Source organism: Muntiacus reevesi, chromosome 7 (genome assembly GCF_963930625.1).
Source record: "Muntiacus reevesi chromosome 7, mMunRee1.1, whole genome shotgun sequence".
NCBI lineage: Eukaryota > Metazoa > Chordata > Mammalia > Artiodactyla > Cervidae > Muntiacus > Muntiacus reevesi.
In genome coordinates this window covers 11956036-12060994 of record NC_089255.1, presented here as the reverse complement: position 1 = coordinate 12060994, position 104959 = coordinate 11956036, and the positions used below count along the sequence as shown (strand labels likewise).

The window sequence follows — 104959 nt, the reverse complement described above, 5'->3', positions numbered from 1 at the left end:
AATAAAAATAGATCCATGAGCCCCACTCCAGAGTATTTTATAAAAACCATTAGGAAAAGGGCCTAGGTGTATTTTAACAAACACTCCAGGTCATTCTTAAGAGAAGGAAGGATGGGGGTAGGGGTGGCCACTACCTCAATAAAATGACAGCATTTTAGTCCCTGATATGAGATGTTTCTAGATAAAGAGTGACGATTCTGTGAATCTCTAAAATCTTACCATCTTTTGGGAGAAGATATAGGGAAGCAATGGAACAGTAGTGGAGATTAGGGTGCAAATCCTGGTTCTGCTTTGGCAAGTCACTTAAGCTCTCCATGTCTTGATTTTCTCAGCTGAAAAACCAGAAGGCAGATAACAATACCTTACTGGGTTGCTATGAGAATCTGATGAGAAGGTGGATGTAAAAGCACTTTGTAAAGTTCTATATAATGTTCTTAGTATTACTTTGAGTCTCATGCTACTTACAGACATGAGCCCCCCCCCCTTTTTTTTGTCTTTATCTTTTAAAATATACATTTTGAGTTCCTGTTATTGCCTGGCAGGATCAATGTCTGCTAGTCTGAAGGATCGGTGTTTAGCTATGAAAAAGAAATGTCATTATTCAGAAGATACAGTGATTCTCAACTGAATGATGACTCTCTGAGAGGCTGTATGAGAATCTCTGGTAGAAGAGAAGATTTTTTTCTGTTTATAAAAAGGAGCCTTGGGTTAAAAAGGAAAACACTGAAAAACACAGTTTTAAAATCAGCAGACTTGGGCTCTAGTTCTCTCTTTGCTTCTGACTCAGTATGTGCCCTTTGTCAAATCCCTGAGTTTTCATAGGCTTCTCCTCATCTGAAAATCCAGTGCTAGATTGGATGACTCTGACTCTAACCTGCAAAATATTTTTTACTTAGCAAGTCACAGTATTTACAATCCTGTGAGGTAGAATCAAGTATAAAAGGAAAAAGCTAATGTAAAGTGGAGACATAAAATATTATGTGCCTTTAGTCATGTAGTTCACAAAAGGTAAATAACTCAAGAAGTCAACTCAAGTGAAACTATTTGATCTGAAAATAATATTTGACTTTCTTCTTTTTTTTTTCAGCTTTGGCAAAATTTTAATATTTCATTACATATTTTTAGACTATTATTTGCAATCATTATAGTCCAAGACAAATAAATTTTCCTTTCCCAAATCTTCTACAGCTTTCCTATTCAAGTTTGTCCTTCACTATCCTCTTTCACATTTTGGAACAACCTAGATACTTTAAGTACAAAATGAATCTTTCCCCATTATAAAACAAGAACATAGCCATTCATTACTTTGCATTTGACTGTCTTTTTAAAGCAACATAAGCCTATCAGAAAAGTGCTGAAAGTTGATATGATATGAAAATACTTTGTTCCAAAGAGCTGATAAGACCACAAGTACTTGCCATCACTTTCCTGACAGAAGATCCGAATTACCACAGGGAAAATCTCAAATGACTCTGTGCCTCCAAATCCAGATTTGGGAGGGTGGCCTGATAGAAACTTGACCAGAGGATACCTGGAAAGTACCAAGTGAGAGAGAAGGGTTCTACTATGGATCTAGAGCCCCTATGCTCTTTCTCATAGCTCTGCTCCATCTCCTGGTTACCTAGTCACACCCTGGGGCAAAAACATTGTCCCAAGCTGAAACTCACACAGGTTAGGACAATGTCTTTGCTCCAGGGTGTGACTAGGAACAGACTCTTGGAACACTTGCAATAGACTCCTTTATCATATAGTCAAGTGGTTCCTTTTAGGTTTGAACCCTTTCTAGCACAGATGATACTTTGTTTAAACTCAACACTCTTCTGTGCTTAAGTACCAAACAGAAGTCTTATTATATCCTCATGTATAAGTTTCTCAATTTGAATAATGGCTCAGATGGTAAAGCGTTCACCTGCAATGCAGGAAACCTGAGTTCAATCCCTGGGTTGGGAAGATCCCCTGGCGAAGGGAATGGCTACCCACTCCAGTATTCTGGCCTGGAGAATTCCATGGATGGAGGAGCCTGACAGGCAGGCCATAGTCCATGGGGTCACAAAAAAGTCAGACAGGACTGAGTGACTTTCACTTCATTTCGTAAGATTTATACCATCAAAGAACCTAACACAAAGTTCGTGTCCCAATCCAAGGAGTGGATTTGTTGAGGGCTGATCCTAAAAATTCTGGTACATTTTGACCCACAGAGCATAGTTTGGGGTTGATGTATCGAAACTACCAAATAAACGTGGCGTGTGTGATGAAACCATTACCAGTCTGATGCCAAAGCCACAAGACCTTTGCTCACATTTGAGAAAAAGTTAAACTAAGTTGTATACAGCTCTGCTTGTTTTGTACTTTCTGGGACAAAGTCTACTCTCTATTAATTTCTAAGAATTCCTTCTGGGATATTCAATCAGTTGGATCAACCATTGTATAAATTGTAGAATTTGTATCTGCTAACATCTTTATTGTCAATTATAATTTGCTTTGATTTAACGTCTTATTTCCTGAAGACACCATCCCAGCTTTCTGCCAAGCTAAAGAAGTTGGAAGATAACTACTTAGTCAAGTATTTACTGAATTTATACTGTATATTCAGCCCATGTATACAGTGAAATATCTGCCTTTGAAGACTCATAGTACAGTTGGGAATACCGGCTAAGTCCACAAAACATCAGCCCATAAATAAAATTAAATACTCAGTTGTTTTGAGAATGATAGAAGAATACATTACAAAACAGGATTTTATTTCTATGATGAAGAATGTCACCACTTTCAGCTGAAGAAGCTGAAGCTGAATGGTTCTATGAAGATTCACAAGATCTATGAAGATCTTCTAGAACTAACACCCAAAAAAGATGTCCTTTTCATTATAGGGGACTGGAATGCAAAAGTAGGAAGTCAAGAGATATTTGGAGGAACAGGCAAATTTGGCCTTGGAGTACAAAACAAAGCAGGGCAAAGGCTAACAGAGTTTTGCCAAGAGAACGCACTGGTCAGAGCAAACACCCTCTTCCAACAACACAAGAGAAGACTCTACACACGGACATCCCCAGATGGTCAACACCGAAATCAGACTGATTATATCCTTTGCAGCCAAAGATGGAGAAGCTCTATACAGTCAGCAAAAGAAGACCGGGAGCTGACTGTGGCTCAGATCATGAACTCCTTATTGCAAAATTCAGACTTAAATTGAAGAAAGTAGGGAACACCACTAGACCAATCAGAAATGACCTAAATCAAATCCCTTATGGTTATACAGAAGAAGTGACAAATAGATTCCAGGGATTAGATCTCATAGACGGAGTCTCTGCCTGGAGAACTATGGACAGAGGTTTGTGACATTGTACAGGAGACAGTGATCAAGACCATCCCCAAGAAAAAGAAAGGCAAAAAGGCAAAATAGTTGTCTGAGGAGGCCTTACAAATAGCTGAGAAAAAAAGAGAAGCTAAAGGCAAAGGAGAAAAGGAAAGAGATACCCATTTGAATGGAGAGTTCTAAAGAATAGCAAGAAGAGATAAGAAAGCCTTTTTCAGTGATCAATGCAAAGAAACAGAGGACAACAATAGGATGGGAAAGACTAGAGATGTCTTCAAGAAAATTAGAGATACCAAGGGAACATTTCATGCGAAGATGGACACAATAAAGGACAGAAATGGTATGGACCTAACAGAAGGAGAAGATATTAAGAAGAGGTGGCAAGAATACTCAGGAGAACTGTACAAAAAAGATCTTCATGACCCAGATAATCACGATGGTGTGATCACTCACCTAGAGCCAGACATCCTGGAATGTGAAGTCTAGTGGGCCTCAGGAAGCATCACTATGAACAAAGCTAGTGGAGGCGATGGAGTTCCAGTTGAGCTATTTCAAATCCTAAAAGATGATGCTGTGAAAGTGCTGCACTCAGTATGTGAGCAAATTTGGAAAACTCAGCAGTGGCCACAGGACTGGAAAAGGCCAGTTTTCATTCCAATCCCAAAGAAAGGCAATGCCAAAGAATGTTCAAACTACTGCTCAATTGCACTCATCTCACATACTAGCAAAGTAATGCTCAAAATTCTCCAAGCCAGGTTTCAACACTACATGAACTGTGAACTTCCATATTCTCAAGCTGGATTTAGAAAAGGCAGAGGAAGGGATCAAATTGTCAACATCTGCTGGATCATCGAAAAAGCGAGAGAGTTCCAGAAAAACATCGACTTCTCCTTTATTGACTATGCCAAAGCCTTTGACTGTGTGGATCACAACAAAATGTGGAAAATTCTTAAAGAGATGGGAATACCAGACCACCTTACCTGCCTCCTTAGAAATCTGTATGCAGGTCAAGAAGCAACAGTTAGAACTGGACATGGAACAACAGACTGGAACTCCTTTCCAAATAAGGAAAGGAGTACGTCAAGGCTGTATATTGTCACCCTGCTTATTTAACTTATATGCAGGGTACATCATGTGAAATGCCAGGCTGGATGAAGCACAAGCTGGAATCTAGATTGCTGGGAGAAATATCAATAACCTCAGATATGCAGATGACACCACCCTTATGGCAGAAAGCAAAGAAGAACTAAAGAGCCTCTTGATGAAAGTGAAAGAGGAGAGTGAGAAAGTTGGCTTAAAACTAAACATTCAGAAAACTAAGATCATGGCATCCGGTCCCATCACTTCACGGCAAATAGATGGGGAAACAATGGAAACAGTGAGACCTTATTTTTTGGGGCTCCAAAATCACTGCAGATGGTGACTACACACATGAAATTCAAAGACGCTTGCTCCTTGAAAGAAAGGCTATGACCAACCTAGACAGCATATTAAAAAACAGAGAATTACTTTGCTGACAAAAGTTCGTCTAGTCAAAGGTATGGTTTTTCCAGTAGTCATGTATGGATATGAGAGTTGGACTGTAAAGAAAGCTGAGCACCAAAGAATTGATGCTTTTGAACTGTGATGTTGGAAAAGACTCTTGAGAGTCCCCTGGACTGCAAGGAGACCCAACCAGTCAATCCTAAGGGAAATCAGACCTGAATATTCATTGGAAGGACTGATGCTGAAGCTGAAACTGCAATACTTTGGCCACCTGATATGAAGAACTGACTCACTGGGAAAGACCCCTGATGCTGCGAAAGACTGAAGGCGGGAGAAGGGGATGATAGAGGAGGAGATGGTTGGATGGCATCACCGAATTGATGGACGTGAGTTTGAGTAAGCTCCGGCAGTTGGTGATGGATAGGGAAGCCTGGGGTGCTGCAGTCAATGGGGTCGCAAAGAGTTGGACATGACTGAGTGACTGAACTGAACTATGTCATCATAGCAATGTCACATATTTTTGTTTACTTACCATCTTATTTTTCCCCACTCCATGAAAAGCTCCATGAAACTTTTTTGTTTTCTTCAATGCAATTTCCCCAGTGTCTGGCATGTAACTGGTGCTCAATAGATATTTGCTGACTGAGTAAGTCAAGTTCTTAGAACAGACAGAAAGCGAAGTTTTCATAGGGTGCCCCCAGATAAGACCTGGCCTAACCAATGCTTTTATTCATCTTGCTTTATAGCAATATATAAATTTTAGCAAACAACTTCTTTATATAATAATGAGAAAATGTGTATATAATTGAAATAGAAGGTAGAGTGGAATGAAAGGATTAAATTGTGTGTTAAAGATTCCAGGAGACCTACTTAGCTTACTGCTAAAAGAAGTTTGTCCTAGAATCAGTGGTTTTCAAATATTGTTTTAAAGCAGAACAACTGTATTTTCAAGCAAAACCTCAATAAAGTAAACAGTTTATTAAAGCAGATCTGCTCTGATTGACTTCGGCAGTGGCTTGAAGGAGGGTTTGGAGAGTTCCACTCTCTTAGTCCCCTCACACATACAATGAGCTTTGGCTTCTGAGGGAATTCTAGAAACACAGTTTGAAAACAGTGGGATGAAGGAACTTTAGAGTCTATACTCTCTGAAAATTCTATTCATGAAGGCAGCTGAGTTAAGACCTGGGCTTTTGGTCTCTGTCACTTTACGCTGAAGGAGTACTAGGAGTTAGCACCCCGAGAGACAAAAATCACATGTGGCCTGGGCCAGTGTCCCTTCTCATGGCCAGACTGGGGAACTGTAAGTCACATTTCTCTGATCCAAGACTGATGATTGTTAAATAACTTTGCCTCTGAGTCGCGTGTCGTCCTCCTGCTACTCTCCTTCCCCACCCTCCTCCCCCAGCTCAGAACTGAAGATGTCCAAGCTCACTTGGCAATTTCTCCAGGCTTCGGAGTTGATCAGAATCTTATATACAAAGTAGTCTGGTGCCCACACGGATGGAAAAGGGTCTGATTCATTTGTCACCATCCTGCACCTTGTCAGTTAGCTGGTTGATTTGCTTTAGATATATAGAGAGAAAGCAGCCATACACACGCAGGGGTGGAAGGGTAACAGAAGAGAGTTGAATGAAGTGTTTACCAAAGTGTGCTCAGCTTTAAGGGGACAGACAGAGGATTGTAAAGAACCCCGGGACTAGCAACGGATTGAAGTTATCACCACTAGGCTTGAAAAAACAACGAAAGAGAGCTGTCATCAAACAGTGGCTTGAGAACTTAGTAAAAAATGCCATCACTTCCGTGTCCCTAAGGATAAGGATGTGGAACCCTCGGAAGAAGGAACTTATCGACTCTTACTGAATTGGCGGCTTTCAAAACTCCTCGAGGCCGGTCAAGCCACCGGCCTCACTGTGACCTTCTCAGCCAAGAGTCGAAAATGGACCAGTTCACTGCGACGAGTTGGGACTACAACTCCCAGAATGCATCTCTCCGCTTCTATCGCAAACTTTTCGACTCTGGAGACTTCCGGAAGAATCGTTTGTCGGAACTTGTAGTTCCCCAGTTCGGGTCGGCCGCCTGCCGTAGGAGCCTGCTCATTGGGACCCAGGTCACCGCCCCCTTCCCCTCGCCGTACATCGGTGTCCCACGCACGCGCGGCGCGTGCCCACGCCCCCTCCCGAGACCTAGGACGCAGGCGCGCGCACGCTCCCAGGGCCCGGTGGGCGGGGAGGGGGGGGCAGCGGGGGAAAGTGGAGGGGAGGGTGGGGGGGTTAGGTGTCTATTGAGTAGACGGCAGTGGGGCACGAAGAGAGCGGAGGTCCTGGTGCCAAGCGGGTCAACGCTGCATTGGGCCTAGAGCGGGCAAGCGATTCCGAAGCTAAGGTAGCGAACTTTGCGAGTAACAGCCGGCCGCTGAGATCCAGAGGGCCGCTGGGGGCGAAGCCCCGGCCTAGGCCCCGCGGAGATGTCGGGCTGCGGAGCTTGTACTTGCGGCGCGGCGGCCGCGCGAATCTTTAGCTCATCGCTCGTCTCCGCTCAAAGAGGTAACGAAGTAGTCCCTCACCTGAGCCCTTGATTCAGGAGTGTCCTGGCGGGCGGTGGAGACTCCGGGGAGGGCTAGAGACCGCCCCCACCACCCAGTGCTTCTCCTCGCAGCCCCCCTCCCCACCCCCGCCCCGTTTCCGTGGCATGGGACTCTGCCAACCTCTGGAGCAGCTGTTTCTCACATTTGAGGTGAACCCCCCCCCTCCGTGCTCCCCAACCTGCTGGCCTTTGGGGCTAGAATGTGGCCGCTTCGCAGAAACCCTGAAAGCGGGGGACACATTGCTCCGTTTGTTAAAAAGTGTCCCCAGACCCCACTCAGAGCTCCTCCGGGGACTGCCGGCTGCTCTGCGGCTCCTCTTCCGGAGCCCGGCCGGGTTCCCCTCGGGCCCCGCGGGAAGGGCTCGGATGGAAAGCTGCCACTGTTGGGGTCCCCTGGGGCCTCGGGGCGCCGACCCGGCCGTCCCGGGCGCAGGCCGCGCGAGGCCGGGATGTCACAGTCATTGTGCGGCCGCTCACGCCGGGACGTGAGCCGGACTCGTGCTGTTTCTGGGCGGCCGCGGGAAAGCGTCTGAGGAGGTGCCGGTTTGCTCAGCTTGTTTTTGAAGTACTTGGGTGTCTCAACAGTCGTTTGCCGGGTTTCCTAACTTGACAGTCGCAAATAGTGTTTGAAGGGTGGCGCTTGTTTACCTCTCCTTTCTGTTTATCAGGAGCTGCGAAAGGATGGTACCCCAGCCAAGAGATTCCGGAAAAGAAACCATTTTTCTCTTCCCTAAATCTATGAATAGCTGACAACAGGCTAGATTCTGTTTCAATCACTAAGTTCTAGGCAAATTCGTTTTGTTTTGAATTATCAGCTCGTGATCTCGGGGTGGAGGGGGGAAGCCCCCTATTCTTAATACTTAGAATCATTGTAAAATCCTTACTGTTTACTAAATGTTTATTTTCTGACAGTTTATTTCACACAAGGATGAGATGAGGTTGTGTGGGCAGAAGCATTTTCTTAAAAGGAGTGACTGAACAAGTAGACATCCATATTCTAGCAATTTTGAGTTGCAAACACTTTAAAGTGACAGATGGTTGAATTCGTTTATCTGGCAGTTGTTGACAGCCTCCTGTGTGCCAGGCCCTGTTTTGGTGCTGGAGATGGAGAGGGGAATAAGTCCTCACCTTCAAGTTTAGAGAACTAGACAAAGAATAATATTGTTTCGGGGCCTGTATGAAATATGTGGGTGTTCTTGTGTAGGAAGGCTCCTTTTGACAAAAGTCTTCATTTCTATCAATTGTCCCTGAAAACTGAATTATAGGAAGTGTGCAGTTGTTTATTATTCTTTTCAAAGCTCCTTTAAAGATTAAATTTAGTAAAGCAATTATACTCCAGTAAAAATTAATTAAAAAAATTAAATCTATCCTTAGGTAAGTAAAGAATTAATGGCTTATTTAGGAATTATCTGTTTGTTTCTCAGTTAATACAAGTTTACTAGAGCTTTTCAGAAATACCAAATTATAGCTTTTACTGTAAAGAAGTAAATTAAACTTAAAATGTTAGATATTACCCAATATCATTATAGAATTTAATATTTTTATGTGACAATGAAACATCAAATGGTTTTCACGTGGATTTGAGACTTTCCCAAGGCTTAATTACATAAAATGTTTGTTTTCCGTGGTAGAAACTCTATACATAAGTTTACAAAAATATAAAAATAAATTTTTTTAAAGCCTGAAAAACCTCCAAGAAGGTTATTTTTATTTAGAATTCCTGGAAAGAGGAAGAGAGTGAAAGATAGAAAAATTAGAATTGAACTTTAACTAGTGTATTATTCTTATAATTAGAGTTAAGAATTTCAGCAACATAAATAATTTCATCAATATAGTCTTCTAACAGGAAATTGTACAGTGATTTAAGAATAAAAGGGGAGATGTCATAACTCCTCTGAAGTACAGTGCTGTTCTCTGTTCCTGCTGCTTTATCTGTCATGTTATACTTTAAAAATTTTAAATGGTAGTTTGAAAAATGACTTGATAAATTGTCAAACTAGACACTGGATCTGTTTTCCTGTTGGACTATATTTATCCAATTTAATATTTTCTTCACTGTTTTCTTGAATATTAAATATATATTAAAGTAAAAAATTTTAATATATTTTTGCTCAAATTGCTGGTGTTTTCAGTATTGGTGTATGTCTTTTTTTTTTGGTGTATGTCTTTTTAAAATGTACTTATATATAACAGTCAGTTTGCATTTTAAGTATGTGCATTCAAAAATGTTTGATTCCATTTAAAAAATCCTCAGCGACAATACTTGATCTGAATTTGGCTGTGAGAGTTGTGCGATTCTGTATAACTCTCTTGATTTCTGGATGCTTTCTGTTTTTGTCCATTGAAAGGGTGTTACCTCATAAGGTTGTAAATGAAGGTTTGAAGATGCTCAAACTTGTTGATTGGCATCCAGAATTCTCATGATAGTTACATAATGTGCCTAACTTAATAGTTTTTAGCTGGATTTTAGTTTTCTGTCTCTCTTGTGATTAAATCCAGTACAAATTAAATAAGACAAAATGAATAAATGAGAGAACATCTTTATTTCCTATACACACTATTTCCTAATCACTTCTCTTTTCTTGGGCATGTTCACCTCCAGACCAGTGGATTAGTAGCGTTAGTGAAAACCTGTCAAATATTTTTAAACTTGAGGAAAGCTATTATAGGAGTCATGTTATTTTTCTTTATTAATAAGTATTCAGAATTCCTGAAGTAATAACTTGGACATAAAAAGTTGAGATTATTAAAAGCAGTAAGTATCTACTAAACTGCGAGCACTGTGAGTTTTTGTTGAATTTTGTTTCCAATTTGTGTTAGGGGTCAAGTGTTTAAGAGAGCATCCAACTTGATTTGCCATTTCATAAGTTGTTAAACACCTAAATATGTCACCACAGATAGCTAGGTTTAAATTTTCATTAGTTCTTTCACTCTGTTTCTAAAATGCAAATTAAAGATCAGTTTATCTTTTAAGTGGAATCATTGGTGTGTTTTTGGAGAATGCTTAAGAGTGAATATAGGAAGTTAAGTATTTAGAAATTGAATAAAATATTCTCCTGTCCTTAAAAGCCCTAAAATCATTACACCTTATTCTAGTAGATATGTTTTAAAAAAAACAACTGCTCTGAAACTCAGAACTTTATCTTTATGACAGAAGTTTGTAAGTGGTTTAACTTTTAACTGTCTTTTGTCATTACTGCCAAGTAGTCTTTTGAAATATACTTTACATAAATACTTTCCCTTGTTTGGCTTTTAGGTACTCTTCATCTGGGTTCACAGGCTTCCAAAAGGCCCAGGGGTAAAATTCAGAGGTTCTTTGAACTTTATTTTCACTAGTCTCTGGGTGAAATGTAGCATTTCCTTCAGTTATAAATATAGGCAAGAAACTGTAGTATTATTAGCAATACCTGTGGAATTGTCACCAGTCAAGATCACAGATGTTTTCGTTTCATGTTACATTGCTGATAGCCCAAAGTGTTCTTTACACTTTCCACTACTTTGAAATCATTGTTATTTTAAAAGCTGTTAGATCTTGTTTAATTTTGTTAAGAAGCATATTTGTAAAATATATTGATAAAAAAATATATTGATAACTACTTCAGGATGATTGGGTTCCTATATATTTTATTCTGTACATTTAAAAATGTTCTGAATAGGTTTCACCAGCGTGCCAGAGGACAAAAGACAAGGGTTAAAAATTTCTGATTGGCTTGCGGCAGTGCTTTCTGTGAAGATTTTTTTTTTTTTTCACTTTAAAAGATTTATTCTTTATTTATTTATTTTTAATATTTATTATTTTTTTTCATTTATCTTTATATGATTGGTGAATGACTGGTCATTTACCTTGTTTTGTACAGTGGTTTTGAAAAGTGTGGTCCTCAAACCAGCAGTATCAGCATCATCTGGGAACTTGTTAGAAATGCATTCTTGGGTCCCACCTCATACCCTGTCAATCAGAACTAGGGAAGATCCTCTGCAGTCTGTGGTTTAACAAGCCCTCCAGGTGACTCTAATGCATGCCCAAGTTTGGGAACCAGTGGTTTAGTATTTATAGCATCATGTTGGTGTAGCCCTTAGATTATAGAATGTTAAAACACCACTTCAGTACCGTACTATCAGGGCCAGCAAAGAAATTCTTAAATGTAGACGTCTAAATGATATGAACATGTTTTTTAAATTTTTTTTTTATTTTTTATTTTTCAGTGGTGCTTTTTTTAAATTTTTTAATTTTTTTTAATTTTTCAGTGGTTTAAATTTTATTTTCTGTGGTGACTGTGTAGTTTGGTTTCATATGTTACCTCATAAGTTATTTCAAGTGAAGGGCTTTTCTTTCTATTCAAGTAGATTTTAAAAGAATCATGTTCATAATTTTTATTTTTCTTAAATTCCCAAAGATAATTTCCTTTCAGCTTATTTTCTAATAGTATTAGATATTGTACATTGTTAAATACTCTTTTAAAAGATATAAGTGGAAAATAATACACTTTATGTGAAACTTCAGGTATAAATTTTGTTCTAAACATCTGAGTACAAATATAACATCCAAGTACAAATATAAAGGTTGTTATAATTGTAGTTTTTTTTTGTGAATACATCATAAAAGTTCAGTTAAAAAATTATACTTGTTACATAGATTACAGTAAATTATTGTATTATGCTGTCTTTCATTTAATGGATGTTCTCAAGCACACACAAAATAGAACACTGAACCTCCAAATACCCATCACCCAGCCCCAAGGTACATTCAGCTTTCTGCATTCTTGATTTCATCTATTCCTCTCCCCCATAACTGTCTAAACTTGCTTTTTAGAGGGATATAGTCTTTAAATCATACTATGTCCTTAAAAACATTAATGTTTAGCTTAAATTTCATAAACTGTATATCTTTCTAACAAGAGTCAGTCCAGTTCAGTCACTCAGTCGTGTCCGACTCTTTGCGACCCCATGACTGCAGCACATCAGGCCTCCCTGTCCATCACCACCATCACCACCACCACCACCACCATCGGCCTCGCCCCCAGTGTTGTTTAATCACCTCCTTATAGCAGTCTGGTAAACTGCTGGGAAACTTGCTTCATGGCCAATGTACATTATTAGCTTTTGCAAGATTCTAAGTAGCTCTAGGGTATTGAGGTCTGTGGAATTTTGTTTAACTTATGACATTCAATTTTCTTGTGTAGGGAGCAGTCTTTATTTTATTTTATTTTATTTTTTTGGGGAGAGCAGTCTTTTAAAGACCAACTTGGGAAATACTGCCTCACAGTCTGGAGTATGGCTCTTATGCCATTGACTATAATTTATATGGGGTTCTATTTTGTATTTGTATGCAGAGAAGCAAGAGTCAGCAAACTGTGATCCCATAGAACAGATCCAGACACCTAATGTTTACATTTTGTTTGTTCTTGTTGGTAGATATAAGACATATAATAATATAGAACATAAGTACCCTTGTTCCCCTACAAGCGAGGCAAGTGTTGAACTGCTTCTCTCTCACACTTTGAAAGGCTCATTAATTGTTGTCTCTGTTCTTTCCTCACTTCTAAAGCACAGGTCTGGCCAGTTTTTGAGGATGGTGTCTTTGTACTATTGCTGTGAAAACCGTTAACTTTTTCAACTTCCTTGCTTAAGGGATTTTTGTTTCCAGGGGATTTATTGAAGGCGTGTTAATGTTTGATGCGTAGGCTAAATAAATTTCATTGTATTTTCAGGTATTTCTTGTAGTCGTATTCATATACCGGTTTTAGGAAGGCTTGGGACCTTTGAAACTCAGGTTCTACGAAGAGCTCCTTTTAGAGCTTTTACAGAAACACCAGCATACTTTGCCTCAAGAGATGGAATAAGTAAAGATGGCTCTGGAGATGGAAATAAGGTATTTTATCTTTATTGGCATCTATATTCATATCTGAGTTCATTTAAACAAATAGAATAGTGCTCATTTAAATAAATGTAATAGTACTCTGTATTTCATTGGTTATATGTTTTCGTTGTTGTTTGGTTTTTAAGTTGTATCCTACTGTTTGTGACCCCATGGACTGTAGCCCACCAGATGACTCTGTCCTGCATTTCCCAGGCAAGAATATTGGCGTGAGTTGCCATTTCCTTCTCCAGGAGATCTGCCTGACCCAGGGATCAAACCTGTGTCTCCTGCATTGCAGGCAGATTCTTTGCTGCTGAGTCAGCAGGGAAGCTCATGTTTTCTGTAGGAAATATAAAATGATATGAAGAATTTTATGTATTTTTATTTTGTGTATCAACCTGAACCATAAAATTATTTGATAAGCATTTCATTGGTCAGCAGTGATTAAAATTTCTAACACCTCAACACAGTAAAGAAGCTTCATTAAATAATGTATGTAGTCAGTCTGATGGTTGGTTGGGTTAAGAATAGCCATCCTTTTCTGCTTCTACACAGTTCTTAAAACTCATGATAATATAACCTTACTTCATCCTCTTAGCTAAAAATCTTGGATATCTGTATGACTTAATGGTGGGCTACTCTGTAGCTCATTTGAAAAGACCCTGATGCTGGGAAAGATTGAAGGCTGGAGGAGAAGGGGACAGAAGAGGATGAGATGGTTGGATGGCATCACTGACCCAATGGACATGGGTTTGGATGGACTCCGGGAGTTGATGATGGACAGGGAGGCCTGGCATGCTACGGTTCATGGGGTCGCAAAGAGTCTGACACGACTGAGTGACTGAACTGAACTGAACTCTGTGGCTAGGAAGTAGATGATTGGTAACTTTATTAGGTCAGTGAATAATCATGTTTTTTATTATGCAAATTTGACTAACACTTGAGTTATTAATATGTGTGAGACAAAATGCTAGGTGTTTTCATATACACACTTAATCCTAACAGTGCCCCTCTAAAGTAGGTGAAATGATCACTCCCCCTTTTTTTTAAGAGATGACAAAAGTTAGATTTAAGAAAGTTGAGTCACTACTTGTCATGGTAATAACTCTCAATTCAATTTCATAGTAAGTTTTTTAGTTACTAGTGCTTATTGATTTTTTTTTTCCTCTAGTATTTACTGTCATTGAAAAAAAGCTAATTATTATACATGCTGGATCATACCATGTAAAGAAGGGAAACAGTAAATATATGTTTTTACTAGAACTGGTTTTTTTATAATATTAATTACAAACAATATAAACATATATTTAAATACAAACTTAAAGTTACATGGTGGTTGCCTGAAAGTAATAATTGACACTTTTTCTTTTCTTGCACAAACATTAGAAATCAGCAAGTGAGGGAAGCAGTAAGAAATCAGGCTCTGGGAATTCTGGGAAAGGTGGAAACCAGCTTCGCTGTCCTAAATGTGGCGACTTATGCACACACGTAGAGACCTTCGTGTGTAAGTATTACTTCTGTTCTTCTTTTTCCCTGCCTTTTCTGTAAATCATTAATTGCACAGAAATATATACATTATACCTTATATACATCAGAATTATTTTTTCCCTGAACTTACAATAGTCTTTCTTATAGTTACCAGATATTAAAAATCCCCTGGACTAGTAATGCTTTGAACTATTATGGTATAAGATAATTAAAAAAAAAAAAAATTTTTTTTTTTTAAGATAATTTAAGAAAACTCTTCCCTTCTTTGTTTTGCTTGTGTGTGTTAGTTGCTCAGTCGTGTCCAACTCTTTGTGACCCGTGGACTGTAGCCCACCAGGCTTCTCTGTCCATGGAATTCTCCAGGTAAGAATACTGGAGTGGGTTGCCATTCCCTTCTCCAGGGTATCTTCCCGACCCAGGGATGGAACCTGGGTCTTCTGCATTGCAGGTGAATTCTTTACCATTTGAGCCACCTGGCTCAATTTTAATTGATAAATAATTATTAATGGTTAAACTGTGTTGAGATGAGAGGCAGGCTATATGCTTAGGAATGGAATGGCTGGGTGAGATGGTAACTGTTTAGCTTTTAAGGGACTGCTGTAGGTGTTCATAACAAGGTATAAGGGCTTCCCAGGTAGCTCAGCTGGTAAAGAATCTGCTTGCAATGTGGGAGACCCCAGTTCTATTCCTGGGTCAGGAAGGTCCCCTGGAGAGGGGATAGGCTACCCACTCCTGTATTCTTGGGCTTCCCTGGTCGTTCAGATGGAAAAGAATTGACTTGCAATATGGGACCCAGATTTTATCCCTGTGTTGCGAAGATCCCCTGAAGAAGGGAATGGCAAACCACTCCAGTATTCTTACCTGGAGAACCTCCGTGGACAGAGGAGCCTGGTGGGCTACAGTCTGTGTGGTCGCAAAGAGTGGGACACGACTGAGCGACTTTACAGCACATAGATGTTGTCCCATTTTACAACCCCACTAACAAGGTAGGTATAAGGGTTCTAATTTCTTTACATCCTCAACATTTATGTCTTTTTTTTTTTTCACTATAGCCATCATAGGAATAGGAAGTGGTATTAATACCTCATCATGGTTGTGATCTATTTCCCTAATGACTAGATGTTAAATATCTTTTCATGTGCTTATTGACTGTTTGTATGTCTTCTTTGGAGAAGACTACACTTTCTGTCCATTTTTAGGTTGGGTTATCTTTTTCTTTTTTGTGTGTGTGTGGGTTATCTGTTTATTGTTGAGGTGGAAGAGTTCTATATTCTGAATACTGGGCCCTTATCTAGATTCGTGGTTTGCAAATATTTTTCTTTTCCTATGGGTAGTTCTTTATTTTTAAATGCTATATAGGAGTCAGTTAACTTTTACTATAAAGACCAAATAGTAAGTATTTTAGACTTTATGGGCCATATGGTCTCTGTTGTGACTTTTCTCCTTTGTTGTTACCATGCAAAAGCAACCATAGACAGTGTAAAGGAGTGAAATTGGCTGTATTCCAATAAAGTTTTGTGTATGACCCTGAAATTTGAGTTTCATTAACTTTCATTGTCATTTTTTTAAATGTAAAGCTGTTCTTAGCTCATTGATCTTCCTGTACATATTTCATCTCACAAATATGTTTATAGTGATCTTTATGTTTTCTTATAGTGGTACCACTGTTGCTTGACTGACTTTGTTGAAATAAAATACCATTTCTGTTGGTCCCATTATGAGTATTTAGAAAATCATCAGAAATTTAAATAATATCTAAGATTGTTGATTATAAGGATATATATTAATTTTTCTTTGCCCTTTTAAAAAATAACTCTCTGAATAGTGTCCCTAGTTTTATTTAAGGTAGAGCCTTTAGCTGTGGGATTTTTTATTTTGGGCTTTTCTTGGAATTTTTAAAAAATTTCTTTCTTATTTAACTTAAGGGGGAAATTGAGGTATAATTTATATACAGACAAGGAAAGAAAATGCATGGATTCTAAGTGTACAGTGTGATGGATATACATACCAATATTCACAGCACTCCAGAAGTCTCGCTCATGTTCTTTCCTAGTCACTAACCTCTTTTCCCCCAATGTAACCACTACCTTGACCTTCATCACTGGAGATTGGTTTTGCTTGTTTTTGTACTTGATTTAAACAGTTATACTGCACCTTCTCTTGCTTTTGGCTGGAGCTTTTAGTTTTTATTTTTATGTATATAATACTTTTTGAAGGTTTACTGTAATTATCTGTCTCATAGAGTGAGGATAAACTTTTATGTAGTGGTTTGGAGATTTTATCTTTGACCCTGAAACTTTTTCAGAATTATGAAGAACTTTCATTTAAACAAATATCCTGAAAAAGTTTTTACTAAGGTAATCTTTCATCTGTTGTTGATATACTATACAAGCATGTTTATTGGCATCAGTATTGTTTGTAAAGGAATATAGAATACCTGTAATAATCATTTCAAGTGAGGTTTATTTATCCCCTGAAAATTTAACAAAATCAGATTTTGCCCCTTGTTTTTAGGAGTAAAAAGTATGCATCGCAATGTTTGTTTACTTGTTTTTCTGAAATAGCATTTTGATAACTTGAACTTGGTTATATGTTGAATATGTTTCAGTGTAAAACAGTATTGCAAATATCAGGTAGAATTTAAGCAACCCTTCAAAGAGGAATGAGGAATAAGCAAAGAGGAATGTTTTCTGTCGGTGTTTCTCTTTCCCTTTGACCTAATTTCTTCAGAGAAATATTTTGTTCTTGTGTTCTCAGGCCAGATTTTCCTGTGACACAGCCTGAACTAGATTAGAGGCTTCCCTGCCCTTTAATCCTTGCCCTGTTTACTACCATCAGTAACAATTATAAACTGGTGCCTGGTCAAAATATAAAGCCACTATCTTTTCCATTGATGGGAATTGGTGATAATGAATTTTGACTTGTGTTAATCAAAAGTACTTGAAATAGCTTGATCTTTTTCCTTAGGGAAGCCTTACTAGGTGATTGATGAATGGAATACAGAAGTGATCCCTTATCTAGTTTAAAATTTGTGTCTAGAATTTGTCCAGAATGTATATTTTTGATTGGCTTTTTGTTTAAGAGCAGACATTAATAATTAAATTGATTGAATTAATAATTAAATTTATTTTTTAAATGTGGTATTGTCTATTTTTTTAAACTTCGATTATTTTGTGAAGATTGAGGTGTGCTTGCCAGTGCAGTTTTTTTTTGTAATCTGTGGATAGGTAGTTGTAATATTCCCAAAGGACAGCGATTCCCATAGTTTAAAAAATCCTTTTTCTTTGCTTTTGTTTAGTTAGGTTATACAAAGGTAACACCAAAATGTGTTACTAGACCTACCAGCATGTAACGAATTCCTGTGTGTATTTTGCTCTGAATCTGTTAATAGTCCATATGGGATTCTCTACCATGCTGCTTTCTGAGGTCCTTGGTTACCATTAGTGGAATTAGGCCTGGAGAAGATTAAGAATATGTGCCTGTATCCAAAAAGAGAAAAAAGAGGAAATCACTTTTGTTTTAAACACAAGATATCTATAGTGATGCCTTGGAACTGAGAAACCCATTTCATCTTCACTTTTAACTGCCCTGCACAGTTTCCAAAAGCTGTATGATTATATTTTGTTAGTTTCTTAGTGGTGTTTTTTTAAAAAATGTATTTATTTATTTGACAGTGTTGGGTCTTGGTTGCAGCATATGGGATCCATGTTGCAGCATAGGGGATCTTGCGTTGTTCACGGACTCTCCAGCTGTGGTGCATGGGCTTAGTTCCCCATGACATGTGGGATCTTACTTTCCTGATCAGGGATTTAGCCTATGTCCCCTGCATTGCAAGGCAGATTCTTAACCACTGGACCATCAGGGAACTCCCAGTTTCTTAGTGGTTTTTAGGTCAAAGAAATAGGAATTAGTGGAATAAAGATAATAAGAAAGGTATAAAATAATTTTATATATTTACCAAGTCAAGGTCTTAAAAACGCTCACAAGTTTGAAAAGAACCTGAAGAATGTATATATATTTTACATTTTTTAGGGATTAAAATGGATTTTTCTCTTTCAATTTTTGTGTTTGTAATTTCTTGTAGTAAAATGTTAATTTTATTACAGATTAATTTATTTGTACTTTACTTTTCCCCCACAGTTTATTCATTCTAGTATTTGAATAAAATAATTAATACAGTGGTAGTTTTAAAAATTAACTTTAGTGAATTCCCTGGTAATGGTTAGATGACACCCCACTTTCACTGCCAGGGGCCCGGGTTCAGTCCTTTGCTGGGGAACCAAGATCTTGCAAACTGTGCATTCCCCCCCCCCCCCCAAAGAAAAACCCAAAACTTTAGTGAATGGAGAAGTCGAAAGAATTTCAACCAGTCTTTTCTCTAGATAAAATCTGTCACACCTAGCTGAAATGAATAGAATGTAGTTTACTGAACTCACATTTATCATCTATTTTAGGTACAAATTAGGCTGGCTGTTGTGACTAGTGGAGTGAACTACAAGTTTTTCGTCAAGTACATAGGTTTCAATTTTCAACAAGTCTTTAAAGTTAAATAGTATTTGAGTTATTTTTCTCTGTCCTTTTACAGCATCCACCCGCTTTGTGAAGTGTGAAAAATGTCATCATTTTTTTGTTGTGTTATCAGAAGCAGACTCAAAGAAAAGCATAATTAAAGAACCTGAATCAGCAGCAGAAGCTGTAAAATTGGCATTCCAGCAGAAACCACCTCCTCCCCCCAAGAAGGTATAAGTCCTCGCTCAGTGTTATAAACATTTCATCTTGAAAACATTTCATTGGTCCTCTCTCTCCAGTTTATATTGAATCTTAATACTAGTATGTAAACAAGTTTTGTAAGTTCTTTATAATATACACTGTGTCTGGCTGAATTTTTACTAATATTTGATACTTGAAATTTAGGTATATGATGCATTGCTGTTTTCCCATATCATGATTATTGTATTCACAGCAATGAAATACAGCTGATGGTTATTAGTGTTAATACTAAGTTAATCTAAAATGATATCCTTAAAATAGAACAGCTGGGGATTTGTTTTTGTTAGTTTGGGTCCCTAAATAACAGCAGCCTGCAGTTTTTCCCTCTTAAATTAATCTACTTTATTAGAGGTAAAACAGCCTCAGACTAACAATAGAAGCAAGTATTTTTTTCATGGCCAATGTGCCAGGGCACTCTTATATAACATTGTGACTTTTGTGGCGTTGGCTCTTTCTTGAAGTCTCAGGTGGATTGTGATTTAGCCATGTGAGACACCGCAGAGTATACCACCAGCTTCATTGGGTACTTGGTGTGTGCTTTCTGGGGAGGAGGAGCCTTGCTTCTGGGCTGTGTTATTATCTCTGGCCACGTTTCAGGTGGTGTTTGCACACTTACTTCTCACCCTCTGCTTTCTTTGACTTTTTAGATACCAGTGCATTTGTTTCTGCAAATGTGCTAAATCGTGGGTGTAATTCATGAGGAATGATGATTTTTAAAAACCATAACAACATAACATAAAACATAATATAACATAAAAACCATAACAACAACCATTATAGAATTTGTTATGTAAAAATAATGGGGGAAAATATAGCTATTAAGCTTTATGTTCCTCACTAATTTGTATAGACTTCAGAATCTGAGTCGGAGTTCTAGAGAATAAAGTTCTAGAAAATAACTCTCTTCAGGAGTTGGTGAATATTAGCAGTTAACTTCTGTTAACTAAAAGCTGAAAGAATTTACCCTAGGTACTAAGCCATTGTCAATAACCAAATTTCATATAGAGCTTTAGTTTCTACCAAGAATAAGAGTTTTAGATTGTCATTTAGATAAATGCATAGCTTTAAAGTTAATATCTGAGAAAAAGCTAAATGTTTGTGAGTATTAAAGCACATTGATACAGGTGGTATAATGATTTTTGAGTATATAATGCCTATTTTATTCTTAAAAATTTTATTCTTAAAAATTCTTAAAGAGATAGGAATACCAGACCACCTTACCTGCCTCCTTAGAAATCTATATGCAGGTCAAGAAGCAACAGTTAGAACTGGACATGGAACAACAGACTGGTTCCAAATCGGGAAAGGAGTATGTCAAAGCTCTATATTGTCACCCTGCTTATTTAACTTATATGCAGAGTACATCATGTGAAATGATGAGCTAGATGAAGCAAAAGCTGGAATCAAGATTGCCAGGAGAAATATCAATAACCTCAGATATGCAGATGATACCACCCTTATGGCAGAAAGCGAAGAAGAACTAAAGAGCCTCTTGATGAAAGAGGAGAGTGAAAAAACTGACTTAAAACTCAATCAGAAAACTAAGATCATGGCATCCGGTCCAATCACTTCATGGCAAATAGATGGGGAAACAATGGAAACAGTGATTTTCTTGGGCTGCAAAATCACTGTGAATGGTGACTGCAGCCAGGAAATTAAAAGACACTTGCTCCTTGGAAGAAAAGCTATGAGCAACCTAGACAGCATACTAAAAAGCAGAGACATTACTTTGCCGACAGAAGTCCGTTTAGTCAGAGCTATGGTTTTCCCAGTAGTCATATATGGATATGAGAGTTAGACTATAAAGAAAGCTGAGCACTGAAGAATTGATGCTTTTGAACTGTGGTGTTGGAGAAAACTCTTGAGAGTCCCTTGGACTACGAGGAGATCCAACCAGTCAGTCTTAAGGGAAATCAGTCCTGAATATTCATTGGAAGGACTGATGCTAAAGCTGAAACTGCAATACTTTGGCCACCTGATGTGAAGAACTGACTCACTGGAAAAGACACTGATGCTAAGAAAGATTGAGGGCAGGAGGAGAAGGGGACAGACTTTCAAAAATTAGGATCATTGGCATTGTTTATAGAATAGAAACTGGCATAGCTCTGGAGAAGTACAGGAATACTTTGTTAAGCTAGAGAACAAATGAATGATGTGTTGTATTTTTAAGGTTTGGGGCTTCTGAAATCATTGCTGCATAAGGTATCATGCCCTTGGCATTTTGTTTTGAATGAGAGTCTTTGTTCAAATTTAAAACTGTAAGCAAGTGAGTTCAGTACATAAGACTTCCTGTGGTCCCGTGGTTAACCCTGTGCTTCCACTTCAGGGGACACAGGCTCCGTCCCTGGTAGGGAAGGTTCGTGCTGTGTGGTACTGCCCCCCACCAAAAGTAAAAAGTGCTCGGTATTTAACTCTAATGTGTATACATTGTGATGACTTACAGTAACTTGTTCATTTCTAATAATTTTTCAGATTTATAACTACCTCGACAAGTACGTTGTTGGCCAGTCATTTGCCAAGAAGGTGCTTTCAGTAGCTGTATACAATCATTACAAGAGAATATATAATAATATCCCAGCTAATCTGAGACAGCAGGCAGAAGTTGAGAAGCAGACATCATTAACACCTAGAGGTTAGTGTTTTGATAATTGACCAAAATAGAGATTACTGTGCTTAGAGGTAATCCTTATTTGCAGCTCTTTGCTTTGGTTTTAAAATACTTGTAGTACAGTACAGCATTTTTCAAAATACAGGTTGCTTCCCGTTAGTGGTTCATGAAATCATTACAGTTCATTTCCAACAGCATTTAAAAAAGAGAGTTAATAAGTGTGAGTAGAAAATACCAGAGTCTGTTAACTTGTTAAGTATTATTTCTTAAAACTTTTTTTTCGGATACATGTGCTTGGGTTCTCGTGTACAAATTGAGACATCATTTTTGAGTTGTAGACTTGATCATAGGTAGTTCTTGTTGACTAGATCATTGCAGTGTTCTGTATACAACTCTTGAGTTCTTCTCTTTGGGGTTCAGGACACAGAACTTAATTTTCCTAAGTCAGAGATGTATGGAAATGGTACCTCTTATAGAACATATTCAGTACTCTTTCCGTTTTGGCCTCAGCTACACAGTGCAAGGTTCAGGGCAAATTTGTAAGTGATTCAAAGTATAGTTTCTATTAATGATAGATTCTAATGCACCAATGTACTGTGTAATGTCAACTTACTATGGACATGTATATGTTATATTAGCAGAATGGTTTTATTTAAAAAACTATGAATACAGTAAAATGTAAATACTTTAAGGGCTTTTTTTTTTTTGGCTGCTGCTAGGGAGCTGTAATTTTGGAGTTGTCCTACAGATATCTATTGTTTACATTCTTTTAGCTATGTTATAATTTTATGGAGTTTTGCTAAGTACTTTTAGTATTAAATTACTTTTAGTAGGTACTAATATTATAATTTATTGCCTTAATGAAGACACTTGTTCACTGCTTGAACTTACTGCAAAGTATTTACATAGTAGGATCAATTACTTTTTTAGGAAGTATAAATTATAGTAACTGATGAAGGACCTGGAACATTTATGAATTATAAGGTCCAAATGTTATTTGGTCATGGAACAAAATAATTTTTCCTATTCCTTCAGTCAGCAAATGAATAGTTAAGCTCTTCTAGGTGCTGGAAAAGCAAATGGTTATATGGTCTTTATAATATGAGGGATTTAAATTCTTATTGAAGACCTAAATTACTACATTTCTTTTCTTAAAATAAATAGCAACTTTGTATTTGACAGATGTGAATATTGGCAACTATACAGCCATCATTAAGCTTGTTTGGTTTTTTTTTTTAATACAGAAAAGAGGTAGCATATAAATTCTTTCATAATTTATAGAAAGCTGAAAAACATTAATGAATATATTCTTTATATTTGGAAGAGGGCAAGAAGTGGAATACTCCTTGTTTGTTCCCCTAAATTAAGCAAATATATAATATTTTCATGTTGCCATTTTCATCCTCTTTCTTAGAGTTAGAAATAAGAAGACGGGAGGATGAGTACAGATTTACAAGTAAGTGACCTCTCTTCAGGTCCTCCTCTGTAATCATTCTTCCTTTTTAGATTTACCTCAGTGAAGTTTGTCAGCACTAGTTGTGGTAGATATGTACTTGTTTGTGTATTACTAAGAAAGGCATTGTATATTATCTAAACCTGTTTGTTATATATGGCATATATAACTTTGGAACAGTTTCATAGGTAATTTGTGTAGTTAATAGATGTTGGGTTGTTGTAGATATTTGATTTTATCTTTTCTGTTGTGATATTTCTTATAACATAAAGAAATAAGTATTGTATGTAGTTTTCCTCTATAAATCTAGATCTGTATATTACCAAAAGTTGTGTTTTTAAAAATTTGTACCTTGAATGTTATATCCTTTTTTTCCTTAAAAAACAAAAAACAATTTAAGTTAATCTGCCTGTAAGTGACAGATTTTAAAGGAGGTATATTATCTTTCAGCTACTCTTTGCCAGAAACTACATTGTTTATTTTTTGGTGTTTATGAAACTTAATGTAGGCTTACAGATTATGCATAACCTCCAGCTCACTATCGAGAGCTCTAGACTGCCCCTGAAAGCATCAGGTGGTCTGATGGAGGGTGTGGAATGACCTGATGCACCAGTGACAGTGGCCGTTCTGATGTCTTACACTCACTTCTCTGGAGGTGGAGATAGCTGCTACACAGAGGAAGGGTAGAGGTTCCAGAGTTACCATAAAAAGATTCATGTTGTCACAAAAGACAAAATAGATAAACCAGTGTGAACATTTTTCACTTAAAAGTTTGATAAGTTTACATTTGCCTTTGAACCAAACAGTATTATACATCTAATATTTGGACATCAGAATATTGTACTATATATTCAGGATGAGCCATGAGAACATAATGAGTTCAGCAACTCTGGCATGAGATTTATTGCATGTAATAAAATATGCTGTCATTATATATTCATAATTTTGGGCAGGTGGCTGGTGAAACTAGTATGAATTAGTAAAGTCTATCATAGTGATTTAATACAAATGTTAGCAAGTAATAGTATTTAAGGACGTAAGCAAAATAATTTGTAATTACATATATTGATTGACTTAGAAATTTATATTTTTAGAGCTTATGTAGAATTTACTTTCATATATAATTTAGTCTTCTCCTATGTGGGGTATTAGGTTCTAATGTTAAGACATTGGGCCAAAGTCATATATAGTTCAAATATTCTTGGAAATTCCTTTGGAAATCACATGTTAGAGATGAATATGTGTCTCTTTAACATGTTAAGACTGATGGTTTCTTCCCCTCATCATTGGAACATAAATTTTTCTGATGTTAAATACCAGATGAACTAGTTGGCTTGCATATAAGGGCTGTGTTATACAGATACTTACACACTAGGAAAATAGTAATACTAAAAGTAAATTCTTCCAAAGCACATGTAAAACTATCTGCCAGGCACTGTTTGAAGCATTTTACACATGTATGCTCATTTCATCTTCCCCAAGCCTATTAGACAGAAACGATTATTTTCACCAGCATTTTACATATAAGAAAGTTGAAGCACAGAAATTTTAAGTTTTGCCCAGGGCCCTATTGTTCCATACAACTAACTGTTCTAGCCTGCTTACTTCATAGTCCTCATTGTAAAGAGCTACTTAGGCAGTAGGAGATGTGCATGGACAGAGACTTAACTGAAAGGACAGGAGTGTTTTCTCACGTTTAACCTGGGGCATATTTTCATAAATGGAATGACAAACATCATTTGTTCTGTACTATTTAAACTATTCCTCTTTTTTAAAAAAACTTAAATCATCAAGGTGAATATATGTGTCATGTGATTCCACTGTAGGTAATATGCTTCTTACAATTTTGTTCAAGTTACCTAAATCATCTTTTCCCCATTGGGCAGACCTATTCTTCAGCCAAGCACCTCCTTCAGTTGAGTTGAGTTCAGTTCAGTTCAGTTGCTCAGTTGTGTCCGACTCTTTGCAACCCCATGAATCGGAGCACGCCAGGCCTCCCTGTCCATCACCAGCTCCTGGAGTCCACCCAAACCCATGTCCATCGAGTCGGTGATGCCATCCAGCCATCTCATCCTCTGTTGTCCCCTTCTCCTCCTGCCCCCAGTCCCTCCCAGCATCAGGGTCTATTCCAATGAGTCAACTCTTCGCTTGAGGTGGCCAAAGTATTGGAGTTTCAGCTTCATCATCAGTCCTTCCAGTGAACACCCAGGACTGACCTCCTTCAGGATGGACTGGTTGGATCTCCTTGCACCTCCTTATGCTGTCACAATTCCTAACTAGATTTTGCTGAAATTTAAAAAGAAAAGTTTTTTTTTTAATTTTTTTTTTTGCTTGGTAGGGGACAGCTACCTAACTGAAGACTGTATTTTTTTTAACCTGATCTGAATTGTAATGAGGCATAGCATTGTGCATTATTCACTGACCATTAACCCTCAAATGTAGTACAGTTTAATTAAATTCAAATGTTTATTTAATGCCTATTATTTCTGGTGAAGAGAATAACCCCTTACCAAAGGATGTGACCCAAAGATAGTTTGAAAATGACAGCCAGATGGAGCAGGATTTCAGTAGTATGTTTGCTGAACATCTGTCTGTTGGTTTGCTTAAAATAATAAGGCATTGGAAAATACAGATATTCTTAGAAACAAGTTACAACTAAATCTAGAAAATACAGACATATGATACGAGCCCAGGTACCGTAAATGCTGAGAGTTAGGAGCAATGTGAATATTTACAAATCTAGCTAGTTGAAAAGAGTATTGGGATTCTTTCCTTCAGCTGAGAGGGTTAGAATAAGATTTTTTTAAAAAGGGATCCAGCTGATAAACTCTTGGTTCACCAGCACTATAATTCTCGTATAATTAACATTGTATGTCTGGTAAAGGAAAGGCAGTGATCCAGCTGAGATCCTATAAAATCAGAAGTTCAGGCAGGACCAGGGAGAATGAGTTATATATGTTATATATGTTATGTCAGACATAGGCAGGTGTCTATGTGTTTAAACACATGACTGGAGGTGTCATGTGTTTAAAATTGATAAGCATGAGTTATATATGTTATATATGTTATGTCAGACATAACATAAACATATAGTTCCATTTTATAGATTAGGGCACAGAAACACAAAGTGTTTATGATGATATAGCTTAGGATCATATAGCTATTCAGAGGCAAAGAAAGGACCAAATTTCTGAAGCTTTCTGACTCCTGACACTGTTCTCCTTCTGTTATACTGCCTTTTCAGTAAAAGGATATTCTTCATACAGTTTATATAAATAAGGAAGGTAAAAAGAATACATTTCCTTTGCTTGAGGTTCTGTGAATAATCATCATGTATTACACATTTGTCATTAGATAATTTGAGGTTTCCTTCTCTTTTAGGTAAGACAAAAAAGTCAGAATATTTACTCGTTTTTTTCCTAAATAAGTAATTGGTTTTAGATGTAAGGTTTTATTGGGCATTTTTTCACGTGAAAGCAAATGAAGCTCTGATACCTTTGGCATTTTTTCAGAGTTGCTTCAAATTGCTGGAATTAGTCCACATGGTAATGCTTTAGGAGCATCAGTGCAGCAACAGGTAAATCAACAAATACCTCAGGAAAAACGAGGAGGTGAAGTATTGGATTCTTCCCATGATGACATCAAGCTTGAAAAGAGTAATATTTTGCTGCTTGGACCAACTGGGTCAGGTAAATAACTTACTTAAAAATTTACCACTCATTTAAGAAAATAGAATATAAATGTAACCAGTGTCTTATGACTGGGGGATTCTTACTCTTAAGAAGAAAACCTAAGGCCCGTTGTTACTGTTTCTATTCATAGGTAAAACTCTTCTGGCACAAACTCTAGCTAAATGCCTTGATGTCCCTTTTGCTATCTGTGACTGTACCACTTTGACTCAGGCTGGATATGTAGGTGAAGATATTGAATCTGTGATTGCCAAGCTGCTCCAGGATGCCAATTATAATGTAGAAAAAGCACAACAAGGTATGTTTCAGCAAGTTTGTCTGTCCTCAGATATAGTCTGTTGAGGAAGCAGTCTAGAGATAATATATTTTTTGTTTCGAGTCAAGGAGTAAAATTCAATAACTATATAAAAGTAGCTATGTTTAAGTTTTCTAGCATACTGAGGGCCACAGAGTTTGCTTTGTATTATTGTCATAAGGTGGCAATACTACTACAGTGAAAACAGGCCAGATTATTTGTAGGCCAAATTATTTATTCCATTCTGTTCTAACTTTCCTCCAGACTCCTAATGCTGAAATGGGTTGGGGGAGGGGGAAAAGATAAGTGCAAGAGAGTGCAAGATGTATATAGAAACATGTTAAGTTGTCTGCCTAGGGAGTGTCATAGATGCTACATTTCTCCTTTTCCTCTCTATCATCTCTCCTTGTTTACATGGAGAGCTTGACAGCTTCCTGTCTAAATTCCTTTAAGACAAGAATATAGATGGAAAAAATAAGCTGAAGTTTAGCTAGTACCAGCCTTGTATCCACCTTTTGCTTTCACGCTGTACCTCTATCTCTGCTTCTTAGAATAAAGAACCTGAAAACATCAGTGGGTAGCTAACTATAATAGTCATAGAGAATTGGTAATCTTACCCAAGTGTTATTTTTACCCAAATGATGTAAGAATAAATTATAAAACGTTTACACAAAATGATGTGTGGAAAAGTTAGCAGTATATTTTTATTGTATTAAACTATTGCATATGTTGTGTTAAAGATTAAATACCTTGCTCTCTAGCTACCTAGCCTTTTAAAGCTTAGGTTGTCTTATGTATGTCTTTTTCATATTATAAATAGAATCCTCCTTAAATTATAGGAATTGTCTTTCTGGATGAAGTAGATAAGATTGGCAGTGTGCCAGGCATTCATCAGTTACGGGATGTAGGTGGAGAAGGCGTTCAGCAAGTAAGCAGTTGAATATTTTGTTCAAGCCCACTAAAAGGAAGGGAATACAACAGCCTCCCAAATATTGTACGTTTGGTTTCACATTCAATTAGATTTTGTTTTATTTCTCCCACTCTAAACTTCCCAGACTATTTAGTTCAGATCCTAAGAGAAAGCTGTTGGCGATTTTAAACACCTAATTACCTTTGTTAGGAAATTAAAGATATTTTAAAGAAGTAAATGAAATTTAATTTTTGTTGGCTTATTCCACCAAGACCCAGTTAAACATTTCTAAAGGACGCTTGAAGAAAGTTCTGATTCTAACTAGGCATAAATGAACTATGTACGTGTATTTTATTCTTTTCACTTAGTTAGAAGATAAAATAGTGCTCTAGTCCTTGTAGAGTCATAATTAAAGTCATAATGATCTGTTGATTAACTTGACTTTTTACTGGTAACTAATTATGACATAAACTACAGGGTAAGGAAAATTGCTTTTGTTTTTTGACCAGGACATAGAGAGGTCCAATCACACATATAAAATGTGCTAGGTAATGTTTTTTTATAAAGGTATTTCCAAATACAGCTATTCTCAAAGTAGAGTAGAATTTTAGTAGAAAGACAGATCTTCAAATATTTTCAGATTTTGAATGTTCCCATGTGGTTGGATAGCATTTTAGAGAGTCCTAATTCTGTCTTTATGTTAGAATTATGTCTTTACCATCAAAAACAACCTCTCAGGTTGATTGTTTTCTGAATACATCAGGAGTCCTACACTATTCCAAATAAATTTATGAATAATTAAATATGATAGTATATTTTCATGTTAGTTATAGAAATGTGGAGGTGTTCTTCAGTTGTGCTCATTGACCATACCGACATATTATTTTCCCCATTGAATCCCATTATCTAAAGTATAATAAATAATACACTTATATAATGATGCCATAAATCATTTTTTCTTTATTTAGGGCTTATTAAAACTATTGGAAGGCACGATAGTCAATGTTCCAGAAAAGAATTCCCGTAAGCTACGTGGAGAAACGGTACAAGTTGATACAACAAACATTCTGTTTGTTGCGTCTGGTGCTTTCAATGGTTTGGACAGAATCATCAGCAGGAGAAAAAATGAAAAGGTAAGTTTTTCTGAATAGTTACTAGGAGAGCATTTAAAGTTAGAGGATAGACCCTCAGTTTCTAATCTTGTGTCTGCTTTCTGCCAGTTAGGTTTTCTTAGAGTACACCAGAAATATATTCCTAGTTATTTTTTAAATTTCAGAGTAGTGATTTGTAAGATTTCTAAATATCATCTTTATATTGGCATTTTTAAAGTGTGACTTGATGATTTTGATTGTATATTCATCTGAATTTTTTTATTATTTGAGGTAACTGCTGAATCAATAAAATTTCTACTCATTTCTCTTTCCCAGTTCTCTAGAGCACAATAAAGAGCTTGTCTTCATTGCCCCTGCCCATATAGTCTTCATAGATCACAAATGGAGGAAAGTAGTTTGGAGGTTGAGGGAGGGTTGTGATCTCACCTAATTTATAGATATTTCTTAAACATTCTTATAAGCCTTGATTTTAGCTGGAATTTATTTTTTCATATCCTCAAGGTTCATGCCCAGTACCTACTTACGATAAAACATAATATCAGCATAGTGACACGAAGCCCCAAAACATGCCTATTTTCCATGCTTTTGAGTTTTACATAATAGCTACAAATGATGCCTTTTATATAATATGTTCTGCCTAAATGAATGTCTCATAGATCGCCTCTGTACTGCCTGCTCTGTCTCCTTGGCCTTACGTTTAGCGGCAGTTTCCTTGAGTTTTTTCGTTTGGTAGTAGTAGCTACCAAGTAGCCGTGCTGGTGGAGCAGTTGCCTGCGGTCATCCTTCCACAGCCTAGATGAGAAACCTCTTGTAAGCCTACCGGCTGAGCCGTGTAGCGCTATCGCTTCTCAGCATCAGACCGTATTCAGTGTGGATCAGGGTCAGCTCAGTCGCTCAGTCGTGTCTGACTCTTTGCTACCCCATGAACTGCAGCATGCCAGGCCTCCATGTTAGATTTTTATTTTTTATGTTAATCAATTTGTGTTTTTCTTGCTTTTGAAATTCTGCACAAGTTAGCCTAAAAAAATTAGAAGAAATTATTTCTTCTTGTGTGCATGCACATGTTTGGGTATGAGAGAGATGGGGGAGGGTGGGAGATAGAACTTTATATTCGAAATTCTGTAACCAAAAGCAAGGACCATATTCTTATATTTATTTATAATTCATACTTGCAAATAAAATTGAAACTAGAAACATGTGGAAAAGAACAGTTAAAAGTAACGTTAGTAAAGAGATCAGAAACGGATAGAAGGTTTTGTCATTTCAACTTAGTGGAAATTAAGTCACTGTTATGGACTTCCCTGGTGGCTCAGAGAGTATAAAGTGTCTGCCTACAATGTGGGGGATTGACCCGGGTTCAAGCCCTGGGTCGGGAAGATCTCCTGGAGAAGGAAATGGCAACCCACTCCAGTACTCTTGCCTGGAAAATCCCATGGACGGAGGAACCTGGTAGGCTACAGTTCATGGGGTCGCAAAGAGTTGGACACGACTGAGCAACTTCACTTTCACTTTCACTTTGTCTATCTTTGAACTTCTTAATGAAATTGGGGAGAAATCATGAGCTAGTTTTCATTCCCTGAAAGAGGAAGGGTATAATCTCTTCATGAGAGACAAAGATTTTAAAGGATAGATTTTTATGAAAAGAAGACAGTGATATGAGAGTCTTTAACAGTGATTTTATGAAGGATTGAACACTTCCATTTGGCTATTGTTTTTATCAAACCTCATTGAAAGCCAGGCTTACAGTATTAAATAATAAACCTATATCCTAACCATATGAAAATGCTTGCAGTCCTAAGTTTTACTCCTATTGCCTTTGCTCATGTTTTCCCCTACCTCAGTTCAGTTGGCAGATACATGTTCATTCTTTAAGATTCTGTTAAATGATGAGTCACTTCCTTTGTGAGGACCTTCTTGGTCACTTCCTACCCTCCCTTCCCAGATTGTGCCTCTTTTCTTCCTTTCCACTGCTAAGGTTTCCTACAGTTGTCCTTCATTGCAGTTATGATGCTTTAATGTCTTCTTGTGTTCTCACACTTAGAGAACGAACCGGCGGGGAGGATGGGGGTAAGGAATAGTTAGGGAGTTTGGGATGGACATGTTCAGTTCAGTTGCTCAGTTGTGTCTAACTCTTTGCGATCCCATGGACTGAAGCATGCCAGGCTTCCCTGTCTATCATCAACTCCCGGAGCTTGCTCAAACTCATGGCCATCGAGCCAGTGATACCATCCAACCATCCCATCCTCTATTGTCCCCTTCTCCTCCTGCCTTCAAACTTTCCCAGCATCAGGGTCTTTTCCAGTGAGTGAGTTCTTTGCATCAGGTGGTCAAAGTATTGGAGTTTCAGCTTCAGCATCAGTCCTTCCAATGAATATTCAGGACTGATTTCCTTTAGGATTGACTGGTTTGATCTCCTTACAGTTCAAGGGACTGTCAAGAGTCTTATCCAGTACCACAGTTCAAAAGAATCAATTCTTCACCGCTTAGCTTTCTTTATAGTCCAACTCTCACATCCATACATGACTACTGGAAAAACCATAGCTTTAACTAGACGGACCTTTGTTGGCAAAGTAGTCTCTGCTTTTTAATGTGCTGTCTAGGTTGGTCATAGCTTTTCTTCCAAGGAGCAAGTATCTTTTAATATCATGGCTGCAGTCACCATCTGCAGTGATCTTAGAGACCAAGAAAAATAAAGTCTCTCACTGTTTCCATTGTTTCTCCATGTATTTGCCATGAAGTGATGGGACTTATTGCCATGATCTTTGTTTTTTGCTTGTTGAGTTTTAAGCCAACTTTTTCACTCTCCTCTTTCACTTTCATCAAGAGGCTCTTTAGTTCTTCACTTTCTGCCATAAGGGTGGTGTCATCTGCGTGTCATCTGGGTGGACATGTACACACTGCTATATTTAGAATGGATAACCAACAAGACCCTACTGTATAGCACACAGAACTCTGTTCAGTGTTATGTGCCAGCCTGGATGTGAGGGGAGCTTGGGGAAGAATGGATACATATATATGTATGGCCGACTCCCTTTGCTGTTCCCCTTAAACTATCACAACACAGATAACCGGCTACCCCAATACAAAATAAAAAATTAAAAAATATATATATTTTTATGTGTTCTCACTATAAATAAACACCTTTAAGTTAGGATAAGAAATGTCTTCAGGTTTATATCCCCAGTGTTTTATAATAATGCTTATTAATAAATGTCAATATATATATATTTATAATATATATAAACCTTACCCATGGACATCACCAAATGGTCAATACCAAGATCAGATTGATTACATTCTTTGTAACCGAAGATGGTGAAGCTGTATACAGTCAGCAAAAACAAGACTTGGAGCTGACTATGGCTCAGATTGTTAGCTTCTCTGCAAAATTCAAGCTTAACCTAAAGAAAGAGGGTAAAACCAACAGGCCAGTCAGGTACAACTTAAATCTCCTATGAATAACAGTGGAGGTGATGCATAGATTCAAGGGATTAGATCTAGTAAACTAGAGTGGCTGAGGAACTATGGACAGAGCTTGGTAATATTGTTCAGGAGATTGAACAAAACCATCCCAAAGAAAAAGAAAAGCAAGAAAGCTAAGTGGTTGTCTGAGGAGGCTTTACAAATAGCTGAAGAAAGAAGAGATGCAAAAAGCAAGGGAGAAAGGGAAAGGTACATCCAACTAAATGCAGAGTTCTAGAAAATAACAAAGAGAGACAAGAAGGCCTTCTTCAATGAACAGTGCAAAGAAATAGAGGAAAAACAGCAGAAGGGGAAAGACTAGAGATCTCCTTAAGAAAATTGGAAGTATCAGAGGAACATTTCATCCAAAGATAGGCACAATAAAGGACAGAAACAGGTAAAGATCTAATAGAAGCAGAAGAATTCAAGAAGAGATGGAAAGAATACATATAAGAACTGTACAGAAAAGATCTTAATGACCTGGATAACCATGATGGTGTTGGTGTGGTCACTCACTCAGAGCCAGACATCCTGGAGTGTGAAGTCAAGTGGGCCTTATGAAGCACTGCTGCCAATAAAGCTAGTGGAGGTGATGAAATTCCAGCAGAGCTATTTAAAATCCTAAAAGATGGTGCTCTTGAAGTGCTTTACTCAATATGTCAGCACATTTGGAAAACTCATCCTTGGTCACAGGACTGGAAAAGGTCCATCCTCATCCCAGTTCCCAAGAAGGGCAGTACTAAAGAATGTTAAACCACCAGACAGTTGCACACATCTCCCATGCTAGTAAGGTCATGCTCAAAATCCTGCATGCTGGGCTTCAGCATTACATGAACTGAGAACTTCTAGATCTTCAAGCTGGATTTAGAAAAGGCAGAGAAACCAGAGGTCAAATTGCCAGCATTCACTGGATCATAAAAGCAAGGGAATTCCAGAAAAACATTTGCCTCTGTTTCATTGACTACGCTAAAGCCTTTGACTGTGTGGATCATAACAAACTGTGGAAAACTCTTAAAGAGATGGAAATACTGAACCATCTTACCTGTCTCCTGAGAAACCTGTATGCAACAGTTAGAACCTTGTCTGGAAGAACTGACTGGTTGAAAAAGAAGTATGACAATGCTGTTTGTTGTCACCCTGTTTATTTAACTTACACGCAGAGTATATCATGTGAAATGCCGGGCTGGATGAGTTAACAAGCTGGAATCAAGATATTAATAACTTCAGATATGTTGGATGATACCACTCTAATGGCCGAAAGTGAAGAGGAACTAAAGAACCTCTTGATGTGAGTGAAGGAGGGGAGTGAAAAAACTGGCTTAAAACTCAGTATTAAAAAAACTCCGGTCTCATCACTTCATGGCAAATAGATGGGGAAACAATGAAAACAGAGAGTTTATTTTCTTGGGCTCCAAAATCACTGCAAATGGTGACTGTAGCCACAAAATTAAAGGATAATTGCTCCTTGGAAGAAAAGCTATGACCAACCTAGACAGCATATTAAAAAGCAGAAACATCACTTTGCCAACAAGTTCTGTGTAGTCAAAGCTATGATTTTTTCAGTAGTCATGTACAGATGTGGGAGTTGGGCCATAAAGAAGGCTGAGTGTGGATGAATTGATGCCTTCGAATTGTGGTGTTGGAGAAGACTCTTGAGAGTCCCTTGGACAACAAGATCAAACCAGTCAATCCTAAAGGAAATTAACCCTGAATATTTGTTGGAAAAAGGACTGATGCTGAAGCTGAAGCTCCAGTGTTTTGGCCACCTGATGCGAACAGCAGACTCATTGAAAAAGACCCTGACATTGGGAAAGATTGAAGGCAGAAGGAGAAGAGAGCGACAGAGGATGAGATGGTTGGTTGCCATCACTGATTCAATGGACATGAACTTGGGCAAGCTCCAGGAGATGGTGAGGGACAGGGAAGCCTGGCATGCTGCAGTCCACGGGGTTGTAAAGAGTTGGACGTGACTTGGCGACTGAACAACAGCAAGCCTGCAGAGCAGAAGTGGAGACACCTAACTGAGGACAGACTTATGGACACGGCTGGAGCGGGAGGAAGGAGAGGGTGGGATGTATGGAGAGCATACATGGAAACTTACATTACCATGTATGTAGCCAGTGGGAATTTGCTTTGTGATTCAGGGAGCTCATACTGGGGCTTGGTAAACCTGGTGGGGTGGGGAGGGAGGTGGGAGGGATGTTCAAGTGGGAGGGGACATGGGTAAACCTATGACTGATTCATGTTGATGTTTGGTAGAAGCCAACAGAATACTGTAAAGCAGTTATCCTTCAATTAAAAATAATTTTTTTAAAAAAGAAAAGGTACATCCTAAAAATTCTTTTTTAATGTTTACATTATTGAATGCAAAGTATTTTGCTTTCTGATAGAGTCACTGTCTATATACATAGCTTAGAGTATTTAGAATGAATTTTTAACTTAGACTGTTTTCTCATATATCATGTACTTCTGTACTTTTTTTTTTCTCTTGTACTTTTGACGAAACTTGTATGACATATCAAAATCAAACTTTATGATTTACCTGAAGTATAGTTCTTTATACTGAGTAAAGCAAGGTCCACACATCTTAGATACAGAGCCTTTTGCAACAAAGTTACCATTTTGTGTGATGTCATCCTTAACATGCTCTTTTTTTAAAATCTAACTCATACAGTGTTCTAACTCATCGTATAATCTGATAGTATGCAACCCCAAATCATGATTTTAATAGAATGCTTATCAATGACTTAAGACAGTTGTGGATAATTTACTTGTAAGGCTGCTTGTTCCATAGGCCTTACTCCTGTTTAGAGTATTACAGAATTGACTTTGGTTACAAAATAATTACTACTGTCTCTACTTTCTTGCACATTTTGGAAGTTACACTAGTCTAGAGGTCTGGGAAATGTCCTTCAATATCATAATCTGAGTTCTAAGGAACTTCCCTTCACAGCTCTTACCTATTTTTACTAGAATTCATTCTTCTGAGAGTTGGTTGGGTTCTCAGTTCTGAAGGCAGATAGACCTCTAAGTTTGAACCCTGGCTGTTAACCACTAGCGGAAATGAGAGCTTGGTCGAAGTACTTAACCTCTCTAAGCCTTTTTTATTCATTGTAAAATATAAATGATAATACTTTCTTCTGTTGCAAAGATCATGTGAGATATGCATGCAACATGCTGAACACCATGCAGCTTCATTCTGTTATTTGTAATACCTGTGTTTTCTTTGGCAGTATCTTGGATTTGGAACACCATCTAATCTGGGAAAAGGTAGAAGGGCTGCAGCTGCTGCCGACCTTGCCAATCGAAGTGGAGAATCAAATACTCACCAAGACATTGAAGAAAAAGATCGCTTATTACGTCATGTGGAAGCCAGAGATCTCATTGAGTTTGGCATGATTCCTGAGTTTGTGGGACGGTTGCCCGTGGTAGTTCCTCTGCATAGCCTAGATGAGAAAACACTTGTACAAATACTAACTGAGCCACGTAATGCTGTCATCCCTCAGTACCAAGCCTTATTCAGCATGGATAAGGTTAGATCTTTATTTTTTATACTTACTTATATATATATTTTTGCTATATGTTAGCCTAAACTCTTCATATGTTAGCCTAACAAGTTAAAAATCAGTACTTCTCATCTGGAATACCAGCCTGTGTGTGAGCACTCAGTTGCTCAGTCGTATCTGACTCTTAGCCACACCATGGACTGTAGCCTGCCAGGCTCCTTTGTCCATGGAATTTTCCAGGCAAGAATGCTGAAGTGGGTTGCCATTTCCTTCTCCAGGGAATCTTCCCAGCCTAAGAATTGAGCCTGTGTCTCCTGCATTGGCAGGCAGATTCTGTTGAGAGAAACAGGCCAGCCTATTACTCACTAAATATGGATCTAGGAATCAGGGAAGGCCCGTTGTATTGTGTTACACACTTATGAGTTGGCTTAAGTTTTTTCTTAAAGTCAGCACTGTAGCTTGAAGCGTAAGGATAGATATTGAGAGAAGTTATGCTAGCAGCCTACCACTAACCCCTCAAGCTAGGCACACAGAATTGTCTTTTCAGCCTTGATATTCTAAATCCTTTCATTATGACATGCTAGGTATATTTTTTCCTAAAGTTAGCTGTCACATCTACTTCTCTGCAGTTAGACACTTGGAGCCGTATATCCAATCAGATAGCAAATGTTTGGGTTTTATGAACTTAGTGTCACAAAACATTAGTCTCCTTATCTCCACTGCTGCTCTTTCTACCTCAAGTCAGTCTCCCTTATCATTCTTCACCTTGACCCCTGCATTTGCTCCCTACCTAAAGTCTGTCTCTGACCACCACCACCAAAACACTATCTCCCACTTTACTTCCAGAATGGATCTTTTTAAAATTATTGAACATAGTGTTCAACAAATAGATATTAAGTGCTTAATAAATATTTATTGAATGAATAAACCCAAAGCTAAATTATTTTACTTTCCTCCTTAAAAATGCTTCGGTGGTTCCCTAGCCTTATGTAGATGTCCCCACTTTTATTGTTCTCTTAGCACCATGTGCAAACACTATGCTGTAAATGCTGTTTTGCTAATTTGCCTCCGTCTGATACACTGAAGTTTCTTGAGGGTAAAGGTGGTGTCTGATTCATCATTCAGTTTCTAATATTTAGACACACCTGGGTTCAATAAATGTTGAATAAAATCCTAGAAAATCCATGTTAATCTAGAAAACCTCTTCAGGAACTAAGGACAAACTTTGATTCATGCTGTTAACTGTCTCATAAGCTAATTCATAGAAACAAGTGCTTTTTGAAAGCAAGATTATAAAGCATCATGAGAGATAATTACATTGTGTGAATTTTACATTTTCTGGTGGTAGAAATTAATAACCAAAAGTTTTTTAGTACTAAGATCTTATTTTTTATGGGGAGGTATATTAAATTCTCAGTAATTTTTTATATTTGTGGTAATTCAGAGAGACTTGTCTTAAAATTGTACCTTTGTTCCATGACATGAGAGGGTTAGTAACACTTTTTAAAATGAGTATTTTTTCAGAAGTTTAAGTTACAATCTAAAAATACTTTAGTCTGAAAGGAGATAGGATCAGTCAAGACACAAGATTCTGTGTTTAAAAAGTATTAGTGAATCAGTGTACTTAACTCTCTGGAACATTTCTTTACCTGTAAAGTCAGGACATTTGTCTCTTATTATAAAAAAGACCAATAATGGTGATAGGTAGTAATAGTTAATAGATCAAATACTGCATGGTTTTATTAGGAAAATATCATCATCAAATATTATGTGAGTTCTTTCTTTTGAATGTATTTGTAGTGTGAACTGAATGTTACTGAAGATGCTTTAAAAGCTATAGCCAGATTGGCACTAGAACGAAAAACAGGTGCACGAGGCCTCCGGTCCATTATGGTAAGTTGGCCTAAATTTACAAAAACTAGATTGTTTCTTGGTCTGAATTTTGAGAATATTAAACCTCCATGTTTTTCCTTTGGAAATATATCCAGAAATTTGGTCTAATATTTTTTGTGATTTTTTTTTTTTTTTTTTTTTTTGTGATTTTTTTTTTTCTTGTATATTTTGACCACACTGTGCAGCATGCAGAATCTTTGTTTCCCAGTCAGGGTTTGAACCCTTCCAGTGGAAGCACTGGGCTGCCAGGGAAGTCCCTCTTCTTTCTAAAATGGGACTTCAAGGTGTTTGCAGCAAAGGACGTACACTGAATGTGATTAACGAAATAGAGGAAATCAGGATCATGGGAAGGAGGTTTTTAGAAAACCCTACACAAGCGTTTTGACTAAGCTCCAGAGTGGCCCCTCAGAACCATTGAAATTCTCATTGTTGTTTTATGTTTGAAATTAAGTTGTAGATATTATAACATTTTATTTCTAAATTCTTCAGTATAGTATGAACTCACTATTTTAATTTTGTTACAAGTCCTGGAGGCCTATCCTACTTTTCAGCCACCCTCTTTCTTAAGGGTCTTTCCCGTCCCTGATGTGGCTGTACAGTGGGTTACTGTTTCCCTGCATGCCGCAAAAGCAAGCGCATGGTCTGTTCTCTGAGGATTTCACTGCTGAGTATTACTTCTCTCATCTAAGTAGGACTTTTTGAGCAGAACTACACATCTGTCACAATTTGAGATAATACTTTTAATGAAGGCGTCAACTTCAGGTGCTGTGACAGATTATAAACATGTAAACTAGAAGAAAAGGTAATATAGTTGACATTTTTAGAAAATTTGGTGTATTCAACCAGTATTTTCCTTAAGATGGGACATAATCCAGCTGTTACCCATAGGTAAAACTAGTTTTCTTTAGTAAATTACTTTAGATCTACTGCAGCAGTTGAGACAAATGCATATTTGAAGTCATAACTTGGTATAGATGATTTAAGATTAAGTCATTTTCGAATTAAGGGCTACCAGTTGACCTCCTTTGGTGATAAAATATGTCAGAAATGCTTCTTGAGTAGCATCTGATCACATGCAAAATGAAAGTACAATCTTTGTAGGTGCAAGGTGACCTAAGTACGCAGAACTGCAGACAAGAAGCTTTCCCTTATAGAATGACTTCTGTCCGAATTTAGTTAGAAGCTGTTTTAAAATGAAGAATATGAAAGCTTTTACATTGACTTTTCAAAATTCAGTTCCTGATGCATCATAGGGACTCCATATTTGTTGAGTTGATGAATTTGATTGATAACCTATAGAATACAAGTATTTTGTGTGTAACCTCAGTTTTCCATGTAATTCATTACTTTTTTACTCTTTAGGAAAAGCTGTTACTAGAACCAATGTTCGAAGTCCCTAATTCTGATATTGTATGTGTGGAGGTTGACAAAGAAGTAGTAGAAGGAAAGAAGGAACCAGGATACATCCGGTAAAGTGTATTGTCAAACTAGACAGGTCTAAAACTTAAGATCATTCTTTATTGCTATGGTTTATCAGTCTATCATACAGTTGTGTGAAAATCTTTATATTCATAAAGGAATCAGTTATCTCAAATATTCTGTAGAAAAATTTTCTAATTTTGGTTTATAAAATGATACTTTGAGTCTTCTTGGAAATTGATCTTCAAAACTAACCTCCACTTTTTTCTCCTAAAAGAAGTATCAAAAAAGACGTAATCTAAATGAAAAGGTTTAAATGAACTTTGCTTCTAATTCTGTAATTTATTTATTACTTGTTTCATGTCTTTCATAAGACCAAAACTTTGTTGACATAATTTTCCTCTTAGTTGTGTCTTATCAGTTGACAAATTTGACATATATTCACTGCTTTTATTTAACTATTCTAGGGGTCAGTAAACTGTACAGTACAGGGCCATTTTAACACTTCAGGGCCGTACAGTTTGTATTGTAGCTACTCTGCCCTTACAGCATGATAGTTCCAGTCCATAAATGAATGATCCATGTCTGTGTTCAGATAAATATTTATAAATATTTACAAATGACAGACTTTATTTGGCCTGCAGGCTATAGTTTACTGACCCCAGTCTATTCAATAAATATTTATTAAACAGTGCTTGACATGAGTGTTACCTACACAAAAAATAGGCTTCTGTCACAAGATATGTTACATTTTATGCTTATCTTCTAAGGTAACTTATGAGGCAGTTGATTGGTTTTGAACAACCTTTACCTTAAAGAGGTATAGTCTCTCATTTTATTGTTTACTATTAATATACAAAAGAACTGTGGTCTAATCATAATTTTGGCTAATTTGAGTCATATTGGTTTGATCAGAAGCTTTCAACTTCTTTCCATTGACATATACTAAATGTCAAGTTATTTTAGTTAATAGATTCTACTTCTTTTGCTGGAGAAAAGGCCTTCACTGTTGAAGCCTGGTTGTTGATTTGTTTCAGTTAAAAAAAATTGTTTGGGAAATTACTTATAGTTTTTGGCTGTGTGCTTGAAATGTTTCTCATATTTTACCACTAAGCAATCTTAATATTAGAAGTGCTCTTATATTTTCCTTTGTGCAGCTTTTCTAGCTGGGTGGATTAATATTTATTTTTTGAGAAGTTGTATTTACCCCTAATTCTTATTAAAAACAGAAAAACACTGATGACTTTTCATTATAGGGCTCCAACCAAAGAATCCTCTGAAGAGGAGTATGACTCTGGAGTTGAAGAAGAAGGATGGCCTCGTCAAGCAGATGCTGCAAACAGCTAAACTGTCAGACTTCTGTTGTGTATATAAAGTTGTCCTTCTTTTGTTTAGGATCATAACTGTCTCTACAGTCTGACATTAAAAGCATTGGATCTATCTTGGATATCATATACATGGTCAGAAGCTTTTAGGATAAAAATCAGATCATGTATATTATGTAACATCACATTGATTTATACAGACTGATATTACCTGGACTTTAATGACACAATGTTCCGAGAGAATATGTACATTATTTTGTTTCGGTTTTTAAAAAATATACTTAAAAAAAAATCTTAGGAGTTCTTTTAAGCAATGCAGGTGTTGCAATAACTGTGGATTTTACAATAATGTTACTCTACAAATGGGAAAATAAATTCTTTAAAATTGAAGTTGGGATTCCATTCTTTAGCTTAACTTTGTCTACTCATGTTTGTTTCCTGAAAAACGTTAGAATTTTATTCATCTTAAAAATTGGAACAGGAGTTTCCAAGTTGTTAAAGATTTCATGGAGAAAGTGCCCTGAAGAGCCATGCTTTGATGATTTGTTTAGCTGTGTTCTTAGTCTTGACCACTGACGCATGACAGTGACTTCCCGTTGGTTCTATAAGGAAAGACCATTCTCCTGCTAACTTGTCTGATTTACTTGCTGTCTTTGATCCATTTTAGTACCATGAGTGAGCAGATGAAATTAAAAGTCTGCCTTAAATCTTTAGAAAAAGACTACATCTAATTCTAAAAGTAGCATGCAGCATCAGTCATAACAGCCATGTGCTGAACTAAATAAAATATCCTAATATTGTACACTTACCTAAAATACTAGTTTTTTGTTTTCTGGTGCTGAATATTTGTCTAATTCTTTGGTTTCACGAAACATTAAAGAAAATCTATGCTTTACTATCAGCAGAAGTGAATGTGTTCATACTAAAATATAAGTTATTAACTTTCATTATATAGAAACAGTGGGGGAGGTTTGGGGGGCTTAATGAAAATTATTTCATTTGATGCCATAAATATTAAAATACTTGAATACCTTTTAAATTTTTTTCTTTCCCGCTGTATTGATACAAGTTTCTATACTGTTCCTTCAGTTCAGCCTTATTGGAAATTGTTTAAATCAGAGTAACTTTAAACATTTGTTTTCAATTTTTGGTTTGTAAACTCTTGAGTTTTCCTTTTAACTGCACGCTACCCCCTTTTCTTAGGGAAAGAACCTTACACTACTAGCAAGTTCTAAATCTTGTTGATGGAGTTGGGTTTTCTATTATATAATAAGAGATATCTATTTATGACTGGGGTAGGACCAGAAATGCACTTCTGCAAAGTGTTTAAGCCTGGTTGCAATAGTATGGAACAGAAACTAGTATCCTTGGTCTCCCTAGTAATGGTTAACGTTCTTCTCAGGAAGGGTTTCATATCATAACTGTTCATTATCCTTTTCTTACAGGCTCATCGTTTTCCTCTTTGTAGAGTGGAAATTGGAGTAGCTACTAAATGTATTAAAGTTAGTCCTCCAGAAATGACTGGGAGACGTTTCAGTCATAGCAACTTATATTTGGTTTTGAAAGTTGTTAACAAAGCATAATTGATGTTTTTAAATTAAACACAACTGCGATTTGTATCTTGAAACTTGTTTTGGCATTTGAATAAAACAAAAGGATTAAATGAAAGCCCTTGTGGTGGTGTGTCCATACTGCAGTGCCATTTTAAGAAGGACACAGGTCTCACAAGCTGGTTTATTCTAGAGCCTGGTTAACCCTTGACACTTTCACATTCCTCTAATTCTCCTAGTTGTGGATTCTACCAACAAAAAGTCTGTTTATATTAAACATTGATTAATGTTTACCATTAAATGTGATCCTGCATGGGCCCCACACTAGGAGTACAGGCCAAGCTTTCAAAGAAGCTTAGTCTATTAGGGAAAGCAAATGCGAACGTCAGTGTGTTATAATAATGGAAGTGAGGTAGGTACCAGCTGTGAATATACTGCACGGTAATCTCAGAGGAGTAACATGAAGTCATACTTGTTGCCTATTTCTCAACTCCTAAAGCTCCCTAGTTTCACATTTCAGAGATTTTAATTTTGATATTCCTTTCTGGAAAATCTGGAAAAACAAGTAGGAATTTTCCAGAGAGGAATCATAAAAATTAAAATCTCGGAAATGTGAACCAACCAGGGAGCTTGAGGAGTTGAGAAGTAGCCAACATGTGTGACTGCATGTCACTCCTCTGAGATGACTGTTTAACACATTCTCTCCCCTCTCCATCTCACTTGGCCTTTCATTGAGGAACCGTCACAAGATGGAGCTCTTCCCACCATCAAATCTACAAATCTATCTGCTTTTACACCTAACCTTTCTCTCCAGTTATAGCTGAAGAATCCCTTTTATCAAAACTCAGTTGCTCCACGTTATTATGAAGGGAGCCCATCACCTGCTCCAAACGTTTTTTAAAAATACAGAATATGCCAGGTCAAGTTGTAATTTTATGCGGAAGGTAGTGGAGAGCTATTAAAAGGATTTTAAACATGAGAATTGAACATCACTAGATATGTGTTTTAGATTGTTGGGAAGGTTCTGCAGTAAATTGGAGGAGACATAGCTAGAGATCTGCTTGCAAACATTTCTCCAGCACTTGCTCTATCTCCTACCTCATTGCTCTCCTCCCATCTGATGATTCTTTTTTTAGAAGAAGTTGGAGTATAGTTGATTTACAGTGTAGTTTCAGGCGTACAGCAAGGTGAATCAGTTATACGGTAAGTCCTCAACATGTGAACCTTCAAGCTGCAAATTCAAAAATGTAAACGTGCGTTCACGTGTGCAGTTACATAACTTAGTTCATGTGTCTGGTGTACACTGTCGTGTGTGCATCTTGTACAGGTGGTGCTTTTGTGTATGTTCAGCACTGTGTAGAGTACAGTAGTATATTAATTCAAGCCCAGGATGTGCGGAAGCAAGCATAAAAGCGGTAAAAGTAGCTGGTTCTTCTGTGAAGTGCCAAACGATAATGATGGAAAGAAAGAAAAGTGAAAATCAGAGGGAGAGCAGAGGGAGGCGAAAAGATGGCAGACGTCACTCATTGTTATGACGTAAACTGTTCAACCACTGGCACAATTCTAAAGAACAAGAATGAGATCATGAAACATGAAGTCTGTGCCAATAGTGTTTACAATATCAAACAAATGTGGGAAAGTGATGGAGGAGATGGAGAAACAGCATCAGCGTCAAGTCCTGCTCAGCTTAATGCTGATTCAAGAGAAAGTTAAAAGCCCTTATGAAGACTTGAAGAAGAAACAGATCATTGGTTCAAGACTGGAGCCAACCTTCACAATGTAAAAGCGAGTGGTGAGGCAGCAGCTACAGATATGGTAGCTGCCTGGAAATTTCCTGAAACACTGGGAAATTATTGCTGAAGGTGCACATTTAACCAAGCAGATTTTTAATGTGGATGAGACAGGACTGTACTGGAAGAGGGTGGCAGGCCAAAGTTTATATCAGTAAGGAGGGAAAGTTGCTGTCCAGCAATAAAGTAGAAAAGGATAGGCTGACTCTGGTGACTGCTTCCGGGCATATGAAGCCGAAGCCTGTCTTAGTTCATTATTCAGAGAACGCTGGAAACCATAGCCAAGGGCCCTCTTCCTGTTATGTGGAAGAGTAATGCCAAAGCTTGGGTTACACAGGCTGTTTTCCAGGTGGCTTTAATACCATTTAATCCCAAAGGTAGAGAAATGTTGCTTGGAGAAGGACGTCCCACTCATTCTTTTGCTACACAACAGTGCTCCAGGCCACCTCCCATTTGTGGGTGATTTTCACCCCAATGTCAAAGTAGTGCATCTGCCACTGAACACTACATTGCTCATCCAGTCTATGGGCCAGGGGTTTACAGCAACTTTGAAGAAATATTTATGTCACACTTTTCATCAGGCAGTGAATCAGAAACAACTTTGGGACAGTTTTGGAAGGACTGTCACATCTACAAGACATAAAAAACTGCTTGGTGTGAGGTTACAGCTATCACCATGAATGGTTTGGAAGTACCTTTGCTGGCTGTGTGTTCATGATTTCCATGGGTTTGAGAAGGTGGATGAGGAGTCCAAATAGATCTTCAGCAACTTAGTGGTCCCTCAGCAAGAAATTGGATCTAGATCTGCAAGGGGGCAACTTCATTGAACTCGTTGTGAAACACATGCTTGCTAATGAAGACCCATTAGTCATGGATTGGGGTCCAGAGAAAAGGAAGTAACTGAAGAACCCAAGAGATTGATGACACGGGAAATGGCAAGGGGATTTTCTTTATATGAGGAGGTACTGTTTTTGAGGCATGGAACCTGAACGTAGAATGGTACAGAAAGTTCTCAGCAGCTGTTCAGAAATCAATCCATGCTACCATGTCATCTATGGCAAGAGAAAAAGAGCTACTACCCAGACATCACTGGGTTGTTTTTTCCAGAGGGTGGATAGAATTGAATCCAGCAAGGAACCAGGACCTGTGCCATCAGCATCAGGCGTGCGTGCAATTGCAGCTCGCCCTCTGGCTCCAGTTGCTGACGATCCTTCAACTCTTTCATCTCCCACTTCTTCTCCCTCTACCAGTCAGTAACTCTTCTTGCCTGTTCACTTGATGCCAGCCCCAGTATGCCAGCTGCTGTATTTTCAAAGTACTGCACTGTAACATTAAAAATGTTTTCTTTATTTTTTGTGTTTGTTTTTAGTGTATTATTTGTGTGAAAAGTAACATAAACCTATTACAGTACTATATTATATAGCTGATTTTGTTAGTTGGGTACCTAGGCTAACTTGTTGGACTTATGAATGCATTCTCAAAGTAGAACTCGTTCATTTGTAGGGGCCATATTATCCATATATCCATTCTGTTTTAGATCCTTTTCTTATATAGGCTATTATAACTCATTGAATAGAGTTCCCTGTGCTATGCGGTAGGTTCTTATTATCTATCTTATATACAGTAGGGTGTATATGTCAATTGGATCAATTTTTTTTTAATAAACATGCCTCAAATGTTTTAATAGAATTCAGCTTTTCCTTAAATTGTCTTTCCATAGTCAAAACAAAACAACAAAAAAGACCCAATGTTAAAATGACTTAATAAGCTTAGAAACTTGAAAAATTAAACACTTCAGATAGGCAATAAACTTCATATTATGAAAGCAATATATTCCAAGTTTCAAAGATTTGACAAATTCTGTACAATGTCTTTCATCAGTAGATGGAAACTTTCAAACTCCATAGTCTTCTGTCAGGCAGGACTGGGTGTCATTCACTGGTCTGAGGTCAAATCCATTTCAAGGCGTGTCGTGGTGGTACAGTAATGGTGGGATGATAAAATGTACAGTCAGGTCGTGTACACTGAGTGTTAAATCTACAGTGTTTCGGATGATAGAAGGGACATTCCATTTTCTTACAAGCTGGGAAGTAACGGCAGAGCTGACTACTGGAAGGTGGTACTGGTGTTCTGACGGGTTTTGGAGGCAGTCCTGGGGTTATTTGGCTCATGTGAGTGAAGGGACAGTCTGGTTTAGTACATTTTGCATCATGTTTACAATTTGGAACGACAGACACTTCTCAGCAAATTTACAATTGGGAAAGGCGCTGCAATATGACACGGTCCTTGTTTTTGCAGGCAGGCCAGTACTTGCAGTGCTCCAAGAGTTTTTCTGATTTCTGTGCCAGGCTCAGTTCACTCATCTCAGCGTTTGAAAAGCTACCATCTGGGTCCTCAAGCTGCCTGCTTAGCAAGTGTAACTGCTGTGGGTGGAGGAGACCCACAAGTCCCTCACACGAAGCTGCAGGGTGGTGTGCGGGTCTCATTCCTTAAAAGCACATGTCCTTCTCTTGATCTGACATGTATCCTGGGGGGAGGGGTGCTGGGGACACCATCCAGCGTCCCTATAAACTCGGGACTCGCTGGTTTATCTGGTTGTACAAGATCTCATGTCTGCATAAGGCGTCCTGAAGATACCCGAAGGGTATCTGCAGTCTTCATCCCCAAATCCTGGTTTGGTGCCACTACTAGTTCCTCAGGTAGCTTTGGCTTCTTCAGAATAAATGACCTTGTGTCTGCATGGACCATGGGTTCCATGTCATAGTAATCTTGACTGATCTGCAGAATCTCTGCCATTATGGGGTCAATTTGCAATTGGGATAACAACTGCCTCTGTTGAGTTCTTTGACTTTTGTCTATATTATCTCCTTTTGCTTCCTCTTCTTTAATGGGAGAACATATTCTGGGGCTCTGCCTTGTCCCTGGACCATTTATGCTAGCAATTCTTGAGTTCAAGTTCTGGGAGCAACTGGAAGTGTCTGTTTCTGTGAGACTGTAGAATAGTTAGTTGTTTTTGTTAGATTCTTGAGCTTCAGATATAGCCTTCAAAACTAGATTCTTTTTAGCTTGTTTAGAAGGTGGAAGTGAAGGTCTCCGTTCAGGTTTTGCTGGCACTGACATACTGCTGGAGATGCTTCCAGTATGGGACCCACAATCATCATCTTCCTTCTCCTTTTCTCCATTGTGACTGAATTTTTTTACTTTAACAACTGAACTTACCACAGGCAACTTTCTCTTCTGAAAGTTTTCTTCCTCAATACTCATCTTTTCTGAGTTGTTCCTGAGGAAGAGACTGTAAGTCTCTTCTAAGTTAAGCACTTCTGGTTCACACAAATGCCCTGTTTCATACACCTGGCTACTCTGAATATCAAGTTGCTTGGCAGCATGAATACTGCTTTGCTGCTGCTGCAATTGCAACCTGTTTAAATGAGCACCACTGTCTGCATTTCAACTTACAGGTGGTTGATAAATTTCAATAGAAGAGCAAGAAGAACCATATGTAAGTGTCACTGTAGTTTTTTTTTTTTCTGGGATAAGGGTTTCTCCTGCACAAAATTGAGGTCTTCATCAATGAGATCATCTGGTTCTGTCTTAATATCAACCACATCTTCAGAGGGTGCTAGCTCGCTCAAAGGTTTCACTGTTGACATTAGTAGGGTTGCAGTCCCGTCATCATAAATCTGTCTGACAAAAGTGGCTTTCTGCTCCTGTGAACTTGTAGGAACTCTAGATTTTTTTTTTCAGGTCTAGTGCTGGAAACTGCAAGAGGTGGCACTGCAGTTTTGCGCTTTCTCTCATCTCCTCAACTGAAACTGCTCTTGTTTGAAGGTATGTTACCATCAAAGAGGTTGGTATCAGAAGACTTCAGACTAGAGGGGTCGGTTGTTACAGAACTAAGTTTATCTGATACACCATGAAGCCATACGGTGAATCAAATTGTATTGTTCCCTTGAAACAGGGAGAGGTCCTCTGTCACTTGGTTCTGACTTTTCTTGTTGGCCACCGTCACCATAATATAATCAGGAAGTTCTTCATCTTAAATATTCATAACATTTCTATGTAGGCAGGAAGGTTCATTTCAGAAGTACTATCAGACATTTGTTTCAAATATCAAAAAATATGAAAAAATCCAGTTCAAGAAAAGCACAAATATAATGTGAAAATCAATCAACATAAGCTCCTAATTCTTGCAGTTTCCCCTTAATGGCACTTGGGATCTCTGTGCCGATCTCCATGACTCCAGGGAGAGTGGTGGGTACTGTGTGGTGTGCCGCTTTCCAGGAGCCAGATGCCAGCTCGCAGCCCGCAGTCAGACTGCCACCGCTGCTCCCGACCTCGATCAATTCTTATCAGCATATAAAACACAACTCCCTCGAACCCACATCTCCTCTACAGTAAACTACAAGCTGATCCTACTGTTTCCAGTTCCCTTCCAGGTTTTGATTCTGAGTGAGATGAGAAGCTGTTGGAAGGTTTTGCAGAGAAATGACATTACAAGACTTTTTAAGTTTTAAAAGACCACTCTGGCTGTGGTTTAAGAGACCAAACTATAGAGCAGTGGTCTCCAACCTTTTTTTGCACCAGGGACCAGTTTCCTCAATATTTTCATGGACCAGGGAAAGGGGGATGGTTTTGGGATGATTCAAGTGCATTACATTTATTTATTATGCCACTGCTGATCTGACAGGAGGCAGCGCTCAGGCGGTAATGTGAACAATGGGCAGTGGCTGTAAATACAGATGAAGCTTTGCTGTTCTAGCCTGCCACTCACCTGCTGTGTGGCTGGTTCCTAACAGGCCACAGACCAGAACTGGTCCATGGCCTAGGGGTCCCAAACCCTTGATCCCCAAAAGATCAATGGTTAAATCAGGGTCACTCAGGGCTATTACTAGTTAATGATGGATTGGACTCAGATGATAGCAATGTAAGTGGAGAGTGGGTGGGTAGGTATTTTTGCAAATCTAATAAAAAGTGGAGAAGGAAATGGCAACCCACTCCAGTCCTGGAAAATCCCATGGAAAGAGGAGCCTGGTGGGCTATAGTCCATGGGGTCCCAAGAGTCGGACACTATTGGTGACTAAACCACCACCAATGAAAAGTGGGATCCCATGTTCTTCAATGGGAAAACTCAACATTAAAAGGGTGTCTGTCACCCCATGCTAATTTATAAATTTAATATTCCAATAAAATGGCAATAAGTTTTTAAAAGAAATTAGGCAAATGGATTCTAAAGTTCATATGGAAAAATAAGCAAGAATGGTAAACAAGTAAAATGATAATGCTCATAGTGCTTACTCGGTGTCACTCTGTGCATTTAATGCAACAACCCTGTGAAGTATGACTATCAGCCCTTCTAGATGAAGAAACTTGAGCCCAGAGTAGTTAGATTGCTTTACCAAGGACACACAACTACTAAGTAACAGCCAGGATTAACCCCAGGCAGACTGATTCTGAAGTGTCTCAACCTAATCAACAAATGAAAGAAGAATGAAGAGGGATTTCACCTTCTATTTTAACATATTATAAACCTTTAAATATCTAAGTCTACCAGTGCACGAATGGACAGACCAATGGAAAAGAAGGTATAAGTACAGAAAGAGGTCCTAAATATATATGGGGATTTAGAGTTGAAAAAGGTGATGCTTCAAATTAGAAAAAGAAGATTCAATAAATGGTATTGACAACTGAGTTACCATTGGTGGCAAAGGATGAGTTAGTTAGCATCACAGACTCGAGGGCATGAATTTGAGCAAACTCTGGCAGTAGAGGAAGGAGGAGCCTGGCCTGCTACACTCTGTGGGATCACAGGGTTAGACACGACTTCGTGACTGAACAACAGCATCCATCTAGAAAATATAAAGGTATATTCATACCTTACTTAATAAATTTTAAGATGAAAACTGAAGACTTCAAATATTATGTACAATATTACATATTACTGAATACACGAGATACAAGTAAATATGTAAAATGTTACATTACAAAGTTTCTGAGAAATATTAGAGGTCCCTTGGGAAATGATGTCAGGTTCATATTGGCTCTTCTCATGGTACAGAGCTGGAGTCTTACCCAAGGAGTCATCCATCACTTTACAACTGTGAAATTCTAATCACGTGATACTGGAGCAATTGGATACCCAAAGGGGTGGGGTGAGCGGCCTCAAACTAAGTTTTGATACCTCACACAAAAATCAACCCAAAATGGATCACAGACTTAAATGTAAACCTAGAGAACTTTTAGAAAAAGCACAAGAGAGAAGTTTTCAGGATCTAGGGCTAAGAGTTCTTAGACTTGACTCCAAAAGTCTAAGAGGATAAACGGGTAAGTTGGACTTCATCAAAGTTAAGAATGTTTGCTCTGAAAAAACAAAACAAACATGTTAGGATGAAAGGACAAGCTATAAACTGGGGAAAAAATATTTGCAAGCCACATATAAAGGAATAGTATCTAGAAAATATTAAAAAAATTCTCAACTTTCAACAGTAAAAAATCCAATTAGTAAATGGGCAAAAGACATGATCAGAAATTTCAATGAAGAGGGTATACAGATGGCAAATGAGCATATGAAAAGATACTTGACATAAATTAGTCATTAATGGAGTGGAAATTAAAACCACAATGAAATATCACTACATACCTATCAGGTTGTCTAAAATAAAAAAATAGCAACTACACAAAATGCTGATGAGAGTGCAGAGAAACTAGATGATTCATATATTGCTAGTGGGAATGTAAAATGGTATGGCCACTCTGGAAAACAATGTGGCAGTTTCTTTAAAAACAAAACATGTAACTGGCTTATGACCCTGCATTACACTCTTAGGCATTTATTCCAGAGACATGATAGTTCGTGTTCACACAAAAACGTATAGATATGTTTATAGTAGCTTTATTCGTGGTAGTCCCCAAATGGAAACAACTCAAATATCCTTCAGTAGGTAAATGACTACACAAAGTATGGCTTCATTTTATCCACAACTTTTTTTTTCATTTATTTTTATTAGTTGGAGGCTAATTACAATATATCCACAGCTTTTTATTTTGCACAACTTTATTGCAATAAAAAACGAACATGGATACAAGAACTTGGATGTATCTCTATAGGATTATGCTAAGTGGAAACGTTAGGGGAAGCACACTGATTGAAACCGCCCACCCTGGCCAGGCACCATAGTAACCATTTGCATGAGTTGTTTTATGGCAGGAGATCCTGATAAGGAATACGGGACTAATAAGCCACCACCAGCCGGAAGAGTTCGGGAAAGGTTGAGAGGAGACACCGCGTGTCCGTCCACTTCCCAGAATCCCTCTTGCTAGCATCCATCTTGGCTGAGCGATGCGTGCGCCACCAGGAAAGAGTCTGAATTAGAATGATTGGCCAAAGACCACCCCGAAACTAATCCCATCACCATAAAACCCAAGACTGCGAGCCACGCGGCAGAGCAGTTCTCCTGGGTTCCCTTACTGCTCTCCACCCGGGTGCCCTTCCCAATAAAATCTCTTGCTTTATCAGCACGTGCCTCCTCAGACAATTCTTTTCCAAGTGTTAGACAAGAGCCCAACTTCGGGCCCTGGAAGGGGGTCCCCCTTTCTACAACAGAAACAATAAAAAGGTTATGTACTGTATGATTGCATTTATACAACATTCTCAAAAGGAAAAATAGTTACAGAAATGGAGGATTAGTAGTTGCCAAGGGAAGTGGGTGTAGCTATAAACGGGTAAATGAGGGCTCCTGGAAGTATGGAAATGTTCTGTATCTTGACCATCAATATCAACATTCTGGTTGTGATACTGTAATACAGTTCTACAAGATATTACCACCGGAAGAAACTGGGTAAAGAGTACACAGGATTTTGCTGTACTATGTATTAAAACATATGAATCTACAATTCATATGGGATTCCCTGCCCCTCCGGCTTAACACCCTCCAGTGGTTTTCCACTGTGCTTAAAATACCAGATCCTGGATCCAATGATCTAGTCCGCCTCCCAGGATCACTGGGTTCCCTTCAGGCTTTCTGTGGTCCATCAACACTGGCATTCTTTCAGTTCCCACACCAGACCTACTCCTGTAATCCACTAGAGGGCTTTTGTAAACTCTGTTCCCATCTGTACTGTGTCCCTCTCTTTCTCTCGGTTTTCTACTACGTAACCCATAATTACCCTTCAGACCTCAGATGAAGTCTCACGTCCTTAGGACGACCTTCCCCAACCTCTTTAAATCAAAATTTCCTGTAAGTTCTTGCCTTGTTTTCCTCGACATCCACGGCCGCACTTTTGCATTTGATTGAATGATTACTTGATTAAATAGGTAGTTCTACAAGGAGAGGAACTGTATCTGTTAATCTCACTGCAAAGCTGCTAGCTCCGCCTAAAATGCTCAGTAAGGACAGTGTTTTTGGATTAAATGAAAACGCCCAGCCCGGCGCGGGGGTTCCTGGGCCGCAGCGTCACACTAGTGCCGCGCGTAGTGTGCGTCACTTCCTCCCGGAAGACACTTTCTTCGGGAACCACTCAGATTCCTGTCACTTCTCAGAATTCTTCTGTGGTGGCCATGGCTCTGCCACCCTTCTTTGCCCCGGGTCGCCCCGGCCCGCCGCCCCCGCAGCCGCTGCCTCCCGCTCCCTTCGGCTGTCCGCCGCCGCCACTACCCTCCCCGGCCTTCCCGCCGCCTCTTCCCCAGCGGCCTGGCTCCTTTCCGGGGGCCTCCGCCCCTTTCCTCCAGCCTCCGCTGGCTCTGCAGCCCCGGGCCCCCGGGGAAGTCTCCCGCGGGGGCGGGGGCGGCGGCGGCTCTTTCTACCCGGTGCCGCCACCTCCGCTGCCTCCGCCGCCGCCCCAGTGCCGGCCCTTCCTAGGGAGCGACGGCGGTGAGCGCCCGCGGCCGCCGCCTCCAGGCCCGGGGCCGCCCTGGAGCCCGCGCTGGCCTGAGGCACCGCCGCCGTCCGACGCGCTCGGGGACGCGGCCCTGCAGCGCCTGCGCGACCGGCAGTGGCTAGAGGCGGTGTTCGGAACCCCGCGGCGGGCCAGCGGCTCGGTGCCCCCGCGCGCGCCCGCCGGGCCCAGCCTGGGCGAGGTGCGCGCCCGGTTGCGGGGTGCCCTGCGCCTGGTGCGGCGGCTGCGCGACTTGGGCCAGGCCCTGCGCGAGGCCGAGGCCGACGGCGCGGCCTGGGCGCAGCTGCATGCGCAGGCACAGCCGCTGCGCGCCGAGCTGGCCGAGCGGCTAGAGCTGCTGACCCAGGCCGCTTACGTGGGCGAGGCGCGGCGCCGGCTGGAGAGGGTCCGGCGTCGCCGCCTGCGGCTTCGCGAGAGGGTCCGGGAACGCGAGGCAGAGCGGGAGGCGGAGGCCGCGCGGGCAGCAGAGCGCGAGCAGGAGATTGACCGCTGGAGGGTCCAGTGCGTGCAGGAGGTGGAGGAGAAGAAGCGGGTAAGAGCAGCTGACGCTCGCGGGCGCCGGGATAGTGGTGGTTGACACCTGAAGGGCCGTGAGGCTTTGCACTGTCGGTTCTCAGCTTTAAGCCTCTTTTTCCTCTTCCGTAAAATCAAAAGATAGTTGGTCTTTCGTACCACGTATCTCCATTTTGGTTGCGAGTTAATGGTGTATAGTGTACACAGTACAGATGCTCTGGGCGCGCTGCAAAGTCTCATGAATACCAAGTATAGGATTACACAATGATCTTACGGGGATGATAGATCTGTTTCTTGCTCCATCGTTCTGTCCACTTAGTAACATTCAAGACGAACAAGCGTCTGGGCCTTGCGTCCTGTATTGCTCTAGGTGGTTTTAAGAATACAAAATAAAATCAACTTTGGGCCGTTTCTCCAGGAACGTATATCCTGATTGGCTGATGGGCCAATAGTAATGATTTCCCCAGATTCCTTTGTTTACAAGTTCAGCTGTATTCTCAAGTTCAACAATGGTATTTTTGAGCACTTACTATATACTAGACACTATGCTGCCTACAGTCCTCACTTGCAAATGCCAGATTTTGTAACAACCCTGAGAGGTAGGCAGTATTATCCTAAATTTGCAGATTAGGTAGTTGAGGCATAGAGAAATTAACTTGCCAACAGTCACACATCTGGTTTGGGGGCAGTTTCACTCCAAAGCCTACTGACCTCAAGTTCTTAAGTAGAGGGCAAGGGTGAAACTGGAAATTGGTTAGATATTCTAATTAAGGCATCCTCATTACTTTTGAGTTCCTCAAGAGACTTCCCCTGTCCCTTCTCTCTCCACAACCAGCTAGTATTTCCTCCCTCCTCCTATCTGTCACAGCCCTGAGTCTGATCCACCTCCCCTGTGAAGTGTATCGATGGCAAGCTTTGTCTTCACACCTCCAGGAACATATCAGTGCCTTAAAGGAGAGACAGTACCTTAATCTAAGGGAATTTGAGCCAGTTCAATAGACATTTAATGAGGACCTACTGGGGCTGGCTCACTACTCGATGCTGGAGACAGAGATGAATAGGACATAGACCGAATCCTTGAGGGGCTTAGAGGACTATGGGGGATCGTGTCTGTATAGCATGGTGTGTGTTGGGATTTCAACTGGAGGTTGGGGGAAAGTATCAAGGAAGGCGTCCCAGATGATCCAGTGACATCTCAGCTGAGTCTTATATGAAATGTCCAAGCTAAGTGAAAGCAACATGTACAGTTCCAGGAACAAAAGAGTGAAACAGCATGGTGTATCTGTAATGGTGAAATCATAGTGCTCATTTGACAGATGGGAAAGAGAGCTTTAGTCAAAAGGATCCTCCCTACCACCCACTGCAAGGGTACTAGAGAGGGAGTCCCGTGAGTAGTGACTTGAGGAACCAGGGTTATTTAGTCTCCATGTGAACCAGTTTAAGAAGAGTAAGAGTGGGTTTTCAGACATTGGTAAGGCTGTCCCATCAGAGACGTTAGAGCAGTGGGGCATAGGCTGTGCTTAGGTGTCACTGAGAACGCTGGAGTCGGGGCCTTTCCGACCCCGTTCCTCATCCTCCCTGCTAGTCCGAATCTTTGCATCTAGGAGTCTGTATTTTTAACGACAGAGCCCCAGCTTGGCAAGGTAAGTTGGATACAGATGTTCCTTGAACCACGCTTGAGAAACTCTGAGGAAGAAACAGAGGCAAGGGCCCAGGTGGAAGCTGCAGAGAAGATAATCCCTGGGCTGGAGCAGTGTAGAGGCGAGTGGTGCTCGGCCCGGAAACTGGGATGTTGATCCAGTGGAGTCTTTCTTAACCCTGGGACCACCCGATCCTCTGAAATCTCAAGCCCGGGCAGCTTTTCTCTGTTGTAAGCTTGTTCCTCTTTAGGTTCCATACTAGGTCTCATGGCTTCTCTTTCTCTTTCAGGAGCAGGAACTTAAAGCTGCTGCTGATGGTGTCTTATCTGAAGTGAGGAAGAAACAAGCCGACACCAAAAGAATGGTGGATATTCTTCGGGCCTTGGAGAAATTGAGGAAACTTAGGAAAGAGGCTGCGGCAAGGAAAGGTAAGCACGACTTTGCATTTCTTCTTTTACTTTACCCTGGCACCTCCCCGTCCCCAAAGTATTTGATAGAAAAATACTTGATACTTCATGATTTTCACCCACTAGGGTAACCTAAGCTTATCAACAGTACCTCAGAACTTTTGAAGCAGGAAGCCTCAGATATTTAGCCCTGGGTAGCCAAAACTGAAAAGGATGTGGAAACCCACTGCCGTGTGTTCCTCTTGACTCACCATTCCCATCCCAGGCTTTCCTGGCTAAACTTTTCTGAGTGAGTTTGGCATGGCTGGTCAACTTTGCCCATATACCAAGGTGAAAGCTACCCTGTCTTTACTTGGTGCTTCAAAAGGTGTCAAAAACTTACCATGCTCTTTCAGATACATTTCAAACCTGAAACATTGCTATTTGAAAATGTATGAATGGTTAGACGGGGCGGGGAGTGCCCTGCAAATTGTATGGGTGCCCATACAAATTGCATGGATGAGGAACGGAGTTGGAAAGGCCCCGACTCCAGGGTTCTCAGTGACACCTAAGCACAGCCTATGCCCCACTTCTTTAACGTCTCTGATGGGACAGCCTTACCAATGTCTGAAAACCCACTCTTACTCTTCTTAAACTTAAACTCGCTTGCAAGTCACTTTTGGACCTAGAAGGGCTCAGTAGCCTCCTCTGGACTCTAGAGGGAGCACTGGTTTTCTAGAAGTTCCCCAGTTTGCTTTCCATTAGCTGCCTGGATCTTTGCTCTTGCCAGTCTTTTTGTCTGGAGGGCCCTCAGTCCCATCTTTCCCATTTAAGCTCTCACTCTCCTTCAGAAGTAAACACAGACGCAGCATCATCCACCCTTCCCTGCTCTGGGCTGAGGTGACCTGCTGCTCCTTTTCATTTGCACCTGGCTGGGACAAAGCGCTGCCTTATTTAGTAGGCCATTGTCATTCACCAGAGATAGTTGAGAGTGTGCAAATTAGCAAGTACCACAGCAGCAGAAGATTTCTCCTGTGTGGTTTAAAATATGATTGAAAACTGCAATTCAGACCCTTTGTAAATTTTCTTTGGGATATGTGCATTCTGTCTGCTCATTCACTAGTTAAGTGATTAGCTTCTGCATGCCCAGCCTCCAGACTGGCTGATTCAGATTCAGGTCTCAGAATCAGATGACCCCATTCAAGAGTCAGAGTGGTGTTTGCATCTACTGTGTCTGCCTCTTTCTTTTCCTGACAAAAATTGCAAAACCTGAGGGCTACTATTTAATAGTCCCCTACTTCATGTCTTCCATGAGGTATGCTCAGTAAATTTTCATCAAGTGAAATCACCAGCATAATTTCTCACTATTAGCCTTCCTCACTTTCCAAAAGAAGGGAGAAATTTTAGGAGAAATTATGATCTAAAATAAGCAGACTCTTTGGAATTGCCTTGAGTATAAAACAAGTCAGTGTCTAGTAACTGAGTTTGTTGGATACTTTGAAAGAAGTGCAACTTTCTAATTTCTCTTTAAGGCATGTGTTTCTCCAATTACCTACTGAGAAAATGAAGCTGGTTATGTAAGTAGAGACAAGTTGTAAAGAGTCTTATGGACTAGGACTAGATGTCTCACCTATGCTGAAAGCTGAGTAGAACTATTGAAAGACTTTTAGCAGAGAGTGAAATGATGACAAAGAATAGTGCTGGCAAGTAGAGGAAGATTTGGGGCTTCTAGGAGGGAGGAGAAAGGAGAGACTGATAGGCTACTGTTGTCTGGGCATGGATAGTATGGGAGTGTGAAATAAGGGTCAGATGGTAAGTTGGAGAAAAGTTTATGGATTTAAGAGATGTGAGTAGTGTGTGTGAAGTATGTGTATACACATAAGTAAATAACTTGGGGAGCTCATGTGGGAGCTGAAGGAAAAAATGACTTTCAGGTTCTAGCTTGATCTCTTAAATGAATGATAGTACTGTTCTAATTGACCAGGAAAAACAGAAGCAGGAACAGGCTCAGGGCTGATGAGTTGGTTTAGGACCTGTTGAGTTTGAGGTGGCCTTGGGGCATTCTGGATAAGAGTTTATTAGCATGTAGCCATAAATTGGAATCACCTTAAGGAGATTGTGTGGTATGAGATGAGGGTCAAAAACAAAATCCTAGAAAATGTCAAAATCAAACTGGATAAGGAGGAGACTACAAAAGCGATCAAGAGAGATAGGAGGAAAGTGTAGACCTCCTGGGGCTTCCCAGGTGGTACTAGTGGTAAAGAATCTGCCTGCCAGTGCAGGAGATGTAAGAGACACAGGTTCGATCCCTGGGTTGGGAAGACTCTCTGGAGGAGGGGATGGCAATTCACTCCAGTATCCTTGCCTGGAGAATCCCTTGGACAGAGGAGCCTGGTGGGCTGCAGTCCATAGGGTCACAAAGAGTCAGAAACAACTGAAGCGACTTGGCCTGCGCCCATGTAGACTCCCTGCTTTCTTCTGGAAAGTTGCAAAATGCTGAAAGAGATTGTGTAATAATGGGTAGGTTACTTCTCTGTACCTTGATTTTTCCTCACCTGTACGAAGGAAATAGTGATAGTACCTATCCTTGGGGTGTTGCAATGATTAAATTAGTAAACATATATAAAGTGTTTAAAACCATCCTGGCAAATGTTTAAGTGTTTCTTCCTATTATTATTACCATCACCATCAAGTAATATGAAGATTAAGGGCCATCCCTAACAGATCATTAGTGACCTATGTGGGGTGCATTTCAGTTGGGTGGTATGAGTAGAAGACAGACTAGACAAGATCAAAGAGGGAATAGGAAATCAAAAAAGCAAACAGTGAGTCCAACTCACTAAAAGTTTGCCTGTGAAGGGAAGCAGGAGGGATAGTTGATGGCTTGAGGTCCTATAGGAAGTAGGGAGATTCAGATCCTGGATGGAGATGTTCATGTCAGTGGAGAAGGAGCCATTTTCACTGGAATGAAAACGAAGAGGGCAAGGATGGGTAGTAAGGCAAATGAGCAAAGTCGGGGGAAAAAAATGTTAAGGAATTTCCTGCCTGATGGACTCTTTTTCTCTAGGGAAAATGCTAGATGGGTTGCTTAGAATAGAGAAGGAAGGCTTTAGGGGAGCAGTTGCAGGTTTGAAATACTTGCTGTGAGGAACGAATGCGAGCCACCTGGAGAGGCCTGGGGATGTGGCTGCAGAGAGGTGCTGAATGGGCAGAGCTGACTGAAGCGTACACTGGCCCCAGTCCCTCAGTGGCGGGTGCATCTGACAGGCGAGCACAGAGCACAGGGCTGTTGGGGATCACGTTCTGGAGAAATCTGATAGTCTGGAGGGGTGTTTTTGTTTGTTTGTATTTTGTTTTGTCTGTTTTTAATTTTTTTTTACTGCACTGCATGGCATGCAGGATCTTAGTTCCCCAACCAGGGATTAAACCCATGCCCCCTGCAGTGGAAGTGTAGAGTCTTAACTACTGGACCACCAAGGAATTCCCATAAAACCTCCCAAGGGGGTTTTAGTGAAACTGATGGAGTCTCAGGTAGAAAGCCAGAGAAGAGAATAATTGGATTTAAGACTTCAGGGGTGGAATATTTTTTCTAATTATGCCAAGGTCCAAGCATGGGCGAGGCCCTAAGGTGTGGGTGGCCTCAAGGGAAGTAAAGGGGAATAAAGGAGAAGGCATTGGTATCTGGGAGCTGCCTGAACTAGAGAAGTAATGGTAGACAGTGGAAGGATCTCACCTAACCCAGATCATGTCAGTGGAGAGGGTCTGGAAGAGGGTTGGTGGGGAGTGCCATTTCAGGGGGAATGTGGTGAGAAGTGATCCGTGAAGGGCTGAGGAATGTGAGCGTGGGTGGTGCGGCCCAGCAAACTGAGATGGGAGCAGGCCGCACCTCCTCATGGGTCTGGAGGTGCTTTGGGGCTGATGGATTAGCTATATATTTTTGCTGTACTGGCAGATTTTAGTTTTTGTAGCAGAGATTGTATGATCCACAAGCCTAAAATATTCAATGTCTGGCCCTTTATAGAAAAAGTTTGTCAATCCTTGGTTTAGGTAAAAAATGAAACAATACCATGAACTCATTACAAAGCAACAAAATGACAGTTTAAATTTCTCAGTACATAAGAATTTTGTGTGTATTTGGTAAATAATTATCAACTTAGTAGAAGATGGATTTGAGTTGTAGAGTTTCCATAGGTGGGAATGAGTGGATGAAAACTTGTTTAAGCAAAGAAATCCTAACAAAATGATCTGAAGGACCATTAGCCTTGGAGATGAAGATAGGAGAGCGGATTCCACAGCCATTTAGTTGCAGTAGTTGAGGAAGAAAAGAATTAGACCTCCAAATCAGGGTGACCAGCCTTCCCCAGGACACTGGGTTTCCAGTGCTAAAACTGGACAGATGAAATAGTTGGCTGTGCTACTCTCATTAGCAGCCCGTGAGGTTATTGTGGTTGGTTAAGTATATTTCTTTCTCACTGCTCAAGTGTGCACTCTCAGAAGTTTAGACTCAGTCAGAGGGAGAATTATTTATTAATTGGGTCTAGGTGTCTGTGCTGTTTTTACAATGAAGAAATAAAAGACAGTTCCTCCCTTTAGTAAAGGAACTGTCCAGCTGAAGGGTCAAAAACATTAGAAATAAACAAAATCAAAGGTTAAGTGGTATGATACAGAAAGAGGAGTTAGTGAAACTCAGGGTAGGGTCAAATTAATTGAAGACTCAGAAAGGTCAAATTGAGCCTCGAATGTAAACTCTAACCAAACTCATACTGGAAGTAGGACTTTGAGTCTGCTCCTTAGAATATGGATTTGAGGGTAAGAAGAGGTTGTATCTAAACACCATTTGGATCTCGTTGCCCAGGGGTCTGTCCTCCAGCCTCAGCAGATGAGACTTTTGAGCATCACCTTCAGCGACTGAGAAAACTCATTAAAAAGCGCTCTGAACTCTATGAAGCTGAAGAGAGAGCCCTCCAAGTTATGTTAGAAGGAGAACAAGAGGAAGAGAGGAAAAAAGAGCTAGAAAAGAAACAGAGGAAAGAAAAAGAGAAATTTTTACTTCAGAAGCATGAAATCGAGTCCAAGTTATTTGGGGATCCAGGTAAGTTCATCTGTAGCCAGTAGAGAAAAGAAAAATACTAGATTGACAGCTCTTTTGCTCGTGGATGATCTCCACCTAAGCTAAGAGGTGGTAGACGACAAGTGACACGTTTAGGATTTGAATTCTAAACTATATCCTGGAAATCAGGGATGATGGTGAGACACATTTGATCATATTATATAATCATAGACTAAGTCACTTTGCCTTGAGAAATACGCTCTACACGCTAAGCATGATGACATGGCATGGTGCGTTTTCTTTTTCAGATGAGTTCCCGCTCGCTCATCTCTTGCAGCCTTTCCGGCAGTATTACCTCCAAGCCGAGCACTCCCTGCCAGCACTCATCCAGATAAGGTCAGAGGGGCATTGTCCACGTCTTCTTTCCCTTAGGTAGCAACAGGCAGAATTTATGTTGTTGGGGTCTGTTACTGTATCTTTTTTTTTTAGTTCTTATGCATTTATGTAATGTTTCTAAGTTTGAAGGATGCCACTTACATCTTGTTTAGTCCTCATTAACTCTTGAGAAAGTACATGTCCCTATTTTAACAGGTGAAGACACTGAAACTCAGGTTGTGACTTGCCATCTGTGTTATCCCATGCTATAGCTGTTATGTTGACTTAACACATTGACTTCCTTTTCCTAATTCTTTTCTGCGGCTAAACAGGCCATGGAAAAGAAACCCTCCCTGTGTACTTACTTACCTGTGGAGACTGTTTAAAACCTACACTGACTTGTGAGTTCAAAGCCAAGAGAGCTAGGAACAAGGAGTCTCACCTTAATCTGCAGTTACTAATGAGCCGGGTAAAGTTTTTAGCTCTGAGCCTCACTTCCCTTACCTGCAAGATGCAAATGGAGGATTAGACTGTGGCCTTCAAATGTGAACAGTAGTACCCTCCCAGATGCAGCCTTTTGAGAAGTCAGTTTGTATAACAGAATGAATGAATGGGTTCCATGGGCAGCTTAAATCTATTACTGGAAGCACCTTGTTGTTTCTAGGCTCCCCAGAGCATCTCCTTGGATCTAAGGGTCTTCAAAGCCCAGTTTGAAAAACTGCTGAACCAAGCGGTCTTTGAGGATCTGTCCAAAGGTCCAGCAGTGCTGATGAGCAGTGTTCTGGGAAAAGTGTATTTCTGGCTAATGTACAAGTTTTAGCCTTTAAATATATTACAGTTGATTCTCGTTATTCATAGGAGCTGTATTCTATAAAGCTGCAAATGCTGAATTAGAGGATGTTGAACTGCTGCTCCTAAAGGAAAAGTAGAATTAGATTCCTGTGAGCCTCTGGCCATAACATTTCATCAACCAATCAATATATAAATTTTTTCTTTTTTTAAAGACACCTTGTTTAATATATATTTTTGATCCTTTAACATTGAACTCATTACCATATAACTCATGCCTGAAGGTAGCTTATCTAACATACATGTATTCTCCATAAGGCATATTGCAGCCTTCTCATGCTAGCTTTAGCACTCTAGCACTATACTTGAGACATTTTAAACAACAAAATGCCAATAAAAGGCACAAAAATGTGAAGAATGTTGTCCTAAATAGACTACAAAAAGGACACTTGTTTACAACAGGAGAGCTGAGAACAAGGAGGCAGAGTGTCACCATGTTCCACTGCACTGGGGAACACGCCCTTTGGTGGCTCAGGTTTTTCACTGCTCTGTGCGTGTCAGCAGGTAACCATGGAAGCACCATGAGTAATGATTTGGGAGGTTACACGTAAATTTTAGTGAGTAAGCAAATTTGCAAATACAGAATCTGTAAGTAATGAGGATCGACGCTATATTCATTATTTGGTTATCCATAAAATACAAGTTCTTTGGAGTTTTTTTCCCCATTTGTATGTACATTAAGAAGCAGTCTTTTGCATAATTTCTAGAAATTAAGTTCTTTAGTGGATTCATATCAGTCATTTGAAAGCAGAGTCCTGAAATAGAATACTTAGTTGCTAACATCTTGCTTGGAATAAAACAGAAATAAACAGTTGTTCTACCATGTTCTTATTAAGGCATGATTGGGATCAGTACCTGGTGCCATCTGATCATCCCAAAGGCAGTGCCATTCCTCAAGGATGGGTCCTTCCCCCGCTCCCCAGCAACGACATCTGGGCAACCGCTGTCAAGCTACATTAGTAAAGATGCTCCAGGAGTGTCATCCAGCCAAGGCTCTTCCCAGCTCTAAGCATCAGTGATGCTGCCGTCTTGCACAGTAGACCAGACTCCATGTGGCATTGCCCTACCCAGAAGTTACGTTTTTCTTCTGTCCTCTGTCTCAGCCAGAGGTGCCTCTTGAATCAGGAGATTAATACGATTCTTCAAGAAAGGACCTAGGTTGACTGAGGTTCTCGTGATAGGCAGTGGCCTTGATTCACCGAATTTGCCTCTGTTTTGAGGGGCTTCATCCAGAGTGACTTGCAAGTTTACCCATATCTTTCTTGCGTGGTAGTGGGTAAGTACACTAAACACACATATCCTCGACACGTGTGCTCTGGGTAGATTAGCAGTCCTTGCCTCAGGACTGCTTGTTAAGGCAAGCTTGATGCAAAAATCTCCTTACCTTTCTTACCCAAAGACCCCCCTAACTTCCAGGAAGAAAAGTCAGGAAGGCTTTATCTTCAGTTTTGTGAATTCTACTTTTGGTGCAGCTGGAGAGGCTAGGCTGCCAGAAAAGCTGGTGGTCTCACTGCTAGTCATGTGGAGAACTTGGGAGGCCTGCAGAGTACTTGTATCCAAATTGGATTGTGTTTTAATGGATGCCAGCTGCATTTCCCCCATGTTAGAAGAATCCTAATGAAAGCACCTGCTTTTTAAGCTCCTAAAGGTCTGGTTGTTCAGAATCCCTAACGATAAAAATTAATTTCCTTATAGGATTGGGACCCTGATTAACTTCACTCAGTCACCCTGTGGGAGCCAGTATAGTGGAAATTGTGGAATTTTCTTAGGAACTCAAGCTTCCAAGAATACACATGTAGTTGAAGTGAGGGGCAGGGGGAAAGTGGATTGAAATAATAAAGTTTATTTTTTATATTCGTTAATAAATGCTGTTGTGCCTGGAGATGATCAATCATATAACATTGTCAGGTTTTTTTGTTTGGTTTGGTTTTCCTTTTTTGTCATTTATTGTGTTATTTCCAAAAAGCTAAATAAATATTATTTTTATTTTTTAGTTTCAGCCTTTGCCCTTAATTTGTTGCCTCCCAGATCACTGCTCACTCTTTCTCACTGCTGAAACACACACACGTTATAAAGTTCACATTTAGTAACTAGGCATTTGCTCCAGAAAGGCAAACCTCAAACACCAGACTTTGTATGTGGAATCCAGCTCTGGATAAGCAGGAAAGGACACCTCAGCTTTGGAGGTGATTTCATGTAATTGGAAGCACTTGGGTACAAGATACTAACTAACACATTTGTCCCTTTTTTCTTTCATTTGCACTGTTAAGTTTCTATATTATGCATTACAGAGTTAACAGGGTGTGAGAGCCATCACTCCTCCAAAGTGTGTCTAAACTCATAAACCACAGAATCTGACACAATCAGGCTCATATCACCCCACAGGCCTGTGTGCCCTTTTGTTATAAATCTCCATTTTCTGGTGAGTTGCAGGACAAGTAGAAATAAAAGATGAATTGTACAATATATATTTGGTTCCAGAGAGCCTTGCTTCAAAGATACCTGCATTGATGGGCTTAGGGAGTGTGGAGCCGGGACTCAGGAAAACTCAGGCAGCAGGACCCAAGGAAAAGAAGACAGTCTCAGGTGGAAAAAACAATTCCCTCGTTCCTCTCATTCAGCTTCTGCAAAGTTTTAATAAAGTGAGCATTGTTTTTGTTACTTGTTTGGTTTTTTGTTTTGTTAAGTTTTTCCTAGTTTATTGCCCTGTGTCGTGGTGGTGGCAGCAGCCACTGGTACGTCATGAATTCAGAAACAAGACTTATAGTAGTGTCTTTCACGAGCTGTACTTCTGACAGTATGGACAATATCTCTGTAATCTTATCCCAGGTCTTTTCTTTCTTTTTTTTTTTTTTAATTGTGGAAAATTTCAAACATTGACAGGTAGAGAGAATGGTATAATTTTTTTCATCATCTGGCTTCAAATAATGGTCAACTCCTGGCCAATCTTGTTTTATCTGTACCCCTACCAATCACACTGGATTATTTTGAAGCAAATCTCAGATGCCATATTACTTCATAAGTGTTTGAGTTCATAGCTCTAAGACATTAAAAAATTTTAACCACAGTGCTGCTATTGCACCTAAAGAAATGAATAACTCGTTGCTGCTGCTAAGTCACTTCAGTTGTGTCCGACTCTGTGTGATCCCATAGACGGCAGCCCACCAGGCTCCCTCGTCCCTGGGATTCTCCAGGCAAGAACACTGGAATGGGTTGCCATTTCCTTCTCCAATGCATGAAAGTGAAAAGTGAAAGTGAAGTTGCTCAGTCGTGTCTGATTCTTAGCGACCCCATGGACCGCAGCCTACCAGGCTCCTCCATCCATGGAATTTTCCAGGCAAGAGTACTGGAGTAGGGTGCCATTGCCTTCTCTGGAATAACTCGTTAGTATCATCAAATATCCAGTCAGTGTTCAAATGATCTCATAAATGTGTGTTTTGCATTTTGTTCCAAATCAAGATCTGAATGCAGTCTATGCACCGTTGTTAGTTAATGTGTCTCTTAAATTTCTCATAACCCATAGGTCTTCCCGTGTACTGTTGCACTTTTACTCTTTCGCTCCCTTGCAACTTATTACTTGAGGAAATCAGATCATCTTTTTTCTCTAGAGTTCCCAGTCTGGATTTCGCTAACTGCATCATTGTGATTACATTTTCCTCTGTTCCTGTATTTCTTATAACTTAATGATTAGACAGAATTGTACCGTAGCCATCTATGGCTGTTGGGCACTTGAAATTGAGTTTGAACTGAAGCTGAGTTTGACTTGAGATGTACAATTACACGTGTGGCTCATACATTTCTATTGGACCATGCTAGAGGTTTGATCACATTAAGATCAGGATTTTCTGGCACAAGTATATCATAGACCTGGTACTACATTCAGGAGGACTAATCAGCTGTCTCCTTTTGTGATTTTAGCAGCCATTGTTATTCAAGACCTAGACTCACTTATTTGGATTTGCAAAAGACTGAAAGTTTAATTGTGCCCTTCTTTCTTTTACTTCAGTTGGAATATTAAAAGGAGAAGCATCACCTCATCAACTATTTGATTACACAGGACCACAATTTGTATAGGAAAGGCAAAAAATAGACACATGGTTTTATTTACTAGTATTCAAAATAATGAGTTGCATCCTCTAAAAGTTACTAGTAAATTTTGTTTTTAAGTGTCATTATGAATTCGGATCTAAATGGATTTTTCTTTCAATCCATTGCTATTATTTTTCATTGATTGCCTCATGTTTGGCCAGTGGGAGCCTCTTTAACTCCGATCCTGAGTTCCCACTCAATGCCAGTATTCTGTTCCAAGTTTACCTTATAGGTGTAGCCTATACTGGGCTTCTCAGGTGGTGATAGTGGTAAAGAAGCCACCTGCCAATGAAAGAGACGTAAGAGATGTGGGTTTGATCCCTGGGTCGGGAAGATGCCCTGGAGGAGGAGTGGTAGCCCACTCCAGTATTCTGGCCTGGAGACCCCCATGGACGGAGGAGCCTGGTGGGCTAGAGTCCAGTCCGTAGGGCTGCAGAGAGCTGGACACGACTGGAGCAACTTGCCACAGGACTACTTAGCACGCAGCGTATAGCCTACATTCTCTATGTATTGAGCGTAAATAAAGGAAAATAGAGAATTAAATCCTTCAAAGACTAACCAGAAATGTGTTGGTTCATCATGTCCTATATAGAAGAAATTTATTTATCTTGACAAATTAACAGGAGATACTATATTTGTGAGAAACTCTAATAAGAGCATTTAAGAAATTAGACAAGTACAGGGAAGATTGGAAAATGAAAGAGATTAGTTGTATGTTAAATACTGAGAGTGTTCAGTGGGAGTGCCGGAGTTTATGACGTCAAAGAATTTGCTATAGCCAATCAATTTAATCACTCTAAAGCCATTCATGCTCCTATGTCCACGTGATTTTTGTGCAAGGATAATCGAGAAGCTTAGGTGGGATTATACCATCTGTTGTAGCAATTTACTTCTACAAATTTTGTCCTCAGAGAAGCTATCTTGGGAATTACAAGGTAAGTGCAAAGTATGTCTTATTCCATTCAAATAAGAATAATATATAGGAGTATGAATGCTGTGAAGTATTAGCTGTGACATAATTTAGGGAGTAGAGATTACATGAAGCATTTCCCACTAAATTTTTTAAAAAAATTACTTATAACCAGCTATTCCCACACAATTAACTGTTTACTTTTGGGTGTACCCATGAGTAGTTTCTGACTTGCTAACCTGACAATCCGTGAAGAATTTGTTTCCAATGAAGGTTCCATTTTCCTTTTGGAATAAGCTGGGTTTTTCATAGTCTCTGAAGCAAAGATTGAAGTCTTGGAGGCAGTTGGACTTAGAATGGATAACTACGAAGAGCAGCAGACACTTTTCAACTTCATTAACTTATTCTTGCCAGAATCTGGTTACCAGGGTTTGAATGGTGTTCTTGGGAAATTATTACTTACCATTTTCCAGTACAGTGTTAAATGCTGGCGACATAAAAAGGGGACACACATAGGATTCCTACCCTCCTGCAGTTAGTCTAGAGGAGAGAAGTCTAATGATTATACACGATAATTGTAGTCAGTTGTAATTGTGATAGGCACTACAAAAAAACAGTATTAAGACACAAATTTATATTTTTCATGGTTCAAATTTTTTTAAGTGCCTGTTGATGCTCAAATAATTTGCTGAGTACAGGGGCTATAATGGTGAGCAAAATACCAAATACTCCTGAATGAGTACAGGCTTTAAAGGAGATAGATACTCACCCAACAATAAAAAAAATGGGCCAAGTGCTTTGAAGGAGAATATGGTTCCCCCTCTTTCCCCCCCCAAACTGAGTGTTCTGTAATGCTTTCAGGTGAAATAATACAAAACATCTATGTGTCACATAGTAAGTGTAACAACTATCATTTAATTTATGTCTGTATTTACTAGGTTACAAAGTCAAATGTATTTCATTCCATGGGTCACAGTAAAAAAAATCTTGAAAGCCACTCTACTAGTGGTACCAATTCAAGTTTGGGGATTAGGGAAAGCTTTTTTGGGGACATGATGAGCTCTGAAGATTTAGCTAGTGGGAAGAGACGAAGAGGAACATTGCAAGTATCTGGAATAGTGTATGTAAAGACCCTCTGTGGGGCTGAGAGGGCAGTGCAGTTGAAGGCCCGCATGGTGAGAATAAGACGGCAAGCGAGGGAGAAGGGGCCAGACGCTGCAAGGCCTTGAAATTCCTTGTCAGGAGCTTGATTTTATTCTGAGAGTAGGGGAAGCCATTGGAGGCTTTTAAACATTGGAATGGCTTGAAATGATCAATTTCATCCCAGTGTGTGTAATAGAATGATAAGGTATGAGAAGATACAGGGACACTAGTTGTCCAAGTGAGAGAGGAAGGGGCTCAGATTCCCATGGCAGCAGTGGGGGTAGCATGAAATAGCTAGATTCCAGAGATTTAGGAGAGAAAATCCAGTGGGAATTTGAGATGGGTGGTGGTGAAGGGGAAGAAAGTGTTGGGGATGAGTCCCAAGCTTTTGTGTGTATCTTAGACATTCCTTGAGACAAGGAATCCTGGAGGAAGAGGAGCATTTTGGGGGAGGGGGACATCTGAGTTTATCTTGGGTATGTCAAGTTTGAGGCACCCTTGAGACATCATGGAGGAGATACCTTGTAGGCAGTTACATTTATAAGTTTGATCTTAGAAGGGCCTAACTGGAGAATTTCATGTGTGAGTACTGGCACATAGATTATTGAAGCTGTGGGCAAGGATGAAGTCATTTTGAGAGTATAGTGGAGACCTATAATACTAATATCATTGCTGGGGCTCCATGTAGATCAATTACTATGATCCCTATCATCCAGCCCCTAGCCCCAGGCTCAGAAACAGCCACATGGGCACAGACCCATGAACTGATGTTGGAAAGGTTCTGGGTTATGCAGTTTGTCGGAGCATGCATAGACCGGCTTGCTTAATATCCTCCTTTCCCACCCTGACCCCACCTCTTCACATCCCTTCAGGGCTTTCCCCACTGCTTCCTGAATGGTGTTAGCACTCAGCCCAAGTTCAGCACCCTGCCCAGCTCCCCCTCAGCGCACTCCTTCAGTCTTCCTGCAGACTGTGTCTCAACACAAACCATACACTGGACTCAAGCAGCTTGCTTCCCTCTCTCTCTGCCCTGCCCCTGCTCCCTGGCTTAAGCTCTACTCTCCCTGGAGTTGTGTGCTCTCTCTACCTCACCTTCCCGCTCTCCGTAGGCTTTCCTCCCACCCTCCAGGGTTCAGATCAAGTCCTGTTGTTTCTGAAGTTTCCCCAACCCCCATAAGGACTGGAGTACTCCCCTTCCTCTAGAAGAATATCATCACTTAATGATCTGTGCCTCTTATTTTGTATTTAGCAGAGTGACTGTCATTTTAGAATATGATCTAACTAGATCATGTCTTACATTGTAGTACTGGCTGCTATTAAAATGTGCTTCCAGAATCCTCAAACTCTTAAAGAACTCCAGAAGCAGGTATAGTGCTGAGAACATCATTAGGATACAGATGTTGGAGTGAAGGGAAGGAAGCAGGGGGCTCTATGCTTGCACATTGGACGCGCAGTTCACACTTGCGTCTCAACAAACTGTGGTCTTTCCCCATAGCTAAAAATTCTAACGATGGCCAAAAATGTAAACAATAAATCTGAGACTGCCAAAACTTCCTCACTTTCTTGTGTCCCCTGCTAAGGCTGCTAAGTCACTTCAGTCATGTCTGACTCTGTTCCACCCCATAGACGGCAGCCCACCAGGCTCCCCCGTCCCTGGGATTCTCCAGGCAAGAACACTGGAGTGGGTTGCCATTTCCTTCTCCAATGCATGAAAGTGAATAGTGAAAGTAAAGTCGCTCAGTCGTGTCCGACTCTTAGCGACCCCATGGACTGCAGCCTACCAGGCTCCTCCATCCATGGGATTTTCCAGGCAAGAGTACTGGAGTGGGGTGCCATTGCCTTCTCTGACATGTGTCCCCTACAACTCCTTATATCTCAAAGGTCCCCTGTAGGAAGGGTTGATGGGGTAGACTACTTAGTGATCACACTGGGAGCTGTCTGATCCTATAGTATGAAGACTCACTCCCAATATGCTGGGAGACTGTCCCCCAACATGGGGTGCAGAAGCCTTTGAGCCTTCCATAGAGTAAGACAATGACAAGAGAGGGCAGACAGCAGGAATGAGGGAATTAAAGGATTTGCCCATCTGGCCTCCTTTGACCTCTATGCCCTCAGATTATCCACTCTTCCTCTTCACGGGATGTTCTCCTGTGTGTATGGGGATGACCCCAGTGACCCGGAACAGCAGAACTTTGAAACCATCCTGATAGGGATGATGTTGTATTGATCCAGAGGTACTCCCTGGTAAACCCTGATTACAAAATGCCTGTGGTCAGGAGTCTAGATTTAAGTATATATTATAGGCAGTCATGAAATTGAATTCTGTATGAATGAATTTTGCTTTTTTTTTTTAATGCAACTGTATTTAATGTGGTCCAAAATATGTAAAAAAACAAATCCCTGGCTGTTGTATTGTTAAACTGATACTGCCCTTGATCTTAATCAAATGGTTCAGTGGCTATGTGTGAATTTTAAATTTTTAGATTTCAACTTAGCAGATATTGTTGACTAATATTAATTGACTTTCTCATCAACAGTGCATGAGAGTTCCAGATGTTCTACATCATCAACACTTGATATTGTCAGGTTTTTAAAAATTTTAACTCTTCCTCTGTGTGTGTGTGTAGTGATATCTCATTATTTCATTTTGGAATTCCCTGATGGCTAATGAGGTTAAATAACTTACATGTTTTTTGGCTATTTTGATGTCCTCTTTTGTGAAGTACCTGTTAATATCTTGCCTACTTTGGTATCTTTTTCTTATTGATTTGTAGAAATTTTTTTATTTTGGATATGAGTCCTTTGCCAGATATGTGTAGTACAAATATCTTCTTCCTCTATGTGATTTGCTTTTTCACTCTCTTAATGTGATGAGTGGAAGTTCTTAACTTTAATGTAACCCAATTTATCAGAATTTCCTTTATGATTAGTCTATTTTTGTAACATTTTACAAAATGTTTGCCTTTTCTAAGATCATAAATATATTCTATTTTATCTTTAAATTTTATTCTTAACTGTTGACATTTAGGTTTACAGCCTACCTGAAATTGATTTTTGTTTGTTATGAGGTAGAGGTCAAGATTTTTTGGAAAATATCCAATTGATCCAGAACCATTTCTTAAAAAGACCTTCATTTTTCTACTGCTCTGAAGGGCCAATTTTGTCATAAATCAAGGATCTGTATATGTGTGGATCTGCGTCTAGACTATCTTTTCTATTCTGTTGGTCTCTTTGCAAACTCTCAATGTCACACTGTATTAATTGCTTTACAACATAACATACTCTTCCTTTGGATTTTCTACATATAAATATGTCATCTAGAAATAATGGTAGTTTTCTTTCTTTCCAATCCTTATACTTTTTTTCCCCCCTCTCTTTTTGCACAGGCTAGTACCTCCAGGGCAGTGTTGACTAGAAGAGGTGAAGGGACATCTTTATTTCATTTCCAATATTGGGGAAATCTTGTAATATTTCACCATTAAGTGGGATGTTTGTTTTAGATGTTTTAAAGACATTCTTTGTTAGGTTAAGGAAATTCCCTTTGATTCTTAAGTTGCCAAATAGAGTTTGTTTACTGTTTCTTAAAATCATGAATGGATATTGATTTTATCAAGTGCTTTTTCTACATCATAACTATACAATTTTTATCCTATTGATATTTATCTTTATTCCCACTGATTAATTTTAGTATGTTAGACCTGTCTCTCATTCCTGAAATTAAACTCAACCTGGAAGTGTTGTATTTTTTCTATCCATAATTATTTTTGGTAAGATTTTTGCATTTATGTTCCTGAAATGTCTGCCTCTGATTTTCTTGTCAGGTTTGGTTTTAAAGTGATGCTGAAATCAAAACAAGTTAGGACATATTCCTTTTTTTTCCCTTCTTTTTCGGAAGAGTTGTAATTTGATAGCTCTTTTTCACCATTGGGGTGAATACTCTTGATGAAATCCTTTAGAACTAGTGTTGTAGACCATGTTTTGGGAAACAGTGGTCTAGAGAGCAAGACTTAAACATGAAAAAATCAATTGCTGTCAGTGTGAAGGCTCTTTGTTTTATTCACTTTTCCTCCCTTACGCAGCACAAGTCACTTCACCTTTCCCTTCCTGGCTGTGTGGGGCTCCGCCAAGTCACCACACAGGAGAGCGTGAGCCATCTGAGGCCTGAGCCTGGTCCTCAGGGACTTGCTCTTTCCAGCCTTGCTCAGCCATCTCCACACTCCTCTGACAGAATGAACGCCCTGGATGATATCCCCTTCAAGGTGCCCAAGGGCTTTGTGATGGACACAGAGCCCCTGCCTGGGCCAGATCTCAGTGTTCCAGACTGCAGGGAACTTCTGCTGGGTTCTATGGTAAGTGCCTCTCTCTGTCTTCTCATCGCTGGGTCTATGGGTCTGATGCTGAGCCTCACGAGACCCCTTGTTCCTTGATTTTAAATGGCAGCCACTCCTGTTCTGATACGTTCTAGGAAGTGTGAAAATAACCCAAGAGGAAAAGATGTTCCATGAAGAAGTCTGGAGACTTGGTCATGGGGCTATTTAGTGCATCTTAAGTTTAGAATAACCAGAAGTTTGCTTATATGGAGTCACTGAGAGTCCTAGCAAGGATAATCCAATTCCAATTCCTCTCTTTTCTATCAGCCTACTGCCAAGTCTAAAATTCCACTGTTAGAATCACTCCACTGGGCTAAGATGCTATCTTGAGATTAAAACACAGACAGTTACACAGGACACACTAGAATGGATTACTATTCCACAGACCCAAAGTACACCTATCCATGGGGCACCTTTGAGGCGCCCCTTGCCCCTTGGTTCACACACTGGGGTATGCCCTCAATGTGTATGGTGGTATCACATACCCTCAGGATAAACACGATTATTTAACTTCCAAGTGAGTCAAATTTATTTGAAGACTTAGGAGGAAACCTATTGCATTTGTATTATAACACAGATATATAATGAGGTAGAAAGCAAAATTAACATGAATTCTAAAAAATGGAAGAGAAGGATTGCAAACAGCTGTGGAGCTGGTGGTGGATCTTTTAGGACTGAGTCCTCGGGATCTTGTGTGCTCATTCAGCACGGTCTGCGGGCTACTTGATAGGAAAATTTGAGGATCTAGTTCAGCTCACACTCACTTTGCACATGAGGAACCTGAGGCTCAGAGAAGGGAAATGATCTGTCCAAAGATACTGGCAATGGTGGGACTAATTCCCAGGTCCTGGGCTTCCCTGTGGTCCGGTGGTTAAGAATCTGCCTTGCGATGCAAGGGACACTGGTTGGACCCCTGGTCCAGGAAGAGCCCATATACCATGGGGCAACAGCCTGTGATCCACAATTACTGAGCCCATGTCCAGCAACTACTGAAGTGTGTGCCCTTGAGAGCCTGTGCTCTGCAACAAGAGAAGCCATCTGCACACCACAAGTAGAGAGTAGCCCCACTTGCTGCAACTAGAGAAACCCTGCTCATAGCAATGAAGACCCAGCACAGCCAAAAATAAATAAATATGTCAGTTTTAAAAAGTAAAAAATAAAACCCAGATCTTGATTCTAGATCACTTCATGACAGCTCAGAGAAGGATTGAAAAGTGAGAGACATCAGACACGTAATGTTCGAGGGTAAAAAAATACAGGGTTATGGGAAGTTAGGTGCAGAGAAACCAGTCCAGGAAGGACAGGCCTGGAGAGGGTCAGGTAGAGAGGCTTGAGTAGCTTGGAGGCACAGGAGCAGGAGACTTTATCTGCAGCCCCTGGAGTTGCACTTAAGTTCCTCAGGACCCAGAAGTGAAAGAAGCTTTGTAAAGCCCCGAGTACAGCGCTCAGGGGCCCCACTCTGTGCGGCAGGAGCGTGTGCTTTCCCCAGAGAACCTGTGCTGTGGGCCCTCACTCTGGCAGTAGGACCTGTATTGCTGGGAAAAGCAAATTGCTTTACTAAGCTCCAGTGGAGGTAGACAGACTAGCATAACTATTCCCTCTCTGCTAAGTCGGGAGGAGGCTATTCTGAAAGTTACTTCTCCTAGAAGCAGAAATAGGTACCCTTCTGCCAAGTCTATGTCTTGTGTCCCAGCCCACGTCTTGGCCCTGGCCCTGCCTCCTGTTCTCAGGGTGGGCACTCCACACCCACTCATCTCCCTTGAGCCTATTTCCCTTCCTGAGTCTCCATTTCTTTTACTGCTGTGGCCAGCTATCAAATAGAGAAGCATGGGACTCCATGTATGATTTATAGCCTCTCCTGGTTAGTCTTCCAAGTTTACTGGGCTATATTCCCAGTGTTTGGAACTTGAAACACATTTTCCCATAGCGACAATATTATAGATAGTGGTTAGATTACCAGATGAATCTATATTGGCCTAAAAAAGAAAAAAATAATACCTTCCATTCGTCGAGCACCTGCTATGTACCAGGGCCAGGCTACGTGCTCTTCATATGTTCACTCTTCTCTCTCATTCTCATGACCCTTGTAGCAGGCGGGTGTTCCTTCCCCACGGCACAGGAAACCACAGTTCCCACCCTTGTGACCAACAGGGCCGTGTGGCTGTGAGTGGCACAGCCAGGATTCCAACATGCGCGTGTCAGTCCCCAAAGCCCACGTCCACCTCCTGCACCTCCTGCTTTCCTGAGAAGCCTCGGCAAGTCTGTGTTTCGTTGTTTCATCATAGTCTTCTTTTAATTAGAGTTGATTTCCCTTTTGTCAGTTAAATTTTTTAGAAAGAATATATATATATACACATAAATGCATATATATATGTGTGTGTGTGTGTGTGTGTGTGTATATATATATATATATATATATATATATATATATATATATATGTATGTATGTATAGAGCAAGGGTCAACAAACATTTTCTGTAAAGGGCCAGATAGTAAAAGCTAGCAATCACTCAACAGTACTATTGTAGGGAGAAAGCGCCATGGACATTACAGAAAGGAGTGAGTGAGCACGGCTGTGTTCCAATAACACTTTATTTAAAAAACAAGGTGGGAGGTCAGTTTGACTCCCAGGCAGTTTGCCTGTCCTAAGAGAGTGAAAAGCCTCCCATTGACACTTCCTTATCTGTCCTGTCCCCACCTGCCCTGGTAACTTCTGTTACTTGTATTTTAAACTGTATTCTTCTGGAGAGTCTTACGTGTGTACATACAAGCAAACACAGCTATTTCCTCCTTTTTCACACCAAAGGTAGCATTTTCTATACATTATTCTTCTTGATTTTTTTTCACTTAACATATTTGAAGACTTTCCATATCAATACAAAGAATGCTTCTTTGGTACTGCATGGTATTGTGTTATATGGATATATTGTACTTTACTGAATGAATCCCCTCTTGATGGACCCCTAGGTTCTTCCCAGTCTTTTGTCATTACAAGCAATGACGCAGGGAAAGACTACATGCAGACGTCCTTTTGAATTAAATCATATTGCCAAATTCCCCTCCATAAGGGTTATACTGTTTTACATCCAACTAGCACCCTACAAGGGCTTCCCAGATGGCGCTGCTAGTGGTTAAGAATCCACCTGCCAATGCAGGAGACATAAGAGACGCAGGTTCGATCCCTGGGTTGGGAAGACCCTGGAGATCTTGCATGGCAACCTACTCCAGTATTCTTGCCTGGAGAATCCCATTGACAGAGGAGCCTGGTGGGCTGTGGCCCAGAGGGTCACAAAGAGTTAGACACAAGTGAAGTGACTTTAGCATGCACAGCCTTCTACAGTGGGCTTACTGCAGTCCTCAACAAAGGAGTCATCAGATGTCGTATTTTTGCTGAGGGATAGGCAAATGGTATCTCAGTATAGTTTTATTTTCCTTTCTCTTGTTGTGAGTGAGATTGAGCAGCTTTTCATGTGTTTAAGAGCCATCTGTAGTTCCTTTTCTGTGGACTGTTCATATCTTTTGTTCATTTCCCTGTTGGGCTGTTGGTCTTTTCTTATCTATTTCTAGCACTCCTATGTCTGAGTTATCAGTGCTGTTTTCCCGCTAGTTTGTTATTTGCCTTTGACCTTGCTTATGGGGTGTATTTGCCATGCAGATTTTCACATGTGCATGTGTGTACTTTCACAGCTTCTCAATTTCAATTCAGAGTGAGAAATGTTTTCCCTACTTGAGATTATAAAAGATTTCTCTCCTCTTTTCTGCTTGTACTTTTATAATTTCATTTCAAACAACTGAATCTTTGATCCTTTTGGAATTACCCCTTGTGTATGATGTGAGAATGGATCCAACTCTATTTTCTTTCTGCTGACTAACACCATTTACTGACCAGTCCCTCTTTTTTACCATTGCTTGAGATGCCACCTTATTATCTACTAAAGTCCCATAGATAATGTCCATTTCTGGACCTTCTGTTCTTTACCTTTAGGCTATCTGTGCAGTACCTTAGCTTTAATTATTGAGGTTTTATAATTTATATTAGCAGCTGGTAGGGCCAGTCCCCTTTATTTCTCTTTTTGTCACAGAGGTTTTTAGGCTATTCTTTTTGTTGGGTGTGTCAGGGTAGGGGGGCTGTGCTGGGTCTTCGTTGCTGTACAGGTTTTTCTCTAGCTGCGGTGGCAGGCTGCTCATTGCAGTGGCTTCTCTTGTTGCAGAGCACGGGCTCTAGAGTGTGCAAGCTGCAGTAGTTGTGGCCTGTGGGCTCAGTAGTTGTGGTACACAGGCTTAGTTGCTCCAGGGCGTGTGGGATCTTCCTGGACCAGGAATCGAACCCATGTCTCCTGCATTGGCAGGTGGATTCTTTACCACTGAATCACCGTGGAAGCCCTTGGCTATTATTTGTTTATTTTTCATATGAACTTTAGAATCATCTTGCTTAGGTTCCACAGATCACAAGTGCTGGTGCTTTTATTGGGTCTTTGGATCAGTTTATCCCCTAAGTTCCACTGTCTGTTTCATTGCCTCTCAGTCTCTTTCCCTCCATGATGGTTTCCTCAGCTCTGAAGTGGTCTCTTCACTTCCTCTGTCCCTCCCAACCCACTCATTTTCCTCCAGTCTCTTTTTATAAACATTTATTCTGTACACTCTTACAATATCCCCTCGGAGCCAGAACTGCCCTGGGTCCTATAGAACGGAGAGAAATAAGATACACTCCCTGACCTCAGTCGGGGAACCACACTTAGAACAGCTACATTCTGTTCCTCTCCCCAGCTTAGGGTCATGTAAGGAGTGGGGTGAGGGGAGAGGCAGTTCCTGTCTGCCTTTCTGCCTCCCACACCCCCCGCACCCCACCCCCCCACCCCTCCCCCAAGCTTACCTGGCCATCATAGAGCACTGAAGTTGCCTTTAAAGAATATTTATATTTTTTAATGAAGTTTTATATTTCCAGTTCTTAATTTTAATAGTAGTTAATGGGAATATTTTATTTTTGCTTCACATAAACTCTCAATTTAGATTATTTATGTGGGCTCCACATTTATTTTTTAGGTGGCTTGATCAGTCAGATGGACAGGAATCCCAGCTCATCTACTCACCACTGATCTGACCTTGAGCAAACTAAATTTCCTGGGCCTCCTTCTGATAATCTGGAAATGGGACTCACATTAGGGCAACTAAGTAAGAGTTCAGGAAAAAAAAAAAAAAAAAAAGAACGATTTTTACGTTTCCTGGGCCCCTGAAAGGCAGCAAACGGGATGGGGGCAAGTACTACTCCATGCAGAGGTTTGTGTGTCTGGGCTGGCCTCCAACGCCAGCTGCTCAGTGGCAAATGGTGCTAAACTCAAAGCTTCTTGGTGAAGGACAAGTTTTGTTGAAATTAAAAATTTTTTTTTTTGGCTGCACTGGGTCTTTGTTGGGTCGTGTGTGGGCTCTCTAGTGGTGCAGGCTCTGCAGCCTGTGGGCTCAGTAGTTGCAGGTGCCCTGGCTTCTCTAGTTGTGAACAGGCTGAGTTGCTCCCACTGGTATGTGGGATCTTACTTCTCCCACCGGGGATCCAATCCTCATCCCCTGCATTGGAAGGCAGATTCTCAACCACTGGACCACCAGAGAAGTCCCCTGGATAAATTGTTTAGGCCACTGTTGTTCAATTATATGCTGAATGGCAAAGGGACTTAGACTTTCATTCTATTAACCTACTCCTCACATTGTCCTGTCTACAGAGTTTGCTATTAAATTGTTATTGACAGTCATCCACTCCAATGCTAGCTAAAACCGAGGGTGAGGGTGGCCTGCGATGATGAATGCCTGGGGCTTAGAATCAGAAGCTGTCTAGGCCTGGACAGTCTGTGGCTGAACAGGTTCCCCGGGGGCCAGGAGGTAGGGGTGCGCCCCCAGACCCTGGTTTGCCTGGCGGAGCCTCCCCTGGCCTTGTTTCCGCAGCACGACTTCAGCCTGGAGAGGAGGACACTCTTCTGGGTGGAGGCTGTCATCCGGGGACCCTGCCCAGTTCAATGCGACGCTCCGGGGGCAGCTTCCGCCCCTCCCGCCTGGCTCTTGCTGGCTAGCCCCGAGCAAGAGCTGGAACCCGTGCCTGCTGCAGTAGAAGATCCGGAGGCCGGATCCCAGGAGCAGCCTGAGGAGGAGAAGGAGGAGGAGGAGGACCAGGACGAGGAAGCAGCCTCTGCCGTGGAGGAAGAGCTGGAGCCCTGCCGCCCCCAGCCCAGCTCCGCGGCGAGCCCCCAGCCCAGCTCCGCGGCGAGCCCCCGCCTGGGCCAGCACCGGTGCTCGCTGGACGTGCTGCGCGGCGTGAGGTCGGAGCTGGCTGGGGCCAGGCGGCGGCTCTCCGAGGGCCGGCTCGCCTCCCACCCCCGCAGCCTCCTGCACCGCCTCCGCCACCGAGCTCTGAGCCTCTGCCCCGGCCCCGCGCCGCCCCAGGGCCCGGCGCCCCCACCCCGCAGTGCCCCCACGCAGTCGCCGCCGCCCCCTGTCCCCAAGGCCGCGCTCCCCGGCGCCCGCACGCCGCCCTTGGGCCCCAAGCCGTCGCTCCCCAGCACCCCCGAGCTGCCCCCGCGGCCCTCCACGGCCGGCGCCATGCCCCCGCTGCGGAGCCACAAGCCCACAGTTGCGGTAAGGAACCTGCGCCCTTGGCCAAGGCCACAACTCAGCAGCGAGGCCCCCACATCGGGGTCCCCTGCCTGCTTGGACACTCCTCCCTGCCAGCTCTCACTGGCCCTGTACCACGCTGTCCTTCCTGCAGCCCTATGCCTAGAATATTCCCTGCTTCGAGTTCCCCTTCCTTGTTTCTCGCTGTGTTTCCTTCTTTGCTTCTGTTAGGGCACCTGTTAGGATAATTATAATTACTCAGTATCTGTCTCTTCCAATGGAGTAAGACTTCTCTTAGGGCAGTGATTGGATTGCATTTGTCTCCAGAGCACCCAGAGCACACTTGGCCCATAGGGGGAGCTCAGTGAATGTCCGTTGAATCAATGAATGTGGCTCAGATCTAGGGCTTGCCACTGTTCAAGGATTGGGTGAGCTGGAGGCTCAATCAAGGAATATTCACAGCGCAGTTACTTCATGCAAGAAACTGGATTGGAAGAGGCAATGTCAAAAGCATGCGAGGAGATTGGCGAGGAAGTGTGAGACAGGGCAGCGCTGCCCAGGGGGAGGGATCAGGCACCGAGGGGGAGGTGAGGGCCGCTGCAGGCTGGGGCGGCTTTGGGACAAAGCACGTGCACCAAGAATTGGGAGCAGATGAGAACATAGAGTGAAACCGGTAAAGCTTAAGCTTCAGGCTTAGCTCCTCCCAAGGCTTTGAGCGTGTGTGCTCAGTTGCTCAGTCCGGTCTTTCTTTGGGACCCCCCCTGAACTGTAGCCGGGGGCCTCCCAGGTGGCGCTAGTGGTAAAGAACACGTCTGAGGTGTAAGAGACATGGGTTCTATCCCTGGTTCGGGAAGATCCCCTGGAGGAGGGCATAGCAACCCGCTCCAGTATTCTTGCCTGGAGAATCCCATGCACAGAGGAGCCTGGTGGGCTACAGTTCATAGAGTGCAAAGAGTTGGACAGCACTTAGCATGCATGCGTTCACGGACTGTCGCCTGCCAGTCCCCTCTGTCCATGCGTTTAATCCCGACAGGAATATTGGAGTGGGTTGCCATTTCCTCCTCCAGGGGATCTTCCTGACCCAAGGATCAAATCTGAGTCTCCAGCGGCTCCTGAATTGGCAGGAGCACTCTTTACCACTGAGCCACCTGGAAGCCCTTCCAAGGGTTTGTGCACAGTTTTATGCATATGTTTGTGCTCCTGTGTCTTTTTCCTTTAAGCAGTCCACATTGTGTAAGTGTCAGACTCCATAAAATCTAGGTCTGGAACAGATGTGTTAGGTTAGGTTAGTAGCAGGAGGTGACATTTAGGCACAGCTTTCTACCCCTGAGCAACTCCACAGTCAGGCCAGGAGATGCAACAGAATAAGACCAAGGTGAAATTAAGTCCAAAAGACAGACTCAAAGTCTGGCTTTTCCCTCTCAATGCTGCGTGAGCTTAGGCAAGTCACTGAACTGCTCTGAGCCATCCCTTCTCTACCTCTAAAGCAACCCTGCACACAGTTATTTAGAACAAAAAGAGAAGAGGTTATTTATATACAATATATATACTCTATATAGTAGTATATATGTTTATACAGTACAGGCCACACCCACATCACGGGCTAGATCCTGATGCTAGGAGGGCTGTTCCCTGATCCCAGTTAAATTTAACTCTAGCAACAACCCTGTAGTGGGGTGGGGGAAAGATGGGGGCAGGTGGATCAGGTATTCTGTAGAGGAGGAAACTGGGGCAGAGAGCACCTAAGAATCGTTTTCAAGGTCACAAGGGTAGACTCAAATCCTAAGACTTGGATGGTTTTCACTCTAGGAGTAAAGAGTAGATCCTAAGGTGAGGTCATGGCAGGGAAACCGCTGAGCAGATGAGGATGTGTAGGGAATTCACATGTCACACGCACTCTGCTCCTGGAGCCAGGGCAGCATCTAGGCTTTCATGCCAGAGGAGGGGACAGGGTTAGCAAAATGCTTCTTCATGGGGAACGGGCTAGGGATAATGCCAGCCAAACCTATTGAAATGCCTTCAAGCCACCTTCCTTAGTCCAGGGTCTCTGTGGGTTTCCCCAGCACCACAGCTGTACCCAATTCCTATCCTGCTCCTTGCCTAGCTAAGCCCCAGTTCAACCAGACTCAAGAAGGAAGTTCTGGCTAGGAAGCTCAGTTCTGTTACACTGCTCCCTAAGGTCTGGGGTCGAGAACCCTGCGTTGATTCTGAGTAGGGTACAGGTCCCAAAAGTGTGTTGTTTGCCAGGTCATTTGCCAACATCTCTGAACCTTGACTTCAGTAGCTATAAAATAGAATTAGCCTATCGTATTTCTCTTGCAGGCTTGTTCTAAGCAATAAATATTATCATCGACTGGCAGTTTCTGTATGCCAAACCCTTTGCCAGCCACTTTTCTCACCTTGTCTTATTTAAGCCTTGTAACAACCCTGTGAGGTATCTGGTATGATCGCATCCATTTTACATATGAATAAACTGGCTTCCCTGGTGGCTTAGTGGTAAGGAATCCACCTGCAATGCAGGAGACTCAGGTTCGATCCCTGGGTTAGGAAGATCCCTTAGAGAAGTAAATGGCAACCTGCTCCAGTATTCTTGCCTGGGAAATCGCATGAACAGAGGAGCCTGGTGGGCTACAGTCTATGGGGTCGCAAAGAGTTGGACATGACTGAGCAACTAAACAACAAACTGAGTAGACAGTAGAAAGCTGGGATTTGAACCCAGGTCTGCAAGACTCCAAGATCCTCACAATATTAGCCCCTGGTGCTCTATAGCGAAGGCGCCTTTAAAAACGTCTTGCCCAGCCAGGAGTCACCTCCGGTGGGAACTGATGCTTCCAGCTTGTCTGTGTTTCAGTCCCTCAGCCCGCACACCTGCCTGCCACCTCCCGGACAGGTGGCCCAGCCTTGTGCAGCCCGCAGAGCGCACCTTGATTCTGCCGACTTGCTGTCTGCCCTGAGCCGGGAAGAGCAGGACCTCATCGGGCCGGTGGTCGCCCTGGGGTACCCCCTGCACAGGGCTATTGTGGCCCTGCAGAAGACGGGGCGGCAGAGCCTGAGCCAGGTGAGTGGGGGCCCGGGCTGGGGCTGTGGAGCTGCAGTCGGATCAGGGGGCACCTTGTTTTTATCTTCAACTTGAAGCTATTTTGTGTTTGTCTTTGGAGGCAGGATTTCAGCTTCGAATTAATTATTGGGGGTTGTGATCAAGTTTCTAGATCCTAAGGCTACCATCTCCATGGGAGTTTAGCAACACTCCCCATGCCTACTTGGGGAGTCTCAATATTCTACTCCTGTCCAAGTCTCTGCCCCCAAAGTAGGATTGAAGCTTTGGGCAGTCACAGATCTTTCCAGAGCTGCCCAATAGCACTTACTGCAACAGGAGAGATGTTTTATTCCTGTGTTGTCCAATATAGGAACCACTAGCTATATGTGATTACTTGAATGTGGCTAGTATGACTGAGAATTGTTATTAATTATAATTAAATGAAATTAAAAATTAAATAGCCACATACAGCTGCCATATTGGATGGCACAGCTCTGACCACTTCCCTCAACAGTTAATCCATACCCATATCTATCTCTCTCTCTTTCATCTACCCATCCATCAATCTAGTCATAAGTATTTTCTGGACACTTCCTTGGTGTTTAGATGCAGCTAGGAGCTATGGGGAAACCAGTATTGTGGATTGGGTGCCCAGGAAGCAGACTCCAGTAGGATTTGGCATACGGAGATTTATTAAGGAGACCCTTGGCAACAACTTCTGGGGAAGGGAAAGGACAGAAGCAGGGATGGGGAGAGGGAGAGGTTGAGCTTTATAGACCCGGTGACAGCCAACCCCATAGCCCTGAAGCATATAGGCCCTTTGGAGTTGTCATAATTGGGGATGAGATGGTCAGGCCTTCACACCTCTGCCTTAATGAGTCACCAGATATAGAAAGAGGGTGACTTGAGAGACATGATCTCTGCAGCTAAGGCAACCCCTGAAGGGACAGATAGCTGATAGTTTCTACCACCTCTACCACCATCTGCAATAAGACCTCCAAGGAAGGTGTATCTGGAAGGGGTATCTTAGAGTCTACCACACCAGGTTCCATTTTAAGGACTCCACTCTTATTGGGAGAAGAGCGGATACCAGTAATAACAAGGGTAGATAGCACCCCAAGCTACTCTAATATTTGGGAGCAAGTCTTGACCCCCCGCCAATACAAGCTAAGAATACGAAAACACCTGCAGGAGAGTGAGAACCCTGAATTGCCAAAAGAGAGGTGCTGGTGAGAAGATGCCTGGGAGCAAGAAGGAACAGGAATGATTCGGGGGTGCTTCAGTTATCTGTTGCCGTGTAACAGTCACCCCAACACTTAGTGGCTTAACACTACAACCCGTGTGTTCGCTCATGAGTCTCTGGGTTGGCAGTGTGGGTGGAGTCAGCAAGGACATTCTTTTGCTGGTCTCACCTAGGGTCTCTCGTGGGGCTACAGTTTGGTGACCCAGCTAGAGCTGCATAGTCTAGGATGACCTTGATCCCAATCCAGTGGTTGGTGAAACTTGTCAACTAGGCCACATAGCTCCAGCAAGATAGCCCATGTGTTCCCAAGAGTACAGGAGTGGAAGATGCAAAGTCTCTTGAGGTTGAAATTATAGTCACTTCTGCCTTATACTGTTGACCAAAGCATGTCATAGACCAGATCAGATTAAAAGGGTAGAAAAATAGACTCTACCTCTTGATGGGAAAAGTTGCGAAGAGTATATGACTGTTCTTAATCTACCATGGGGAGGTTTCAGTAATTGAGAAAGGCTTCATGAAGGTATAAAGCCTTGAGCTGGACTTTAAGGATGGATAGGACCTGAATTTGAAGAAATGAGAAGGATGATCTTCCAGGCAGGAGGAATAGTATCAGCTGAGAGGTAGAGGCAGGAAGAACTTGGGAGGACTTGATCCAACAGTCTCACTGAATATATGATGCGGGCTGGTGGGAGATAGGACAGGAAAGGGAATAGAGGGGAGATTAAGGGTTCCTTGAAGACTGGCCTGAGAGTTTTCTCAAAGACCCCACAGCAGAAGGGAGGCATGAAAGGACTGTGATTAGGGGCAGGAGGTGGGCATTGAATATCATCATCTGCATCCCTTCCCCCCACCTAAATGTTGCATCCCTTTTTGCGTTGTTTTCTATGTACCAGGGTTATTTGTGGTTGGAAAGCTGAGCCACAGGTATTGAATGGGACATATTTCTTTCTCCTGTCTGCCCTACCACCATCGGTGGGCTTGGAGACCCTCTCCCTAGTCACTGATTGTGGCCATATGTTGAGTCCCTGAGGTCTGCAGCTGCCTGCTCCTGGGTGAGGGAGTGACAGAGGGAGAGTGGCTCAAATAGGCACCAGATCAGGATGTGCTGCTGCAGGTTGATGAGGTGGAAGGCACTGGGTCCTCTTCCCCACCCACTCCTGCTCCCGCTCCACTCGGTTCATCAGTCCTAGAGAAGAGGGTTCGATGTGGTGACCCCCACATATGGTGGCTAACATGGTGGAGGAGATGGCGGGGTGCTGCTAATATTTACTGAGCACCTTTGTGCCAGCCCCTCAATCTGGAGTATTCGTTTAGGTCTTCTCATTTCTGCAAGGTCACTTTTTACTGTTTGCAGATGAGGAAACTGAGGTCAGAGAGATTCACATAATTAGTCAGTGGTGGCACCAGGGTGGATGCCGGGCTGGTGTGGTTCTGAATTTTGTTACACTGTGCTTTTCTCTCATTTTCTGTGTGAAAATCTTCCAGGGCAGCACCTTAGGTTGATCTGAGATTTAAGAGTAGATTTAAAGTTGCCTCCACCTTCAGCTGCTGCTGCAAAGCCAGGACCTTGGCCAAGAAGCAGTCCAGAATCGCCGTGAGGGGCCAGGCCCATGTGGGGACTCTGACATGCCTCCCCAACCCCTCCAGACCCTGTGACAAGGCTGAGGTCTCAGGTCATCACTGTGGGGATCTGAAGATTAGCTGGGGGCAGCACAGGGCATTGGCCTCGCTTTGGGTGTGCTGAAAGGATCTCACTGCATCAGGAACACTGTGTTTCCAGACATAGACTGACCATCTGCGTGGTGGGCCTTCTCCCAGTGAACATTCAGGGGCTAGGCTCTAAGGGGTGGGCCTGAGGGCCATTGGATGAATTTATCTTGATCTCCCTGACCACGTTCTTTCTGTTCTGTGAAGTTCCACCTTTAACTGAATGTCTCTTTTGGGTTCACAGCCCTTCTCCCCATGAGAGACAAATACTACAATAATTCATCTTTGGTCAGAGATGAACAGCAGATGGTCCAAGAGGGTGGGCATCAGGTGATGGAGACAGGGCACTTGGAAAAACCAGGGAGAGAGGAAGAAATACAAAACCTAAGCTTTGTCCATCACGCCTTCCTTCCTGCCCCAGGATCAATGTGCCCACTGACTGCCTGCAGGACAAGCATGGGTGGCACTTCTGAGGGTCCATAGGCCAGAGCCAGGCTTACCCTTAGACCCTAGACACATCATGGCCCCTCTCTGAGCCTCATTTCCCCCATTCACAGAATGGAGGAGAATATGTTTATGATCAGTGACTGGGGTCTGAAGGTGACATCCTCACCCACCCTGGGGCCTGAGCTAGGCCCAGTTACGGACCAAGCAGGAGAGTCCTTACAAATGCAGATTCTTGGAACCTACTCTGCAGGATCAGTAGATCTGGAGTGGGCCCAGGGGCCTATCATTTTAAAAGATCTGCAAGATGGTTCTGATACGCAGCCTGGCTTGGGTCTACTGGGTTGGACTGAGCCAGAGACCCTTAACCTTGGCTGCACACAAGAATCACCTGGAGAGCTGTAAAAATCCCAGCGCCAGGCTTCCCCCTACCAGTCCTATCCGGGCCTCTGGACGTGACCGTCATCAGCAGGGTATGGGCAGTGATACTGAGACACCAGTGTTTTGTGGCTATTGTTTTGTTAACTTTTCATTTTGTATTGGAGTATAGCTGATTAACAACGTTATGATAGTTTCAGGTGGATAGCAAAGGGACTCAGTCATACATATACACGTATCCATTCTCCCACCTAATCCCCTCCCATCCAGGCTGCCACCTGACATTGAGCAGAATTCCATGTGCTATTCAGTAGGTTTTTGTTGGTTATCCGTTTTAAATATATCAGTATGTACATGACCATCCCAAACTCCCTAACTATTCCTTCCTCCATGCTTCTGCCCCTCTAGTAATCATAAATTCATACTCTAAGACTGTGAGTCTGTTTTGTGAGTAAGTTCATTTGTATCATCTTTTTTTTTAAGATTTCACATATAAGGGATGTCATAGGATATTTCTCTTTCTCTCTCTAACTTACTTCACTGTATGACAATCTCTAGTTCCATCCATGGTGCTGCAAATGACATTATTTCATTCTTTTTAATGGCTGAGTAATATTCTATTATATATGTGTACCACATGTTTTTTATCCATTGCTCTGTCAATGGACATTTAGGTTGCTTTCATGTCTTGGCTATTGCAAACAGTGCTGCAATGAACACTGGGGGGCATGTATCCTCTTGGACCATGTTTTTCTCTGGATATATGCCCAAGAATGGGATTGCAGGGTCATATGGTAGCTCTATTTTTAGTTTTTTAAGGAATCTCCATACTGTTCTCCATAGTGTCTCTACCAATTTACATTCCCACCAACAGTGTAGGAGGGTTACCTTCTCTACACCCTCTCCAGAATTTATTGTTGAGGCACCATAGTTTTAAAGCTTCCAGGTAGCTACAGTCAGCACTGAGGCTGAGAACTTCTGCTGTAGATGAACAGACCTTCGGAAACTCTGTCTACTTGCAAGTCAGCTCAAAGTTCCTCTTCTAGCGACGGGACCAATGGACAAGGCACTGGCCAAGAAGTCAGGTGATCTGGGACCTAGTCCTGGGACCCTGGTCCGCCCTGCCTGAACCTCAGTTCCCCCAACTGTGCAAGGAGAGCTGAGTTGGTTTGTTTTCAAAATGTGCCCAGAGCAAGGTTCCTGGGGTGAGGGCCCTGGACTCTGGGCTCCCTCTACCTCTAGCCCCCAGTTCTCCCAGAGTAACTGTAATGTCCCCCTGTTACTGTTGAAGCCCCCTGGTGCTTGGACAGTTCAGAGGCTAGAACAGTTTGAAAGTCATTAGTCTATGTGGTCTGTTTTATGCTCCGTCCCGAAGGTCTGCAGAAATCCAACTTGCTTTTTTCCTCCACTCATACCCATACTTTAATCATCTGGAGCCTTCATTTGGCACCAATTCCCTGTAAATCCTACTTTGATTTGCCTGGCGCTCGTGTTTTCTTGTATCTGGTTTATCTCCCCCAAGGAGCTATGAGCTCCCGGAAGGTAGTTCTTAATTTAGTTTATAAACACAGCTTACATTTATTGACCTCCTTCTGCCTGCCTACTGTGCTGGATGCTAGGACACAGTGGTGTCCTCCTGTGGGACAAAAGCTTGGAGGATGAGAAAGCTGAGGAAGATAGTAGGCAGTTACAGAGCTGTAGGTGTGGGGAAGCCTTGAGTGCTGTGGGAATACCTGATGGAGATGGAGGTGGGACTGGGGCTAGGGAGAGGCTACTCAGGGCCAAGGAGTGAGGCTGGCCTTGGCCTTGGAGCCGGATAGGCAGGAGTCTGGGGGTGCTGAGGGAAGCAGCCAAGGCTGCTGACAGAGCGAGCAGGTCTTTGAACGTGGGGTCGGAAGGCAGAACTTTATCCTGAGGGCGAAAGCAGCCGCTGGTGAATAAGCAGGGAGTGGCCGGAAGAGGTGCTCAGCCCTGTGGGCCCTTGGCTGTCCCCTCCCCTTCCCGCCTTGGTGCAGCACTCTGGGGTGGGGCCCGCGGAGTCCTGGATCGCACAGATATTACGTGTGTGGAGCGGGGGTGGGGGTGCACAGGGGTGGGTGGACAAGGAGGCACCCTCACACAGGTGAGTGCTCGCCGGGGAGGGTGGGCAGGCTGGGTGGATGGTGGGTAGACGCCTGCGTTTGAGGCCCGGCCTGTTGCCCACCTAGGTTCTGGGAACACCTTGACCCGCCCCGACAGCTCTCTTCCTGGACTCCAGCCCCTAGCTTGGACAGTTGGTGAGGCTTTGCGGTCCACCTGTCCCCAGGGAGGCCTCTGACCCTCTTCTGTTGCCTCCCGGAGCTCTGGGGCCATGCTGTGTATGGCTGGTTGCCCAGTCAGCCTAGCCCTGAGCTCAGCCCTCCTGAGGCCCCTGGGTACCTCCTCCACCGCACCTGCTGCCCTGCTCATTCGTCTTACTGTCCTTCCCTCTGTGCCCCTTTCCTGCCCAGTTTCTCAGCTACCTTAGCGCCTGTGACCGGCTGCTGCGCCAGGGCTACGAGGAGGGCCTGGTGGATGAGGCCATGGAGATGTTCCAGTTCTCCGAGAGCCAGGTCAGCAGAGCCTCGTGCCCAGGCCCCCAGCGAGGGGACAGCGAGGGGAGGGGTGGGGTACCCACGCAGGCCTTGTGTGCAGGGGCCGACCAGCACCAGAGGCAGCCTGGGGGTCTCAGGAGACAGCCTACTTGCTGAACCCTGGGGAGAAGGAGACAGCTTAGGGAGATGAGACATGGAGAAGGCAAGAGGACCCAAGGGGAAGGGGTGAAGAGGAAACAGGAAGCAGAGCTCTGTGCCAAGTCGCTTCAACTGTGTCCGACTCTGTGTGACCCCATGGACTGTAGCCCGCCAGGCTCCTCTGTCCATGGGATTCTCCAGGCAAGAATGCTGGAGTGGATTGCCATGCGCTCCTCCAGGGGATCTTCCCAACCCAGGGACTGAACCTGCATCTCTTACATATCTTGCATTGGCAGGTGGGTTCTTTACCACTAACACCACCTGGGCAGAGCTCTATAGCTGAATCAACACGGCAAATATTGACTGGCTCCTCTTTGTCGTACACCCAGATAGGAGCCAGGCAGGTAGCACGATGATGCTTGAACTCTCTTCAGGGAGTTTGCCACCTACCTGGAAACCCAGAAGGCTTGAGGTTGTGGCCCCAGTTAGCGGGGGACATTCTGAGAGCCCAGTGAGTGTGACCTGTCCACAGTTGGCAGTTGGCCAAGGCAGAGCAGACTTCCCGGAGACTGTGGGAAGGATGGTGGGGTGGGAGGGATGCCGAGGGGCGCGGGGAGAGGCAGGGAAGTTTTGAGCAGTGGGGTCAGAGGAGGCAGGCAGAGGCTGTGCTGTGTGAAGTTTTGGGCCCTGTGCAGAGGCCCTGTGCTGTGCCTCCTCTGGGCACCAGGATGCTGTCTTCTCTTCCTGCCCCAGTGCAGGGCGTGAACACAGGCGGTCAGGAGGGAGTGGGGAGGGGGAGTGACGGCAAGACAGACAGAGCCAGCAGCCAGGCTGGGGCCTCCTTCCTTGGCACAGGAAGCGAGGTTTGAGCCCACGTCGCCTCATGTCATTGAGATACAGGAAAACCATAGGTGCTGGCCAGGATCAGGCTCACGTGGCCTGTGGGGTCACGGCTTTCTGGGGGTATGTAGAGTGGGTACTTGGGAGGGGACTGCCCAGGCCAGAAGCCCGGCCTCCCAGAGCCCCCCATGCCCTCTCCGCCTCCTCTTCCTCAGGCGGGGGAGTTCCTGCGCCTCTCGGAGCAGTTCAGCGACATGGGCTTCCAGCAGGACCGCATCAAGGAAGTGCTACTGGTCCATGGCAACCGCCGCGAGCAAGCGCTGGAGGAGCTGGTGGCCTGTGCCCAGTGACCTCCAGGGCACCCGGCAGTGTCTGTGCATCCTGGGCCTGACCCGGGCCTGGCGATCCACCCTGACTGTGTCGTGAAGGCTCCATGAGAGCATCAAGGCAGTGCATGCTTCTTGTGAAAACGCACCCAACGCCAAGGGTGGGGGTAGATACTGTGGAGGAGGCAGAACTTCACCTCTGAGGACTTCACAGGGGCTCTGTAACAAAACGACAGGTTAACGAGGGAAAAACCAAAATGTGTTAATGCAGGTGGCAAGCATCGTGCCCAAGAAACTTCCATGAAAAGTAACTCAAGATAGCAATTTAGAACTCTGGCTGGGAAAGATACCCTGGAGAAGGGAAAGGCTACCTACTCCAGTATTCTGGCCAGGAGAATTCCATGGACTGTATAGTCCATGGGGTTGCAAACAGTTGGACATGACTAAGTGACTTTCACTTTACATAGCATTTACAACAAACAACAATACATTTGTGGAGAAATGACAGGACAAAGGAAAACAGTTTCAAGCTTCCAAGGATGGCAAACTGTAGGGAGGTAAATATATGAAGGGAATTAATGAAGTAAGATTTATTGGCAAGTTCCCTGGTGCACTGCTGGGCTGACAAGAATCTGTCTCCAGATTCTGCCTCAAGGCAGAAAAGAGGGGAAGGGAGGAGAGAACTTTTCTTGCATTTTCTGCTTAATTGCCTTTGGCTCAGTTATGTCAAGGGTTTCCCAGATGGCTCAGTGGTAAAGAATCCACCTCACAATGCAGGAGACGCAGGAGACACGGGTTCAATCCCTGGGTTGGGAAGAACCCCTGGAAAAGGAAATGGCAACCTGCTCCAGTATTCTTATCTGGAGAATTCCTGTGGACAGAGGAGACTGGTGGGCTATAGTCTGTGGGGCCACAAAGGGATGGATGCGACTGAGCAGAATTATGTCAAAGAGGCATATTTTGGGATGACATTCCGATTTCCTTCAATATCAGAAGAAGCAGCTTAAAGAGGTGAAAGTGGTTCCTTGTGAGGAGGGCCAGGTGAGGTGCATAGGTGACAAACTGCGTGTTTTCATATAAGCCTTGTAAAATGATCTGTATTGGATTCTTTAAACTATGAGCATTAGTAACTTTAAGAAAACTGAAACAAATAAATATTGTGTAGTTCTTTGGGTCCTGGTTTCTGGTCTTGGAGTGGAAAGGATATATAACTGTGGGTGAGAGAAATGAATCCTGATTTTGGTTCTGCTGATGACTGACTCAAGGCCTCTTTGGGCTTAAGTTTCCCCAGGGAAAGTGGAGTGACTGGACCTGACTGCTATCCATAAGAGTGCCCTGGGGAGTTTGTTAAAATGTCCAAAGCCCCACTCCTGGATAATCTGATTCAGAAAGTCCAGTTTGGCAGCCCGCAGGAATCTGTTTTGTTTTTATAAGAAGCTCTCTGGAGAGTCTTTCATTTTCCTTTTTATTTTTTAAATCACTGTTTTGGTTATATTGTTGACCCTCTTCATTCATTTTCCCCCTCTCCCATGCCCCACCTCTGGCAACCACTATCTGTTCTTTGTATCTGTGAGCTTGTTTTTGTTTAGTAGTCCACATATGAGAAAAATACAGATTTGTCTTTCTGTGTCTGATTTATTTCACTTAGGGTAGTGCCCTCAAGGCCCATCCATGTTGTCACAAATGGCAAGATCTCATTCTTTCTTATGGCCAATAATATTCCGTTGTATACACACCAGAGTTTCTTTATCCATGCATCCGTCAATAGACACTTAATGTTGTTTCCATTATCTTGGTTGTTTCTAATCATATGGCAGCGAACCTTTGGGCTGCAGATACCTTTTCAATTTAATGTTTTCATTTTCTTCAGATAATATCCAGAAGTGAAATTGTTGGCTCATTTGGTAGCTCTATTTTTAATTTTTGGAGGAACCTCCACACTGTTTTCCAGTTTTCCATAATGGCTGCACCAACTTCCCTTCTCACAATGTGTGTGAGGGTTCCCTTTTCTCCATATCCTCACAAACATTTGTGATTTCTTGTCATTTTGATAAGTCATTCTGATAGGTGTGAGATGGCATCTCACTGTGGTTTTGATTTACATTTCCCTAATAATTAATGATGTTTTCATGTGTATGTCTTCTTTGGGAAAAACTCTATTTAGATCTTCCCATGTTAAAATCATATCGTGTGGGTGTTTTTTTTTTTTTTTTTTTTTTTTTTTGCTGTTGACTTGTATGAGTTCTTTTTCTAAAATTAATTTTTAACTTTTTATTATTTTTTGGCCATACCATGGGCCATGTGGGATCTTAACTCCCCGACCAGGAATCCAATCATACTCTCTGTGGTAAAAGCTTGGAGTCTTAACCACTGGACGACGAGGGAAGTCCCTGAATGAGTTCTTTATCTATTTTTGATATTAGCCCCTTATCAGATATATGATTTGCAAGTATTTTCTCTCATTATGTAGGTTGCCTTTTCACTTTGTTGATGGTTTTCTTTGCTGTATAGAGCTTTTTATTATAGTTTGATGTAGTCCCACTTGCTTATTTTTGCTTTTGTTGCATTTGCTTTGGATGTCAGATTAAAAAAGTCCTCTCCCAGACTGACGTCAAGGAGTCTTACTGCCTGTGTTTTCTTCTGGGAGTTTCATGGTTTCACATCTAACATTCAAGTCTTTAATTGCCTTGAGCTAATTTTTGTGTGTGGTGTGAGGGAGTGGTGGGGTTTTATCTTTTGCAGACAGCTGCCCAGTTTTCACAGCACCATTCATTGAAGAGCTTTTGTTGTTCAGTCACTCAGTCATGTCTCTTTGCAACCCCATGGACTGAAGCATGCCAGGCTTCCCTGTCCTTTACCAACTCTCGGAGTTTGCTCAAACTCAGGTCCATCGAATAGGTGATGCCATCCAACCATCTTGTCCTCTGTTGTTCCCTTCTCCTCCTACCCTTAATCTTTCCCAGCATCAGGGTATTTTCCAGTGAGTCGGTTCTTTGCATCGGTGGCCAAAGTACTAGAGCTTCAGCTTCAGCATCAGTCCTTCCAGTGAATATTCAGGACTGATTTCCTTAAGGATTGGATCTCCTTGCAGTCCAAGGGACTCTCACAGAGTCTTCTCTAACACCACAGTTCAAAAGCATCAATTCTTCAGTGCTCAGCCTTCTTTATGGTCCAACTCTCACATCCTTACATGTCTGCTGGAAAAACCATAGCTTTGACTAGACGGACCTTTGTTGGCAAAGTAATGTCTTTGCTTTTTAATATGCTGTTTAGGTTTGTCATAGCTTTTCTTGCAAGGAGCAAGCATCTTTTAATTTCATGACTGCAGTAATCATCTGTAGTGATTTTGAAGTCCAAGAAAGTAAAGTCTCTCACTGTTTCTATTGTTTTCCCATCTATTTGCCATGAAGGGGTGGGACCAGATGCCATGATCTTCATTTTTTGAATGTTCATTTTAACCCAGCTTTTCACTCTTCTCTTTCACCTTCATCAAGAGGCTCTTTAGTTCCTCTTTGCTTTCTGCTATAAGAGTGGTGTCATAAGGGTGTCATTGAAAAGACTGGCTGTCTTTTCCCCATTGTATATTCTTGGCTCCTTGATTGTAAATTAATTGACCACATATATGTGTGGGTTTATTTCCTGGCTTTCTAGTCTGTTCCATTAATCTGTGTGTCTGTTTTTATGCCAATATCTTGGGGGATTTTTAGTCAATGTAATGACTAGCCAGTGTGTCTGGCTTCTGCTTTCACAGTCTGTGATCCTATGTCAGTTTTCCCTCACTTTGGGATTGGGATCAGAGTTGTCTTCGGTCATCTCAAGCCTATCTTCTGGAGGTCCCCAGGGACTGAGGGGACAAATTGCTAGAGCTGCCCATGACAGGCAAGTAGGGGTCAGAGGACAGGACGCTGATGCCTCTGTCCTTCCCAGTTGCCCTGAGCACTGACCTGGAGCATTTAGTGCAGAACTGAAATCTCTCAGCCCCCTCCCCCCAACAAACAGGGCTGGACCTGGGGCTGAGGCCTGTGAAAAGACAAATAAAATCTTGTTTGAACATGCAGTGAGGACCTTAGCAGGCCTATACAGGCCTAAACAGAACCTGGGTCTTCTGAGGCCCATCCAGTCCTTGAGTACTTTCCACTAAGCCTCAAGGCCTGCCAACTTGAAATTACATTAAAAATATCCTTTGCCCTTAAAATTTTGCTTTAAATAACTTGCAGGCAATATAAAACTATTTGAGAAATCTGTTAGATGGCATAAAGTTAGTAAAAAAAATATAATTGCACTTGGAAAAGACAGGAAAATTAAAATTCAATTCTAAGATGCAATGTTATATCCAAAGTTATTTCTGTTTTGATTAAGGTAATCTGGCCTTAGTCTGCTGCTTTATTAAGTCCTCTTGGTTCAGTTCAGTTCAGTTCAGTTCAGTCGCTCAGTCATGTCTGACTCTTTGCGACCCCATGAATCGCAGCACACCAGGCCTCCCTGTCCATCACCAACTCCCAGAGTTTACTCAAACTCATGTCCATCGAGTCGGTGATGACATCCAGCCATCTTATCCTCTGTCCTCCCCTTCTCCTCCTGCCCCCAATCCCTCCCAGCATCAGGGTCTTTTCCAATGAGTCAACCCTTTGCATGAGGTGGCCAAAGTACTAGAGTTTCAGCTTCAGCATCAATTCTTCCAATGAACACCCAGGACTGATTTCCTTTAGGATGGACTGGTTGGATCTTCTTGCAGTCCAAGGGACTCTGAAGAGTCTTCTCCAACACCACAGTTCAAAAGCATCAATTTTTCGGCGCTCAGCTTTCTTCACAGTCCAACTCTCCCATCCATACATGACCACTGGAAAAACCATAGCCTTGACTAGAGAGACCTTTGTTGGCAAAGTAATGTCTCTGCTTTTTAATATGCTATCTAGGTTGGTCATAACTTTCCTTCCAAGGAGTAAGTGTCTTTTAATTTCATGGCTGCAATCACCATCTGCAGTGATTTTGGAGCCCCCCAAAAATAAAATCTGACACTGTTTCTACTGTTTCCCCATCTATTTCCCATGAAGTGTTGGGGCCAGATGCCATGATCTTAGTTTTCTGAGTGTTGAGCTTTAAGCCAACTTTTTCACTCTCCTCTTTCACTTTCATCAAGAGGCTTTTTAGTTCCTCTTCACTTTCTGCCCTTGATTAAAGGTGACCAGTTGGCCGGCCCCTCCCCCACATTGCAGTGCCTTCTCCTGTGTTACTCCCCCATCCTTCTCCCATCTGCTCCAAACCTTCCCATCCCTAGAAACTATGGTTTGATTACAAATGAAACGTCAATGGGCACATTGTTAGTTTACATTATTTTTTTAGGAAGTAGAATAGTATCACAGTTAAAGGCATGGGCTCTGAAGTCAAATTTGGGCTGAAACTACAGCCCTGTTACTAACTAGCTGTGTGACCTTTTGAAAGTCTTAACCTCTCTGTGCCTCAGTTCCTTACCCGTAATATATGGATCGTAAAACTTCCCAGTTAGAATGATTAAACAGGAGAATGCACAGGAAGCTTATGACATGGTATCTAGTAGCTATTTACTTATTTATTCATATTTATGCCCTACTTTGTTCTATAATCACTACTACCTTTATCTGTCATCCTTTCCATTATTGTTATGGTTTAAAAATCTCCAGCATTTATAATCAAACTCAGAAAACATGGGAGAACTTCTCCCCCAGTGACTTAGCCTCTTGGTCAGCAAGATTTAAGAAGGTGGCCAGAGCAGAGGATTGTGGGAGAAAAATAGTCTCCAAGGCTAATAGAAAGGGTCACTGGTGGCCCCTTGAAACAGCAGCAGATGGCACATTCAGCCATCTGAAGCCAGAGTCTAGACAACGACCCTTGGAGAGGAAGCCAGGCGATGGTGGAGTCCCCTGAGGGACCATTCGGACCCAAAGAAGCAGAATGAAGTAAGTTCTCCCTGAGGCTTTGCTTCTACTTCTGTCCCCACATACTGTGTCTCCTCTTCTGTGTCCCCACCGTGTTCCCTCAGAGACCCAGTGCAGCAGTTTGAAGAACCTGCCTGATGGGGAGGGTGCGGTGCAGGCTGGGGAGGCCCTCAGAAACTATGTCAGGCTGAATCCCCAAGTTCTTTGTGTCTTCCCTTCCCAGGGAGACGTGTGCCCTCTAACTAGCTGACCCTTCTGCCTCCTTCTCATAGGACCTTTGTGATTACCTTGGGCCTACCTGGATAATCCAGGCTAATCTCCCACCTCAGAATCCATAATCACATCTGCCAAGTCTCTTGTGCCATGTAAGGTAGTTAACTCCAAGGATTAGAACACCGACACCTTTGGGGGACCATTATTCAGTCCCACACAGGGGGCAATGATTAACCCCAAATAATACGTGACTAACGGTGGAGTTTCAGGCAGTCACATAAGCGGGTTTTATTATGGTTTGCCTTACTCTTTACACAAAGAACAGTTCTATTTTGGAACACAATGACAGTGGGGCAGGCCTTACCCGGGGGTCAGGGTCTCAGGCGAGGCCAGGCCCTCAGCAGGCTCAGGCCCACACAGCTGGCTCTGCTCCCCTCTCGCCTCGAACAGGAGCCTCTGGGCCTCCAGCTTCAACTTGAGTCCGCCTCCCACAGCTGACAGTATTCTCCTGGTGCCCGGAGCAGTGCCAGTTGAGAGGCTGCCAGAGGCTCCTCTTGGCCCTGACCCTTCCCCTCAGGGGCAGTGGGGGAGGACACGGCCTCTGGGCACAGGTGGCCTCCCGGCCCCCCTCCTGTCTGGGCCCCTTCCTTCCCGCTTCCTCCCTGCCTCTGCCCCCGTCTGCCCCCTCGCTGCCCTGTTCTCCTGTCTTATCTAGTGATTAGACAGGTGATTGCCGGCCCCTGCAGAGAAATACTCTGCCTTTTATAAGAGGATTTATGGCCAGAGCAATGCTTCCTTCGTGAATAGTGGCTCGTAAATGATAAGCTTTAGTCCAAGTAAGAGCTGGCTGAGGGATGGGGTGGCTCCCCCAGTTTTCATCTTATTTGACCATCCATTCTGTCTCTTTTAAGACTCACTTAGAGGAGGATTTTGGGCTTTTGGGGGTGCTGGAAAAAGTCTTTCCTAATGAGAACTGGGGGAGGCTTCCAGAGCCCCTTCCTCAGGACAGGGTCGCCTGGCACACACCTTCCCCACCTTCTCACACCAAGGGTGAGGGCTTTGTTCTCAGACATGCTGACTTCACACGAACACTAGACAATCGGGAATCTCCTAGAAGGGCCTCCCCACCCCCACCATTCTCTCTCTTCCTCTCTATCACTTGTTTATTTGGTTGCACTGGGTCTTAGTTATGGCATATGGAATCTAGTTCCCTGACGAGGGATCAAACTCAGGCCCTCTGCGTTGAGAGCACAGAGTCTTAACCAATGGACCACCAGGGAAGTCTCTCTCTCTTATAACTGTCCCACCTCACTGTCCTGGAGTTGGGGCAGGGTGTTGTGAAATGAAGCCCCATCCTAGGCATTCTCTGGAACAGTTGTGGAGCATGTGTGCCTTCCTGCTTGGGACAAGGTAACCCTGAGTGAGGTAAGAACTGATGGCTCAGCTCGACTCAAAGGCAGGGGCCACCCAAGCACCGAATCCTTTCTTAAGCACCCACTTAGCTGTGTGCTGGTCTCCCTAAGGCCCTACCTGTGTTCCAGGGGCTACAGCCTAGCTGATGAGCCCAAACTGCCGTTAACAACCATTCCCTTAATAATTCTACCCAACAAAGCTTTACTGCATGCCAGCTGGGAGCCAGGACCTGCTGGGCCGCGAGTGCAGGAAGTTGGGAAGGCAAATGAGCCACGGCCCTTCCTGGGGTGAGAGGGTTCTGGGTGCCAGGCTGGTGGTGTGGGTCAGTGTGGCAGCTGGCTGTGAGCGGTCCATGTCTGTGCTGCTGCTGACGGCAGGGCAGGCGGAAGGACAGGCGGGCTTTGGCCCAAGCAGGGCCTCTGGGGATGGTACGTGTCCAGCTCTTCCTGTGGAGCTGGGTCCTCGCCAGCACCCCTGCTGGCCCCACTCCCGGCCCAGCGATGGGGCACCCACCCCCGCCCCCACCGCCCTGTCTCCTGGCGGGTCGCTCTGCCTCCTGCCCATTCTCCTCCTGAACCTGCCCTTATAAGGCCACCCACTCAGGAGACGTGTGTTCTGTGTCCTCTGGGAAGTTGCCCACACAACGTCATCTGCTGTTTTATTGCTTGAGACTGTTAACCTATGATTTTATTTATTTATTTATTTTTTGTCTTTAAGAAAATGTTTCCAGGCTGAACGGAGACAGTAACTGGGTGAGGATGGAAGGAGGGAAGCCAGGGGGCTGGGGAGTCAGGGGACCCAGGACAGGCCAGCTCCAGGGCAAGGCTTAATCACAAACTCTGAAAGCCTCAGCAGCCGGGCAACTTCGCGAATCTCTGCCGGCCCTGTGCTGGGCACAAGGAGGACATGGGGGTGGTGGGGAGGGCATCAGGGGCTCCGCCAAGAGGACAGATGGCTCCTTAGCTACTGAGGCTGGTGCAGCGATGGCAGCCTCCAGGCAGAGGTGAGCCCCACCTGCAGGAGCTCCCGCCAGGCTGCGGGAGGAGCCTCAGGCTGGCAAGAGGTGTCTCCCAGGAGGGGGCACACCTGAACTGCGTCTTGCAGGGTAGGTAGGAGTTCATGCGGAGGAGAGGAAAGGTGTTCCAGGCTGCTGTCACCCAGGCAGGAGACAACCTGGGGTGGGAAGGGAGAGGCAAGGGCCCCAGTGTGCCTGGAAGGTCATGGCTGGGCCCTGAGGGATTTGCACTTAACGCTGCAGCCAGGGAGCCGCGGAGTCGACACAGTGGTGCCAGTGAGCCAGGATGGAAGGGAGACTGGAGTGATCGCTGCTGCTTTCTGGCCACCCAGCTAGCGGCAATGAGAGAACACGAGTAAAGGCAGCCCCAAATGGGGCGGAGAGAGGCCTAAGATTGTAAAGCAGGCTGAGGGAATCATGGGCCGAGGCGTGGGCTCTCTCCATCAGGGATGCCCTGTGGTCTTGTAACTGCGGACAGGTGCTCCCATCGTGCCTTGTGAAGCCCTGCAGGGGGGCAGGCGGGGACTGAACCTGCTTTGTCTCTCTGCCCCCGTGCCTGACACAGCTTGTGATTAGAGGAGGTGCTCCGAGTGTTTGCTGAATGAAGAAGGAGGAAGGAAGGGAAGGAGGGAAATGATGAAAATTAGCCCTCTGGGGAGGGCCTATGCCAAAGGTAACTGGCTTCCAAGGAAGTGTCACCGATTTGCCAGATGAACGACTCACCAGAAGGTGTTAGGGAAGCTCTGGGTACTTGGGATGACACTCTTAGCATAGTGATCTCAGGGGACAAAGGCAGCCAGCCCCCATTTCCTAGTGCCTAGCCCCTCAGAGCCTGCAGGGACCATGTGCCTGGCACTGGAGTGAGTAAATCATCCCGGTGGCTGCTAGGAGGGTCCCTTGGAAGGGGCAGAGGCTCAAGTTGGCTCATGACCCCTGTGATGGGCTCCCATGGGGACTGCATGGCCCCCTTTTTTTTTTTTTTTTTAATTTTTCAGTGGGTTTTGTCATACACTGATATGAATCAGCCATAGAGTTACACGTATTCCCCATCCCGGTCCCCCATCCCACCTTCCTCTCCACCCGATTCCTCTGGGTCTTCCCAGCCCACCAGGCCCAAGCACTTGACTCATGCCTCCCACCTGGGCTGATGGTCTGTTTCACCACAGATAATATACATGCTGTTCTTTCAAAACATCCCACCCTCCCCTTCTCCCACAGAGTTCAAAAGTCTGTTCTGTACTTCTGCATCTCTTCTTCTGCCCTGCATATAGGGCCATCGTTACCATCTTTCTAAATTCCGTATATATGTGTTAGTATACTGAAATGTTCTTTATCTTTCTGGCTTACTTCACTCTGTATAATGGGCTCCAGTTTCATCCATCTCATTAGAACTGATTCAAATGAATTCTTTTTAACGGCTGAGTAATATTCCATGGTGTATATGTACCACAGCTTCCTTATCCATTCATCTGCTGATGGGCATTTAGGTTGCTTCCATGTCCTGGCTATTATAAACAGTGCTGTGATGAACATTGGGGTGCACGTGTCTCTTTCAGATCTAGATTCCTCAGTGTGTATGCCCAGAAGTGGTATTGCTGGGTCATATGGTAGTTCTATTTCCAGTCTTTTAAGAAATCTCCACACTGTTTTCTATAGTGGCTGTACTAGTTTGCATTCCCACCAACAGTGTAAGAGGGTTCCCTTTTCTCCACACCCTCTCCAGCATTTATTGCTTGTAGACTTTTGGATAGCAGCCATCCTGACTGGCGTGTAATGGTACCTCATTATGGTTTTGATTTGCATTTCTCTGATAATGAGTGATGTTGAGCATCTTTTCATGTGTTTGTTAGCCATCTGTACGTCTTCTTTGGAGAAATGTCTGTTTAGTTCTTTGGCCCATTTTTTGATTGGGTCATTTATTTTTCTGGAATTGAGCTTCAGGAGTTGCTTGTATATTTTTGAGATTAATCCTTTGTCTGTTTCCTCATTTGCTATTATTTTCTCCCAGTCTGAGGGCTGTCTTTTCACCTTACTTTTATTTTCCTTTGTTGTGCAAAAGCTTTTAATTTTCATTAGGTCCCATTTGTTTATTTTTGCTTTAATTTCCAATATTCTGGGAGGTGGGTCATAGAAGATCTTGCTGTGATTTATGTCGGAGAGTGTTTTGTGCATGGCCCTTTTTGGATGGCAGCAGGGCTGGACAGAAACAAGAGAGGGTCAGCTGAGCAGGCCAGAAGAAGTGACCACACTGTGGTGGATCACGCTGAGCTCTGAGGAGAGGGGTGGGTGCTGCTAGTCAAGGAGGTGACCAGCCCTGACTCTGTGATGAGGAGCTTTCTTCTCTCTACCCCAATGCCAGGCAATGTGGGGGCAGGTGGCCAAGGAGACGGCTGAGCAATAGTTGTCTCAGGGTTCAAGATAGGTCACTGCTGCTGAAGCTAAGTGTTGTGAGCTCCCCAGGGGAGCAGGGCTTTCAGTACAGGGGCTGGAGCCCTAGGATCTTAGGGATGACACCATCTCAGTATCTGGTGAGAGAACTCATACGCCTGCCCTACCACCCCACCAGGTCTACGGCCCTAAGATGGTGCAGGGTCCAGGGGTTACACTCTGGAGATAATGGCCAGCTGGGAGGACTGGTGGGAGAGGCTTTCAGGGTTCCCAGTCATACCATGTAGTCATTGCCTTCTCCATCTGAAGCCAGTCTGATTGCTACTGACCAGATAACCCACTGCCCTCGCCTGAGGGTGGAGAGTTTTCTGGGCTTTACTGACACTTGCTGGGGGCCTGGTACTGACTTTGGCTCCTTCTGTGTACTATTTTGCTTACCTCTCAACAGTCTTCATTGACTCCTACCACCTGAGGCTCAGAGAGGCTAAGAGCTGCCCAGGGTCCCCTGGTCAGAAAGTGCTAAAATTGAGTTAGATTTCAGAAAGTCTGAGTTAGAAGCTGGAGCACCAGGCTCCCCTCATCATGGGCCTGCACAGGCACCCCTCACCTGACCATACAGCAAACATGCGCATTAGACTGGGGCTCTGTCCTCAGTGACAGGTGCAAAGTGGGGCTCAGAGAGGTAGTGCGTTGGGCCCAAACGCCGCCCAGCACAGGGGTGGCAGGGCCGGGCCTGGAATGAAGGTCTCTAGGGCTCCTCGGGACCCCTTGGTTGAACCTGGTAAAAGTCAGTTCTGACCAGGACAGTGGAGAGCTAGGCCCCACCTCGAGGCCAGGGTTGCAGACCTGCCTGGTCCCTCACTTGGGAAGGGGCGGCAAAAGCTGTGCTCCCTGGAGCTCATGCACTTGGTTCTGCTTTCATTCCCAGCCACTCCACTGAGAGCTTCTAAAGGTCACTTTTTTCCCCTCAAATTCAAGTGGCTTGGGAAGCAAGTCCATAGCTTCCGGCCACTGAGACACCACCCATTCTGGTAAGATGTTTCTCTGGTTCCCATCACTGTGTAATCAGACCAAGATAGTGAGATGGACATTTTCCAGTCCAGGCATATCTTGGAGATATTGCAGGTTCTGTTCCAGGGCACTACAATAAAGCAAATATTACAATAAAGCGAGTCACATGAATTTTTTGGTTCCCAGTGTAAAAGTTATGTTTACATTTATTCTATACACTATAAAGGGCTTCCTGGGGAGCGTTAATGGTAAAAAAGCCCCCTGCAATGCAGGAGCCACAGATTTAATCCCTGGGTCACGAAGATCCCCTGGAGGAAGGCATGGCAACCCCCTCCAGTATTTTTTTTTTTTAATTAGTTAATTTATTCTATTTTTTGATTGAAGGATAATTGCTTTACAGAATTTTGTTTTCTGTCAAACCTCAACATGCATCAGCCATATGTTCCCTCCCTCTTGAACTGCCCTCCCATCTCCCTCCCCATCCCACTCCTCCAGGTTGATGCAGAGCCCCTGTTTGAGATCCTTGAGACATACAGCAAATTCCTGTTGGCTGTCTATTTTACATATGGTGATGTAAGCTTCCATGTTACTCCCTCCATATATCTCACCCTCTTCTCCCCTCTCCCTGTGTGCCTAAGTCCGTTCTCCATGTCTGTTTCTCCATTGCTGCCCTGCAGATAAATTCTTCAGTACCATATTTCTAGATTCCATATATATGCTTTAGTATATGATATTTATCTTTCTCTTTCTGACTTACTTCACTCTGTATAATAGGCTGTAGGTTCATCCATCTCATCAGAACTGACTCAAATGCATTCCCTTTTATGGCTGAGTTATATTCCATTGTGTATATGTGCCACAACTTCTTTATCCATTCATCTGTCAATGGACACCTAGGTTGCTTCCATGTTCTAGCTATTGTAAATAGCGCTGCAATGAATATTGGGATACATGTGTCTTTTTCAATTTTTGTTTCCTCGGGGTATATGCCTAGGAGTGGGATTGCTGGGTCATATGGTGGTTTTATTCCTAGTTGTTTTTTTTTTTTTTTGAGGAATCTCCATACTGTCTTCCATACTGGCTGTATCAATTTACATTCCCGCCAACAGTGCAAGAGGGTTCACTCCCTCTCTAGCATTTATTGTTTATAGACTTTTTGATGATGGTCATTCTGACCGGTGTGAGATGATACCTCATTGTAGTTTCAATTTGCATTTCTCTAATAATGAGTGATGTTGAGCATCTTCTCATGTGTTTGCTAGCCATCTGTATGTCTTCTTTGGAGAAATGTCTGTTTAGGTCTTTTTCCCACTTTTGATTGGGTTGTTTGTTTTTCTGGCATTGAATTGTATGAGCTGCTTGTGTATTTTGGAAATTAATCCTTTGTCAGTTGTTTCATTTGCTATTATTTTTTCCCATTTTGAGGGTGGCCTTTTTACCTTGTTTATGGTTTCCTTTACTGTGCAAAAGCTTTTAAGTTTAATTAGGTCCCACTTGCTTATTTTTGTTTTTATTTCCATTACTCTAGGAGGTGGGTTATAGAGGATCTTGCTTTGATTTATGTCATTGAGTATTCTGCCTATGTTCTCCTCTTAGGAGTTTTATAGTTTCTGGACTTACATTTAAGTCTTTAATCCATTTTGAGTTTATCTTTGTGTATGGTGTTAGGAAATGTTCTAATTTCATTCTTGCACATGTAGCTGTCCAGTTTTCCCAGCACCACTTATTGAAGAAGCTGTCTTTGCCCCATTGTATATTCTTGCCTCCTTTGTCAAAAATAAGATATGCATAGGTGTGTGGGTTTATCTGTGGGCATTCTATCTTGTTCCATTGGTCTATATTTCTGTTTTTGTGCCAGTACCATACTGTCTGGATGACCGTAGCTTTATAGTATAACCTGAAGTCAGGAAGGTTGATTCCTCCAGCTCCATTCTTCTTTCTCAAGACTCCTTTAGCTGTTTAGGATCTTTTGTTTTTCCGTATGAATTGTGAAATTTTTTGTTCTAGTTCTGTGAAAAATGCCACTGGTAATTTGATAGGGATCACATTGAATCTGTAGATTGCATTTGGCAGTATAGTCATTTTCACAATATTGATTCTTCCTACCCAGGATCATGTAATATCTCTCCATCTGTTTATGTCATCTTTGATTTCTCTCATCAGTGTCTTATAATTTTCTCTATATAGTTCTTTTGTCTCCTTAGGTAGGTTTATTCCTATATATTTTATTCTTTTTGTTGCAGTGGTGAATGGGATTGATTCCTTAATTGCCTTTTCTGATTTTTCATTGTTAATATATAGGAATGCAAGTGATTTCTGTGCATTGATTTTGTATCCTGTGACTTTGCTAAATTCACTGATTAGCTCTAGTAATTTTCTGATAGTATCTTTAGGGTTTTCTATACATATTATCATATCATCTGCAAACAGTGAGAGCTCTTCTTCTTCTTTTCTGATCTGGGTTCCTTTTCTTTCTTTTTCTTCTTGGATTGCTGTAGCTAGGACTTCCAAAACTATGTTGAATAATAGTGTTGAGCCCACTCCAGTATTCTTGTCTGGAAAATCCCATAGACAGAGGAGGCTGGTGGGCTACAATTGATAGGTTTGCAGAGTTGGACACAATTGAGTGACTAAGTAAGCACACATACACTATAAAGTGTGCATTAGTGTAATATCTTAAAAAACAGTATCAGTTCAGTTCAGTCACTCAATCATGTCCAACTCTTTGCAACCCCATGGACTGCAGCACACCAGGCCTCCCTATCCATCACCAACTCCCGGAGCTTACTCAAACTCCTGTCCATTGAGTCGGTGATGCCATCCAACCATCTCATCCTCTGTCGTCCCCTTCCCCTCCCACCTTCAATTTTTCCCAGTATCAGGGTCTTTTCTAGTGAGTCAGTTCTTTGCATCAGGTGGCCAAAGTATTGAGTTTCAGCTTTAGCATCAGTTCCTTCCAATGAATATCCAGGACTGATTTCCTTTAGGATAGACTG

At 42.2% G+C, this 104959-nt stretch overlaps 3 protein-coding genes and 1 pseudogene across 4 annotated transcripts; 3 read left to right on the top strand and 1 right to left on the bottom strand.

Moving 5' to 3' along the window:
- Positions 1-7067: 7067 nt before the first annotated feature.
- On the top strand, positions 7068-42836 carry CLPX (caseinolytic mitochondrial matrix peptidase chaperone subunit X). 2 transcript variants are annotated; one of them, XM_065940495.1, is made up of 14 exons: positions 7068-7341; positions 13090-13250; positions 14625-14742; positions 19312-19466; positions 21969-22128; positions 23519-23560; positions 27070-27246; positions 27380-27544; positions 28381-28469; positions 29420-29584; positions 36259-36558; positions 38332-38424; positions 39787-39893; positions 41100-42836. In XM_065940495.1, exons 1-14 carry the CDS (start codon positions 7263-7265, stop codon positions 41188-41190), a joined length of 1902 nt encoding a protein of 633 aa, XP_065796567.1. In that variant the 5' UTR covers positions 7068-7262; the 3' UTR covers positions 41191-42836. The 2 variants fall into 2 exon arrangements, with proteins under 2 accessions (XP_065796567.1, XP_065796568.1); XM_065940496.1 differs by lacking the exon at positions 23519-23560.
- A 3603-nt stretch (positions 42837-46439) lies between these two features.
- On the bottom strand, positions 46440-48743 carry LOC136171904 (zinc finger CCCH domain-containing protein 14-like; annotated as a pseudogene).
- Positions 48744-53027: 4284 nt separating this feature from the next.
- Positions 53028-64596, top strand: PDCD7 (programmed cell death 7). The gene is made up of 5 exons (XM_065941364.1): positions 53028-53932; positions 55843-55981; positions 60795-61031; positions 61298-61385; positions 63050-64596. Exons 1-5 carry the CDS (start codon positions 53063-53065, stop codon positions 63171-63173), a joined length of 1458 nt encoding a protein of 485 aa, XP_065797436.1. The 5' UTR covers positions 53028-53062; the 3' UTR covers positions 63174-64596.
- Positions 64597-72584: 7988 nt separating this feature from the next.
- Positions 72585-91016, top strand: UBAP1L (ubiquitin associated protein 1 like). Its single transcript, XM_065941592.1, has 6 exons — positions 72585-72704; positions 78660-79142; positions 79215-79346; positions 82174-82380; positions 88621-88722; positions 89898-91016. Exons 1-6 carry the CDS (start codon positions 72585-72587, stop codon positions 90030-90032), a joined length of 1179 nt encoding a protein of 392 aa, XP_065797664.1. The 3' UTR covers positions 90033-91016.
- Positions 91017-104959: the final 13943 nt, after the last annotated feature.

What these genes read in the sequence shown, in the direction of transcription:
- CLPX (XM_065940495.1), top strand. Translation starts at nt 7,263, where the DNA reads ATGTCGGGCTGCGGAGCTTGTACTTGCGGCGCGGCGGCCGCGCGAATC. An exon ending in ACACGTAGAGACCTTCGTGT is followed by an intron (nt 14,743 to 19,311) that starts GTAAGTATTACT and finishes GTCCTTTTACAG; the next exon opens with CATCCACCCGCTTTGTGAAG. An exon ending in CACCTCCTCCCCCCAAGAAG is followed by an intron (nt 19,467 to 21,968) that starts GTATAAGTCCTC and finishes ATAATTTTTCAG; the next exon opens with ATTTATAACTACCTCGACAA.
- PDCD7 (XM_065941364.1), top strand. Translation starts at nt 53,063, where the DNA reads ATGGCTCTGCCACCCTTCTTTGCCCCGGGTCGCCCCGGCCCGCCGCCC. An exon ending in AGAGGCTGCGGCAAGGAAAG is followed by an intron (nt 55,982 to 60,794) that starts GTAAGCACGACT and finishes CTCGTTGCCCAG; the next exon opens with GGGTCTGTCCTCCAGCCTCA. An exon ending in CCAGCACTCATCCAGATAAG is followed by an intron (nt 61,386 to 63,049) that starts GTCAGAGGGGCA and finishes GTTCTTATTAAG; the next exon opens with GCATGATTGGGATCAGTACC.
- UBAP1L (XM_065941592.1), top strand. Translation starts at nt 72,585, where the DNA reads ATGAACGCCCTGGATGATATCCCCTTCAAGGTGCCCAAGGGCTTTGTG. An exon ending in GGCGGCAGAGCCTGAGCCAG is followed by an intron (nt 82,381 to 88,620) that starts GTGAGTGGGGGC and finishes TTTCCTGCCCAG; the next exon opens with TTTCTCAGCTACCTTAGCGC. An exon ending in TCCAGTTCTCCGAGAGCCAG is followed by an intron (nt 88,723 to 89,897) that starts GTCAGCAGAGCC and finishes CCTCTTCCTCAG; the next exon opens with GCGGGGGAGTTCCTGCGCCT.